The sequence below is a fragment of the Camelina sativa genome, chromosome 12 (assembly GCF_030686135.1).
Source record: "Camelina sativa cultivar CO46 ecotype springtype chromosome 12, ASM3068613v1".
In the NCBI taxonomy this organism is placed as follows: domain Eukaryota; kingdom Viridiplantae; phylum Streptophyta; class Magnoliopsida; order Brassicales; family Brassicaceae; genus Camelina; species Camelina sativa.
This window is the reverse complement of record NC_141891.1, coordinates 40301086-40445264: the sequence shown is the minus strand read 5'-3', so window position 1 is coordinate 40445264 and position 144179 is coordinate 40301086. Positions and strand designations below refer to the sequence as shown.

At 35.8% G+C, this 144179-nt stretch overlaps 8 protein-coding genes, 1 non-coding gene and 4 pseudogenes across 12 annotated transcripts; 9 read left to right on the top strand and 4 right to left on the bottom strand.

The window, feature by feature from the left end:
- Positions 1–18153: 18153 nt before the first annotated feature.
- LOC109128027 (uncharacterized) lies at positions 18154–20202 on the top strand. The gene is made up of 5 exons (XM_087477434.1): positions 18154–18646; positions 18810–19150; positions 19254–19533; positions 19638–19765; positions 19840–20202. The coding sequence occupies exons 1-5, from the start codon at positions 18154–18156 to the stop codon at positions 20200–20202; spliced, it is 1605 nt and encodes a 534-aa protein (XP_087333560.1).
- Positions 20203–26986: 6784 nt separating this feature from the next.
- Positions 26987–27093, bottom strand: LOC147933395 (small nucleolar RNA R71). Its single transcript, XR_015576815.1, has one exon. It is a non-coding gene; the product is annotated as a small nucleolar RNA R71 (small nucleolar RNA).
- Positions 27094–40313: 13220 nt separating this feature from the next.
- LOC104733991 (uncharacterized) lies at positions 40314–42877 on the top strand (annotated as a pseudogene).
- Positions 42878–43320: 443 nt separating this feature from the next.
- LOC147933394 (transcription factor MYB52-like) lies at positions 43321–49674 on the bottom strand. The gene is made up of 4 exons (XM_087476969.1): positions 49370–49674; positions 48893–49094; positions 48547–48804; positions 43321–43682 (listed from the first exon to the last, which is right to left on the bottom strand). Exons 1-4 carry the CDS (start codon positions 49394–49396, stop codon positions 43432–43434), a joined length of 738 nt encoding a protein of 245 aa, XP_087333095.1. The 5' UTR covers positions 49397–49674; the 3' UTR covers positions 43321–43431.
- Positions 49675–58452: 8778 nt separating this feature from the next.
- Positions 58453–64284, top strand: LOC147933393 (uncharacterized; annotated as a pseudogene). Its single transcript, XR_015573757.1, has 7 exons — positions 58453–59426; positions 59700–60127; positions 60603–61983; positions 62148–62259; positions 62706–62937; positions 63038–63159; positions 63240–64284. The product of XR_015573757.1 is annotated as an uncharacterized LOC147933393 (transcript).
- Positions 63451–64831, bottom strand: LOC147933392 (uncharacterized). The gene is made up of 4 exons (XM_087479861.1): positions 64764–64831; positions 64296–64491; positions 63947–64207; positions 63451–63857 (listed from the first exon to the last, which is right to left on the bottom strand). Exons 1-4 carry the CDS (start codon positions 64788–64790, stop codon positions 63577–63579), a joined length of 765 nt encoding a protein of 254 aa, XP_087335987.1. The 5' UTR covers positions 64791–64831; the 3' UTR covers positions 63451–63576.
- An 8790-nt stretch (positions 64832–73621) lies between these two features.
- On the top strand, positions 73622–76028 carry LOC104732881 (uncharacterized). Its single transcript, XM_010452478.3, has one exon. It carries the CDS (start codon positions 73655–73657, stop codon positions 75893–75895), a length of 2241 nt encoding a protein of 746 aa, XP_010450780.2. The 5' UTR covers positions 73622–73654; the 3' UTR covers positions 75896–76028.
- Positions 76029–83465: 7437 nt separating this feature from the next.
- On the bottom strand, positions 83466–85546 carry LOC147933391 (lysine histidine transporter-like 5; annotated as a pseudogene).
- An 8855-nt stretch (positions 85547–94401) lies between these two features.
- Positions 94402–95810, top strand: LOC104732880 (AIG2-like protein A). The gene is made up of 5 exons (XM_010452477.3): positions 94402–94785; positions 94886–94958; positions 95056–95148; positions 95294–95377; positions 95487–95810. Exons 1-5 carry the CDS (start codon positions 94664–94666, stop codon positions 95631–95633), a joined length of 519 nt encoding a protein of 172 aa, XP_010450779.1. The 5' UTR covers positions 94402–94663; the 3' UTR covers positions 95634–95810.
- A 662-nt stretch (positions 95811–96472) lies between these two features.
- LOC104732879 (AIG2-like protein B) lies at positions 96473–100432 on the top strand. Of its 2 annotated transcripts, none has more exons than XM_010452476.3 (5): positions 96473–96799; positions 96878–96950; positions 97038–97130; positions 97243–97326; positions 100160–100432. In XM_010452476.3, the coding sequence occupies exons 1-5, from the start codon at positions 96675–96677 to the stop codon at positions 100295–100297; spliced, it is 513 nt and encodes a 170-aa protein (XP_010450778.1). In that variant the 5' UTR covers positions 96473–96674; the 3' UTR covers positions 100298–100432. The 2 variants fall into 2 exon arrangements, with proteins under 2 accessions (XP_010450778.1, XP_087333593.1); XM_087477467.1 differs by having other exon boundaries at positions 96585–96799; positions 97243–97360; positions 100117–100241.
- Positions 100433–101777: 1345 nt separating this feature from the next.
- On the top strand, positions 101778–102331 carry LOC104732878 (S-protein homolog 9 pseudogene; annotated as a pseudogene). The gene has a single exon (XR_015573759.1). The product of XR_015573759.1 is annotated as an S-protein homolog 9 pseudogene (transcript).
- Positions 102332–112128: 9797 nt separating this feature from the next.
- LOC104732877 (large ribosomal subunit protein uL18z) lies at positions 112129–114186 on the top strand. Its single transcript, XM_010452474.3, has 7 exons — positions 112129–112263; positions 112643–112712; positions 112799–113017; positions 113113–113192; positions 113285–113401; positions 113504–113808; positions 113916–114186. The coding sequence occupies exons 1-7, from the start codon at positions 112261–112263 to the stop codon at positions 114028–114030; spliced, it is 909 nt and encodes a 302-aa protein (XP_010450776.2). The 5' UTR covers positions 112129–112260; the 3' UTR covers positions 114031–114186.
- Positions 114187–115516: 1330 nt separating this feature from the next.
- On the top strand, positions 115517–116984 carry LOC104732876 (zinc-finger homeodomain protein 10). Its single transcript, XM_010452473.3, has one exon. The coding sequence runs from the start codon at positions 115804–115806 to the stop codon at positions 116806–116808; it is 1005 nt and encodes a 334-aa protein (XP_010450775.1). The 5' UTR covers positions 115517–115803; the 3' UTR covers positions 116809–116984.
- The last annotated feature ends 27195 nt before the right edge of the window (positions 116985–144179 follow it).

Sequence of the window (144179 nt, the reverse complement as noted above, 5' to 3'; positions counted from 1 at the left end):
GAACCGTTAACTTATAGATCACAAGCTAACCGTCTAAGATCCCTATAGACTCAACTTTCGCAGGAAACGACGCATAGATCAAAGCATTTTAAACAGGTTCAATTCTAATCCATGAAGTTCCATAGGTAAGTGGTATGTGCTTCCTATGATACGACACAAATCTAAGCTAGGTCAAGCACATATGCAAGTTTTTGGCGACACACACACACTTTAGATCATAGTTAGTTCATGAGGCTAACTTAAAACATTAAGAAAAGACTTAGAATTAAAGTTTAGAATAAACAGAATATAAATCTAACAAACCCTAAAAATTGCCACCTAAACTATGATAATCTCCCCCCTTTGATTATCCCTTTAAACCCAACTAGAAAACTACTCTAACATGTTTAAGAGAATCATCAAAGCAAGGTTTAATAAACTCATAAACATAAAAGAATAAATAGAGATTAGATATTACTTCAATGATTGTCAAACAAAGTGTAGGATCTTCTTCCTTTAGAAAACTAGAACAAAAGATGGAACAAAGAAATAGAAAGAGTTGGTGGATCTTCAAAGGCTTCGAAAGAGGGACGAGAGAGAGCTTTTGGTCGTCTGCTGCTCCTCTGGTCGTGTCTCTTGGCTGCTCCAATGATTGCAAACGCTAAACACTAGACATGGAAAGACAAGGAAAACATGTTTAGGACATATTCAGAGCTTTACAGTACGGGCCACTTTTTAAGAACTTCCTACACTTATATTTTGACGTGCTGTGTGTCTATGGATAGCTGGAAAAGTTATCTTTCTCCACAAAGTAGAATCAATTCAATCTGTTCAGCCATCAGAAAGATATTTCTGATTTACCAAGATGTGTCATAAACCATTGATAAGACAAGCATGTAGCCGATGGGGTTTAGTTGAAGGCCCGAGGAGAAACCATCACAGCGTCCCGGTTCAAGCCTTCACGATGGTCCAGAAGAATCCTTTGCCACCCCTTGTCCTGCCCTCAAGAAGAAAAAACAACTTTTCCCTTACAAACCCTAACCCAAGATAAAACCCTATAAATACTCTTCAAGACATAGGGTTTCAAGGTAGACTTCATTGTGCTCTTCTTGAGATTGACACCACCTCCAGCATTAGTCCTAGGGACGACCAGGGACTCCTCCACAGCCATCGGTGTAGACTCCTCCACAGCCCTAGAGACGACCAGTTTAATATAGATTTGGTTACATATGGGGCATAAATATTTAAAGTCACAAGGTATCCCTCTTTTATGTCATGTTTTAAAGATTTTTTTTAATGTATTAATTGTCATTTATAGTTTGTTCCCCATGTAGAAATATGTTCTGGATCTGCCACTATTAGACTGACATACTAAAAGGGAAGTAGATTTTTATGGGCAGAAAGTGATTTCGTATTTATCTCTAGTACATGTGAAGGTGCTCGTTTCATTGTCATAAGCGTAGCCATAGGCGCCAGAGAAGACGTCCTTAATAAGCCTCAAGTAGTTTGTTAGAGGACAAGTTCGCCGCATGGAGTAAACTTCAAGTATGACAACAATATTGATCTGTAATAAACGCTTCACAAGCGCTGTTGCATGCCACAACATAGCAATGTCGACTGTAGTTTTAAAATACAAAACCAAAACATCAACAATACAAAGTTTTTAGATCAGAGATTTATTTAAAGTGACAATATGTTGTGATCGAAGACGATATGAACCCAAAAAAACATCAAAACAAGAACTTAAGAAACAATATTGAAAATTATTCTCCCTAAACAAAGAGATAATACATACTACAGGTGATGATGACTGATGAGGTGAAGAATGTAATAACTATAAGAGTATGTGAGCAAGCTCAAGTTGAAGATGAAGTTCAGGAAACTGAGGTAAAATATGTCTGCACAAGCTTCTATCTCGGCACAGGCATCTGATGTATGCTCAAGCCTCTGTCCTACAAAAGAGCATCAGAGGCCTGTTGATTTTGTCTGTATGTCTCGGTTTTGAAGATTTATGAAGATATACTTAGGCACGTTTTGGGATATTACTTGGAGGTAAAACACGAAGAAAAAGGAAACTTGAATATTTTTAAAAGATTTAGTGGGATTAGGAAATATTCGTTTAACAAAAAATAAATGTAAATGGAATATTTCCTCTTGATTTTAGGAAAGTTGTTAGCCTTGGGAGAGGCACAAAATCCCTTAAATATAGAGGGTCTAGGACTTAGAAACTTATCCCTCAAGAACGTAACAAAGAGAGGAAAAACTTTGTAAGCCTTTTGGCATCTTTGGGAGAAAAGGGTGAGGGTTTTGTTTCTAAGTGAGAGTGTCCTGGGTGTAGATAATTTCTGTTGATCTTAGAGATCTCTTAGTGGGTTGCAAATAGATTGGGAACAAACTAAGAGAAGATCTTAGGGTTGTGTAAGTCCAATATTGAACACTAACTGTAATTGTGTTCAAGAAGTATTTCCAACAAAGATTGAGGACGTAGGCATTTGCTGAACCTCGTTAAAAATTGTGTGTCTCTTGTCTCTTCTAAACTAACAAGTGGTATCAGAGCAGGCATCTGTGGAGAGTCTAACTCAACCAACGGTGAAGATCTTGGGAAGAAGAACATGGAGGCACAATCAATGTTATTCATGGCAAACGACTTATTGATGTTAGATCCAAATCATTATGGGAGGTGGAAGGTGTTGATGATGCATAGAATTAAAGGAATTCATGTAGATGCATGGACAGCAGTTGAATGTGGATGGGAGTCGCAGAAATAGACGGTTGTTGTAGATTCTGACGGGAATTAGGTGGCTGTTGAAAAACCCAAAACAGAGTGGTCAAAATCTGACAAAGCATTGTCCACACTCAATTCATTGGCACTTTCAGCAATATTTAATGGCGTTCGCAGGGATCAGTTCTCATTGATTCAAGGTTGTACATCTGCTAAAGAGGCTTGGGAGATTCTGCAAAATATCTTTGAAGGTACAACAAGTGTGAAACGCACAAGGTTAGATATTCTTGCTTCTGAGTTTGAGAACCTTAGGATGTATGAGTTTGAGAACATTACTGCTTTTAGTGGTAGAATATATGCTATTGCAAATGAAGCTAGAGCTCTTGGAAAGAATTATAAAAACAGGAAGTTGGTCAAGAAATTGTGGAGGAGTTTAGCTCATAGATATCATCCTGTGAAAATTGTGATGGATGTTGCTCTTGATATAGACAATATGTCTTTTAAAGAGGTAGCCAGTAGATTGTTGAGCTATGAGTTGCAGTACTTATCGTCTGATGTAGGTAAGAACACACAAGGGATTGATGTTTGTTCAGTCTGTGATAGTGAAGAGAACACAGAGGCTCGTAAAACGGAAGAACTTGAGAGTCTTGTGGTGAACAAAGGACGCAAAAGTTTTAAGATTACAGCCAAACAGAAAAGGAATAAGGTTCAGTGTCATGTTTGTCAGGGCTTTGGTCATTTTAAATCAGATTGTCCTTCAGGGAGGAAGAAAGGGATCAAGAGTCTGCATTCGCCAAAAAGGAAGAAAAACACACAAAAGCCTCAAACAAAAAGGTCAAAGTTTGTTGCTCTTTGTGGCTCAATGAAACTTGATGCTGATAAGTTGGAACTAAAGTTTGATAATGGAACAACTTGTTGTACGGATCAGGACTCTGAGCCAGCAGAAGAAGAACTTAAATTGTTGCTGAATGATCAGATCAACACTCTGAGGAAATATCTGATACAAAGGGAAAAGGAAAATCAAAGGCTTGTCACAGAGAAGAATGACTTGGTAAGCAAAATTTCAAATCTGGAAGAAGATCTAGCTCTGGGGAAATTAAAGTCTTGTGATTTAGAAAAACGTTTAGAAGATCAGTTAAGAAGCATCAAGATATTGAGCAGAGGAACAAAGGATCTTGACAAGATTCTGACAATTGGTAGAACATGTAATGTCATATGGGGTTTGGGTTACCATGAAGGTGATTCTGGTGCAACTACTCAGTTTGTTAAAGAAGAAACTTTGGCTTCAAAATTTGTAGATTCAAGTCTCTGTATATCTCCATCAAAGGTCCGAAACGTGTCTGTCAGCAAGGAGACAGATGACAACCAGCTGAAATCTTGGCAGGCGTCTGTACACAACAACTTTAAGAGAAGAGTGATTGGTTGTTGGTATTGTAGGAAACCTGGTCATATCAAAGCTCAATGCTACAAGTTTTTGAAGAGGGTAACACAAGTCATGAGAAGGAAGAATATTACAAAGAGGGTCAAAGATTCAATCAAGTTTGGATCAAGAAGCATGATTTATATTGTCCTGAAGACTACACAAAACATGCATCAAGGGACAGACGTTTGTATTCTGACAGTGGCTACTCAAGGAATCAGAGAGGTGTTCAAAGCAAGAAACGACATCTAAGACATGTGCATGAGGAATTCCAAGATTCAGGTCGATGGAAAAAACATTGGAGACCGAGATGTTGAGCCGTCTCACAGACCAGATAATAAGAAGAAAGACAATTGTCTGTTTGACGACTGATCAAAGTCTTGTGCTGATGGTTGATATTTCAAGATGTTGTGGCAAGGTAAACTTGAGCTCTTAAACTTTTTTAATAAGTTTTACCACTCAAGCAGGGGGAGATGGTGTAAGAAGAATATGATTCTTGATTATGGGGGAGTTTCCAATATGTTGTTTGATTTTGGAGGAGTCTTCAAGAGGTTGTGCTATGGATTTCCAAGAATCATGAAGTATTGTGCTTGAGTTATAAAACTCAGTAAGGGGGAGAATGTAAGTGTATGTGGCCAAGCTCAAGTTGAAGATGAAGTTCATGAAGCTGAGGTAAAATATGTCTGCACAAGCTTCTGTCTCGGCACATGTATCTGATGTATGCTCAGCCTCTGTCCTACAAAAGAGCATCAGAGACCTGTTGATTTTGTCTGTATGTCTCGGTTTTGAAGATTTATGAAGATATACTTAAGGCACGTTTTGGGATATTACTTGGAGGTAAAGCACGAAGAAAAAAAATCTTGAAGATTTTTAGAAGATTTAGTGGGATTAGGAAATATTCGTTTAACAAAGAATAAAATTAAATGAAATATTTCTTCTTGATTTTAGGAAAGTTGTTAGCCTTGGGAGAGGCACGAAATCCCTTAAACATAGAGGGTTTAGGACTTAGAAACTTATCCCTCGAGAACATAACAAAGAGAGGAAAAACCTTGTAAGCCTTTTGGCATCTTTGGGAGAAAAGGGTGAGGGTTTTGTTTCTAAATGAGAGTCCTGGGTGTAGATCATTTGTGTTGATCTTAGAGATCTCTTAGTAGTTTGGAAATAGATTGGGAACAAACTAAGAGAAGATGTTAGGGTTGTGTAAGTCTAATATTGAACACTAACTGTAATTGTGTTCAAGAAGTATTTCCAACAAAGATCGAGGACATAGGCATTTGCTGAACCTTGTTAAAAATTGTGTGTCTCTTGTCTCTTCTACACTAACAATAACACGTAAGCGAAACAAAAAAATGAGTGCATGTGTTGATGTTGTTACTTACTTGTGATGAACACGAGGAAGAGAATGTGAATATTTTTGTTTTGATCAATTATAAACATGACGGAATGTTATCATTTATAATCATATAATTTTGGTTCTATAAAAATTTCGGCGGCTATCTAAATATTCTTTGCCTTAATGGTTTTTCATTTCTTCCATTAATTTACTATCAACGGGTGAAAAAGCATTGAGGTTTTGACTTGGCTAACAAACTCTGGTTAATCGGAGATACACGATCAAGAAGAAGAAGATCAGAGAAGAATCATCATTTTTATTTAACAAACTCTTCAAAGAGATTACACAAAGCTTAGAGCATTAATGTTACTACAAAAGTCTGTTATATATACTTGTTAACTAGATTAGTACCCGCGGTATACCGCGGAACAAAATTATTGATAATTAAAATATAAAAATTATAAATTGTATTTGTTGGTTAAATATGTTATAATTATATAATAATTGTTAAATAAACTATATAATACCACAATATAATTTATTTTTATATAATATTTATTTAAATTTAATTAGATATGTCTATTCTCTGATACTGACAGTGTTAACAAAATAATGAAATGATGTATTACCCGTGTAACATCGAATTACTGATATTTTTTTAATTTATATAAATATCGGTAAAACCCGTCTCGCTATATAACCTCGTCCCGAGATATTTTAACTCACACTATATCATCTTAACTTTTAATATTTATTGTGTATCAACGGTATAATATTTATCATATTTAACTTTTTAAAAGTTTTAAATATTTTTCATATTTAACCTTTTAAAAATCTTTAAAATAAAGAACCGGAATAAACCAAATAAAATTTTTTAAAGTTTGAATGTTTGATAAATCAAGAGTCTACACATTTGTATTCAGAATCATTTTGGCAATTGAGAATACCATTAATGTCGTAGTTATTGCAATGTAATTTTCCAGAAATTTTGTCTACAAATTCATTTTCCAGAAAATGTGTCTAGATTATTAGCAAAAGAGTATATTTTCGCAGATCCTATGAAATTTTGGACATCGTTTTGTCTACAACCTAAATAAATGGAGGCCCTTAAATTATGAATTATCAAGAGGCCTATAAAATACTAAGAGGTCCATATAAAATTGCTAGAAGTCGACAGAATTAATTGCATAGTAGCATTAATTGCTAAAACTTTCCTTATTAATATTTTTGAGCAAAAACTGCTGCAAAAATACTAGTATAGATTAACTTTAGTAAACCGTACTTGATTTATCCTATGAGTGTTAACCGGAAATAATCGACATCATAACCGAATCATCACATCTAATATCGGCCATGGCCACACTGAGCCATATATAAGGTTGTGATGTGTGATTCGCGGGTATGAGATGAATCCAAATATAAAATCAACGACTATGAGATCCCATCCGCACGACAGATATGTTAATTGTGATCACAACATTTAGGTTAGATGCATATAGATGCGTATTATACCGGCTGGGTAGATCCTTTTTTATTTTTATTTTCGGAATTCAATCAAAATAATCAGGAATCAGAAAATTATCATTTATATCTCCTACCCTTTCATCAGCTTATAAACATCAAACCAAAACCATTAAAATAAACAACAGCAGAGACCTTTAAAAGTTAGAGATCTCCACCAAAAAAAAAAGTGAAACGAAAGGCATGATAAAAAAGTATGAAGTACATATCCACTACATATTCTAACTAAATACACTAATGATACAATATAGTTTCAAGTTAAGTCTAAGAGACCACAGGACAAACACTGTTGCAATAACCTATGTATTTCCATCATTATATTAATTGTAAAAAAAATCAAGGCAAAGAGTACAAGTGATAAAATCTAACATAATAATGAACAATTCTTGGGTTCACCTCTTATTCACCCCCTTCTCCTTAAGGAAACAAATTATTAATTAAGGAATCAAATTATGTATATCAATTAATTTTAAAATTATTAATTCTAAACATTATACCATAGTTTTAAATTATAAAATCTAAACCCAAATCACTCTTTTTATAAATCCAAATTAAATTTTAATTTTCTTTAATTGTAAAATCTAAACCCTAACCACTATTTTATAAACCCAAACCGACATATAATTTTGCTTGATTTTAAAATCTAAACCCTAAACACTATTTTGTAAACCCAAACCGACATATAATTTTGCTTAATTTTAAAATCTAAACTCTAAACACTATTTTGTAAACCCAAACCGACATATAATTTTGTTTAATTGTAAAATCTAAACCCTAAACTCTAATAACTCTTTTGTAAACCCAAACCGACATATAATTTCATTTAATTGTAAAATCTAAACCCTAAACTCTAACCACTTTTTTGTAAATCCAAACCGACATATAATTTTGTTTAATTGTAAAAACAAAATCCTAACCACTTTTTTGTAAACCCAAACTGATATATGATTTCGTTTAATTGTAAAATCTAAACTCTGATCATTATTTTATAAACCTAAACCAACATAATTTCCTTAATAAAAAATCTACAGAATTGGTTTCCTTAACTTGTTTTGTCTTTTTATTTTAATTTTGATTTATTTTATAAACATGATATGACATGGCAGTTTGATTTGTTGATTAGGAGGGGGTGAATAAGAGTAGTTCACCCCTAGGGGTGAACCCAAGAATTTTGTATAAATCATCAGTGTATGATACAAATTATGAGAATGTTCCTTCACATGTTTGAACATGCATGTGACCTTATGGTATAGAATCAAGAAATATTTATTGCATATTTTTAACTAAATACATCAGTGATTCAATAGAGTTCCAATATCCATCGATTTAGTAAGAAAAACTAAGATAAACATTAATTCAATAACAGAAGTATTCCAATCATTTATTGTAAAAAAATCAAGCCAACAAGTATAATGCAAAATTTGAGAATGTCACTTCACATTTTGTTGTGAGTAGTTTTGTAGACATGGATTTGGATTTATATTGTAACGTGGAGAGATTACTATTGAACGCACCATGGCTCGAATCCTAAAGTTTTAGTATAAAACGATGAAAGTGATGGAATATAGTATAGCGGGAGGCTTTATAGATTATGAGTTGTGTAGACTGACTAAGACTTCGGAAGGGGTTCATAAATTGAATCATCTCTTGTGCCCCTATACCAGAAATTATAGGGGCACAAGAGATGAATTCTCTTATATTAATGAGTTAACATTGGTAGTACCAGCCGTGTGACTAAGATCAACGTACAACTTTTTCCTGCACAAAAATATGTATTTTTCTAAGAAAACAGAAATTAGTTTTGTAATTTTATCCGAATACAACCAGAATATAATCATATAACAATCAGAAATCAGAAAACTTCAAAACAAAACCATTCAAAATAAACAACTCAGACATTTAAAGTTAGAAGTCTCCACCACTATTTTTCGAGCTTTCGATGATGACAATTAATTTGAGCTTATGGTTGGCCGTGTAAACCTACCACACGCATCTCCATAGGATAGAAGAAGTGTCGTCTCTTCCAATCCATGGAATCGTACCAACAACACTAGTAGGCATATTGTTGGTTCAATCACGGATTGAGATAGGCGACACCTTATTCAATACCAAATGGAAATGTATCTAGTTGGTTTATATGGCCAGACACAAGCTCTAGCGAGAAAGATGACAAAGGAAAAGAGATAGACCATTTTGGGTGTTTTGTTGTTTCTTGACAATGAAGAGTTTTCTGGAGATGGTAAAAGCTCTATAGTTATCAAAAAAAAAAAAGCTCTAGAGAGAGATATATATTTTGATGATAGTTTTGGTGAAATTGCTTACAGAGGGACACTGAATTTATAGTGGATTTGTGTGTTTAGAAATGAATGCAGAAAATCTTATCCTAAATCTACCCCCAATTATGTTTTTTAAGGCATTTGTGTGTGTGTGTGTGTGTGTGTGTGTGTGTGTGTGTGTGTGTGTAGTATTTGTGTTTAGGTTAACCAAAATATTTGTTACTATATATTACTGTTTTCTAATTTTTTGAATTACCGTTTGATTCCTGTGAACACTGTATTACTGTTGGCATAATAATCTTTGTAAATTAGAAATATATATGTGTATACATGTTTTATGAACAATTCTGTAAACCAATCTTTCGATACATTGAGTCAACTAAATTATGAAATTTTTAACTCAAATATTTTATTAATAATTTAAGATAAAATCATAAAAATTATATATATATATATATATATATATATTTGGTAATATATCCTTTGTAGTACATTGTATATCTAAACCAGTCAACATATCTATATTAACATTTTTGAAGTACATTTTGGTTTATGCCCTTTAAGTTTTATTTATTATTATTTTTTTTTACAACATTAACCCCTAAAACAATTCCATAAATAACATTGCAGATAAACTCAAATACTAAACTTTCTTAAATTGACCAACATTTGTTACATTTATTGACATAAAATCTTAACAACATCTATACATTCCAATTTTTCCAAAAACAACTCCACCCATTAAAGTTTTAACCCATTAAATCTCTAAACTATTTTTGTGGATGCTAGAATCTGCTAAAGCACTCAGTTACTGCAATTTGAGAAATCGACCAACATTTCATTTTATTGTCATAATCTCTCACACTTGATTACTATAATCTCTACAAATCTCAATGATACAATCGAAACAATATCAATGTTTTAAAGGGATCCACTTTCCCTTTCTTATTTATTTAAGCGTTATTATAATAATATACTTTTAATGTGAAAAAAAATTGTACATATCAACTATTTTGCAGTTTTTAATTGATTTTTTGTTTTATGGTTTTTAGTTTTTATTTTTAGTTTTTATTTTTGGTGTAGATTATAGTTCTTGCAAAATAATCTTGAATGGTATTTGTTTAGTTTTTGATTTTTATTAATAATTTTTCTTAAAAACTTTTTTGAAATCTTTTTACTTTATTTTTTATCCTTTTGTTTTGTGTTTAAGAATTGACTAAAATAATGATAATAATTATTTTATAAAATGTCACGTTAAATATGTTGAAAACCCCCTATATAATTTGGTTTATTTTTTATCTTTTGAGAAATTACCAAAAAAATTAAAATTTTATTAATTATCATAAACTATATATATTTCCAAGGAAAAATTATAAACTATAAAAATATGCTAATTTGGTAAAACAATTAACATAATTAAAATTGATAAAAATTATTTTGATTTTTTTTACGCAAAAACTTATTATGATTTTGGTGAGACGGGTTGGCATTAATCCCATATAGGGAGTTAAGTGGAATTGTTTTTTTAAAAAACATTTTTAGATGTTTACCATGAGATAAATGTATTAGTATATATATATATACCACACGGGTTAAAACCTTGAAAACACTACAAAAATCCTATACTTTGAATACTTATATCAAATACCTGTAAAATTTTATATTTTTAAAATTCAATAAATATTCATAACTATACAATCTAAAAATTAATAAAACTATAAGATAAATAACAAATAAATACAATATAAATTTTAAAATTAAAAATATTGTCCCGCGGTGTACCGCGGGTTAAATCCTAGTATGATTTATTTCCACATACAGAGTTTTAAATACATTCTTGAAGTAGCTTATATAGAAATAAATATCATCGTTGAACAAATATGTAAAACAATATTCTATACATTGCCTACTCTACTAATTTTTTGAATATTTGACTAAAGAGTATAGTAACGTAATTTCCCCCTCGAAAAGATATGTATGATCCTTCTTCATAAATCTCGTAGATGACGCATTCCAATACTGTGAATATGCTTTCTAAATGTGGTAGTTGGAAGTGCCTTTGTGAATAGATCTGCTGCATTGTCACTTGAGCGGATATGTTGAATATCAACTTCCTTCTTTTGCTCGAGTTCTTGAGTGTAGGAGAAAAATCTTGGAGGTATATGCTTTATCCTGTCGCTCTTGATGTAACCTTCTTTGATTTGGGCGACACAAGCAGCATTGTCTTCGAATAATGTTGTTGGCTCTTTTTTGGTGACTATTCCACTAGATTCTTGTATGCGGTTAGTCATTGATCTGAGCCATACACATTCCCTCGATGCTTCATGAAGAGCAATTATTTCTGCATGATTTGAGGAAGTGGCGACCAAAGTCTGTTTCCGTGAGCGCCATGAGATTGCAGTTCCTCCAATTGTGAAAACATATCCAGTTTGGGATCGGGATTTATGTGGATCTGATAAATATCCTGCATCTGCAAAACCAACAAGACCAATCGAAGAGTTTCTAGGATAGAATAATCTCAAGTCAATCGTACCTTGAAGATAACGGAGAATATGTTTTATCCCATTCCAATGCCTGCGGGTAGGGGATGAGTTGTATCTTGCAAGTAGTTTCGTAGCAAATGCAATATCCGGTCTAGTGCAATTTGCAAGATACATGAGTCCACCGATAGCACTCATATAAGGTACTTCGGGACCAAGTATTTTCTCGTTGTTTTCACAAGGTCTGAATGGATCACTATAGACATTCAAAGGAGTCGCTTTGTCCATATTAAAGCGCTTTAAAATCTTTTTCGTATAATTTGATTGATGCACAAATATTCCATCTTGGAAATGCTCTATTTGAAGCCCGAGACAAAATTTAGTCTTTCCAAGATCTTTCATTTCAAACTCTTCCTTCACATGAGTTCTTGCATCATCAATCTCCTTTTGAGTTCCAATTATATTTAGATAATCAACATATACAACAATGATCACAAATCTCGATAGGGATTTCTTTATAAAGACGCATGGGCATATTTCATTATTAACATACCCTTTCTTCAATAGGTATTCGCTTAAGCGATTATACCACATGCACCCAGATTGTTTTAATCCGTAAAGTGATCGCTGTAATTTGATCGCACAAATTTCATTAGACTTAGAGTCTAATGCCTCAGGAATCTTAAATCCTTCTGGGATTTTCATGTATATATCATTATCCAATGATCCATATAAATATGCTGTCACTACATCCATAAGGTACATTTCTAAATTCTTAGAAGCTGTTAGACTCATTAAGTACCTGAATGTAATTGCATCCATGACTGGAGAATATGTTTCTTCATAATTAACTCCAGGTCTTTGAGAAAAACCTTGTGCAACAAGTCGGGCTTTATATCTTGTGATTTCATCTTTCTCATTTCTTTTTCGCACAAATACCCACTAGCAACCAATAGGTTTTACATCTCTAGATGCAGTGACAAGAGGTCCAAAGACATTTCTTTTATTGAGGAAGAGCAACTCAAGTTGCATAGCCTTTTTCCATTTCTCCCAATCAGGCCTATGTTGCCATTCTGATACGGACCTTGGATCTGGATCATCTTTTTCATGATTGATCTCTTTAGATACAGAAAAAGAGAATATTCCATTATCATCATCGATTTCATCTCTATACCATAACATTCCATTTTGGGCATAGTTAATAGAAACCTCATATTTTTCTGTATCATCCTGAGGACTTTTCTCTTTATTTGGTTCTTCCTGAACCTTTTCATCTCCCATTTTCTTTTTCTTTGGGAGATTTTTATCTTTAGAGCCCATTGGCCTCCCCCTTTTCAATTGAACCTTAGGTTCATTATCTATGCTTCCATCAAGTTCCTCTCTAGGAATTTCAACTCTTGATGGTGCATTTGCAGCGGGGATATATGACTTTGTCACCCTTTTTGTATCTATGAATGCATCTGGTAATTGATTTGCCAAACTTTGTAAATGTACAATTTTCTGAACTTCCAGCTCACGTTGATTTGTAGGGAGATCAAGATATATCAAAGATGGTGTATACCATGTAATATCTTTTGGTACTTGTTTAATTCCTCCCCCTAACGCTGGAAATTCATCTTCATTAAAATGGCAATCGGCAAAACATGCCGTTAACATATCACCAGTTTGGGGTTCAACATATCGGATTATACTCGGTGATGCATAACCGACATATATACCCAATCTCCTTTGTGGCCCCATTTTTGTTATTTGCGGTGGGGCTGTAGGAACATAAACCGCACATCCAAAAATACGGAGATAGGATATGTTTGGCTCTTGGCCAGATGCTAATTGTAAAGGGGAATATTTATTATATGCGCTTGGTCGTATTTGGACTAATGACGCAGCATGCAATATAGCATGACCCCATATAGAAATTGGGAGCTTTGTTCTCAATATTAACGGTTTAGCAATGAGTTATAGCCGTTTAATCAAAGATTCAGCCATGCCATTTTGTGTATGAACATGAGGAACCGGATGCTCAACATCGATTCCTATTGACATACAATAGTCATTGAAAGCTTGTGAAGTGAATTTACCAGCATTATCAAGCCTGACTTTCTTTATGGCATAATCAGGGAATTGAACTTTCAACCTGATTATTTGGGCAATGAATTTTGCGAAGGCCGTATTTCTTGTTGTCAATAGACACACATTTGACCATCTACTAGATGCGTCAATCATTACCATAAAATAATGAAACGGCCCGCATGGAGGGTGGATAGGTCCACATATATCACCATGTATTTTTTCTAAGAACAATGGTGATTCATTCCCAATTTTGGCTGGCGATTGCCGAATTATGAGTTTTCCTTGAGAACATGCATCACATGAAAACTCATCAGTTCTAAAAATCTTTTCGTTCTTCAATGGATGACCATTGGAATTTTGCACAATTTTTCGCATCATGAATGAACCAGGATGTCCACGTCTTTTATGCCATATCTTAAATGTACTAGTAAACTTAGAGTTTATTATAACATAAGATGCAAAATTATTTCTTTTTATGCAATACAATCCAAAGGATAACATTGGCAATTCTTCCAAAATATGTTTCTCCTCAGATGTTATGCAAAGATATTCAATGCCATTCTTATTCAGAGTCTCTATATGATATCCATTTCTTTGAATATCTCTGAAACTAATCAAGTTTCTATGAGACTTAAGGCAATATAATGCATCAATTTCAAATTTTGTTCCCCTTGGCATTGAAAAACTGGTTTTTCAGAGCCTATAATAATCTTTGCATTACCACATATAGTGCTCACGCTTCTAGCGGAGGCTTTTATTTTGAGAGAGGAGAAATATTTTTTCTCTTTAAGTATTGAGTGCGTTATAGCACTGTCTGCTAGACACATATCTCCATCCTCAATCTCAAAATTTGACATTTTCTGAAATAAAATATTTATAAAATAAACATTAATGAAATAACAAAAAGTCTTACAAAAAGAAACTTATTATATTATAATAAAACTATTATCCAAAAAGACATTTTATAAACATAAAGTACATATCAAATTATGATAAAGCATATCATGGCATATCAGCCTTATTCGCATGATTTTTTGTTTTCATTATCAAGGAGAAAATCTGCTATATCAAGATGGGGTTCATCGTTTCGGCCATGGAAAGAATGTCCAGCTTTATCATAGATGAGGTTGGTCTCAACATCCCTTTCTTTTGCCTTTTGGGATGCTTGGTACAGATTGGCCAAATGTTTTGGAATACGACAAGTCTGATACCAATGTCCTTTCATGCCGCATCTTTAACAAGTACTTTCATCTTGTTTCTTTATAACGCGACCAACATTATTGATTTGAAGATGCTTGTTGGTTTTTCTTGCGTTGAAGTCATTAGGAGAGAAACCTCTTCCTTTTCCTCGTCCACGACCTTCTCCACGACCATGACCACGGCCTCGACCGCGTCCGCGTCCACGTCCGCGTCCACGTCCTCGTCCTTGCCAATTATTATAGCTGGATGTAGCAACATTCACTTCTGAAAGTGGAGCTGATCCAGTTGGACGGGTTTGATGATTTATCATCACGAGCTCATTATTTTGTTCAGCAACATGCAAAACTTGCATCAATTCAGAATATCGAGTATACCCTCTTTCTCGATATTGTTACTGCAGGAGTACATTTGAAGGATGGAAAGTTTGGAATGTTTTCTCGATCATATCATAATCGGAAACTTCTTCTCCGCAGAGAGCCATCCTTGAAGTGATTCCGAACAAAGCGGAATTGTACTCACTTACACTTTTGTAATCCTGAAACCTCAGGTTTAGCCATTCATGTTTGGCTTTTGGTAAGATCACATACTTTTGGTGATCAAACCTATCCTTGAGCGCGATCCAGAGATCTGCAGGATTTTCTCTCGTGATGTATTCATTTTTTAAACCATTGTTGAGATGGTGACACAAGAACATCATAGTTCTTGCTTTTTCCTCTTCTAACCCCGTTTCTGATGGATCAAGGGTTTTGAGAAGCCCATTCCCGTTTAGATAGAATTTTACATCTAGTGCCCATGTCATATAATTTTTCCTAGAGACATCAAGGGCGGGGCGAATTCAAGCTTTGCCAAGTTTGACATGATCACTATATAAATAATAAAACAATTTGTTAAATATAAAATTTTATGAAATAATTTTGTAAAATCTTGTTTTAGCAATAAATATAAACTATAAAACAAAATTATAAGTTATATAATATATTCATAAATTAAAACAATCATTTTAGAAGGCATAGCCTTCCATATGATTTAAAATATATAGATCTGAACATATGATCAAGGAGGCAGAGCCTACCATTAGATCAAGAATGTAGATCTAAGTGATCAAGGAGGCATAGCCTACCATTAGATCAAGAAACTATGTATATATCCTTTTACTCTATAAGTAATATATATAGTAATGTGCATATAAAATAATTAAATTCAAACAACTTTAACAAAACTTAAATCTTACCTCAAATTGATGATGTATCACAAATCTCTTATGCTCAAACTTGTAACGGATCGAGAGTCGTTCGTGCTGATAACGTGTTGTGAACTATAACTACAAATACACTTATTAGTTTTGTGTTTTGTAATACTTTGTAAAGGAAACAAGAACTAACATAGAGAGAGAGAGAGAGAGAGAGAGAGAGAGAGAGAGAGAGAGAGAGATTTTGAGAGTCTTTTTGATCAAATACAACTTATGCATTTTACTCTTCTTACAACTCCATATATATAGTGTATTACAAAAAGCATGAGTCACACACTTATACACTTGGTAATGACAAGTGTTGAGTTAGTGTAATACTACATGGACAAATGTAATGACATGTGTCCTGTGATGGAATAATCACACATGTGTTTTACAATAATTACTAAGTTTTTCTTAGCTTTAGTTTAAACTAGTAAAAATAATACATACGTATATGATTGGGTTTGTTACTTTAAATGGTTGGTTAATAACTTAATACTATCATTTGTCTGTGTAAATTTAAATGATACATGAATTAAGTTATAATTTCTTTATTTCTAAGAATAATTCATATAACTAATATATATTTCTTTAATTGAATAATTTAATTTTTATTTGTTGTTTATTTAATATTTTTTTTAATTATAAGATGAAAAAGATTATATTGTAAAAATAATACATACACGTCTTTAAATTGTTGACTAATAATTTTACCTATTATTTGGTTGTCTATTTATTGAATTCTTCTGTTGTGTTTGAATATCTTATTTTCTTTTATAGATAAAAGCAGTGTTCAAGAAAGCGTTAGGCGGTATGTGGGCGGTGACCCAGCGCCTAGCGCCTAGAACGACTAGTTGGGGTTTAGGCGTTTTAAAGCGGTTTAGCCGTTTATATTAAAAACATTATATATAAAATTATGTAAAAAATATGTTAGAATACAAAAATAATAATAATTTATAAACTAAAATTAGTAAAAATACATTTTTATTTAATTTCGATTAATAACATATGAATATTTATAAATATGTATTTGAATATTAAACTTAAATATTTAAATATATTTAGTCTAAAATAAAAAATCTATATTAAAATAATATTATGTAATTTTTATGCAGTCTAAGCGGTCGTCTAGGCGTCTGCTGAGCACCAAGCGTGTGAGAACTGAAGTCTAACCTTAGTTCTGGAGTGAATTGAGAGCGGGGGTGCTTACCACCGTTCTAGTTCCGAGCAGAAAATAAAGATTAATCGAAGTGAAAAGTGTATTCTTATTGCCAAATGAAAGTTTTTTAATCCCTTTACACCGTCTCCCCCCTCTCCTCTTTATAGTCCTATTACAGTTAATATCGTTAATACAATTTATTATTTGATTATTTGAATGCCCTCCGAACTCCGAGATATTTCGCACTGTCGTTAGGCTTTTACTTCGATACTTTCCGAGCTGGCTTAGTGGGCGAGCTCTACTGCACTTCAGCCCGTCTCGTTCGTCCGTCTTAGGCCCAGGCTCATTATCCGAGGTGACAGATCACGGTACCAACAGTTGCCCCCAAGTCTCCCAAGCTCTCTAGTTCGGGGGACTTTTGCCTTTGATTAACTGCTTCGAGAAACTGAATATCTCCCGTATCTCATGATTTGATTGTGATAATGATGGGATTTGCCTTCCCGAACAAGCACTGGGACCCACTACGCGGCTTAGCACAGTTTAACATGCTATAAGAGAGAGAGTGAAGCAAACCGAGACTTTTCGCTTCCCTAGGTAATCATTGCTTTCTCTCGACCCGGTGTATAAAGGTAGTTCATTTATCAATTTTTTCAACATTTTGTTTTTCAGAATTGTTTCCTGTATTTTGCTTCTTCTTCCTCTTTTGCTCTCGTTGTCCGCCGGAAGAAGCTGTTCATTTTCTTTGTTTCTTAATCGGAGATTATGTCGCCTCCCAAATCTACCCCAAGCAGAGCCGGGAAACTGCTCATCCCCGGAATCTATGGCCCTCATCCCCCGTCTATCCTCTCGGAGGACGATATTACGGAGATTAGGGGGTCATGTGGTATCGCGTTGGAGGTCAAAATTCTGATCCCGAGTGCCAGCGAGTCGCTGGAGAATCCTCCCCCCGGCTACTGCTGTGCATTTGTCAAGTTTTTTTCTGCGTGTGGACTTTCTTTCCCGCTCCCGGAACTCATCATTCAGATGATGTCCGAGCTTGGTTTTGCTCTCCCCCGAATGTGTCCGAATTTTGTTCGGACTGTTCTCTATCTTCAGACTCTGGCGGAGGAGCATGGCTATAAGTTATCCCTTGCGGATTTCCTCCACATCTACACCGTGAAGACGGGGCGAACCAAGGGCACTTTATATGTGAGCCCTCTTTCTGGTCTTAAGGTCTTTGACGACCTCCCCGAAAAAGACGAAAATGGCGGAAATTGTTTTTCTTTTTTCCTCTGAACGAACTCACCTTCGGGCATCATGTGAATTTGTTCGTGTCAAAGTGGGCCTCGAAAATTGGTAGCGTAGAGTACCCTGTACGGTATTAGAATTTCTTTCCTCTTTCTTCCATCTCTAACCATTCTGTTATTTGTTTTTTTTAGTTCACTTCGAGCGTGGTCAGCTCTCCCCTACCTTTGTCGAATACTTTTCCTGGCTTTGTGAAGGTCAGATCGCTTGGGATTCGTTCTCGTGCGAACGAATCAGAGAGTCCGGAGCTCGACTTAGGAGCTGTTCCTACATTTTGTCTACCGAACCTCGCTTTTTTGATACCTCTTCCATGGCTTACAGAGAAGAGAAAGCTTTCAGGAGAGACCTGGAGAATACCAAGAAAGAGGCAAAGAGGTTGATGTCCAACTCCCTGGCAAAGGGCAAAGCTCACATCCCGGCGAAAAGCCCTGACTCTTGCGCTTCTAAGTCAACTGAAGCTCCTCCCTCAGCCTCGGTGACTACTGCAACTCCTGCTCGGGAGCCCAGCACTGAACCGACCTCGGAACCTACATAACCCACTTTAATTGTTATCTCGGATTCAACTGACGAACCCAGAGAAAGCGGTGTCCCTGCCCCCGGTTTCTGAGTGCGGTCGAGCTGCTGGTGGCTCGCAGCAGACGGAGCTATCGAAGAAGAGGAAAGAACCTGAAACTTCTTCCTCTTCCCGTGAGAAGGTTCGAGCCCGAACTAGCTCCTCTGGAGACGGGCGAAGCAGATCTGGTTCGAGGGATGGAGTACCTCCCTCCGAGAAGAAATTCGGGGATCCTCTTCAGGCTAAGGAGTCCGGAGGTCCCTCCAGTAAGCTTCCCCCAAAGGAACAGCGTTACTCTTCCCGAGGTAAGCGTTTCGTTATTTTTTTTAAAAAAATTTTACACGGTAAAATTCATTGATTATGTTTTTACACGGCAAAACAGTAAATTAACCTGTTTCACTTAATGCAGCTCCTCCTCCCTCTCCAGCGGACTTAATGAGGAGTTTCGTTCGGCCTGGGGTTCGTGTTCTGCCTTTTGCGGACATGTCCGAGGTTAACCGCAGAAACTTCTTCCGATTTACGGATAGGGTTGGCGAGGTAAAATTTTTGCTCTCCTTCTCTTGTTTAGATGATAGTAGCTTGTGGGCTGTATTAACTTCCCATTTCTGTAGATGATGATTGAGTTCAACAACTCTATTGCCTCGTATGAAAATCAACTTTTTGCCTCACCTTCAGTCTCCGAAATGACAAAGCTAAAAGACAAGGTGGCCGAGCTAGAGATCCAGGTGGAGGAGTTCACCGGACTAGAGGCAATAAATGCCAAAACTAAGGAGAAGGCCGAGCAGATTCGATCCCGGGTGAAGAAAGCTGAGCTTCAAGTACTCGACCTCGGGATCGCCAACGAGGATCTTAGGGGGAAGTTGAAGAAAGCCGGTGACCTTTACTATGAGGCCGCGGAGAGCGAGAAGGCTGCTAAGAACAAGCTTCATGTGGTCAAACTCCGCAACCAACTCTTGGAGGCCAGTCACAGCTGAAGAGAAGAGCGCCAATCGATGAGGCGGTCCCTTCGCTCCTTGATTGAGGATGTGAGAGCTCACTTCGAGGAGAGGGAGCATCTAACCCCAGATTTGGTCAGGACTGCTGAGATTAAGGCAAACCAGATGCTGATCGAAGAAATCTCGAAAGGTGAGATTGCAGACCTCGAAGCCGAACTCGAATCTATCCTAGCTGACGAGGAAAAGGCCGACGGCGATGTCGTGAAGGTAACCCTCCGTGACTTTGATATTTCTGCCTTCTCCAGCCTCTTGGCAGACTCCCCCCCCCCCCCCCCCTTGAATTGTTGTGCAGCGAGCCCCCACTGAGCATCGTAATCGATGAATCTGGGACTAACATTGGGCAGATCTCGAACCAGGAACTGGAGGTGATTAGAGCTAACACTCCCATGGCTGATGCGCCCGAGGTGTCGCTGTCTGAGCTTTTTCTTAACGTTCCTGAGGAGTTGACCGTGAGCGTTGTGGATCACAGTTCGGGCCCTGATCTCCCTTCTACCTCGTGAATTCCTTCTTTTTGGGGTTGTTTTGGGCCCACGTGGCCCCTCTTTTTGTTGTTTTGCTTTTTTAAAAAACTCGGTTTGGGAGTTTTTGGTCTTTGTGATCCTCCCATAACATTACTTGCTTTATCAGATGAACCTTTTTGCCATATATTGCATGCTCCGTACTCATTTAGAAAGGATGACTTTTTTGATAGTCGCAAAATTAAAAACTGTTCGCTATGGTTCACGCAGTGTAGTAACCCACCAAGTAAACTTTTAGCAAAATAACTTCCGACAAAGAATCATACAATTTGGCGATGTGCGTAGTGAGCCTTGACTGAAAGTCGATACAAAATCATCTTTGATGTTAAAGTTAATACGAAGTAAGACTTTGGTTTATAGTTAGTCAAGCTCCGAGTCGGATTTGCGAAGTTACTATTGACCAAAATTTTAGCACAAGGTTTGGTTTTGGTTTAGATTTACGAAGTGAGACTTCGGCTCGTCGGCTTGAAGTGAATCTTCAGTTGTAAAGATACGAAGTGAGACTTCGGTTTTAAAGGTACGAAGTGAGACTTTGGTTTTAATGGTACGAAGTGAGACTTCGGTTTTAAAGATACGAAGGTATTAAACATAAAACAAAGCTCACAAATGCTTAGTTTAAACTTTTGGACTTCATATTAAAAGGTACGAAGTGAGACTTCGGTTTTACAGGTACGAAGTGAGACTTCGGTTTTAGAGATACGAAGTGAGACTTCAGTTTTAAACATAAAACAAAGTTCACAAATGCTTAGTTTAAACTTTTGGACTTTATTTTAAAAGGTAGCTGGACCTAGAAATGGGCTGCCTACGTACCCTCTTCGGGATCAAGCCAATCGTAGTTCGATACAAAGTTAAATTTAAACTAAACATAGAAACATTTAAGGTGTAAAGAATTCCAAGACCTCGGCACGGGTTTCCCGTTGAATCTTCCAGCCGATAAACACCATTCGAACTTCGCAGGTGATTTTGTATGGACCTTCCCAATTGATTCCCAGTTTCCCTGCGTTATTCTCATTGGTGTTTTCATGGACCTTCCGAAGGACTAGATCGCCGATTGCAGAATACCTGCTTCGGATCTTGGAGTTATAATAGCGGACAACGATATTTTGGTAATTCTGCATCCGTACTGAAGTTTGATCCCGATGCTCATTTATGATATCGAGGGTGTCCTGAAGAAATTCCTCATTCTCCGTAGCCCGAAGTGGATTCAGCGTGGTACGAATTCCAGGTACTTCAATGTCAGCTGGGACTACAGCGTCGACTCCGTAGACCAAAGAAAAGGGGGTCTTGCTAGTAGCTCGGCATGATTTTTTTCGGATAGCCCAAAGCACGCCTTGTAGCTCGTCTGGCCAACGTCCTTTGCGAGAATCGAGCCGTTTCTTTAAATTAGACAATATAACTTTGTTCATTGCTTCGGCTTGGCCATTACCTTGAGGATAACGAGGAGTCGACTTACTGAGTCGTATTCTCCACTTCACGAAGAAACCGTCAAACTGCAAGGAGATGAATTGCGGACCATTATCGGTGACGATCTCGTGTGGAACATCGTACCGGTAAATTATGCTTTTTAACACGAACTGTTCCACTTCCTCGCTTGTTACTTTTGCATACGCTGCTGCTTCTACCCATTTAGAGAAATAGTCAGTAAGAGCCAGTATGTACTGAACTCCCCCGGGACCCCGATGCAAGGGACCAATGATATCCATGGACCATCTCATGAAAGGATAAGGTGCGGACACAGAGGACAAGAGCTCGGTAGGTTGATAGATTGATGGAGCGTGCTTTTGACATTGTTTACAGGTTCGGGAATATTCTTCACAATCGGCGACCATAGTAGGCCAAAAATACCTTAGTCTTTTGATTTTGAAGGCCAGGGTATGACCTCCGGAGTGATTTATTTTGGGGCCGATATGGACAGCTCGCATTAATGTCGCGGGTTCTTCTCTAGCAACACATGCCAGAAATGGACCGGCTATACTTTGGCGTAGGAGAGCTCCGTTATAAATGCAATATTGTGCACTGACAATTTTGAGTTTCCTAGCTGCCCATTTGTCAACTGGGAGTTCCTTCTTTTCCAAGTAAGCCCAGATTGGGCTCCACCAGTCTCCTTCCCCCTAATCTTTGGTGTTTGTATTGCTCGGAGGTTGGTGCGGGAGAACAGTCTGGCCGATGGTCGGTGGACTGGGTACTTCCGAAGCTTGGATGCAATCTTGTTCGATCACAGACATGTCAATAATTTCCGGAGTTGGTTCGACCGGAGCCGAGTTCACACGTGGTTGGAGGTTGGAAGTTGCCTTTTGGGCTACCTCTTTAGTGGCTTTTTTCTTCATTGCCCGAGTTACCACACGTGAACTTTCTAAACGTATACTTAAAAATTCGATGACCTCTACTAGGATAATTCTGGTAGTTGCGGGCTGCGAAGTCGAAGCTAACGCTGCTAAAGCATCTACGGCGGAGTTTTCACCTCGTGGGATCTTAGTGATTTTGACCAACTCCTGAGCTGCTGCTAAGTAGGCTTCCATGCGCCCATCTTTAGTCTCATATTCCCCCAGGAACTGGTTAGTGACCAACTGCGAATCACAAAAAGCCCGGAGCTTTTGTACGCCAATTCCCACTGCGAGACATAATCCAGCCAGAAAAGACTCCTATTTGGCTTCATTATTCGACGCACTGAAGGCCATGCGAAATGATTGCTCGATTACTTCACCAGTGGGGGAAACGAGGCGAATCCCAATTCCTGCACCTGTCATAGAGGACGCACCGTCCACGTGTAAGGTCCATGGGATTTGGAACTCGATGTCGTATTCACTAAGCTCAACAGACCACTTGGCTAATCTACCGGATTGACTCGGATTGTGTAGCACTGTCCGAAGCGGTTGTGTTGTCAGGATTACAATCGAGTGAGACTGGAAGTAGGGCCATAGTTTTCTTGCCGAAGTCACTACTGCTAGAGCCAACTTTTCCATCATGGGATACCTGGATTCTGCCCCTGTAAATGACTTACTGACATAGAAAATTTGCCTCTGTTCCCCCCTTTCTTCGCGAACCAAAACTCCACTTACTGCGCTGTCCGAGACAGCTACATAGAGGAAGAGCGGTGGTTGAGATAGGTATGCTTTCAGCCAAGACCGGTGGTTGAGATAGGTATGCTTTCAGCTGAGCGAATGCTTCTGCGCACTTCACATCCCACGCAAAATATTTCCCTCCCTTTTTCAATAGCTGGTAGAATGGGAGGCACTTGTCCATTGATCGGGAGATGAAACGATTGAGAGCCGTGATCCGTCCGTTAAGACGCTGCACTTCTTGTAACGTCCTTGGAGAACTCAGGGATAAGAAGGCGTTGATTTGCCTCGGGTTCGCTTTGATTCCTTGTTCTGTGACGATGTAACCTAAGAATTCTCCTGATGGGACTGCGAAAGTGCATTTTGTAAGATTCAGCTTCATTCTGAACTGGTTTAGAATGTCAAAACAAACTTTCAAATTCGTAAGGTGCGAGCTGGCTTCCATGGACTTAACCATCATATCGTCAATGTAGACCTCCATGGTCTTTCCGAGCTGATGCTCGAACATCCGATTCACAAGACGCTGGTAGGTTGCTCTGGCGTTTTTCAATCCGAATGGCATCACTTTGTAACAGTAAGTCCTGCGTTCCGTAATGAATGCAGTCTTTTCCTGGTCCTCCGGGTTCATGACGATTTGACCGTAACCAGAGAAAGCATCCATGAAGGACATCAGTTTGTGTCCCGAGGTGGACTCGACTAGCCTGTCGATGTGCGGAAGTGGAAACCTGTCCTTAGGGCATGCCTTGTTCAGATCGGTAAAGTCAACGTAAACTCGTGACTTTCCGTTTTTCTTCTTTACAACCACCGTGTTTGCGAGCCACTCTGAGTATTTTACTTCGCGGATCTGACCTGCATTAAGTAAGCGATCTACTTCTTTGTTGACGATTTCAGCTCGCTCAGGACCGAGTTTCCTTTGCTTCTGCTTCACCGGCCTGAACGTCGGATCCACATTCAACTCATGTGAGATGACCTCCGAACTGATTCCGAGCATTTCGTCGACTGATGTTCATATATTTTACCATGTTTTCCCGTAATATATTCACATCTTTTGCATCTTTTGTTATTCATTTTGACCATTATTGCATAGCTTTAGGACTAATCTTGTATTAGAGCATAGTTGCATTGCATTTGCATCTTTTCATGCATAAACAGGTGATTTTGGAGCTCAAGGAGCATGGAAGCAATGATGAGGAGAAGTGAAGCAATCATGAAGGGAAAGCAAGAGAGTTAAGGCTGAAACAACAAGGTCCGGAGTCCCACTCGACCAGACACTCGACCGTGTGCAGAGAGGCATTCGACCGAGTGGAGGATGCACGAGAGAAGCTAACTCGACCGAACACAGGGTCGAGTTGACCGAGCCGTTGACTATTTTGTCTTTTAGTATTTTTAGGGCTTCTACCTCCTCTCCTATATAAAGCCTTGTACCTGCAGCCACCAAAAGAGTCCAGCTTTTTAGAATAGTCAGAAACCTAGGTTTTACCCTTTTGGGAATTATTTCTTTTGCACTTTTATTTTTCTTAGATCTTGTACTCTTTTAAGAGAGAAAACATAAGATTCTTGGATTTTGTTGGTTTCATAACTTTCAAGATATTAAGAATTCGTGTTTGATTCCTTCTTGAGTATTGTAGATCTCTGTTTTATCTTTCTAGTGATGCAAGTTTCAGTATTTTCTGGGTTTATCACTTTGATGTTCATTGAGATGCATAGGTTTGATTGTTTCTTGCCATGAGAGTGGATAGATAACCTCAATCATTAGTCCAGCCCATGAATCCCTCCTCAAGGCCTTCCTTGTTTATTGATTTCCTAGCTTAAATCCTGTTGTTTGATCGTTGTTTGATTGTTTTGGTATTGCTCTGTTTTTCTTGTGTTGCTCTGTTTTTGCGTATTTGTCCAGCTTGACCCTGCACTCGATCGAGTGCTTGCTCGAGTTCATCCGTAGAACTTTGGTTTATGATTTGTGTTTGCCCTATTTCATTTGAGCTGCATTTCTGTTGCATTCACTTAGCTTTCTGTTCATTATTTGCCTTGCATTAGTTCAATACTTGCATTACCATAGTTTCTATTTCTGTTCTAGCTTCATAACTGCTATAATCATTCTGTTCCATTTACATTTAGCATTTAGTTCTTGTAGTTTCACTTTCTGCACTTTGCATTTTCATCATAGGATTGTTAGTGACAAACATCCTTTACATTTGGCTTGACTTAGTCTCATATGCACATCTTGATTGTTCACAAACACTCAGATAGGATTGACACCTCTTATACTGCAACTGCATAAGGGGAATTGAAACACCTTACCATCCATTCATTCATATATCACCATTGTATACATTCATCATCCACACCCACAAATAAAGCTAGTTTCAATTTGGCGCTGTTGCCCATTTGAGTGTGTTTTTGTGACATTTAGGATCCATATTAGTCTAAGATTAAGTTCGTTTATACACTTGTGAAGTTGCTGCACTCGAATCTTCTGTTGCTGGGTTGTCTTGAGTTTCAGGTACCCACTCGACCATCCACTCGAGCACCACTCGACCGAGCAGTGATCGAGCACTTGATCGAGTCAGACAGCGTATCTAAATAGACACCAGTTCCCAGTCGACTCGACCACTCACTCGAGCCTGCGCTCGACCGTGCACCTGTTCGAGTCAGTACCTCAGTCTGTTGATGCACACAAGGTCAAAGGGGAAAAACAATCTTCAAAGGCCTCTTGACAACATCCACAGGCTACAAAAGGGTTTGGGAAATCAGAGAAAAAGAGTAGTTCAACAACAGCAAGCAGTTCCAATCATAATGGAGCAACAAGATCCAGTTCCAAGACCAAGGAACATTGGTGCTGGAGATGCACCCAACACACACAACCAGAGAGCTGGTATTGTGCCTCCCACAGTAGCAAACAACAACTTTGAGATCAAGAGTGGATTGATCTCCATGATTCAAGCTAACAAGTTCCATGGGTTGCCAATGGAGGATCCCCTAGACCACCTTGATGAGTTTAATAGAATCTGTGGTCTTACAAAGATTAATGGAGTGAGTGAAGATGGATTCAAGTTGAGGCTCTTCCCATTCTCACTTGGAGACAAGGCTCACCTTTGGGAGAAGACTCTTCCTACTGGAGCAATAACCACATAGGATGCTTGCAAGAAGGTTTTCTTGGCAAAATTCTTCTCAAATGCAAGGACTACTAGATTGAGGAATGAAATTTCTGGGTTTGCTCAAAGAAACAATGAGAGCTTTTGTGAAGCTTGGGAGAGGTTCAAAGGATTTCCTACTCAGTGTCCTCACCATAGCTTCAGCAATGAGTCCCTACTTAGCACTTTGTATAGAGGAGTGCTTCCCAAGATCAGGATGCTTCTTGACACAGCTTCTAATGGCAACTTCCTCAACAAGAATGTGGAAGAAGGATGGGAATTAGTTGAGAACCTTGCTCAGTCTGATGGGAATTATAATGAAGACTATGACAGAACCATAAGGTCCACATCTACTAACCAAGAAGACAAGTACAAGAGGGATTTGAAGATGGTCAATGAGAAGCTTGACAAGATCCTTCTTAGCCAACAAAAGTCCATTCTCTTCATTGGTGAAGAAGAGGTTCCAGTTCAAGAAGGGGAGACTGAATTTGCTGAGCTCTGTTTTATGCAAAACCAGGGTGGATTCAAAGGCTACAACCAAGGAGGGTTCAAGAACAACAACCTCTCCTATAGAAGCACCAATGTAGCTAATCCACAAGACCAAGTGTATCCACCTCAACAGCCTCAACAGCAACAAAACTATGTCCCCAAACAACAACATCAAGTGTTCCAGCCTCAGTTGTGTCCCCCAGCAGGGTTTCAGACTAACCAAGGCCAAGAACAAGACTTAAGAGCTATGATGCAACAGTTGTTGATTGGGGAAACACAAGGAAAGATTGAGGCAGCAAACAGATTTGCTGAGTTGAACAGGAGGATATCAGATGTTTACAGTGAACTCCATGCCAAGTTTGACACACTGACTTCCAGGATTGTGACTATGGAGAATCAACTAGCTAATGCCCCAAACAACAAAGGCAAGGCCATTATGCACTCTATAGAATCTGCTCATGCTATCAATCTACGCAGTGGAAGGGTTCTACCAACAAGAGAGGGAGCATTACCAGACACTGAGGACAGTGATGAACAAGAAGGGGAGGGTTTTCAACAAGAAGAGACTCAAAATGAAAACGGTGTTGAACTCGACCAACCACTCGACCACGCACTCGACCGAGTGACAGATCGAGTGACTGATCGAGCAGCTGCTCAGGAGAAAATCAAGCCAGTTACATCCAAGGAAAAAGAAGCTCGGTTCATTCCTCCTCCTTTCAAGCCTCCACTACCTTTCCCAGGAATATTTAAGAAGTAGATGGTTGAAAAATACAAGGCATTGTTTGACAAACAAGTTAGAGAGATTGAGCTTAGAATGCCTCTAATAGATGCCTTTGTGATGATTCCTTCTTACCAGAAATTTGTGAAAGATGTTGTGATGGAAAGGATCAAAGAAGCTCAAGGGATGGTGATTCTTAGCCAAGAGTGCAGTGCTATCATCACAAAGCAAGTGAATCCTCAAAAGCTAAGAGATCCTGGTTCCTTTACTCTACCTTGCTCTATAGGCCCTTTAACCTCCAACAGATGCCTATGTGATTTGGGAGCCTCAGTAAGCCTAATGCCTCTATCAATTGCTAAGCGCCTAGGGTTTACAAGGTATAAGCCATGCAATATATCCTTGATCTTGGCTGATAGATCAATAAGATTACCACATGGTGTTTTGGAGGATCTACCAGTTAGAGTTGGAGCAGTAGAAGTCCCAACAGACTTTGTAATCTTGGAAATGTATGAAGAACCAAAAGACCCTTTGATATTAGGGAGACCTTTCCTAGCTACAGCAGGAGCAATAATTGATGTGAGACAAGGGAAGATTGATCTTAACTTGGGAGAGGACCTCAAAATGATATTTGACATTGTAGAGACTATGAAGAAACCATTGGAGGGCAAGTCTTTTGGACTGAAGAGATGGAAAAATTATCAGGAGAATTGATGGAAGAACTAGCAGAACAAGATCACCTTTTAACCAAAAGTGGGGAGGAAGGATTCATTCATAAGGAAACCAAGGCCTATGAGGAGATATTGGACTCCTGTAGAGAATCAGATCATCCAGAGGTTTTTGAGGGATTACCTGCACAAAGAGAGGAAGTCTGGTAAGTTCAAATAGCAAATATGGACAGCTCGACCACCCACTCGAGCATACACTCGACCGAGCACCAAAGCCACTAGACCTTGTGCACTGCCGAGTCCCCCACAGATGATTGGTCTGAACTGAAAGCACCAAAGGTAGAGCTCAAACCTCTCCCATCTGGGCTAAGGTACGTTTTTCTAGGTGAGAACTCTACTTATCCTGTGATAGTAAATGCTAAATTGAGTAAGAAAGAACTTGATTGGCTAGTTGTTGAGCTAAGGAAGTATAGGAAAGCCATTGGTTATACTTTGGATGACATTCAAGGCCTTTCACCTAGTCTTTGCATGCATAGAATCCATCTTGAAAATGAATCTTACTCCAGCATTGAACCCCAAAGAAGGTTAAACCCCAACCTAAAAGAAGTAGTTAAGAAAGAGATCCTTAAGTTGCTTGATGCTGGTGTAATCTATCCTATCTCTGATAGTACTTGGGTTTCACCAGTTCATTGTGTCCCAAAAAAGGAGGGATCACTGTAGTAAAGAATGATCATGATGAATTAATTCCAACTAGAACCATTACAGGACATAGAATATGCATTGATTATAGAAAGCTTAATTCAGCTACTAGGAAAGATCATTTTCTTCCTTTCATTGATCAAATGTTGGAAAGACTAGCTAATCACACTCACTACTGTTTCTTGGATGGATATTCTGGATTTTTCCAAATTCCTATTCATCCTAATGATCAAGAGAAGACAACATTCACATGTCCATATGGTACTTTTGCCTATAGAAGGATGTCATTTGGATTATGTAATGCACCAGCAACTTTTCAAAGATGCATGATGTCTATCTTCTCTGATCTCATTGAGGATGTTGTTGAAGTATTTATGGATGACTTCTCTGTCTATGGAGACTCATTTTTTTCTTGTCTTGATAATTTGTGCAGGGTTTTAAAAAGATGTGAGGAGACAAACCTAGTCTTGAATTGGGAAAAGTGTCACTTCATGGTTGAAGAAGGGATAGTTCTTGGTCATAAGATTTCAGAGAAAGGGATTGAGGTTGATAAGGCAAAGATTGAAGTCATGGTTCAACTTCAACCACCAAAAATAGTCAAGGACATAAGAAGCTTTCTTGGTCATGCTGGGTTTTATAGAAGATTCATCAAGGATTTTTCAAAGATAGCTAGGCCATTGACAAGGTTGCTTTGTAAGGAAACTGAGTTCAACTTTGATGAAGATTGATTGAAGGCTTTCAAGGAGATCAAGGCTGCTTTGATTTCAGCTCCAATAGTCCAAACTCCTAACTGGGATCTTCCATTTGAGATTATGTATGATGCTTCAGACTTTGCAGTAGGAGCAGTCCTAGGACAGAAAAAAGACAAGAGGCTGCATGTGATTCATTATGCAAGTAGAACCTTGGATGAAACTCAAGGAAGATATTCAACAACAGAGAAAGAGCTCCTAGCAGTGGTATTTGCCTTTGAATAATTCAGAAGCTACTTAGTAGGGTCCAAGGTAATTGTGTACACTAATCATGCTGCTTTGAGGCACATCTACTCAAAGAAGCATACAAAACCAAGGTTGTTGAGATGGATTTTGCTTCTCCAAGAGTTTGACATGGAAATAGTTGATAAAAAGGGGATAGAGAATGGAGTAGCTGATCACTTGTCCAGGATGAGGATAGAAGAGGAGATTCCATTTGATGATTCAATGCCTGAGGAGAAACTGATGCTGATTGGGACAACACGGCTCACAACTCGACCTCCCACTCGAACAGGCACTCGGCCGAGTTTGTTTGGGTGCCCAATCGAGCAGGACGAGATGGAAGAGTGGATGGCACATGAGAGTGAGGATCTGCCTTGGTATGCTGATATTGTCAATTACAAGGTATGTGAAGAAATCCTAGCAGACATGAACCCCTATAAAAAGAAGAAGCTCCTCAAAGACATCAATGGATACTATTGGGATGAACCTTACTTATACAAGAAAGGATCAGATGGATTGTTTAGAAGGTGCATAGCAGAGAATGAAGTTGAAGGAGTGTTAGGACATTGCCATGGCTCTGCTTATGGAGGACATTTTGCAACTTTCAAGACAGCCCAGAAAGTCTTACAAGCTGGCCTATGGTGGCCTACATTATTCAAGGACACTCATAAGTTCATCACAAAGTGTGATGCTTGCCAACGAATGGGGAATATCACAAGAAGGAATGAGATGCCTCAAAATCCAATTCTTGAAGTTGAGATATTTGATGTGTGGGGAACTGATTTCATGGGACCTTTTAATCCCACTTCAAATGGGAATGTCTACATCTTAGTAGCAGTGGACTATGTCTCCAAATGGGTGGAAGCCATTGCTAGCCCCACTAATGATCCCAAAGTGGTTCTTAAACTTTTCAAGACCATAATCTTTCCAAGGTATGGAATCCCAAGAGTTGTAATAAGTGATGGGGGAACACACTTCATCAACAAGATTTTTGAAGGGATGCTAAGAAAGTATGGAGTTAATCACAAGGTGTCTACAGCCTATCACCCTCAAACAAGTGGGCAAGTTGAGGTGTCAAACAAACAGATCAAGGCCATTCTATCAGGAATAGTAGGAGCAACAAGAAAGGACTGGTCTAGTAAACTTGATGAAACACTTTGGGCTTATAGAACAACTTTCAAAACACCTATAGGAAGAACCCCATTCCAGCTTGTGTATGGAAAGTCTTGTCACCTTCCAGTTGAAGTTGAGTACAAGGCTCTATGGGCAATCAAACTTCTGAACTTGGATCTTGAAACAACACAAGCTAAGAGAAGCCTTGATTTGCATGAACTTGAGGAGATCAGATTGGAAGCTTATGAAAACTCCAAAATCTACAAGGAGAGGACTAAGGCCTTCCATGATAAGAAGATTCTCATAAAGGACCTTAAGCCTGGAGACTAAGCCTTGCTTTATAATTCAAAACTCAAGTTATTCCCTGGGAAGTTGAAAAGTAGATGGGGAGGTCCTTTTGAAATAAAAGAGATTTTACCATATGGAGCTGTCACACTTCTCAGCAAAGATGGTAGTGAGTTTACAGTCAATGGTCAGAGAGTTGAGAAATATTTGGGAGAGAAGGAGACACATGAGAAGTGCACAATGCTTCTCAAGGATGCCCCTCAAGCTTGAAGACCTATAGAAGTCAAGCTTAGTGACTCTAAACAAGCTCACTAGGGAGGAAGTCCCTAAGGTATCTCTGTATATATTGCTTAGGATTTTGGTATGTTGACTTTTGTTTTGGTGTTTTCATGGTCAGGGAAGTAAGGGAGTCTAACAGAAGAAGAGAGGGACACACGCGGTCCAGCTCGACCCCCCCACTCGAGCACGTACTCGACCGAGTCACGGTCGATCGCCATCGTCGAGCTGCCCCAATCTCCATCTCCAAGTCACCAACAAGACCCCAACTACTCCTTTGACAGCATGCAAATGGATGTGGACAACTTCTTCCACAACCCTTGAGGTACCACTATCACCTTCACTTGTAAATATCATTGCATTTGAAATTTTGTTTTGTTTTTGGTCTTGAATCCTCTTACAAGTTTCTTTCACACAGGGGACTGTGTGATTTAAGTTTGGGGGAGGGTTTGAGATAGCATTTGACATTGTGTTTTGTGTTCTTATTTCAAATTTTTAGCATCCTCATATTAGTATTTGCATAGCATCTAAGGCATAGAAAAACTCTAAAAATTTGAAAAATTTTGAAAAAAAAAATCTTTATAAAAAAAGAGTGTTCATGTAGTTTGCATTGCATATTAGGATCTTGTTTAGCATGTTTCATGTAGGATTGTATAATATTTGCATTAGGGATCTATGATGAGTTTTGCCTTGTTAACTTGCTTAATTCACTAGACTAGGATCAATGCCCAAGTTAATAGTACTTTGATGCTAGTTGAGTGGTTAGAAGCATAAGATTGAACCAAGCCTTGAATTTCTGCATTGTATTTGGTCTAAATTGAAGCATGTTGTGATTTGAAGCCATTTCCTACTTATAAGAACCTAATATTGACTTTCAATTATCAATGTGTGCATTACTTTAAACTCATGGATACCATATACATATTTGGATCATCTTTCTCCTTTTTACCACTCTTGTTGATCAAAGTAGCTGATTTCCTCATTAAGAATCAGTTTCCCTACCCTTAACCTATCCTTCATTCAAGCCAAATTTATTCTTGAGTGTGTAAGGCCTATTTTGGGATTGAGCTTGGTAGAATGTGTTAGGTTTGAACTGACAAGAGTAAGACCTTGTGTAGTTCTAGTTTGCATTTTCCAAACTAGATAGGACTAGGTGGTTTGACTGTTGGGTTTGGGACTTGGTTGATTTGAAAAAGAAAAGAAAAGAGGAAAAAGAGAGAAAAGGTTAGAGTCTTTAGGAGGGTAATGTGTTTAAGCAAAGTCTAGTGAAAAAATGGGAAGTATAAGGTTGATAAAGTTGGTTCTAGTTAAAGATAAGAAAGAAAGAAAAGAAGAGTTTAGCAAAATGCTTGTATGTCTTAAGAATAAGAAAAAAAAGAGAACATAGCAATAAGAAAGAATCCCCCATCCCACTAGAAAGATCAAATAAGAAGCATCTCCTAAGACTTGAAAACCAAAAGAGAAAAGGGTGAAAGAGAAAAGAAGAAGTTAAAGGGTAGCACTAGGATCATTTGGGTTTAGATTGCTAGGATGAATTCTTTGGGTGCCTTTGGATAGACAAGGTTTTGTTCTTGTATGTGTCTAAGTGATCTTACCTTTAGCATTCTTCTAAAGCTCAATCCATTTTTCATGAGAGAACCTTGATATTGACAAGCCCCACTCTAAAAAGAGACCATCATTGTCTCAAAAGCCTTTACCTCCAAGCCAAATGAGTTTAAGCATTGCATAGAATTGATTCATGTTCTTGATTAATGAATGTTAAAGGAAATGGTTGATTTGAATGCATGTGGATATCTAAGGCTCAAATCAGTAAAGGTTATGATATGCTTGTCTAAAGTCTTTAAGTACAGCTCATTCAACTTGCATCATAATATTAATAACTTGGACATTGATTCTAGATGGTCTATTTGCAAGCTTTAGGAGCTGAGATCCCACTTTCAAACCTCACATACCTTCTTATGTCTTGATTATTTGCTTGAGGGCAAGCAAAGACTAAGTTTGGGGGTGTTGATGTTCATATATTTTACCATGTTTTCCCTTAATATATTCACATCTTTTGCATCTTTTGTTATCCATTTTGACCATTATTGCATAGCTTTAGGACTAATCTTGTATTAGAGCATAGTTGCATTGCATTTGCATCTTTTCATGCATAAACAGGTGATTTTGGAGCTCAAGGAGCATGGAAGCAATGCTGAGGAGAAGTGAAGCAATCATGAAGGGAAAGCAAGAGAGTTAAGGCTGAAACAACAAGGTCCGGAGTCCCACTCGACCGCCCACTCGACCAGACACTCGACCGTGTGCAGAGAGGGACTCGACCGAGTGGAGGATGCACGAGAGAAGCTAACTCGACCTGTCACTCGACCGAGCACACGGTCGAGTTGACCGAGCCGTTGACTATTTTGTCTTTTAGTATTTTTAGGGCTTCCACCTCCTCTCCTATATAAAGCCTTGTACCTGCAGCCACCAAAAGAGTCCAGCTTTTTAGAATAGTCAGAAACCTAGTTTTTACCCTTTTGGGAATTATTCCTTTTGCACTTTTATTTTTCTTAGATCTTGTACTCTTTTAATAGAGAAAACATAAGATTCTTGGATTTTGTTGGTTTCATAACTTTCAAGATATTAAGAATTCGTGTTTGATTCCTTCTTGAGTATTGTAGATCTCTGTTTTATCTTTCTAGTGATGCAAGTTTCAGTATTTTCTGGGTTTATCACTTTGATGTTCATCATGTGTTCTTGTGAGTAGTGTTTAGGATCTTGAGAATGGGTTAGGCTGGGCTGTGTTTGAGGTTTGTTTGCTTTGGTCAAGCTTGATTGTGGTAGAATCTCTTCTAGGCTAGATGTTCTTAACGCTGATCCTATATCTGAGAAGGTAGGGTTTGATTTCAAGCATCTTAGCATCACACCAATGTTTAAGGAGCATATATAAGGCTAGATTTAGAGCTTACCATTAGGCTTGCTAAGAGATTAGAGGTCTTGTTTGGTATGAGATATATTTCTTAATGCTTGCTTGTGTAGATTCTTTTCTTTGTGAGAACAAGTCTAGAGATGCATAGGTTTGATTGTTTCTTGCCATGAGAGTGGATTAAACTTGTCTTAGATTTATATGTCTAGAGATTAGCTCAAAGTTTGCTTGAGATTTGTTGACCAAGTTAGATAACCTCAATCATTAGTCCAGCCCATGAATCCCTCCTCAAGGCCTTCCTTTTTAATTGATTTCTTAGCTTAAATCATGTTGTTTGATCGTTGTTTGATTCGTTTTGGTATTGCTCTGTTTTTCTTGTGTTGCTCTGTTTTTGCGTATTTGTCCAGCTCGACCCTGCACTCGATCTACACTCGATCGAGTGCTTGCTCGAGTTCATCCGCAGAACTTTGGTTTATGATTTGTGTTTGTCGTATTTCATTTGAGCTGCATTTCTGTTGCATTCACTTAGCTTTCTGTTCATTATTTGCCTTGCATTAGTTCAATACTTGCATTACCATAGTTTCTATTTCTATTCTAGCTTCATAACTGCTATAATCATTCTGTTCCATTTACATTTAGCATCTAGTTCTTGTAGTATCACTTTCTGCACTTTGCATTTTCATCATAGGATTGTTAGTGACAAACATCCTTTACATTTGGCTTGACTTAGTCTCATATGCACATCTTGATTGTTCACAAACACTCAGATAGGATTGACACCTCTTATACTGCAACTGCATAAGGGGAATTGAAACACCTAACCATCCATTCATTCATATCTCACCATTGCATACATTCATCATCCACACCCACAAATAAAGCTAGTTTCATCGACATACCACGTGAAGGTGGATATGTTTTCCTTTAGGAAGGAGATCAACTTGGTTCAGAGCTCGCTTCCTAATCCAGCTCCGATCTTGATTTCCTGGTCTGAAAACTTCTCATTAATAAAAATAGACTCAGTGAGGTCACATTTGAGCTGCTTCCGAACTGGATTCTTCGTGACCTCGAGTTGTGGTTGCCATTGGACCAAAACCTTGTAACTCGCGAGATAGCAACTTCTCGCTGTCCTTTGGCTTCCTAAAATTTCTGGAATTCCTTGCGGGGTTGGGAACTTGACGCACTGATGGTACGTTGAAGCTATGGCCTGCATCTGGAAGAGCCAAGGTGTTCCCATTATCGCATTGTAGGCCGTAGGTCAATCAAAGACCGTGAACTCCACCATTTTGACTACTCCTTGAGTGGAGACTGGCAGTGTTATTGTCCCTAATGACATCGATGTCTCACTCGTAAACGAGACCAAGGGAGAAGGTGGTCCCACAATGTGCTCTCTTCCGATGCCCATTCTAGTAAGCGTTTCTACGAATATTAAATCCACCAAACTCCCAGTATCTATTAGGATCTGACACACTTCGTTATTTGCAACATCCAGCGATATGACAAGTGCGTCATCATGCAGAATATTCAGTTCTTCGGTTTCTTTCTCCAAGAAGGTGACTTCGGGCAAATCACTCGTAGTGACTTTGATTCGCTTAGGCTGCAGGCTCGTGAGCTTCCGCTGATGGTCTTTTATCGCCGTGATGAAGTTTCGGAAGAGGCGTGAACCTCCCATTATGACATCTATTCTTTTCTTGGGAGCTGTGTCACCGTCGGTTTGCTTTGGTTTCTTCAGCGGTGGAGCATCCTCATCGGCTTCGGAGATTGTTTTCTGATCGAGCTCATCGATAGTCACGTTTGACATTTCACTAGACACAAACTTTTCTGCGAGAAGATGCATCAGTTTTTTGCAATCTCGAGTCGAATGCCCATTTGCTTTGTGAAGCTTGCAGTACGCGTTCTCGTCCCGAACCCATTTGTTACTTGCGAGCACTCCGCTCTTGGAGCGTGGTGAAAACGGTGGTTTGGACGGTGAATTCTTTGGGGAACCTTTCTATGGAGATTGGTTCACAGCAAACATGCCAGCTCCGGGCTTCGGGGTTGAAGGCGGGGTCTTTTTAGCGGGAGCTTCGAATCTGGGTTTGGTAATGACTTTATGTTTTTGAATTGCGGCTGCCTTTTCTTCTTCCGCAACTATCCAGTTCGAGGCTCGATGGAGTGCGTCCTGGACGGTGGCAAACTGGTTCACAGTTAGCTCTTCGCGAAAACGGGACTCGTGCCAGAGACCATTTTTCAGTGCAGCCAAGGCAGTTGAATCCAAAAGCCCGGAATATGGACTTGAATTTCCTTGAACTTAGTGATGTATGACCGGAGTGACTCCCCAGCAACTTGGTTTAGATTCCAAAGTTGAGCGTCAGTTACTGCCGTTTCGATCAAACTAGAATATTGCTTGATGAAAGAAGTCGACCCGATCGGCATACGCACGGTGAGAGGCTGAAAAATCGGCTACCGAGCTAGTGACTGTCTCCAAGCGGGTAGAGACCTGCCCTTCCAGATTATCGAAACGCTCGGACAGAGCAGCGGAGGCTGCTTGCTGACGGTCGGATTTCTCTGACAAATCCTGCAAAAGTTTTTGGATTGTTTCTAGAGTTACCTAGTTGGAAGAATCAGTAGCCATATCGACGTTTGTAAGGCGTGGACACGGAGGTGGAGTCGGAACTAGCAAGAGCACAGGTGATAATTCCCCCTCCTTCTAGCGCCAAATGTGAGAACTGAAGTCTAACCTTAGTTCCGGAGTGAATTGAGAGCGTGGGTGCTTACCACCGTTCTAGTTCCGAGCAGAAAATAAAGATTAATAGTAATTTGCGGAGTGATATTCTTATTGCCAAATGAAATTTTTTCGATCCCTTTACACCGTCTCCCCCCCCCTCTCCTATTTATAGTCCTATTACAGTTAATATCGAATCAATCTATCGCGTAAATCTCGCGCTCTCGTTAATACAATTTATGATTTGATTATTTGAATGCCCTCCAAAGTCCGGGATATTTCGCACTGCCGTTACGCTTTTACTTCGATACTTTCCTAGCTGGCTTAGTGGGCCAGCTCTACTGCACTTCAGCCCGTCTTGTGCGTCCGTCTTGGGCCAAGGCCCATTATCCGAAGTGAGGGATCACGGTACCAACATAGCGCCTAGACGGCGCCTAGGCGGCCGCCTAAACCACTTTCTTGAACACTGGATAAAAGTATACTCTTAGACCAAATATTTTATTAAAAATTTAAGATAAAATCATAAAAGTTACATATATTTGGCAATATATCCTTTGTAATACATTGTATATTTAACCAGTCAACATATATGATTTATTTCCACGTACAGAGTTTTAAATACTTTCTTGAAGTTGAAGTAGCATATATGGAAATAAATATCATTGTTGAACAAATATGTAAAACAATATTCTATACATTGCCTAGTCTACTAATTTTTTGAATATTATTTGACTAAATAGAGATTTCTCACAAGAAACAAAATTTGTTTTACCCATTGACAAAAAAATAATTACTAAGCTTTTCATAGCTTTAGTTTAAACTAGTAAAAATAATACAGACGTATATTATTGGGTCTGTTACTTTAAATGGTTGGTTAATATTTATACTATCATTTATCTGTGTAAATTTAAATAAGTGTATAAATAAATAAAAAGAGCAAAAAATGGAATAAAAAAACAATTGGTTGGTTAAGCATAATTAGTTTTGGACCATCTTAATTAAATATATTTAATATAAATTTTAGAAGTTGAAATTTTTTGTTCAAACAAATTATTTTCTAATTATAAATATATAAAATTGAAAATACCAAACTGCATTATGTCACCTATGTAGGGCCTGTACTTTTACTAATCACTGGAGTAGCAACGGCGACAGAGAAGAACGACGATAAAAACGATAATCAGCAAAGCAAAACGACAACAGCAAAAGCAAAATGACGATGACGATGACGGACCAGTTGCTAGAGTGAGAGAAAAGTGTTACGGGGTGGAAGCAGAGTTGCTGGAATTTCAAGCGACAGTTGCCGTCGTTCAATTTTCAGAGACTTGCGGAGAGATTTAAAAGAATGAATTTGGCCACCTATGTCACCAAAGTGCACTTATCTTTTTGGTCCAGGGAACTGAGAGAACTCCAGAGTTAAGCGTACTTGAGCTGGAGTAGTCTCAGGATGGATGACCTTTCGGGAAGTGATTGTCGGAATTGTGCGAGTGAGACAAAACACAGGAAAAGATCATGTGGTGATTTGTAGGGATGGTAACAAGTCTATAAAACTTCCCGGACGTAGCAAACCGACTGTCGGATAGAGATGGGCTCACGGGCATAGTGAGAGGACGTGAGGCCTATTAAGAAAGGTGGGTCCATAGACTGGGATTGGACATGGGACCCACTAAAAGGTGCCGGTTGGGGCGTTACAAGTGGCATCAAAGGCGAACCCAGACGAGTGTGGAGTCGAGTGGACTCACACCGTCGGGGGTGACGGTCTTGGTGCGCAACGAGGACGTTGCGATCTATTATTGGGGGTGAATTGTGAAATCTCATTTACAGAGACATTCGCAGAGGTTTAAAAGAATTGATTTGGCCACCTATTTCACTAAAGTGCATTTATCTTTTCGGTCAAGGGTCCTGAGAGAACTCCACAGTTAAGCTTGGTTATGCTGGAGTAATCTTAGGATAGGTGACCTTCTGGGAAGTGATTGTCGAAACTGTGCGAGTGAGAACAAACATAGGAAAAAGAGAGCCTTAGGACATCTCCAACCCCACTCTATTTTAGAGTCAAAACCAGTGGCGCGGACCTATGTAGAAGGAAGGGGGGTCAACTGACCTGCCTAAAATAGATAAATAGTTGTTTTTGCATTTAAATCATTGAAGTCTCAGTAGCTAAGTTGGTTTGTTCCCTCCTAAGTTGACCTCCCTAATCCGTGTTCGATTCTCCCCTATAACACATTGACCCCCTTATTTTTAATTTTGGGTAGTAATACATTGAAGAAAAACGATGCTCTATATTAGAGTTAATCTATTTTAAAGAATATACATTGGAGATGGTTTGCGGTTGAACATGTTAATCCAGTTTAGATACATTTGCATATTTGCTCTCTCTTTGTAAACTTAAAATCTTTGGTAATCTTCTTCTTAACGCATTTGTCTGAATCTCGAGACTCGAGCCATCAAAGATTCTCTGATTTTGGTGTTTCCTTTTCTGAAAAACCAAAACTTCTGAGCAAATTGGATTTGTTATCTCAACGGTTTGGTGGAAAAAGTCGATACCTTTAGGGTAAAGATGATAGTGAATAGATTCAAGGATTTAGGACTTCCATTAATGAATCTCGTCAAGCTTAGAGGAACACCGAGTCTATTGAGAATTGGTTTTAGAAGAAAGGCTACTTAGATCTTCTTCTGAGAATTGGTGTATATTAACGATGGAACCAATGTTCCTACCATTGTCATGGGACTGTCAGGGTAAAATAAGCTCTTTTTATTTTAGGGGTTCAAATATCTTTCATTTTTGGTTATAAAAATCTGATCTTTATTGATAATGTGAAGTTTTGTTTTTTTTTTCTTGGTTTACATAAGGAAGCCTTGTGAACTTCTTGAGCTTGGATCTGTTGTGAAAGATGGGATTCCGGTTATCAAGAGATTTACTGGTGGAGGAACTGTGGTTGTTGATGAAAGTACTGTTTTTGTGAGTTTGATTTGCAATAGAGATAAATGTTCCAAATGTTCAGCCTTATCCACGCTCTGTTATGGAGTGGTTCTTTGTATAGCGATGTGTGGGGAAAAGGGCCATTTCATACCCGTACACATTCTGAAAGTGCGAATTGCTACCTGTACAAATAAGGAGTGCCAATTTATACATGTACCCTAAGACATTTCAAATTTCATACCTATACTCACAAAATTGAGCCAATTTCACAGTCCACGTTAACGGAATTAAGTCAACCGTTAGAGATGCTGACTCAGAGTCCACGTGTGTATTGACTGCCATCGAAAATGCAAAAACAACGTCGTTTTGTTTTCTTTGAAAAAAAATTGTGGAATAACCACACACTAGAGGTTTGAACCCACGACCTCTTCCGTATTTAGCATAGGACTTAACCAGTTTATCCCACAACAATTCTCGAAAGAAACCAACAAACTTATTAATATAAACCTAAGGTAGCATCCATTGAAATCGAAAAATTTTTTGGAAATCCTCACTGCCGTGGGTCGAACCCAGGTACTCAGATACAGACAGCATAAGACTTAACCAACTGATCCCACAACAATCCTCGGTAATAACACACAACTTTATCTTTATAAACCTATAAGGTATCTAAGTCCCAATTAAATGAATTTGAATTGGGGGAAAAATAAAAATCCTAGGATTCTTCTTCTTCTCTCAAATATAACTGATAAATTTATAAATTTATATTTAAATTATAAATTATAATTTATAAATGAGAATTAAATATAAATTTATAAATTAAATATAACTGAGAATATATTTATAAATTTAAATTTATAAATTAGATTAAATGAAATTATAAATTATAAATTTACATTTAATTCTCAGTTATAAATTATAAATTTAATATAAATTAAATATAACTGAGAATATAAAGATAAATTTGTATAACAGTTAAATTTATAAATTTATAATTTATAACTGAGAATTAAATATAAATTTATAAATTAAATATAACTGAGAATATATTTATATTTAAATTAAATTAATTTATATTTAAAAATTAAATGAAATATTTATAAACCTTAAACCTTAAACTTCAAACATTTCATTTAACTGATAATTTATAAATTTATAAATATATTCTCAGTTATACTTAATTTATAAATTTCTATTTAATTCTCAGTTATAAATTATAAATTTATAAATTTATCAGTTATATTTGATAGAAGAAGAAGTACCCTAGGATTTTTATTTTTCCCCAATTCAAATTCATTTAATTGGGACTTAGATACCTTATAGGTTTATAAAGTTAAAGTTGTGTGTTATTACTGAGGATTGTTGTGGGATCAGTTGGTTAAATGCTATGCTGTCTGTATCTGAGTACTTGGGTTCGACCCGCGGCAGTGGGGATTTCCACAATTTTTTTCGATTTCGATTGTTGTTACCTTAGGTTTATATTAATAAGTTTGTATGTTTCTTTCGAGAATTGTTGTGGGACAAACTGGTTAAGTCCTATTCTAAATACGGAAGAGGTCGTGGGTTCGAGCCTCTAGTGTGTGGTTTTTCCACAATTTTTTTTCGATATGAAATGGCCCTTTTCCCGCGATGTGTTTAACGGGATCAACGGGTTTCAGCTACGTGAGAATGGTTTCTTTTGTTTGAAAACTGATATGATGTTCTTTGGGGTTGTTGTTGTTAGTTTACATTTTTTTTTAGTTCAGATTATGTTTTTGGTGATCGTAAATTTGGTGGGAATGCTCAGTCGATAACGAGGAATAGATGGATTCACCATACATCGTTTCTATGGGACTATAATGAGAATAACATGGCTTACAAGAGTGCCTCAGTACCGGTTGGTATGTGCTCTTTGATTTGGTACAGTTTAGTTATCCATTTGGCAGGTTTTTTGATATACAGCTGCATTTGAGTATTGCAGGAAAGAGATCACAGAGATTTCGTTTTTTAGAATGAAGGATTATATTGAAAGATTGGTATTTATAGAGAAAACTATAAATGCAGTGGGAAAACAGTTTATAATAAAGGAACTGAGGTTGGATGAGATCGATGATTCCCCTGGAGAGCATTTAGAAAGTACTAGACTTCTCACAATGGATGATGACCTTGAAGAATCATTGGCAAACACTAGTCAGATTAACAGAATTGCTCAAGCTGTTTAAGATTTTTTCCTATTGTGGAATATGTTAGATTGCCAGAATTTTAGAGCCTTAGATTCATTATGTGCTGGTTGTGCAGTTTTGCTCCCCCCTTTGGTCTATTGCCCTGGACTCCAATGTGTTCATCCAACGTTCACCACCATCCGGGCTGCAGCCCACCGAATCCCTGCCAAGGCAGTGCTTCTGCTTCTGTTCCTTGCCTCGGCGAGTTATTTGGCCCTGATTCACCTATCAACGTCACAAAGTCGTATGACATTGACTACTTTGTCAGCTATCGGATTCTTCGATATTGATCAGTCTTACCAATGATCTCACATGTCTCAGTTTGCTCACAGCTCTCTTGGAATATTGCTTGAGGTTTTTTTATCTCTTGTTTATGACTTTGGGGAAAGTCTACCTATGTAACCTTTATGTTTGTCCAGCTTTGTATTTAGGAGCTCAGAAAATAGCAAAACAAACACTTTATTTAGTCACTCTCAGACTTTATTTTAGACTGTTTGATGTTTCACAGAGTCCTCATCATAGGGATTATAGGTTACAGTTGCAAAGTTGTTTATTCAAGAATGTCCTACCCCGAGAAAATCAATAAATTTCGGGGTTTCTCTGATCATTGTATCTGCTGCTTCTGGTTGGGAGATGGAGACATGCGGTGTGAATACTGCCGAGGAGGAACCTGCAGGGAAGGTAGGGAAGTGATGGTGATGACCTGAGAGTTGCACTGGCATGCGAGCATAGAGGTTAGTAGCTTCCTCGTTTGGCGTATTACAGCTGTAGCTCTTGATCCCGATACCTTCATAACTTCCGTTACCTGTAAACCACACAATAACAATAATGAAGAAAAACTCTATTGGAGATTTGAAACGGAATCTATGAGATTGTTTATGTTGGGATTTATGAGACAAAGCTCACAAGAGAGGGTAGACAAACACTTGGTGAATGAATCCCCCTTTACCCACAACAAACTAACTCATTCTCAAGGGGGAGGAGAGAACATCAACTTGTGATGAACTCCCCATAAACAAGCTAGATAGAACCCAAATACTAGAGAGTAAGCGGATCCTAACTAGGAGAAGCACTAGTTTGAGACTTATCCTCTTCTAGTATCACAACACTTAGAGTTTGTGTACTTAGGAGAAGGAGGATTAAGAATCAGTAATCTAGGCTAAGTAAAGCAGTAAATAAGAAGAGTTTAGGTGGATTTGAGAAGAGAATAGGCTGCCTTAAGGGCAGCCCCTAACCGCTAATCCTAAACTCTCTACATTGTTAATATGAAACAAGAACACAAGTATAGAGAGGAAATCGGTTTCTCTTCTTATTAGATAATTGTGTGTTGTGTTACATATGAGAGATTACAATGCTTAATATAGGAGAACAAATGTATATGGCCGTTTGAGATAGATGAGAGGTGAGAGTGACATATAGCCGTTGGTGCACAAGTGGGTGTATGGTGAAAGGGACAGCTCCTTCCCTTGGTTGTCTCATTCTTCACCAACCAAGGTCTCACATGCTTCCTTCCTTCCCTTCTTTTCCCTTTGTGAGACATTTAACTTCTTCTTGGGCCTCTTCTTCTTATAAGGCCTTTACTTCACAATTCTTCTCACATTGCTCTTATGGCCTTGCTGACCACTCTCATTGTTCTCACGGCCCACATGGCCTTATTGGCCACTCTTATTGTGCTCACGGCCTTACTGGCCGCTCCCACACCACTCATGGCCTTACCGGCCACACTTCTTGTACTAGCAGCCTTACCGGCCACTCTCTTCTTCCTTGTGCAGCTCGGCCTCACCGGCCTCACTCTCTCTTCTCCTTCATATATACTAATAGTACGGACGGGCCTGTACGGACGGGCCTGTACGGACGGGCCTGTACGGACGGGCCTGTACGGATGGGCCTGTACGGACGGGCCTTCTCTTCAATGTGTTCACGGCCTAACTGGCCGCTCACCGGACATGGGTCCGTTCACGGACACGGTACATGGTACCGGACACGGTACATGGTCGCTCACGGACACGGACATGGCCTTACCGGCCTTTACATGGCCTTTCCGGCCTTTCTTCTCTTCTTCCAAGGCTCGGCCTTACCGGCCTCTCCTCTCTCTTCCTCCTTACTCTCTAATACTCCCCCGCACGCTTGATCTGCAGGGCACCATGGGGACCAAAGATCAAGGGTGGACTAGTGACATCTACCTCATTAAAAACCTCAACAAAGAAAACCTCTTGGGATAAAACTTTGTTAAGGGAAAAAGAGTATAGACTCCACTATCCATGATGTCCCTTGACCTTGGTTTGCAAAGAACTAGCTCCCTTCTCTTCATGATTTGAACCGCTCCTACTCCTTAGCCCACCTTGCCTTTAGCACATTCCTTATGATCTCCATCCTTGCGCCTTTAGAGTTTCTTTGAGGCTCTCATAGTCTCCTTTACCCCTTAAACAAGTGATAAAGAAGAAAAGAATAAGTGTTTGCTATGAGGAATATCAAAGAAAATTTCTAAAAGTGTGACAATTCAAGAGAACATATTAAAGAGTAAAGACTAGTAATGAAGCTAAGGTAATGAATTTAAGAAATTTAAATAGAGTAGAGTTTAGAGCACAGCCTTTATGGTGTTTTGATGGATAGGAAGGAGAGAGTTGATCACTGTTGCGGTTTGGAATTCCTCCTTGAGACCGCTCCTCTAACCATGGTTTTAAACCCGGTCAGTTTTATTTGTCAGACTGACACATGCCCACTGAATCGGACATAACTTTCGAACGGCTGCTCGGATTGGTATGATTCCACTTCCACTGGCAAGATGACTCTGTGGTCTCGAACTTTAATGAAGAACGCGGAAGCCGAATCGCAGTGGAAGGGTTTCGTCCGAGTCGATCTTTGAGACGCTTCGGCTGAGCTTTAAGTAAAGACTTTTGCTTGTGGCCGAGCAGAATCTGTGAGGTACGGTCTGAAGTCACTTGATCTCCCCCGTAACCTTTACTTGATGATGGGCTGAAACCTCATCACCTCAGTTGAAGCCTTGTGCATCACCGTTCTTGTGCACATCCAATCAACAGTTGAAACCTTGTGCATCACCTTTCCTAAAGACCATTGTGCACATCCGATCAACAACTTGGCACTAACACACATGCTCTTGGACTGATTCATCACCTTCCACCAGCCTAACAAAGACTTGGTGGCCCTTGGTTCTAACTCCAGGCATTGTGCTGCGCTCTTACATGGCTATCTTGTAGCCTTCAACCTCGCCACTTCTCTCCTTGAGATAGTGAGCGAGCTCCACACAATCTTCAATGCTGAAACTGAAACCAAAAATCAATGGAACAGATTCTAAACAAGAGATTGTTAGAGATTAGAGTATAGAGAATATTACTGAAATTAAATAGAGAATTTAGAGAATTAATAAGAGTATATATGGAGAATAGAAAGTGAGAGTATAAGGGAGAGTATTGGCGGTAGTATAAGATGAATGGAGAGTAGAATAGAGAATCTGCTCAAGAGTTCTTATGGACAGAGTTTAACTCTGTTTTCTTGAGTTGAAAGAAGCTTTGACAGCCAAGAACATCCAAGAAGACAATCTCTTTTGGTGCTTTAATGGCTGAAACACAATGGACCTTATGGAAAATTAGTTTCTCCAAAGGTTTAACAACAAAACTCCTTGTAGAATCACTTAAACAAGTGTTCTTCAAGAGATTAAGGCTTTAGATCCACGAAGATAACATATAGAAGATGTTTTTCGTGGTCCCAAGCAAAGAAGAAACAACAAAAGCCTTTGGAACAACCTATTGTCCAACGGTTAAAAGAATGCATCTTTGAACAGCTTTAGTCTAGTTGACCAAGCGGACATGAGATGCGAAAATTAAGATCTCTCTCTTCTTCAAGCTTGAATCTGGACACACCATAGGGCCAGAAACAAAGCTTTCTCAACATTGAGAAGAAGAAGTAGCGATTTAGTAATTAAGCCTTTAAAGGAAATTTAACAAAAGCAAAGTTAAACCTTTAGAGGAAAATTAACTAAATCCTAAGAGAGCTAAATCCTAAGAATTTCGTGGCTCATACAAGCACACAAGAACTGTGAATCCTCACCATGAACAACACAATTTGCTCAATGGTTCATCACTTCCCACACATCCCAAAATAAACAAAGCTATTACCAAATCGGTAAAGCTTAAGGATGGGGCTTGTAAAATCGATTTCTTTCCACACACTTGGTCTACAAATTCTAACAAGACAAGAGACCAAGCTTACTCAACAATGAGCTGCTAGAGAATCGATTTAATCAACAAAAGCAAAATTAAAGCTTTAAAGAAACTAAGCTAAGCGATTTAACACCTAAGCAAAGTCTAAAACTTTAACTAAGCTAACTCCTAAGAAAACGACTTTGAGAATGAGTTTAAATCACCAAGAACAGAACCTGCTCTGATACCATGTTGGGATTTATGAGACAAAGCTCACAAGAGAGGGTAGACAAACACTTGGTGAATGAATCCCCCTTTACCCACAACAAACTAACTCATTCTCAAGGGGGAGGAGAGAACATCAACTTGTGATGAACTCCCCATAAACAAGCTAGATAGAACCCAAATACTAGAGAGTAAGCGGATCCTAACTAGGAGAAGCACTAGTTTGAGACTTATCCTCTTCTAGTATCACAACACTTAGAGTTTGTGTACTTAGGAGAAGGAGGATTAAGAATCAGTAATCTAGGCTAAGTAAAGCAGTAAATAAGAAGAGTTTAGGTGGATTTGAGAAGAGAATAGGCTGCCTTAAGGGCAGCCCCTAACCGCTAATCCTAAACTCTCTACATTGTTAATATGAAACAAGAACACAAGTATAGAGAGGAAATCGGTTTCTCTTCTTATTAGATAATTGTGTGTTGTGTTACATATGAGAGATTACAATGCTTAATATAGGAGAACAAATGTATATGGCCGTTTGAGATAGATGAGAGGTGAGAGTGACATATAGCCGTTGGTGCACAAGTGGGTGTATGGTGAAAGGGACAGCTCCTTCCCTTGGTTGTCTCATTCTTCACCAACCAAGGTCTCACATGCTTCCTTCCTTCCCTTCTTTTCCCTTTGTGAGACATTTAACTTCTTCTTGGGCCTCTTCTTCTTATAAGGCCTTTACTTCACAATTCTTCTCACATTGCTCTTATGGCCTTGCTGACCACTCTCATTGTTCTCACGGCCCACATGGCCTTATTGGCCACTCTTATTGTGCTCACGGCCTTACTGGCCGCTCCCACACCACTCATGGCCTTACCGGCCACACTTCTTGTACTAGCAGCCTTACCGGCCACTCTCTTCTTCCTTGTGCAGCTCGGCCTCACCGGCCTCACTCTCTCTTCTCCTTCATATATACTAATAGTACGGACGGGCCTGTACGGACGGGCCTGTACGGACGGGCCTGTACGGACGGGCCTGTACGGATGGGCCTGTACGGACGGGCCTTCTCTTCAATGTGTTCACGGCCTAACTGGCCGCTCACCGGACATGGGTCCGTTCACGGACACGGTACATGGTACCGGACACGGTACATGGTCGCTCACGGACACGGACATGGCCTTACCGGCCTTTACATGGCCTTTCCGGCCTTTCTTCTCTTCTTCCAAGGCTCGGCCTTACCGGCCTCTCCTCTCTCTTCCTCCTTACTCTCTAATAGTTTAGTTTTAACAAGACACAAACCAGGAACAATGTAGGCATATGGATTCAGGGGGGCAGTGGAATATCTTATGTTAGGTTCTGTTTGCCTCCATACGTTTCTGTTGAAATACATCCTCACAGCATAGCCTGTTCTTCTATTTAGGAGCTTAGCAATCATCGACCATTTGTTGCCATATAATTTCTGAGTTGTTATCATTAATTCTTCTTCCGCCTTGGTGAATTCTGTCTTGTTAATCTTTGGATCGAGCTTGTGCACCCACCTCATTCTGCAACCCTGAGCTTCAAAACACACAACAACAAGAAAAACAAGATTCAACTTTCATGGCGAGTACCGGAAAAATAAAAATAAACCACTTGTTTTTTTTACCTGATCTTGTTTGCATCTTCTCTGCAATGAGATCCCAACTCTCTAGACCGTAAGCTTCCACGAGCTCTGTGAGTTTGAGATCTTGTGACTCTGTCCATCCTCTTTTACCACGAGATGGCCTTTTTGTCTTCTCCTTCCTCTCTTGATGCATCTCTCTCAACGGTAATGCATTGTTTGCTGCTCCAACCTCATTAGCTGGTCTCTGCAATAAACGTCACAAGGATATCTTATTAAAACGAGTCTCCTCCAAAACTATGTTACATATATACAGAAACAGACACATAATGTTGTTGTTGCTTTGTTTACCGTATAAATATGCAAACCTAAGGAGAGAGAATTAAAAAACACACACATGTTGACTTGTTTATAAAGTCAATTTAGGATTGATGATTAATGGTGAAGACAAAGATTGATGATGAAGTATTGAACTACATATTTAGTTATTAGATTAAGAAAAAATATATGATTTGTTTGTACCTTGAAAGCTGACAAAGCAGACTCCATTGAAATGACACTGTTTGATTCAGTTAATTAGAAAACTGCGGCACAGCCAGTACCGTGAATTTATAGATGAAGAAGAACTACTACTATGTATAGTACTTTGTTTTCACTTTTAGGAAAGATATAAGTTTTAATACTTTTGACTACAATTTTGGTTCTTATTTAAATTTTTGGGTGATTATAAATTTGACAAGTTTTGACTAATTCCTTAATTGGTAGATTTACCAAGGAAAATTTGTTGAATAAGATTATCTTCTAAACATGGTTTCAATTTCATTTTCAGTCATCTCACTTTATTATAAAATTTTGTCATGTTTTAAAGATAGTTAAAAAATTTATTAGCTCATGACAGTGTTTTATTTGTAATTGGATTTTTTATCTATTTATAGTCTATTTGTATATATGTAAAACAAAGAACTTCCCATCTAAAGTATAATTTTACTTTTCATACTTTCGAAATTTATTTTAGATTTAGTATTTTTATTGTAAAATTTCATTCCTCATATGTATTAACCAAATGTAATAAACTAAAATGGTTAAAAGATTTTAAAACTTAATGGATGGCGGAGATGACATCTTGATAAGAACTCAATGGATGGCTGAGATCAATTCTGCATCGTCTTCATCATCTTCTTCGACCCTTTTCTCGTCCTAAATGGCTAAAACCCTAGACGACAAAAAAAAAAAGGCTAAAACCCTAAATTAAACTTGTTAAATGTTTATCTCTAAAACCTAATTCGACGATCCCTATCTAGCTTGGCTTCTTCTTCAGTTTCACTTCTTGTCGATAAAGCTTTAACCTTTCTCAGACGTCATCCTTACCAACTTCATCACATCTCTGCAAATTTCACTCCGGAAGCAGCTTTGAATCTTCTCCTCAAATCTCAGAACGATTAAGAACTGGTCCTCAAATTCCTAAATTGGGCGAACCCACATTAGTTCTTCACTCTCCGTTGCAAATGCATCACTCTTAAACTAAATCTTTTCATAGCTTTAGGTTGAACTAGTAAAAATAATACATAGGTATATGATTAGGTCTGTGACTTTAATAAAACATACAAAACCCCAGCCCGGCTTTAGAGTTGTAATTATAGGCTTTATCCCAAGTAATAATGGGTACAACACATTAACGACATATCAAATTCTAAAAGTTGAACCATAGGAGAAAGCCTAGATAGGCGATGGAACAGTGAAACATCACCTTGGATCTTAGTAGATGGAGGAGAACCGTTGTTGGAACATCGCAGAGGCGATTGCAGGATTTGAAGCATTATAGGATGTGATCCTGTTCTGGATGGTAGAGTCGATGAGCCGCAGTAGAGCATCCGTCATACTATACTTCTGCCGGTGGAATCTATTATTCCGTTAAGTCCATATCAAGTAGAGGGAGCACATACTGCCAAGCCAGCAGTGAGAGTCTTTTTTGTGCCTTTGGCCGGTGGAGCGATTCCATGTAGTCGATAATGGCATCCCAAGAAGTAAGGGCCTGGATTCCATATCTCTGAGCAGTTGAGGACCAGATAGACCAAGCGAAGCTGCAATTAAAGAAGAGATGATCTCGACTCTTCGGGTAAGAGTTGCAGAGGAGGTACATCGGGCTTGTTTAGAGACCCCAACTGAGAAGACGATCTCGAGTCGGGCATCGATTGAGGATTAAAAGCCAGGTAAGGAAGTTGTGTTTTGGTATACCACATGAGATCCACATAGCTTTCCACCATGGGACTTGAGGGGACTCTTCCCTTAGTAGTCGATATATCATACCGGTAGAGTGTCGGTGGTGTATCTTTCCCTCTAGTTCCTATTCATAGTAATCATCATGATCCCTGAGAGTCAACGTGGTAAGGAAAATAGAAAGAGATACCTGGTTCTCTTTTCGAGCGTGAGGAATTTGCCATTGCCATTGGTGACAAAGTTGATTGAGAGTGGCAGTCAGAGGGATCCCCAACCTTGAATTCCCGAGAGAAGATAAGAAATCCAAGATTTTACCCAAGGGAGACCAGTTATCATGCAAAACTCTACATGTAAGTCCATTCCCGACTCTTAATTTTACCAACTTAAATGCAACATCTCTGATCTTCAGCAACTTATTTGCAAGCGAAGAGTAATTCTGTCTTTGTTTCATTGTCCAAAAGTTATTTAAAGACCCTCGCAGGAAGTGGAGCTTAAACCATGCCACCCACACAGATCCAGTTCTGAAGAATAAGAGCCATATGAGCCTTATAGTGCAAGATCTATTCCAATAGGTAATGTCTTTTAGTCCCAATCCCCCTTGATCCTTTGGTTCCGTTTCTATCTCCCATGAAACCCTAGCAGTGTGATGACCTTTCGTGCTTCCTTTCCAGAGATAAGCATTGCAGAGGGAGTGGATCTTTGAAATACACTGTTTGGGTAGGACAAATGTAGAGGACCAGAAATTTGAGATCCCTACAATGACATTGTTTATAAGCAAAAGACGTCCCACGAAAGATAAGAATTTTGCACAACAGTTGTTTATTTTCCCCTTTACTTGCTGCATCAGAGGCTCAAACTCATGTAGTACTTGGAGCACATTCTGGACAGAGGAAAGAGAGTCATCCAAGAATATTAGGAGATCATCAGCAAAGCAGAGGTGGGCAAGCTTAGCTTTATCGCAGTTGTGATGATATTTAAATGTACCTTCCTCTGCCGCCTTATTTAGCATTAATAACAAGTTTCCATTGCTATTACAAATAGGTAAGGAGAGAGCGGATAACCTTGTCGGAGCCCTCGCTTACCTTTGAAATAGCCATGAACAAGTCCATTGTAGCCAACAGTGAAATTGGTGGTACACACAAAAGCTTGCAGCCATCTCAAGTACTGATCAGGGATCGCTAACCCTTTCAAGCAGTTAAAGAGAAATTCCCAAGATAAGGTATCAAAAGCGTTAGCAATGTCCACTTTAATAACTATTCTTTTAGGTCCTGTAGATTTGTGATAACCATTGACAATTTCAGCTGCAAGGATAGTGTTTTCTAGAAGCAACCTGTCTTTAACAAATGTTGTTTGATTAGGGAAGATGAACGAGGGCAGTAGAGGCTTGATTCTGGATACTAAAATCTTGGAGACAACTTTGTAGAGGGTGTTCAGACAAGAAATGGGCCGGTAGTCAGCTATTTTTGAAGCCCTAGGTCTCTTTGGTACAAGGGTGAGGATTGAGCATTTTTGGAGGATGGCATGAATGATCAATGACCTCACTTCCCATTGTTCCCCAGGCTACTTTGTAGAACCCCGAGGATAAGTCATCAGGTCCAGGGGCTTTGTTGGGATTCAACTTCATCATCACCTTGGTTATCTCCGATGGTGTTGGAACACTTAGCATAGATTGAGATTGAGTTTGGGAGCATCTGAAAGGGTTCAATGATTATAACCAGGGTTGTGAGGCCCATAGTGTGGGGGATGGTAGATTATCCAGAGCTAACATAAACTTGAAATGAGCAACTACATGGTCACTGATAGCGTCCTGGTGAGTGAGGAGAGCACCCGAGTCGAGGAGGAAAGATATGATGGTATTGAAGCTATCTCTAGATTGACGAATATTGTGGAAGTAGGAAATATTTAAATCACCCTCTTTAAGCCAGTTTATTTTAGATTTCTGTTTAAAGTAACTCTCCTCAATATCCCTTAGGAAGCTCCATTTAACATGAAGGTCTCGCTCAAGTTGAAAGGGGACTGGTGATGGGTTTGAAGAGCTTGAATTTGCACATCCAGTAACAAACAGTTAGTTTCACTCACTCTCTATTGTATTTGTGAATAGTTCTCTCGATTTATATTTCTAAGCTCGCTTTTGATGGTCTTTTGCTTTCAACATAGATCTGTGAGATTGTATGCAATGCTTCCGGTATGAATCCAAGCTTCATCCACCAGCTGATGCAATAAAATATCGAACCGCATTATGTCACCTATATAAACAATATTCCTTTCAATTGGCTCGGTTAAGTTTTTTTTTTTTGTTATGTGCAAAGGTCTCACTCATTCATTCAAACTAATAGGAGTTTACAAAGCTTAGAGTTTTAGCTAACACAAGGCATAATTCAATAAGGTTACAACTATAAGTACAAAAGTGATATAAAAGATCGAGAGTTCGACAACAGTTCCAAAGGATATCGGAGACGAGGGCGGTGAAGCTTCAAATCAGAAACGATTCCAAAGGAAGCTGATATGTATATATCTTACACACTGTTTCATCATGCATTTGTCATTCATTTTGTTCTCTTAACTCATTGCTTTGCATTGTTTTTAGTCTCTTTTGCATATCTAGGTAGTCCTGCTTTGGTCTAGCATGCATCTTGCATATTGGAGTTGTTTCAGGTGTTTAGGAGATGTCCAAACCATCAAAAAGCAAACAGAAAGCAGGAGAGCAGTTCAGCGACTCGATCTACACCACCCAGCGACCCGCCTATAATGTCCTTCCACCTCTTTGATCGAGTCGAGTGAAGATTTTAATTTGGGATTCAGCTTTTGATGTCTTCATCAAAGTTATAGAGAATTGAGTCATATTTCCAATTCCGTTTATTTTAAGCCAATCGGAGTCGTGGTTCAAGAGTTATCACCATTTTAATGGATGCATGTACGTTCAGAATTCTGACTCGACCGGCGCTCCCGGGAGAGATGACATTCCACTCGACCGGTGCTCCTGGAAGAGACACCATGCGACTCGACCAAGCACGCTTGGAAGAGACGATATTCCACTCGAGAGACCACGCTAGACATGCGACTCGACTACCATGCCCAGAAGAGATGACATTCCGCTCGACCGACCATGCCAGACATGCGACTCCACCACCATGCCTGGAATAGATGCAATGCGACTCAACCGACCACACTGAACATGCGACTCGAATGACCCGTCTCGCACGCTTATGAAGATTCCTGAACCGACTTTCTATCTTGTCGTTATATGTTTTAGGGTTTTCTATGTTTTGCTATAAATACTCCCTTAAGTCTTTACCCAAAGGAGTTTGTTTTTACCCTAAGGTTTATTTGTAACCATCTAAAACGTTTTCTGATTTTGTAATCAAGATATCTCTTAATTTATTTAGTTTTGGCATTTGATTTCTTTCACAAAGTTGTTTATCTAATTTTTCTCTATTTGATTATGCTTGATTTAATTTTTTCTCGGTTTGTTTCCTTGGTGATGATGATTTCTGGATTTGAGTAGTGCTAGTGTTCTTGAAGATGAGATAGATTAGATGGTGAATCTTAGTATATAAGTGTAACGCCCCGACTGCCACCTCTTAGTGGGCCCCATGTCCAATTCCAGTCCATGGGCCCACTTTCCTTCATGGGCCTCACGTCCTCTCACTAGGCCCGTGAGCCCATCCATATCCGACGGTCAGTTTGCTACGTCCGGGAGGTTTTAAAGACTTGTTACCGTTCCTACAAATCACCACATGATCTTTCCCTGTGTTTTATCCTCACTCGCACAGTTCTGACAGTCACTTCCCGGAAGGTCACCCATCCTGAGACTACTCCAGCTCAAGTACACTTAAATCTGGAGTTCTCTCAGGACCCTTGACCAAAAATATAAGTGCATTTTGGTGACATAGGTGGCCAAATCAATTCTTTTAAACCTCTCCGCAAGTCTCTGAAACCGGGGTGTCACAATTCACCCCCACTAACAGATCGCAACGTCCTCGTTACGTACCAAGACCGTCACCCCCGACGGTGTGAGCCCACTCGACTCCACACTCGTCTGGGTTTGGCTCTGATACCACTTGTAACGCCACAACCACCGCCTCTTAGTGGGCCCCATGTCCAATTCCAGTCCATGGGCCCACTTTTCTTAATGGGCCTCACGTCCTCTCACTAGGCCCGTGAGTCCATCCATATCCGACGGTCGGTTGCTACGTCCGGGAGGTTTTAAAGACTTGTTACCGTCCCTATAAATCACCACATGCTCTTTCCCTGTGTTTTGTCCTCACTCGCACAGTTCCAACAGTCACTTCCCGGAAGGTTACCCATCCTGAGACTACTCCAGCTCAAACACGCTTAAACTCTGGAGTTCTCTAATGACCCTTGACCGAAAAGATAAGTGCACTTTGGTGACATAGGTGGTCAAATCAATTCTTTTAAACCTCTCCGCCAGTCTTTAAAACCGGGGTGTCACAATAAGGTTTTTAAGCTTAGATTTGTATGTTTCCCTTCTGGACTAGAGTTAGAAATACTAGTTTCTCTCTAATCAATTGTAAATAGGTCTTAGACATTTCCACACCCAAAAGGTGTTTGATGAAATGTTTGACCAACTAGTGCCAGAGATTTACATTCATAGCCTAAGATATTAATTGTCTAGGGTGTTTGTTGACATGAATGAATTTGTTTGTCATGTCTGCTTGATCATGTTTCTCTAGCGAGAGCTAGGTTTGGAAGTGTTTGAGTCTGACTAGCTTCTATCAAGAGATTGGATTAGCTAAGTTTTGATGTTCATTGTCTAGGGATAGTTTGCCTGTGGCATGTTAGACACTCTGTAGACTAGGACTCCGCCTACATCAATTACTCTCATCCTTAGGACCTCTATCTTTCTGATTGTTATTGCATTCCTGAGACTGTTTCTGTTCTTGCTGTTCTGGTTAGACTTATTACTGCTTTTTCATATTCATGTTTACTTCTTGTTATTCATGTTCGTTTCTAGTTCTCTAATTTATTTTTGTTTTGTATTTCGACCATTCTAGGATTGTTAGACATAAACACTCTCTTTGAATTGGCTTGACTTGTGATACCTTGATTGCATCTTGAGTGACTATCATTATCCCATTTGGATTGACACCTTCAGTACTACAACTACATAAAATTAATTGAAGGAGAGAGAGTAAAATCCTGTTATTATCAGAAGCCGAAGCTACACTCACGAACAAAGTTGAAACACGGTGAAGTGTCCTTATTAATACATTAGGACATTGAAATGCTTGTTTGAGTTAATCTATATATTATGTTGACAACAAAAATATTAAAGATACATTGATTTTTTCAATATATTTGAGATAAAAGATATCAAAGAATTTACCAAGCAAACGGATCAACTCCGACTTCCGTTTGGTGAGAGGTCAGCGGCGTTGGATTCTTATGAACAATAGATTTCTATCAAGCTATAAATTAAGGTCTTAATTGTTAATTCTCCACCAAACACTCGGAAGAAACTTCATCTTTTCATACTAAATATTGGAGACCCTAAAAAGAATTGGTATGGTTTCGGTGAACATCCTATTCCGGTTTAGTTACATTTCCGGATTTGCTCTCTCTATTTTTTTTTTGCAACTCTTTGGTTATTTCAAAATTTTGTTTACCTTTTCGATCTTTCCATAAGATCTTCTTAACTAACGCATTTGTCTGAATTGAGTCATCAAAGATTCTATGATTTTGGTGTTTCCTTTTCCAAAACTTTCTAAGCAAATTGGATTTGTTTTCTCAACGGTTTGATGGATACAGTCGATATCATTAGGGTGAAGATGATAGTGAATAGATTCAAGGATGTAAGTCTTGGACCAAGACAAAAAAGCTGACGTGGACGGCGATTATTTTGGTGACTAGGGTTTTCAACTTCTTCCGCATGCATGGAGCCGCTGGGGCTTCTCCACCACGGGGGATTTACCATGATCGGAAAACGGGTCACAAGTTTCTACGCAAGTGATTCCTGTTCTTTCAAATCAGGAGGCGCCTTTTAAGGGTATCAGTGATGGTAAACAGAGAGAGCACCGTAATTTTCTTTCGGTGGCAAGGAAGCACGTTTTCACTCAACAAAAATTTGAGATTGTGGAGGTTGATGGCAAGGATAAGGTGGTTGTGCCAAAGGATGTGTTCGTTGAGGCTAAGCCCTTGTGGGAAGAATTTCTCATTGGTAAATTTTTGAATTTGAAAGCTCAACATGTGGGAAATATCCATATGATTGTGAACAAGATATGGCGTTTGGGTGATAAATCTACGGTGATTGATGTTTTTGCTGTTAATGAGTCCACCGTCAAGTTCAGGATATGCAGTGATAGTATGCGACACAGGGTTTTAAATAGAGGAATGTGGTACATCATAGATATCCCTATGTTAGTTTCTAAGTGGTCGCCATTTGCAGAGGACTCGCAACCCACAATGAAGTCAATCCCTCTGTGGGTTACGACGTTACGGAATGTACCTCCATCTATGTTCACTGATAAGGGATTGGAGAAATTGTTTAGTGCTGTGGGGAAGCCAATTAGGTTTCATCTAAGACTGAGGCTTGTATGAGTTTTGATGAGGCTCAAATGTTAGTTGAAGCCGATTTGACACAAGTTCTGCCAAGGGAGTATGTTTATGGGGGTAAGGAAGAAGGGGAGGTTGAAACTGTTATTCGGTATGTTTATCCATGGTTGCCTCCGCGTTGTAGCTGCTATCAAACATGGGGGCATTCAACTGACCATTGTCTATCCCCTGCAGCTGTTGGGAGTGTGGGGGTCGGGGAAGAGGTTTCTTTACCGTCGGTACCAACAGAACCTGAATTAAAGGAAGGGGATAGTGGACTAGAGCAAAGTACTACGCAGTCAGGCTCTCTGGCTGTACTGGGGGAGACTACAGCTGGTCTCGCGACAGCAGACTCTACTCAAGGTGTGGTGGATCCGGGGACTGAGAATATAGAGCAGGAATGGGTCACTCCTTCAAAACTGGGTTATAGTCTGGGTAAAACACAAGAGGGGATTCCGTCTAAAGCGACTCCCACTCTGTCCAATCCCTACTTTGTTCTTGGGGTGGAAGGAAAAGTGAAGGAGGAGACTGAGGTGGTGGACCATCGTGAGCAGGGCCACGTTCCATGAGAAGGTTGAGTTGAGCAAGTGGCTGAGAATTTACCACCTCATGTTGGGGTGGGGGGTAAGGATATAGGGGGTAAGCCTGTGGTTCCACTGCGACCTTTTTTGCCTCGTGATTCAAAGTCAGCGCATAAAACGGTTTCTACAGTTTCTCTTCAATCTACTAGAGCTAACTCTAGGGATCATAGTCGGAAACCTCCTCACAAACACCATTAAATGTCTCGGTTCTTCTGGAATGTTAGGGGCTTCAATAAAACTTTAAAACATTCTGTGATGCAGAAGTGGCTAAAGGAGAGTGAGTTTCAGTTCGGTTGTTTATTAAAGACACGTGTTCGAGAGGTGAATGTGCATCTAATACGCAATAAAGTGTTTAAGGATTGGTCTGTATTGATGAATTATGAATTCAACAGTAGGGGTCGTATGTGGATTGTTTGGAGGGATAATGTACGGTTGACTCCTTTTTATAAGAGTGAACAGTTGATCACTTGTTCGGTTAAGCTCGCAGATCAGCAGGATGAGTTTTTTTGCTCTTTCTTGTATGCACTGAATACTGGGAAGCAACGTAGAGTCCTATGGCAGAAGTTAAAGGATCATGCGGACTCGCCAGTTATCAGTAAAAAACCTTGGGTGATCATGGGGGATTTCAATGAAACACTTGACATGTCTGAACATTCAAGGGTGGATGATCATCCCATGGTAACGAGTGGTATGAGCGATTTCCAGGCAGTGGTTACCTATGGTTTACTTATTGATCTCGCGTTTACAGGTCCACTGTTTACTTGGTGGAATAAGCAGGATCATGATCAGATCATGAAGAAATTGGACTGAGTTCTGATCAATGATGTATGGCTCCAGAATTTTCCGCGTGCCTACACTGTCTTTGAGGCCGGGGGTTTCTCCGATCACTTGCGGAGTGTACTACATATGCGGAGTGAAGTTGAAGTCAGCAAACGTAGGCCTTTTAAATTTGTCAATGTTCTTACGGAAATGGAGAAATTTACACCTCTGGTTGATACGTATTGGAAATCTATGGTGCCTATGTTCTTATCTACTTCAACTTTATTCCGGTTCAATAAGAAATTAAAAGGTTTAAAGCATTTGGTTTCGACATTGGCCAAGGATCAACTGAGCAACCTGGAGAAATGTACTCAAACAGATTTTGAGCAACTTTGTCTTAAGCAAACGCAGAACTTGACTACCCCTACCGCACAGTCAATGGAGGAGGAGAACAAAGCTTTTCTTCGTTAGGATCATGTTGCCTCTTTAGAGGAGAAGTTTCTCAAACATAAATCAAAGCTTCACTGGTTGCAGGTCGGAGATCGGAACAACAAAGCTTTCCACAGGGCTGCTGTTACTCGTAAAGCAGTGAATACTATTCAAGAGATCACTTTTCCGGATGGTAATGTAGCTAAGGGTGAGGATATTAAATAGGAAGCTGAGCGCTATTTTAAAGATTTTTTGCAGCTGATCCCACCAGATTTTGAGGGGGTGGAGACTAACAAGCTCCAAAAACTTTTGCCTTTTCGTTGTTCCCCGGCTGATCAAGCGAAACTTACTTCCCCTGTTACTAGTGATGAAATCAAGAACGTCTTATTCTCTATGCCAAATGATAAGTCAACAGGTCCGGATGGCTTCACATCTGAGTTCTATAAGGCGACATGGAATATTATTGGTCATGAGTTCATCCTAGCGATTAAATATTTTTTGTGAAAGGTTTCCTACCGAAAGGGATAAATTCAACGATCTTAGCTCTGATTCCAAAGAAGCTCGAGGCTATGGAGATGAAGGATTACAAACCAATCTCCTATTGCAATGTCCTTTATAAAGTTATATCCAAAATCATAGCTAATCGGCTGAAGGTGGTGAGCCATGTTTCATTGTAGGGAATCTATCCGATTTTTTCCAAGATGGGTTGTTGATTGAGAACATTTTGCTTGCAACAGAATTGGTCAAGAACTATCATAGGGAAATCATAACAGAGCGTTGCGCGATCAAGATAGATATTTCGAAATCTTTTGACTCTGTCCAATGTTCATTCCTCCTTAATTTCCTCTCAGCTCTTCAATTTCCACCGGAGTTTATCAACTAGATTAAATTGTGTATTACAACTACTTATTTCTCGTTTCAAGTCAATGGAGAGTTAGCAGGGTATTTTCAGAGTTCCTGGGGGTTAAGGCAAGGTTGCTCCTTATCTCCCTATTTGTTTGTCATTTGTATGGATGTATTGTCCAAGTTACTGGACTCCACTGCAGGGGCAGGCCGGTTTGGTTACCATACGAGGTGTAAAGAGCTGAATCTGACTCATTTAAGTTTTTTTTGATGACCTCATGGTTCTCTCTGATGGTAAACCACACTCTCTTGAGGGTATTGTCTCGGTTTTCGACACTTTTGCTAAGTTCTCAGGTCTTAAGATTAGTATGGAGAAGTCGACAGTATATCTTGCTGGAGTTGCAGATGAAGAACGTCAGCAGATCACAAACCAGTTCAAGTTTGCGGTGGGAGAATTGCCTGTTCGACACTTGGGTCTGCCGTTGGTGACCAAATGTCTTACAGTTGCAGATTACTCCCCTAATCGAACAGATCAGGAAGCGCATTGGTTCTTGGACATCATGCTATCTCTCGTTTGCAGACCGGTATAACTTGGTTAGCTCTGTTTTGTGGAGTATATGTAACTTCTGGCTAGGTGCCTTTCGCCATCCTCGAGCTTGCATTCGTGAAGTCGATAAATTATGCTCTGCTTTTCTATGGTCTGGGGCAGAGTTAAATCCGAAAAAAGCAAAATTGCAGTGGGAACGTGTGTGTAAGCCACGCAAGGAGGGTGGGCTTGGTCTCCGTAGTTTGAAAGAGGCAAATGACGTGTGTTGTCTCAAACTGGTTTGGAGGATACTCTCTCACGGTCATTCCTTATGGGTACGGTGGGTTGAACATTACTTGTTGTGGGGGAAGTCGCTATGGGTAGCAAAGGAGACTCCAGGAGTGAGCTCTTGGATTCGGAGAAAAATCTTGAAATATAGAGAATTCGCCAAACCATTTTGTAAAGTTGAGGTGGAGAATTGTATGCAAACCTCTTTTTGGTTTGATGATTGGTCGCCTCTAGGCCGCATAGTGGACTTGGTAGGGCCTCGGGGTATTATATACTTGGGAATAAGTCGGACTATGTCTGTTGCAGAGGCCTGGTCTACTAGGCGTAGGAGACGCCCTCGTCTACCGCTTCTCTATTCGATTGAGCACTCGTTAAGCTTGCAATACCAGCGTCGAACAGAGCATGAGGATCGGGTTCTGTGGAAGGGGAAAAATGATTGCTTTAGGGATGCGTTTTCAATGGCGGATACTTGGTCTCATATATTTTCCACTTCAGCTGAGGTAGCTTGGTACCTAGCCATTTGGTTTACTCATGCTACTCCAAAATATACTTTTAGTACTTGGTTGGAGGCTCACGACAAGCTGGCCACGGGAGATCGAATGCTACGATGGAATATTGGAGCTACAGGAACTTTTGTCCTCTGCCAGCAATATACTGAAACCAGGTATCACCTTTTCTTTGCTTGTAGTTTTGTGTCGGCAGTGTGGAGAGCTACGGCCAGGGGAGTTTTCAAGACTCGGTATACCACCGACTGGAACCAGCTCCTGGCTTATCTCGCTGACAATCACCTCGCTGACAATCACCTGGACCACATGGGAGGTTTCCTCACTAGATATACCTTTCAACTCACAGTCTATACCATATGGCGGGAATGGAATGGATGGCGACACGATCAACGGCCTAACACGGTGGGGCAATTAATCAAATGGATCGACCGACAGGTTCGTGATATAGCACTGCATTTCCCATTCTCTTTGTAATATTAACCCTTTAAGAGTCTTTTTCAAACACACGACGCACAAGTTGTAACAACCTATTTTTATTTTGAATATACTTTAATATTACATTCAAAAAAAAAAAAAAAAAAAAAAAAAGAATGATGTAGGGCTTCCTGCAGCAGTTGGTTTTAGAAGAAAGGCTACTTAGATCTTCTTCTTAGAATTGGTGTATCATTATCGATGGAACCAATGCTCCTACCACTGTCATGGGACTCTCAGGTAAAAGTATTAGGGATACAATATCCCATATTGGAAGTTGAGTAGGATCTTAAGTGGTATATATAAGATATGGGCCTCTCCACTCATTGCCAATTGGTTTTGAGTTGGAAGCCCACAACCTAACATGGTATCAGAGCCCGGTCCGCACATACTCAATCCAATCCACAATCGGCCCAGCCCAATAGTTGGCCTGCCGATTCATGCCCGAACATACCGAGATTGATGCCTAAAGAAGCCATCATCTCGAGGGGACGTATTAGAGATACAATATCCCATATTGAAAGTTGAGTAGGATCTTAAATGGTATATATAAGATATGGGCCTCTCAACTCATTGCCAATTGGTTTTAAGTTGGAAGCCCACAATCTAACAAGAAGCTCTTTAATTTTTTTGGGGGTTTATAAAAATCTGATCTTTATTGAGAATGTGTTGTTTGGTTTACATAAGGAAGCCTTGTGAACTTCTCGAGCTTGGACCTGTTGTGAAAGATGGGATTACGGTTACCAAGAGATTTAGTGGTGGAGGAACTGTGGCTGTTGATGAAAGTAAGTGTTTTTGTAAGTTTGATTTTCAATAGAGATAAATGTTCCAAATGTTCAGCCTTATCCACGCTCTGTTATGGCTTGGAGTGGTTCTTTGTATAGCGATGTGTTTAACGGAATCAGCTGCGTGAGAACGGTTTGTTTTGTTGAAATCTGATGATAATCTTCTTTAGGTTTGTTGCGTGTTTTTCTTCACGTTGAAAGTTTAACATTTTTTGTTTGTTTTGGGGTTTCAGATTATGTTTTTGGTGATCGTAAATTTGGTGGGAATGCGCAATCGATAACGAGAAATAGATGGATTCACCATACATCGTTTCTATGGGACTATAATGAGAATAACATGGCTTATCTTTAGCTGGTAAGTTGTCTTTGATTTGGTACAGTTAAGTTATCGATGACGCAGGTTATTTGATATACAGCTGCATTTGAGTATTGCAGGAAAGAGACCACACAAATTTCGTATGTAGAATGAAGGAATATATTGAAAGATGGGTGTTTATAGAGAAAACTATGAATGCAGTGGGAAAACAGTTTCTGTTAAAGGAACTGAGCTTGGATGAGATCGATGATTCCCCTGAAGAGCATTTAGAAAGCACTAGACTTCTCACAATGGTCGACCTTAAAATATCATTGGCAAACACTAGTCAGATTAAGAAGAGTATTGCTCAAGCACTTTATTTAGTCACTCTCAGACTTTATTTGCAACCTTGTTAGGTTGATGTTTCATAGAGTTCTCATCATAGGATTAAAGGTTACAATATACAAAGTTGTTTATTCAAGAATGTCCTACCCCGAGAAAATCAATAAATTTCGGGGGGTTTCTGATCATTGTATCCGCAGCTTCTGGTGATGATGATGGTTGGGAGATGGAGACATGCGGTGTGAGTAGTGCTGAGGAATCTGCAGGGAAGGTAGGGAAGTGATGGTGATGACCTGAGAGTTGCACTGGCATGCGAGAATGATTATTCAGATCATAAGCATAGAGGTTAGTAGCTTCCTCATTTCGCATACTACAGCTGTAGTTATTGATCCCGATACCTTGATAACTTCCATTACCTGTAAACCACACAATAAATAAATAAAGAACTCTATTGGAGATTTGAAACGGAATCTATGAGATTGTTTAGTTTTAAGAAGACACAAACCAGGAACAATGTAGGCATATGGATTCAGGGAGGCAGTGAAAAATGTTATGTTAGGTTGTGTTTGCCTCCTCCATGCGTTTCTGTTCAAATGATTCCTCACAGCCTTGTCTGTTCTTCTATTTAGGAGCTTAGCAATCATCGACCATTTGTTGCCATATAATTTGTGAGCTGTTATCATTAATTCTTCTTCCGCCTTAGTGAATTCTGTCCTGTTCACCTTTGGATCGAGCTCGTTCACCCACCTCATTTTGCAACCCTGACCTTTTAACCACACAAAAACAAGAAAAAAAAAAAAGATTAAACTTCCATGGCGAGTACCGGAAAAATAAAAATAAAGACTTGTTTTTACCTGTTCTTGTTTGCATCTTCTCTGCAATGAGATCCCAACTCTCAAGACCGTAAGCTTCCACGAGCTCTATGAGTTTGAGATCTTGTGACTCTGTCCAGAGTCCTTTACCACGAGATGTCCTCTTTGTCTTCTTCCTCTCTTGATGCATCTCTCTCAATGGTAATTCATTGTTTGCTCCAACCCGATTAGCTGGTCTCTGCAATAAACGTCACAAGGGTATCTTATTAAAACGAGTCTCCTCCAAAACTATGTTTCACACATACAGAAACAGATACATAATGTTGTTGTTGCTTTGTTTATCGTATAAAAATGCGAACCTAAGGAGAGAGAGCTAAAAACACACAAATATATGTTAAGACCTACGAACAGTTTCAGTCCTTTGACTTGTTAGACAAAGATTGATGATTAGTGGTGAACTACATATTTAGAGTTATTCGATTAAGCAAAAAAATATCTGTTTGTTTGTACCTTGAAAGCTGACAAAGCAGACTCCATTGAAATGACACTCAGAATCCTGGTTTGATACAGTTAATTAGAAAAATGCGGCACAGCCAGTACTGTGAATTTATAGATGAAGAAGAACTACTACTATGGTACTTTGCTTTCACTTTTAGAAAAGATAAAAAATTTAATACTTATGACTACAATTTTGTTGAATAAGATTTTCTTCTAAATATGGTTTCAATTTCAGTCATCTCACATAATTATAAACTAGGTAATATCCCGCCCATATGCGCGGATTATTGTATTGATTATGTTAATTTATTTTAGTTTATGTAATAATTATAAAACTATGAAAATTTTTTGAGAAGAGTTTTTTAATAAAGTATTTCTGAAAAGTGGTATTGTAAAAAATTTATGCTTTAAATTCTCCCCAAAATACACATATAACAAAAAAAAATTCCTAAATATCAATAATACACTTTATTTATTCAAATCATAAAATATCAAAATATACCACTTATTTAAAAAATATTATTAATGATAAAAAAAAAATTTACTATGATATTCAAAATTTACCTAAAATATTTAATAATTAAATTCTAAAATAATTTTTAAGTATTATTTATATATATTTCCTATAAAATTGTAACATCCGCGAACTGAAATCCTGGTTTAGGGGTTGCATCGGTCGATGTACTATGTGCATCGGTAATGCAAGGTTGGTTTTCTGCGGACGAGTTTAAGTTAAACACTGCGTTTTGGGTTAGGAAAGCCCTTAACTCGAGTTTTTGTCTCATTAGTTGTGTTTAGCCGCTTTTGAGAGAAAACAAAAGAGGGAAAAAGTTCCCTAAGTGTTCTTGAGTGTTCTTGGTGATTTCTGGTGATTGGAGGCGTTTCATGTAGAAATCTGTAGCTGAGATCGTTGTAGGAGCTTCCTAGGAGCGTGTTCTTGCTTGTTTAAGGTTCAGAAACTTCTTGGCAAAGGTAAGTGCATGACCATGGCTTATCTCAGCTGGAGATTTCTCTAATCTGCTTGTTATATGTTGTGTGGCTTGTAAGATTGTTATTTGGGATGTTAGGAAGCTTTCTTGTGGCTTGGGATCGAGTTTTGTGGTTGTAGGAATGAAGATCCGGCGAGAAGCTTCGAGGGAAAACGATGATCACATGTGCATCGGTCGATGCGCTTTGTGCGTCGGTCGATGCAAATGCGAGGACGGCGCGTAAAACCTAGGGTTTTCGTGCTATATCGAGCATGCGTCGGTCGATGCAGTGGGAGTGTCGGTCGATGCAAGTGTAGCTTTTATCGGTCGATGCAATCGTGCGTCGGTCCATGCAACCCCTTTTGGTGTCGGTCGATGCTTGCTTGGTGTCCGTCGATGCAGAGTCATGGTTTGTTGTTGTTGATTGTTGATTGTTGGTTGATGGTTAGAGATGTCTCTATTGCTTGTGTGTATAGCCCAGTAGATGGGAGGATTGCCTTACTAAGTGTTTATAAAATACTCATGCATTGCAATTTGTGTTTGTGGTGCAGGTAAAGGCAGTGATCGTGGAATCAAGGCAATGAAGAGGAGGATATTCTAGGGACTCGATTGGATGTTGTCTGGCTTGTTAGGTTGCTAGAGTTGAGTCATTAGAATGTAGTTTAGATTGATGGGTCTATGATTCACGTTTTTTGGAATATTAGTTTATGGTTTTGAAATTAATATTGTTATATGATATTGGTTATTGGTTATTTATTGATATTCTTATTTCTGTTGTTGGTTGTGTGTGTTGTTAGGGCTATTGGGTATGGGGCCACTAGCTTAGATTATTATTATTATTATTATTATTATTATTATTATTATTATTATTATTATTATTATTATTATTACAATATCATTTATTAAAAAAAAAATGGGTCGGATCTTTTCAAAAATCATATGAAATGCAATAAAAAATCCCAAAGATTAATTTAATTTTTAATCTCTTTTATATTCAGCTTAATTTAAGCTATATTGCTAGCTTAAACTCTAATGATTTCCTCTTTCTAGTAAAATTTTGAAAATAGAATATCAAATTGTTTTTTATATAGAAAATCATTGAACTACAAAATTTTAAATTATATAAACATTATAATGATCTTTATATAATTATATTTTGCATCATAAGAACTAAATATAATGATGAATATACAAAAAAAGTATTAAAAATGTTTTCGAGGTAAGAGAGAGTTAAAAAAATTAATTTAATAATTCTATTATAATAGTTTATTTTGTAACATTGCATACTTTTAAAAATAAAATAAATATACATGAATGAAGATGATTTCTTTAGCTTGATTCCCTCATTGGGCTTTGATCGAAATTAGTATTGTTGAATCTGCATTGATAATTGTTTTTTACAGTCACCAAAATTTTATGAGAATTTGTTAAAAATGCCCCTTTTGATATATCCCTTTTCAAAAATACCCTCTTTTCTGGCCATTTTTATTTTTGCCCTCTTTTGATTTTTAATGACCATTTTACCCTTAGATGAAAATTATTTTATTCAATAAAAAGAAAAACAAAATTTTCCCGCCAAAAAATTTCCGACATATTTTCCCGCCAAAAATTTTTCGAAAAAATTTTTCCGCCAAAAAAAATTTACAAGGTTTTTAAAAGGTTTTATAAGGTTTCTACCTTATAAAAACCTTATAAACACCTTGTAAAGGCTTTTACAAGATTTTTTAAAGAGTTTTAAAAGGTTTTTTAAACAACTTGTAAACGCTTTTACAAGATTTTTAAAAGGTTTTTAAAAGGTTTTTAAAAGGTTTTCAAATGGTTTTTAAAAAGATTTTTAAAAGGTTTTTAAACATCTTGTAAACGCTTTTACAATGTTTTTAAAAACCTTGTAAAAGTTTTTATAAGATTTTTGAAAGGGTTTTAAAAACCTTTTAAAAGCATTTACAAGCTTTTTAAAAGCATTTACATGGTTTTTAAAAGCGTTTACAATGTGTTTAAAAACCTTTTAAAAACCTTGTAAACGCTTTTAAAAGTTTTTTAAAAGCGTTTACAATGTTTTTAAAAGGTATAAATTTCAATATTTTTGGCGGGAAAATTTTTCGATTTTGGCGGGAAAATTTTTTTTTTTGGCGGGAAAAAATAATTTTTTCTGAAAATTTTTTCGATTTTGGCGGGAAAAAATAATTTTGGCGGGAAATTTTTTTGGCGGGAAAATATTTTCGATTTTGATGACTGTACATTCTTGCTGTCACTCAAAAAGGGTAATTTGGTCATTTTGTATATAAAGAGGGGTAGTTTTAAAAATAGTCAACATGAAGGAGTATTTTTAAAAAGAGGTATGGAAAAAGGGGCATTTTTGAGAATGCCCCAAATTTTATTATACATATGTAACTGAAAATAATAAGAAGACAAAGAAAGAAGGAAGAAATACATAAAAACAAAGAAATTTAATTGAACAAAATATAAGATAAATCTAACAAAATATATAATTACACTCATACCACGAGTTTTGAACCCATGCAAGAACATAAACAAAACAAATAAAATATTTAGAATTAGAGATATGGTGGATGATAATGTGAGAATAGTTATTTATAGGATTTCAAGGGATGAAAGTTACATTTTTAAAATAATTTAATTAGAGGAGTTACAATTATAATTTAATTAGAGTAGTTACAATTATAATTTATAGTGTGTTTGAATGAAAATGAATGAAAAAATAGTCAATTCATAATTTATGTAATTTCAATTATAATTTAATAATGTAAAGTATGGATTTAAAGTACAGATTATTGTAAATGATATGATTTCTATTTAATTAAAAATAAATATTTTTTTAGAAATTAAATACTAAACGGACCAATGAGTAGAGAGTGAAACCTTACTTTTATGTATACTAGGTAATATCTCGTGCATATGCGCGAGTTGTTGTATTAGTTATGTTATTTCATTTTAGTTGTGTAATAATCATAAAACAATGAGAATTATCTGAGAAGATTTTTCTAATAAAAATTTTTAAAATGGTATTTCTGAAAAGTAGTAATGAAAAAGATGTATTTTTGAATTTCTCCCTAAAAATACATACATAACAAACAAATTTCCAAAATGTCAATAATACACTTTATTTATTCAAATCATACAATATAAAAATATACCACTTATTTAAAAAATATTGTTAATGATAAAAATAAAAATACCACTTTAAATTCTAATGATTTCCTTATTGGAGTAAAATTTTGGAAATGGAATATCAAATTTTTTTTTATATAGAAAATCATTAAATTACAAAATTTTAAATTAAATAAACATTATAATGATCTTTATATAATTATACTTTGGATCACAAGAACTAAATATAATGATGAGTATACATAAAAATGTATTACTAATTTTTTGGAGGTAAGAGAGAGTAAAAAATTTTGATTAAATAATTCTATTATAATAGTTTATTTTGTTAAAAAATTGCATAATTTTAAAAAGAAAATAAATATACATGAATAAAGATGATTTCTTTAGCTTGATTCTCTCATTGAAAATTGATTGAAATTTATATTGTTGAATCTGCGTCGATAATTTACAGCGACCAAAATTTTATTATACATATGTAATTGAAAATTGAAAATAATAAGAAAACAAAGAAGAAAGGAAAAAATACATAAAAACAAAGAAATAAAATTGAACAAAATATAATATAAATCTAACAAAATATATAATCACACTCTTACCATGAGTTTTGAACACATGCAAGAACATAAACAAAACAAAGAAAATATTTAGAATTTGAGATATGGTGGATGATGATGTGAGAATTATTATTTATAGGATTTCAAGGGATAGAGGTGATATTTCTAAAATATTTTAGAAATAATTATTAATATTGTTGAATCTGCATCTATAATTGATTTTACAGTCACCAAAATTTTCTTATATTCTTTTAATTGAAAATTAAGTATAATAAGAAGACAAAGAAGGAAGCAAGAAATATATTTAAAAAATGAACAAAATATATAATCTTGTAGTTATTTATAGGATTTCAAAGGATGGAAGTTACATTTCTAAAATATTTTATTATAAATATATAATTGAAAATTAAAAATAATAAGAAGACAAAAAAGGAAGGAAGAAATACGTAAAAACAAAGAAATGAAATTGAAAAAAAATATAAGATATTGAACGAAATATATAATCACACTCTAACCATGAGTTTTGAACCAATGTAAGAACATAAACAAATCAAATAAAATATTTAGAACTTGAGATATGGTGACTGATGATGTAAGAATGGTTATCTATATGATTTCAAGGGATGGAAGTTACATTTCCAAAATAAATTAATTAGAGGAGTTACAATAATTTATAGTGTGTTTGAATGAAAACGAATGAAGAAATAGTTAATTCATAATTTATGTAATCGTAGTTACAATTTATTAGTAAAGTGTGAATTTAAAGTATAGATTAATATACATGATTAATATACATAATAAGGAGAGAGTAAAACCTTACTTTTATGTATATGATGATTATTACTTGTTTTCATTTTTATTGGACTGGATTTTCTAAATTTTAATATTTCTGTAAGAACAATATAACTACATATTTATATATAATGTTTAACTACATAGTTATCCAAATTAAAGTATATATTCATGTTATTTCAATTGGTGATCATACGTTTTTTTGGGCAAATATAGGTATTGTTTTTAGCAAAAGAATAAACATTGAGCCAGTTTCAAATGATATTTGATTCTTCCACCATTAGAGCTTTATAAAATTATTAGAAAGATAACACCATTTATAATTCTAAAGATATGATTTTAAATATATATATTTTTACATATCACAATATAATTATATTATTATATTACAATACATAGTGAAATTAATTTAATTTTAAAAACATGTATAGGATAATATATATCAGTTTTTGAATAATATTTACCAATTTTAGAATTTATATAAGCAAAATATTGTATATATAAATAAATTGAATAGCTGTAGCAGTTGACCAAAAAAAAATAGTAGTGACAGTTTTATGTAATATTATGGAATACTAAGACCAAATAATAAATTAGGGGTACTGAACTTTATGGCGACGACACATCAACTTTTTTAGATAATATTTTTCTTTTAATATATAGGAATTGTTTTTATCTTTAAAAAGACAATTAAACAATTTATTAGCTCATGATGGTGGTTTATATTATTTATTTATTAACAATATGAATTTTACTTTTCATATTTTTGAAATTTATTATAGATTTAGTATCTATATATATATATATTTTGGAGACATTTAGCAAATAAATCCTGAAGTTGATATCTATTTACAAGCATGCCATTGACATTAAATAATTAATTTAATAAATAAATTAACTCTACCTATATTCGATTTTTTTTTTATAGAAACTAAGTGTTTTAAAAGGTAACAAACATAATTACGAATGTATACAGATTTTATTTCATTATTTTATAAGGGGTGAATGAAGAGGGGTGAACCCAAGTATTATTCTTTACTTCATAAAAATTTGAAAAATCGATTTGATAAAAAATGACTTTTAGTCTCACATACTATATTTTACTTTCATAGGTATCGTATGATGAGTTTTTATGAATTAAAAATCTTTGAACATGTTGCGTGATCCGCCTAGAATGGCGGGTCTAGACTATAGAACCAACACTAAAACTATTAGTTTATTTCATATATTATAGATTTGTAGTCATAGTTTGAAAAATTAAATTATAAATTATTTAGTATATTAACTACAAAATATTACACATACTACAACACATTCTTAATATTCCAAAAAAAAAAATTGTATACACATAAAAATATACACTAACATACCATATAGGTATATACCTTTGTTAAATTATAGAAAACAAAACTAAGTATTTTAAAATTTTATATTCTATCTAATAACAAATTTGATGTAATTAGGTTCTAAACTGTATAAAATGTAAGAAGAAGAAAAAATATTATAAAAAATTATAAATTAATTAGATAAAAATTAATTAATTAGGAATTTGAAAACTAAATAAACTAAAAAAATTTATTTAAAATACAATAATTTTTAATTTAGTCTCGCGGTGTACCGCGGGTGAAAACCTAGTTTTATTGTTAAAACTAGGTGATACCCGTGCTACAGCACGGGATTATATATTTTGTTAGTTAATTTTTTTTTTTTGTAATTTGTATTTTTGTAATGAATTTTTTTATTTTGATTTATTTTCTTTGTTTATATAGTGTTTATTTGTATATTTGGGGTTATACAGTAAATTAGAAATTCTAATAGAGTAAGGAGTTTGTAAAATGTAGTTTTACACGGAAACAGACACACCACAATATTGAATAGTAGTTTTGTAAGAGAATAGACACTCTGCAATAGTAGTTTTGTAAGAGGATATACATACTGCAATGTCGGATAGTAGTTTTGTAAGAGGATGAGTTTTTCTTTATTTTGGTTTGTCGTCAAAAGAGGAAAAATTGCTTGTTAAATTTTAGTGTGAGATATTTCAATGGTTAGGAAACCATTGTATTTATAGTGAGATTAAATATATTTAGGGTATCATTTAGAAGTTAATATTTGATATATCAAATCTCAGCAAAATTGTAAAAAACCAATTTAATTTATAGTTTGATAAAAATACTTGTTTTAACGGGTTTAGCTCGAACTTTTTTATATTTTAAAATTTTTAAGAGTAAAAATATTAATATTACTTAAATATTTTATAGACTTAAATATATTATAATATTTTAAACTTTCGACGGAGTTCAAATATTTATAATAATTTAAAAATATTTATAATCTCTTAAACTTTTTTAAAAACATAAATATATTATAATATGTTTACTTTTTAAAAGTTTAAATATGCTCAAATATATAACCAAATTAAACTGTTAAATTTGGATATCTGATAAATCAAGCTTCGTCCTCATTTGTACTCAAAACATATTAGTCATATATTTATAGTGATTATGAACCATATTCCAAAATATTTAGTCGATGTGGGATATACAGTACACATTTTCTGTAAATTAGTTTACAACTTTACATATATATAATTTCTGTGTTTTTTATTTTTTCCATCTATACTAATCATAATTAATTAGTATACTTTCGTTAAAGAAGTATTGAAAAATCTAAACTAAATGATGATTTGTTTTTATTTAATTGTATTAAGTTGATTTGTTGTTTCTGTAAATATCTCACAATATAAAAGCAGAACAAAAAGTTTACATATATATACAATTTCATATTTAATCTATTGATTATTTTGGAAGTAAGAAAGTCACAATCCATAAGTATTAAAGCTTTCTCATTATTATTAATATTCATAATAATTATAGAGATTAAGTATGGTAGTAGTTAATATTTGATATTACTGAAGCCATTAAATACTCGGATACCAGTTTCCTTATTTATAGGGATTATATACCTCTGTTTGACGACAGGAATAATTATTCTTGAATCAAATCAAATACACGATCCGAATAGTATCAGCCCGGATTACAAACGGATCCGCATATTGATTTTTGTTCTATTTACGGGTTAAAGAGGATCTGCGTCCTGACCCGGTTGTAATTAAGTGGTCGAGCAAGGGGTATAATGGTCATTTAGATAAATCGTAATTATAGGCTAACTTAATTAAATTAAGTGATTCTCTAATTATTTTTAATGAAAAACGTACCAAAACAAATTCATGGTCCAATTTGAGTCTAGTGAGTACTTTTGCTATTAATAGTATTAGATTCAATCATCATTTGTATTAACCAAATGTAATAAACTAAAACGGTTTACAAGAGTTTAGAACTCTATAGACGGCCGAGATGACATCTTGATAAGAACTTAATGGACGGCTGAGATCAATTGTGCATCGTCTTCTTCGAGCCTTTCTCTCATCCTAAAGGCTAAACCCCTAAATTAAACTTCGTAAATGTTTATCTCTAAAACCCTAATTCGACGATCGCTCTCTAGCTTAGCTTCTTCTTCAGATTCAATTCTTGCCGATAAAGCTTTAACCTTTCTCAGACGTCATCCTTACCAACTTCATCACCTCTCTGCAACTTTCACTCCGGAAGCAGCTTCGAATCTTCTCCTCAAATCTCAGAACGATCAAGAATTGGTCCTCAAGTTCCTAAATTGGGCGAACCCACATCAGTTCTTCACTCTCCGTTGCAAATGCATCACTCTCCACATCCTCACCAAATTCAAACTCTACAAAACAGCTCAAACCCTCGCGGAAGATGTCGCAGCCAAAACCCTAGACGACGAAGACGCTTCCCTCGTCTTCACATCGCTAAAGGAGACTTACGATTTGTGCGATTCGACTTCCTCTGTTTTCGATTTGGTAGTGAAGTCTTACTCTCGTTTGAGTTTGATTGATAAGGCTCTGAGTGTTGTTCGTTTAGCTCAAGCTCATGGCTTTATGCCTGGAGTGTTGTCTTACAATGCGGTTTTAGATGCAACGATTAGATCTAAGAGAAACATTAGCTTCGCTGAGGATGTGTTCAAGGAAATGTTGGAAAGCCAAGTTTCTCCTAATGTGTTTACTTACAATATCTTGATTAGAGGGTTCTGCTTTGCTGGGAATATAGATGTTGCTTTGGGTTTTTTTGAAAGAATGGAGAAGAAAGGTTGTTTACCAAATGTTGTTACTTACAATACTTTGATTGATGGGTATTGTAAGTTGCGTAAGATTGATGATGGGTTTGAGCTTTTGAGATCAATGGCGTTAAAAGGTTTGGAGCCGAATTTGATTTCTTACAATGTTGTTATTAACGGGTTATGTAGAGAAGGGAGGATGAAGGAGACAAGTTTTGTACTTACGGAGATGAACAAGAAAGGGTATTCTCTTGATGAAGTCACTTATAATACGCTTATTAAAGGTTATTGTAAAGAAGGTAACTTTCATCAAGCGCTTGTGATGCATGCTGAGATGCTGAGACATGGCTTGTCACCTAGTGTTATCACTTATACTTCACTTATACATAGTATGTGTAAGGCTGGGAATATGAACAGGGCTACTGAGTTTCTTGAACAGATGCGTGTTAGAGGGCTTTGTCCGAATGAGCGTACGTACACGACGTTGGTTGATGGGTTTTCTCAAAAGGGGTATATGAATGAAGCTTATCGGGTTTTGAAAGAGATGATTGATAATGGGTTTTCTCCTTCCATTGTGACTTATAATGCTCTGGTTAACGGGCATTGTGTTGCTGGCAAAATGGAAGATGCGATAGCAGTGCTCGAAGATATGAAGGAGAAAGGTTTGACTCCAGATGTAGTGAGTTATAGCACAGTATTATCTGGGTTCTGTAGAAGTTATGATGTTGATGAGGCGCTTAGAGTTAAGAGGGAAATGGTTGAAAAAGGTATTAAACCTGATACAATCACCTACTCGTCATTGATCCAAGGGTTTTGTGAGCAGAGAAGGACAAAGGAAGCTTGCGATCTTTACGATGAAATGCTGAGAGCTGGTCTTCCACCAGATCAATTTACGTACACAGCCTTGATCAATGCTTACTGTATGGAAGGTGATCTGGAAAAAGCGCTCCAGTTGCACAATGAAATGGTTGAGAAAGGTGTATTGCCTGATGTCGTCACTTACAGCGTGCTTATAAACGGGCTTAACAAACAAGCTCGAACAAGAGAAGCAAAAAGACTCTTGCTCAAGCTGTTCTACGAAGACTCAGTTCCTAGTGATGTCACATACCATACACTCATAGAAAACTGCAGTAACATCGAGTTCAAAAGCGTGGTATCTCTTATCAAAGGATTCTGTATGAAAGGAATGATGGCTGAAGCTGATCGAGTTTTCGAATCTATGCTTGAGAAAAACCACAAACCCGATGGAACAGCATACAACGTTATGATCCATGGCCATTGCAGAGGCGGAGATGTCCGCAAAGCATATAGTCTATACAAAGAGATGGTAAAATCCGGATTTCTTCTCCATACTGTGACAGTGATTGCTCTGGTTAAGGCATTGCACAAGGAAGGGAAAGTTGATGAACTAAACAGTGTGATTGAGAATGTATTAAGGAGCTGTGAACTGAGCGAAGCAGAGCAAGCCAAAGTGCTTGTGGAGATCAATCATAGAGAAGGGAATATGGATGTGGTTCTTGATGTGCTTGCTGAAATGGCCAAAGATGGATTTCTTCCCAACGGCAAAAGTTAATCATGTGTCAATTTTTTGGTCTTAATAACTTTGAACGGTTTAGTGAGTAAAAAATCATTTGCCTTTATTTTTGTACTCCAATAGGTGAAACATTTGTTCAAAAAAAAAAGTAATAATAAAATAGGTAAATAAATAATAGGTAAATTGTGAAACAATATATAAAGTTATGGTCTTTTGGCACAACCATTTTATAAAATAGTTTAGAGTAATCTTTTTAATATACAATCATGACATACAGTAAAACCTCTATAAATTAATAAACATTATAAATTAAGAAATTTTGCTGATCTAAAATTGGGACAGTATAGAAAATAATAAAATTCGATAAGATAATATTATAAAATATGGTCCAATAATATCATAAATTAATAATCATGTAAATTTGTATATATATATATGTAGATATAATAATATATACTATAAAATTTTTAATTTTTTCTAGAGCTCATATCTATAAAACAATTGTTATATTGTATTTTTAAATTGTAATGAAAACTACTCTATAATATGTCATAAAAATGGCTAATTTTTTAAAAGTTATCAATTTCTAAATATGATTCATTTTTATTTTCTCAAAATACCCATTTTTCTATAGAAATACCTTGACCATTTTCAAAACTACCTCTCTTTATTTACAAAATGATCTAATTACACTTTCTTTAAGTGACAGCAATAATGTACAGTCACCAAAATCGGAAAAAAAAATCCGTCAAAAGTTATTTTCTCCTTCAAAATCAAAAAATTTCCCGCCAAAATTACGAATATGTATTTTTCTGCCAAAATTTTATGAAATTTATACCTTATAAAAACCTTGTAAACGCTTTTAAAAACCTTTTAGAAACCTTGTAAAATCGTTTACAAGGTTTTTAAAAGGGTTTTAAAAGATTTTTAAAAAGTTATTTTATAAGTTTTTTATAAGACATTTACAAAGTTTTTATAAGTTTTTCTATAAGACATTTATAATATTTTTATAAGGTTTCTACTTATAAAAATTTTATAAATGTCTTAGAAATATTTTTAAATCTTATAAAAATCTTATAAAAGCATTGTAAATTTTTTTTGTCGGGTAAATTTTTACGCAAATTCTACAAAAAAAGCATTTCCCGCGAAAAAAATTTCCAAGGCTTTTATAAGGTTTTTATAAAGTTTTAAACGATTTAAAAATATTTATAAGACAACCTTATAAAATTTATATAACAATTATAAAATTTTTATAAGTAGAAACTTTATAAAAACTTTATAAAAACTTTATAAAAACCTTATAAAAACTCTATAAATGTCTTATAAAAACCTTATAGAAAACCTTATTAAAACCTTATAAAAACTTTGTAAACGCTTTTACAAAGTTTTTATAAGCTTTTTATAAAGTTTTTATAAGAATTTTAAAAGCGTTTACAAGGTTTTTATAAGGTAAGTTTCAAAAATTTTGGCAGAAAAATCTAATTTTGTAATTTTGCCATAAATATTTTTCGATTTTGGCGGGAAAGTATTATTTTTAACGGAATTTTTTTTTGATTTTGGTGACTGTATATTTTTGCTGTCATAGTATCACTCAAAAAAAAAAGTAATTTGGTTATTTTGTATATAAAGAGAAGTGGTTTTGAAAATGCCCCATGTATCTATCTATATTAATCTTCTACTAAAATGTTTTTATACTTTAATTTTTGAGTCAGAAGAGATAACCTAAACGAAACCACACCTTGGTGAGTCAAACGCGCACACAAAAATTGTGAAACCTGAACGTAACCTCACTGAGTTAGAAGATCATTAGCCACGATCTGCATCTGAGATCTATTATAAAAATGAATGACATTTGTGCTCTTCTTCTGATCAAGAACAAGAAAGAAAAGAAAATAGTAATCATGATAAAAATACACCTTAACTTATTCCCAGTCTTCTTCAAAATCTATAAGCTGAAGTCCGCAGGATTGGTTGCCTTCTTGATCATCTGCGAAATGCTCGGGCGATGCTATTATAGATGTTTGAAGAAGAAAACTAGAGGCTATTGAGGAAGTGCATGGATCTAGTTTGAGAATCTGCTAGAAATACCCTTTTTGATATATATATATATATATGTTTTTTTGTCAACCATTGGACCACAACTGGCTAGCCCATTAGCCAAATTCTTACATTCGTAGGAATTGGGACTCGATCCCGGGTATGATGGTGTCTTCTACAAATGGACTTACCTCCTGCCACTGCTATATATCTTTTCAAAAATACCCATTTTTTATATATATATATATATATATATATATATATATCTTTTCAAAAATACCCGTTGTTTTGTCATTTTCATTTTTGCCCTCCTTTAATCTTTAATGACTATTTTATCCTTACATGAAAAAAATTAATCAATAAATTTTTTTAAGATATTTATAAGGTTTTATAAATATTTTGTTGATTAAAATATTTTTCATGTAAAGTTAAAATCGTCATTAAAAATTAAAGGTGGGCAAAACTGAAAATGGGTATATCAAAAAGAGTATTTCAAACAAATTCTCTAGTTTTATAGGCTATTAAAATATGATAATTGATATTATTGTTCATAAATTTGAATTTATGTATGTCATGTGTATAAGCCAATTTGTTTATAGTATTCGTAATTTATTGTCAATAATGTTTCCACTATATTAGTGGCACTACACCATGAAAAACTAATCGTTATGACTTGTTAACAAGTTTTATATATCTATTTACACGTGAATTATAAATTAACACCATCAACTAATTCTTTAACGTATGTTAACAGATGTTAAGTCACGGGTACGAATTACCAACAACTTAAAAAATGAAGTATTTTTGGACCAATACTAATTAAACCAAGTGTTTTTGTTCTAACCAAAAAAGAACAGGTATTAAACTTCCAAATAAAAAATAAATGGGTTATTGTATTACATATCCCAGATAATAAATAAATTTCTCTATAAACTAATAAAATGTCATGGTCCTAACATTATTAATTTATAGAATTTTTACTCAAAAAAATTAATATTGACATAACCATCGTCTATATATTTTAAGGCAAACAACTTATGTATTGTATGTAATACATCTTCTATATATATAAAGTTAACTTTACTCACTTCTGGTGCTGCCACATCAGCTACTCCCTCAGTTTAATAAGCCCAATTTTTTGATACAATCCACTAAGCAATTCATATTCCTTTGTTTCATATTTCTTTAAAAGCCCAGTTTCATATTTATTTAAAAGTTCATTCCATTAGTAATACATGTTTTATATGTTTTAGAAATAAAACTCTTCTCCAGGAAGCTCCACTCCGTCGTCCGCCGATGTGCGACCTGAAGCGTCTCTCTCCTTCTTAATTCTTTTATCTCGGAACACCTAAAGGATATCTTTCAAATTAATCTTTTAGCTTAAGAAAAAACAGTAAGATTCACCAATGTTATCATCCTCTAAAAATTCCCAAAATTCAAAATAAAAGTATTTGTTTTCCTTCTTCATAAACATTACCTACGCCTTCAAAAGAATTTAAACAAGAGAACAAGAGAACATAACTGAAAGTATAACAAGAATACAAACGATTGGGAAAAAAAAAAGTCCATCACTTACCATGACAACAAAAATAGAACATACAAGATCAACATATATTGAAGAAATTTCTCATAAACAATCTCAAAAACAGGTCTAAAAGTATTACGACCACCAGCAGATAGACATATGCAAAGAGGTCTTTAGCTTCAGGGACACCTAGATAATAAAAATTGTCGGCTTCGAAAAACATGACTACTTAAAAGTCAAAAGAAAAAACAACTCAAAAAAAAAAAAAGACAAGTACTTACCGAGGATCAGGGAAACACAACTAAAATTCAATTAACATTAGTCGCCAGAAATTGACAAAACCATCACCAAACAGAAGAAAATGTAAGAGATACATACACCATTAGTTGAGGGAAAAGACAATGCTGAAATTCGAGTTCCAGATTTTGTTCACATTAGACTTAAATTGAATGACTTACTAAACCGGCCACAAAAATATACACCCAAAATGTTTTTTTAAAAAGCATCATAGAAGCAAAAATTAAATTTTACAACACACAATTCACATCCAATCGAAAACCACACTCTGGGCCAACCAAAACAAAACTTAAAACTAAGATCTCAAAAACAATGGATAAATTAAATAGGAAATGAAAGGAAGAAAACAATTTAAAAAAAAACAGATTTGCACTCCAATTAACACTTAACTGAAACGAAGACATTAGGGGAGAACCAATTACCCCCTACAGATGCGAAGCAAAGAGGAAAACACCCAAATATACCAAAAAAAATGTGTGCATCGATAAAAGGGATGAATGAAGAAGGATTACAAGCATCAAAGAAATAGTTTCAAAACTCTTACTGTCTTGTAGATCGCAAAAATGACTTTTCTGCTATCCGTTCACGAGACATCACATTTTCAAAGGAAACAAAACCATCCCAACCTCAATGACATACTACTAAAGACCCAATGGACCAACACAATTTTAAATAATTAAATACTCGCACAGGTTACTAATTAAATAATTAAAAAATTACCTACAACCACATATAATAATACTAAATAACAATCCAACGACAAATAATTTTAATTAAAGTAACGACTAAAGCGGGACAACAACTATAACTATACAAACTTAACTTCCAATTCTATATTTCTTTAAAACGAAAAAGAGATCATGATGATTTAAATTTATTAAAACTCAAAAAGTTGGCTATATTATACTAGCTGAAAATACATACAGAAAAAAAATCAACAAAAGAGCAAAGGAAAACATATGAACAACATAACCATACGAAAAGAGGAAAACTACACTCTTAACCAAAAAACAAATTAACAAAACAACCGAATAAAACACATTATCTAACTCCCGCGCGTAGCGCAGATCAAATGCTAGTATTATATAAAATTGGGTTTTTGAAAGTTAGCCATTAACAAGATTTTGACATGTGTTAAGTTATCAATCTTAGATTTTGATATGTGTAAAAATTAATATTTAATAAGAGGAATTTGATCACAAAAAATAAATATTTTATTTTTATATTTAAGAAGAGAAATTTGATTAAAAAAATAAAATATTTTATTTTAAAAAATATTAATAATGTAAAAAGATAATTATCAAAAATTACAGAATTTATTAAAAAATACCAAGGTTTTTTGAAATAATTATACGGAGAGTATATATATATATATTTCATAAAATTCGAAATTATAGAGTATATATATATCATAAAATTCATAATTATAATAAGATTTACTTATTTTTATTTTAAGTTATTAATTCTACAAAAAAAATATAGAAAAGGCAATAAAGGAAAATATACAGTTAATTATTAATTCTAAATTTTGTAAATACTCACTTCTATATAAACATAGATTGTCTCATATTTAAATAATTTATTCAAGAACACTGCTGTCAACTTTGTTTAATTGGGAATTTTTTTTTAATGGGAAGGTAAATTTTTCTTATTTTTTTAAACCAAAATTTTCTCCTACTTTCTCCTTTTCCAGTTGAGAATAGGTAAGATTAATATGTTAACCAAAAAAAATTAATATATGCGTATTCTTTTCCTAATACTATATTTTAAAATTTATTGTAGTATTTTTAGATGGTTTTATTTAATATATATTTATATTTTCATCTTTGAATTATTTGAGATTCATATATTATCGTGCTTATAATTTTCTATTGTTTCTTTAATGATGCCAAATTAATTTTCTTCTAAATTCTCAACCTTGATTGCTTGGTCATAAACCCTTTTTTTTTTGCAAACATAATTATTACCATTATTCATTCAATCCCAAAGGGAGATAACGAGTAGAAGCTAAACAACCTAATGAATGGATAAAATAGACTAATCAAACATAAGCTTACAAGAAACATAGATAGATAAATTGGAAAAACATAAATCGTTGTTGATAGATCCATAGGAGCTCAAAGACTGTGACACCCTGCTTTGCGGAAATGTTTAAAAAATTGATTTGGCCACATATGTCACTAAAATGCACTTATTTTTCGGTCAAGGATCCTGAGAGAACTTCATGATGGGTGATCTTCCTGGAAGTGATTGTAGGAACTGTGCGAGTAAGGACAAAACACAAGAAACAATCATTTGTTGATTTGTAGGATCGGTAAACAAGTTTTTAAAGCCTACTAGACGTAACAAACCGCCATTGAATATGGGTGGGTCCATGGGCCAAGAATAGATGTATGGACCACTTAGGAAGGTGGGCCCATGGACTGAGAGTGGACATGGCTCACTAAATAAGGTGGCGGTTGAGGCGTTACAGAGACAGAAGTTATATCATGGTGTGTCAAAGACACTTCCACGAATACATTGGGAAACTTAACATTAGTTACTATCAAAAGATTTTGTGATGTTAGAAAAAAGTTTTTACTTTCATTGGTTGTCGGAGCAAGCCATTTTGAGATAAAAAAAAGACGTGAACATTTTCTCTCCACACAAGAGGAGGAGGGGAGAGTCGAGGTTCTCGCTATGGTTGAGAAGGTGGACACAAGGTTATCTCCTCAAGGGAGGAAGGTGGAGGAGGTTGGATGCAAGGTTATCTCTCCAAGAGAGGAAGAGGGAGCCAAGGTTCTCTCCATGGTGGAGGAGGTTGGACGCAAGGTTCTCTCAATAAGGGATGAGGGCGGAGCTGATATTTTCTCCATAGTGGTCATACATTATTGTGATGATACATCATTGATTAGTATATTATGTAATATATAAACACATTAAGCCAACTATTTTACTTTCACTTGTGCATAGTTACTATCACGAATACATTGGAATATTTAATATTAGTTACTATCATCAAAAGATTTTGTGACGTTAGAAAAAGGTTTTTACTTTCATTGGTTTTCGGAGAAAGCGATTTTGAGATAGCAAAAAGACGTGACCAGTTCTCTCCACACAGGAGGAGGGCAGAGCCGAGGTTCTCTCTATGGTGGAGAAGGTTGGACATAAGGTTATCTTCCCAAAGGAGGAAGGTGGAGGAGGTTGGACGCAAGGTTATCACCCCAAGGGAGGAAAGCGGAGCCAAGGTTCTCTCTATGGTGGAGGAGGTTGAATGTAAGGTGCTCTCCATAAGAGATGAGGGCAGAGCCGAGGTTTTTTCCATGGTGTTCATACATTATTGTGATGATACATCACTGATTAGTATATTATGTAATATAATTTTTATTCATAATAGATTTTGAGCCACCAATTTTAGTAATTAAAAAACTATGCAGAAGTGAAAGTAAAATAGTTGGCTTAATGTGTTCATATAGACAATTTTTAGGTGGTGATAAAAAATATATTTGTAATATAAAATATTTAGGTGTAAAAAAATACACTTATAATAGTAACATACATAAAAAATTGTAAATATTTATAAATCAGTGTATTATAACAAAAATAAAATTTATAAATAACATACATCAAATTTTAATATAATTGTGTTAAATTTAATTTAATTTATAAAATTTTAAACTCGCATATCGGGCGGGTCCTCATCTAATATATTATAATATGCATTATCGAAGAATAAAGATAATGTAAGTTAAGAAACCGTTGCAAATTTAACTAAGAGAACATCTTATAGGTTTTGGCTTGAAGGATGATCTGTCTCGCTCCACCTATCGGTGCTAAAACCGCGATTAGGACTCCAACTATTATCGAGATCTGTAAATAACATATGTTCAAATAAAGATATTTTAATTAGCATTACATTATATAACCTATTCTATATATATATATGTTTGGAAGAAGAGGTATAGCTTATTTTACCCAAGATGCAATCCAGTGACAGCTCCACCGTTTCGGTTGTTTCATGACCAACCATATAATGCATGGCAACTGCCGAATACAAAAAAAAATATATATGTTGTTACATAAAAATATATGTGCTATGGTTACATAAAAATGTATTATTAGAAAACCAATGCAATATAATATTAATAATAAGCCACCATATTAACATGTAACATGTTTTCCTATAATCAATGGAAGTGTCAACTGTGAAATTAAGCATTTGTTTTGGTTGTTTGATAATTCATTAGATCCTTTAGATTCATGAACTGAACCATCTTTTAATAACAATATTTTGTAGCTTCCAAGCAAAAAATCATGAAATTAAAAAAGTTGAAGTTATGTATTTTGGGTCTAGATCTTACAAAGTAGGACGTTGAGGAGAAAACAAGACCGCCGAAGAACCCTAGCAGCCCTCCAAAAAATGGAATACATACTGCTATAAATCCTACCAATGCTGCAAAAACACAAATTGATCAAAATTACATAAATTATTAAGAAGTTAAAAACGTTTTACTATAATATCATAAAGTTATTACATACCAACGTAAGAACTACGTCCGACAATACGAAGCCATGTGGAAGGAGTGAAATGTAGATTCTTCACCACACGACTCTATTCCATCAAATACAGGCATTGCAAACACCTGTTTATTCAGAATTTGTGATTAATTAACCAAAAGTAAATATTAACACAGAGAATTTCAAGTAGTAGTATATATATATATCATTGTAACAACGAACCTGATAGCTTCCAATTACATGAAGAAAGACCATGAAGTTAGCGACCGCGATTAGCCAATTAGGTTTTTGGAGGGAGATAAGAATATCGTCTTCCACTAGATTTCCAAACGCCCAAAACCCGGAGATTGCAACGGTTAAATAGCAAAAGAGGACAATAGCGTAGGCCACGACGACTCCTTTCCAAGTCGGTTTCTTGGAAGGGACCTCAGGTGTTGAAGGTATGGTCGCTTGTATTTCAAGAACCACACTATGTCCTGCAAACGCAAACGCCACCGTCCCTAACGCATTCATCACGTCAAACGCTATATCTACGGAATCTTGTGATCGAATTCCATAGCTAGACGGGTTGTGTTGTTCCGCTCCTTCAACCGTTGAAGCAACAAAGGCTATCATCGAATAACATATAGACATGACCGCGGCAAGAAGAGAAACGCCTTTGAGAGAGTTGAAATTAGGTATTTGAGACAGTCCTAGTTGAATTGCGGTGAAGATCAAAATGTAATAAGTGTTCCTCATTGCAAAACTCGGGATCAAGAGCTCGATCGCTTTCTTAAGAGATTTGCCTCCCGTGACATTGTAGACTATATCGGTACCAACTTGGACCAACATTTGTTGTGGCATCACAATCCAATAACCTAGTTTTGGACCAAACGCGTGTTGGCCAAGCTCCGGGTATCGGTCAAAGCGTTTTCCAGGCACAGCCTCGTGGAGCTCCACAAGTTGCCATAATGTATAGAATGTTATCACCCATGATCCTAACACTGCAGCTACTCCAGGTACCCTACAAGAACATGAAGAAACTAAAATTTTCTCGATTTATAATATTTATGTTATTTCAAATGATACCAAAATACAATTATTCAAACGATGAATTAGCATAAGAACTAGATTCATCTCTCAAATATGATCCGTTCTAATCCTAAGAAATGTATATGTCAGCATATGAAGAATAATGTACCATCCAAGTTGTGAAATGGCAAAGGGCAAACCAAGAACGCCGGCACCCACCATGGCGGTAACATTGTGGAAGGCAGAGTACCACCACTTGGCCTTCCGAGACGCTGTTACCGGTAACCAATTGTTCAAATCGTCATTTTGTTGATCAGTTTCCATCGTTGAGTTGTCATTCATCTTGTATTCCTTTAGAAACAAAATTAACACAACGTTTCAAAATTATAAATATCAATGGGAAAGTTGAAAAGTTTAACAAATTCCACTAAATTTAGCTTTCCACAACCTGGTAAACAAAAACATAAATAACAACTTAATATCTAAAACTAAAAGACGTACCGGTTATGTTTGCATTGTTATGTCTTACCTTCAATTGGTAACCACAATTTAGGAAAAGAAAGAGGAGGAATATGATATTCTTCTTTATTCCACAAATTTTTTACCATTTAAAAGTAATATATTTTTTCTATATTTTTCAAAAAATAAAAAACAATAGAACAAAAATGTAACTTTCCAAAATTGAAAAGGAACAAATGGAACAAAATCAAGAACAAATATTAAAATTCAATTGGTAACCACAATTTAGGAAAAGAAAGAGGAGAAATATGATATTCCTCTTTATTCCACAAATTTTTTACCATTTAAAAGTAATATATTTTCCTCTATATTTTTCAAAAAACTAAAGAACAATAGAACAAAAATGTTACTTTCCAAAATTGAAAAGGAACAAATGGAACAAAATCAAGAACAAATATTAAAATTCATTTTTTATTTTAAAATAGATAAATAAATATATGTTTATTAATACTATATCAATTTTGTAATATAATAATTTCATATTTTCACAATGTATTGACAGAAAAAAATATTTTTGATATAAATTTCATGTTAAACTAATCTTAAGGCTCTATTTGAAAACTGTATGAATACTAAAATAAATTTAAATGACTCATGTTTATATCGTAAATAAAAACTAAAAATAATTTAAATTACTCTTAAAATTTTATTGTAGTGTTAATATTAATAACTAGTATTTAATATTATATATCTAAAATTTTATTCAAAAATTTTATTTTAAAATCAAATGTAAAATTCATTATATATACATTAAAAGTAGTATTAGTATTAACATTGAAATTTGATTTATTTAATATTTAATATATTTTAAAAGATATTTTTATTGTTTGGTTACCATTTATTATTGTGTTCCTTCTTTGCAGATTTTCTTTTTATTTCTCAAAAACTGTTTATTTTGTTCTGTATTGTTGCTTTTATTCATTTTCTTTTTAATCTTCTAATGGTTACTAGTAGGAAAAGAGTTGTTAACTTAACTGAGTTCCAACATTTTAGAAACTGTTTTCTGATAAAATTTATTATTTATAATTTACTAAATGATATTTTCAAGAAAATAAATACAGAAATATATTAACCAAGACTCTACAGCTCAAATAGAAGGGCTCTCCTCTTCTGCTTTTGATCTCTTTAAGACCTCAACTAAGTGGGCCGCAATCACACTATCAAGCCCACTAGTACTATTACACCTCTGCCCTGAACGGTAACAAAGAGTTGAGACAATCAAACCGTACGCTACCAGCTCATCAACGTGCGGGTTTTACAGCTCAACAAATCTCTCTCCATAACAAATTTGATACTCTTTGTTCTCCAGTAATAACATGTGTGTAGTGACATGTGATCTAGGTTCCTCCTTTAGTATCTTCCTATATAAATCCTTCTTATGTCATTGTAAACCTTTAAGCAGAAATATCAATAAGTTTTTCTTCATATTTTAATCTTTTTTCAGACTTTCAAAATATATATTCCCAACGAAAGTTATCTTATAACATTTTCGATTTTCAAATATTATTTACTTTCTTTATTCTCAAAAACTTTCTTCTTTTTTTTCCATCCAATGATTTTATTAATTATCGGAGATAAGATCAGAGTTTACAAACTGTTGCAGAAAGTAAGGACAAGTAGTAAAAATTTCCCATGGCATTGGTGATACAACAATAGTTTTTGCTAAAAGGTCTGCACATGTATTCTGTTCTCTGTGGCGGAAGGAGAATTTAGTCGAACTAAACTGATGTCGCAATAGCCGAACGGAATCCAAGTAGCGTTGTAACTTGTGGTTATGTCTATCCTTTACGATTTATTGAATGATGTTCTGATTATCTCCTTCAAAGATCACCGAGCTGTAACCAAGTCCCCAGCTGCATTGCATTGCCCAAATAAGGGAGGAGCATTCAGCTTCTTCTGCCGTAAAACGTCCTTGAAACTTTCCCATACCACAATGGAGTATGTGCCCATTGGGATCTCTGATTATCCAACCCATTCCCGATACTCTGTCACCTTTATGATGTGAGGCATCGTAATTGCATTTAACCCAGCCAGGTTGCGGTTTAGACCATCTTTTTGTCGTTGATGAGACCTTCTTTGTTCCGATTGGGTGTCCCCAGAGCTTGTGTTATCTAGCCGGTCTTTTGTATCCACAGCAGCTTGAGTGATGAGCTTACTGATTGTAGTTGACTTTTTGTTAAAGACAAGATCATTTCTGCTTTTCCATAGTCTCCATAACAACCAGAATGGTAGTGAACGAAAGTTAGTATTTACTTTGGTGTCCTTAAACAGAGTAATGAGAACCAATAACTTCTCTTCTACGGTTCTACCTGCTTTTCTCCATGCCATAACAGCATACGGACATGAAAACAATATGTGCTCTGTAGTCTCTAGAACTGAACAACATCTTGCAAAATATGGGTTCACCTTTATGTTTCGTCTGAATAAATTTTCACCTGACCCAATGGCCCATGATGCCACTCTCCACATGAAGTATTTTAACTTTGGAGAGGTTTCCAATGTCCAAATACCAGCAGCAAGGCCAGGAGACGTAGCAAGAGGTGGTTTTGGTCTATTATCTCCCATGTCATGGTGTAGGGCCGTCCAGTAGCCCGACTTAACTGTGTACCTCCCATCTTTTGTATTGCTTCATAAATATGTATCAGGCGATGGTGTCAGAGGTAGATAAATTTTTTGAATCAGATGTCGATCCTCCGATAGAACTACCGAGTTAAGTTTGTCTTTATCCATTGGTGAGTCATTGGATCAATAATATCCGCTCCTAAGAGAGACGAGTCTGGCATTGGTAGTAGGTGAGGAGGCCTTGGAGGAACTGTTGGCAACCATGGATCAGAGGCGAGATCAGCTGTTCGTCCATCACCAACATTTATTTGGATGCCTTTTTGTAGTAGCTCGCGACCAAACAATAGTGAACTCCATCCACAAGATGCTTTATTTCGCTTTTTTGCTGAAAATATACTTTCGTCTCTGAAGTAACGTGCCTTTAGCAAGCGAAATAATAGACAGTTAGGTCTATTAATTAATTTCCACAACTGGTTTGCTAGCAGAGCTTGGTTGAATAAGTGTAGGTCCCAAAAACCGAGTCCACCTTCTTTTTAAGATACTGTCATCTTTTTCCAGGCAATCCAGGATACCTTACGTGTGGTTTTAGTAGATCCCCACCAAAAGTGTGCCATCATACTGTCCAGTTCTGAGCAAATCTCTTAAGGAAGTTGGAAGCAATTTATCGAAAACATTGGCATTGCATAGGCCACTGCTTTTAATAGTGTTTCTTTTCCCCCATCAGATAAAAATCTTGTTTCCCAACCCTCTGTATGCTGTTGAACCTTATCTTAGATGTACTTAAACATCTCTATTTTCCTACCATTGAATTGTTCTGGAAATCCTAGGTATTTTCCTCCTCCACAAGTAACAGGAATCTGAAGTGTTTGCTGCACTTTGTCTCTATTTTGTTGATAAACCCGTGAACCAAACGTAATCGAAGATTTTTCCAAGTTAATCAACTGACCTGAGGCTTGCTCATATTCCTTGAAGATCTTTAGGAGATTGGAACTATTCTTGTAATTGGATTTTAAGAAGAATAGAGAATCATCTGCAAATAGGAGGTGAGAGACAACTGGACCTAGAGTACTAATGCGTATTCCTTGGATCTTTTTTTGTCTGGACAGCTTCCGTAATAAGAGAACTTAAGACATCGGCACATAACATGAAGAGGTAGGGGGATAATAGATCACCTTGGTGTAGTCCTCTTGATGCCTGAAACCTGCCATACGGGCTTCCATTAATAAGAACAGAGAAAGATATCGATCGAACACACTCCATTGTCCATTTGATCCAACGTTTATCAAACCCTTTTTTTTGTTAAAACTGCTTCGAGGAACTCCCAACCGATGCGATCATAGGCTTTGCTAATGTCCGTCTTAACGGCCATATAGGAGTTGGCACAGCGTTTCCATACTCTTAGAGAGTGCATAATCTCATGAGCAATCAGTACATTATCAGTGATTAGACGACCCGGGATGAAAGCTGCCTGATGCTCCGAGACCACCAATGTGAGGATCTTTTTTAGCCGCATTACCATGATCTTCGAGATGATCTTGTATAAGACATTACATAGACTGATTGGTCTAAAATCTTTCAACGTTCGTTGGTGTGTTCCTTTTGGAATGAGACAGAGGTTAGTGTGATTCCAGTCCTGTTGCAAGGTTCCTGATACGAAGAAAGATTTGACCTCAGACACAATTGCAGGTCCAACAACATCCCAGTAAGTTTGATAAAAGGCAGCATTGAATCCATCAGGACCTGGAGCCCTAGTCGGCCCTATATTGAACAATGCAGTTTTAATCTCCTCTGTAGTTACCTCTGAAGTTAAAATTTTATTCATCTCCTATGTTACCACTGTTCCTATGTTTCGTAGTACATTTTGAGGATCAACATGTCCTTGGCTCGAGAATAGCTCACTGAAAAATCTCTCTGCTTCGTCTCCAATTTCTCTGTTTCCATAAATTTCTTTTCCTTGTTGATCCTGAATGGAAGTTAGTCTATTCCGTGCAATTCTGTTTTTCACCGATGCATGAAAGTATTTTGTGTTGCAGTCACCTTCATTCATCCATTGACATCGGCTCTTGAGGTGTTACCATCTGTGTGTGCTAAGTCAATCGCCTTTGTTAGCTCCTTGATTCGGATCGCAGAGTTTGTATTGTTCTGTCTTTTCCAAGAGGATATATTCCTGCGGCATAGTTTGATTTTGTCCAAGATGGTAGGCCGTAGTCCAAGACTGCTGCAGTTCCATGATGAATCAATAACAGATGCAATCTCAGGCTTTTTGCATAGCCTAGTATCAAACTGAAAAGGTCTCATCCCTTTGTCAGTTGGGCGTCTAATTTTGATGATCGTAGGTCGATGGTCTGATTCAATCATTTCCAAGAATTCAACCTTAGAAGCTGGGAAGTTTGCTCTCCACTCATCATTAGCCATCGCACGATCCAGCCAACATTCTACATTATGTGTGCGTCTTTTGCCAAGCCAAGTCATGTTGTTTCATTTGAAAGGAAGATCTTGGACTTTACAGATTTGAACCATGTTACGGAAATCTGTTAAAGTCCAATTATCTCATACTCGGCCTCCACGTTTCTCATAAGGATGGAGGATTTCATTAAAATCTCCACACATTAGCCATGGACCGGTTTGCTTAACAGCTATATGTTGAAGTTGTTACCAAAGTATGTGTCTAAGTTTACGAATTGGATGGCCATAAACACAGGAGAAGTAGAAAGACACATCTTTATTAGCAATTTTACAATCGATGAGACGTGCATCAATTTCATAGAAAGTTACAGACACTGAATTCTTCCATAACAAAGCCAAACCTCCCCCAATACCCAAAGAAGAAACACACCTAACAAAGTCATATCCTAACTCTGCTGCAACATCACGCACCACATCATCTGGATTCTTAGTCTCGATCAGAAAGCGTAAGGGCCTGACTGGTTCAAACGCGGCGGTTGCGGTTGCGGTTGCGGGAGATTGCGGAAGCGGGCGATTGCGGTTTCAAGCGTTATTAAGTGTTTTGAACGACTGGTTTAGCGGTTTAAAATTGGTGCATTTGCGGGAAGTTTACGACTGGTTGACCAGCGGGTTTAATAGCGGTTGGAACATAATAAATGTGATATATAATATGTAAATGTTTAAAAACACCAAATTTTTTATTAAACTTGATTTATAATTAAAATTTATTAAAAAAATACTAAAATAATTATTCAATAAACAAATAAATTTCATATTGAAATACGTATTCCTTTATGCATTTGGTTTTTCACCAAAATTTTAATCAAGTAATTTGATAAATGACAAAACATATGCTTTACATCGTAGATCTTTTCTCTTTTCTCTTAGATCGTGGGTCAGTAGTTGCATCAGTAGGAATGGTCAAGTGAGAGTTGAGAAGAGTCACTGGTGATTTGTTTTAATATTTTTCACAAATAATCTTATTTTCTTAAATTTCTGATGAAATATTATATTTATTTAGATTTTTTGAACTTATGTGCGATGTGCTATTAAATTTACATCAAGTTTTCTGGATTATTGTTAATTGAAATATTATTTTCTTCTAATTAGTTATTTTATAATCTCTGCAATCGTATCCGTACTTCATTTTCTCCCATCCTTAATGAGTAAAATGGTTAGATAGAAGATAAAACAAAACAAAAAATCATTATCATTGATTTCTTTTAAGTTCTTTTACAAAATAAAAAATAAAAATAAAAATTCCAACCGCAATCGCAAACGCTTGCGGGAAGCAGCTTTTGGAATTCAGTGGTTTGGAGCGGTTGGGAGCGATTAGGAGCGATTGGGACCGGTTTCTGTGATTGGTTCCAATCGCTAGCAACCGCTATCACCCGCAAACGCAGCGTTTGTGGGAGGTAGCGGGAGAACCAGTCAACACCTAAGTCCGGGGAATAAGTTGCCTTGATCCCCTTGAGGCGTCGAACTGCCAGGTTCCCTTTCAATCCTCGGTAGTTCCAAAAGGCTGTATTCATTCTGACCCCGGTGGCTTCTCGCCCACCGTACCTTCACGAATCAGGTTGGGGTTTGTTGGAGTGGTTCTCCTCACAGTCGGTTGTTCACTGGTTGATGGTTGCATCACATACCAGTTACGAACCTCTAGTACTTCAGCTTCTCTCTTCTGACGAGTAAGAACGCTTTGGAGAGTATCATCTGTCGTATATGCTTGTCTCATCTCGCAGTAGAGTAGCGGAACAGGTCCATTGTTATCAGAGGGAGATTATTGCTCCATTTTGCGCTTCTTAGACGTATCCGAAGTGTCTGTATTCTTTGTGGTGTGAGACTGGTTGATGTCATCTTGCACCTGTTCATCTCCATCTTCGAAACCTGCGTTATCAGGGTTATAGTCCGGCCCCTCATCATCATCTCCTGGCAGTGGTTCGTTTGGTTCTCGAGAAGGGCATTCATTAGTGTCATGGTTGAGCAAACCACATGAAGAGCAGAAGTTACGCAACTTCTCATAACAAAATTTTAGAACACACGCCGTTTCACCAAAGTTGAAAGAGCGCTGGAAACGAAGGGGTTTAGAGACATCCCAGAGAAGGCGGACACGACACCATCACCTCCAAAATCCGTTTCCATGAAATTACCCAGAGGCGTGGCAAGGCATTAAGCATAGCCCGTAAATTTTGCTTTCGGGGATTTACCGGTGTAACGATTAGGCTAAACCTGGTCTCACCCAAAGCTTCAGCACACAGATCTCCTGGGAGATTGATTGTAGAATCATCAATCCCCAAATCAATTTCTTGCATCTGCCTTCGGATATTATCAGACATGATTAAAATGAACAAAGGAAATTTTGTTTCACTCTGTGCAATCCAATGTTGGCAGAGACACACACAGAGTTTAAATAGATTTGGGAAGTTGACAGTTATGACAACAATAACTGTATTACAGTTATCTGAAAGAATCGTCGGAAACCGATGACAACCGCTCTTCAAAGTGAAGAGACACGAGAACGAAGACCAAAAAGGCGTTCGTCTGACAATCGCTTTTTTCTCTCTCTCATTCTTTTCATTTTTTGTTTCTCTCAAAACCTTTCAAATATCAATAAGTTATTCTCAAATAATTATTAGGAGCTTTCAATATATACCACATTTACCAAGAGTATAAGATGAACTTTGGGAGTTTAATGGTATCGCTAAAACAAGTGATCCACATTCGTGTAATTAGAGTTGACCGAGAAGACATCCAAAGCCATTTAAATAATTTAATAGTCGTAAATTTTTTTTGTTTAATTACGTACTAACGTAAGAACCTGATAACGACGACACATAATACGAAGGCATGTGGACGGAGTGTAGTCTAGATTTTTTACCAGACACGACCTCTGTTCCATCAAACACCTGTTTAGATCAACCACATATCATTTTGGAGTAGTATCGAAATTATTCAAAATTTAATAAATGAATGAAGAAGTAAATAATCATAGATGATTGTATCTCTTTGTTATGGGTTTCGCCCACCCTATGCTGCGTTCATGTTACCCATTTTAGATTTTTCGTAATATACATGTTGCTTTCATCTTTCTTCAGTTTAATGGAGATACATTTTTTTGACCATTCTCAATAGTAGTTTCTACGAAGCATAGCTAAATTTAGATTGAAATTTGTTTCGCTTCTGCCGGGTCGAGTGGTGCATTCCTTTGGAAGTCATTAGTTTCTACAATACAATTTTGTAGCCAGCGGGGATTGTACAAACTTCTTCATCTTAAATCTGTTAAAATATAGTTTTACGATGTTGATATACGTTAATTTCTGAAGTTTTAATCTTTAGATTGAATAAAATAAGAAAATACGATGACTACTATACTTTTTCTTTCGTCGAAATGAGACTTATAGTGCTATGAAATTTTTTGTTTTTCTAAAAATATTGTAATAGAAACATATAAAAATACTCTGATTCCTGACTCAAAATATTATACAGCTGTATAAAGATATAGATTCAAAATCTCTTAATTATTAAAAACAAAAAATCTAATGGATTCTTTTAGAAAAAAAAAATATATAATATATATTATCTTGATTAGGCCATATCCAAATAATTTGAAGAAAGAAACTACTTTTAGTAGATGTGTATCCAAATAATTGCCGACAAATAAGAAGAAAACAAAAGGAACACGGAGTTTCATACACTAACTGGTGTCACTAGTCGTCGAAGTCTAACAACGCTGTCGTAAGAGAATCAGTGCCACGTCTTTCTTACGCTGGATCCGCCAGGCATCATCGTGTTTAATTAAATTTACATTTTTGACGTTGTTATATAAAAGTCAAAACTCTGATTAGAGAAATGAACATACTTATATAAAACAAACTTATATAAAACATACATAACGGTAGAAGAGACACAACACAAAGATGAGTAGCTCTGGTCCTCAGCTTCACAATGTGTTCGTCTATGGTAGCTTTCAGGAGCCAGACGTCTTTAACGTCTTGCTTTACCGTACTCCTGAGATAGTCTCCGCAACACTCCCTGGCTTGTACGTATACCTTTCTCTCTTTCTCGGTTGAGTAATGATTTCTCTGTATATAGTTCTGATTTGATAGATATTTTTGGGTCTTTCTTTTTCTTTTTTTCAGTCAGAGGTTTAGGCTTAAAGGACGTTTGTATCCATGTATTGTTCCCTCTGAGAAAGGAGAAGTTCATGGGAAGGTTTGACTTGTGTTTATGAATCGTATAATTGGGAAAAAAAAATTAAGTTTGTTGATCGAAGTGGGTTTTGAGAAATTTGGTGAATTGGTTGGTGTAGATACTAATGGGATTAACAAGTGATGAACTTGAGAATTTAGATGCGGTTGAGGGCAGTGAGTATGAGAGAGTGACAGTTGGAGTTGTACGAAATGTAAGTTTGAAGAATCTATGGTTATTGTCATGTTTTAATATATAGATTTAAAAAAAACTAACACACTATCATATGAATTTAAAAACATTTGTAGTGGTCTTGATAAGATTATAAATTTATGATGATTTTGTTTTGCATTTACAAGGACAATTCGGAGAAGTTGCCAGTTAAGACATATATGTGGATCAACAAGGATGATCATGATATGTGCGGAGAATGGGATTTCGAGGTTTGATGATTTACACAATTTTTATTTTGTTAAGACTCATTGTGAATGAGAAATGGTACACACTGGTCCGATTTAGCGTGTTTTGGATTATTGCTTTTTTTCTTCTTAGGAATGGAAACGATTACACATGAATAAATTCATAGAGTCGTTTAAGAAAATCATGGAATGGAAGAAGAATCCTAATGGAAAAGGAAGAGATGATTTCAGCCATGTCCTACGCGAAGATCTATCGGATGAGAATACTCCATCGTCTTGATCGAATGGATATATATGTGTGTTTTGACTTTTGCGTATGTTATATATAGCACCTTTGTATCTAAATCTAGATTTAAATAAAACATATAGAGAGTATTGTAAAGGTCAACGAAAAGAACAGTAATGTCATGTGTTATTTGTAAGATTTGAGACATCATGTGGATTGTATTATTGTATTCATGAGTCTCTAATAAGGGATTATGAACCTAAATCCTTAAAAAGGTGGTTCCACACTCCCACTTCCACCTTTTTAAATCAATTAGTAATCAGTACCAATTTGGCTGAGTGCGTTCGGGATAATTTAAAGTTTTCGAATAAAGTTGGTTAAAGTTTTCTAGTCACGTTGGTCTGTCTACTTACTTTACTTTCTTTTTTCGTTTTATTTTAGGAAATGCAGAATAAAATTATTGATGCAAATGAATAGGAATATTTCTGTATAATCGGCCTTCAAACAAATAAATCTCATATTATTATTCTTAAATCTGGTAAGTATACATAACATATGTTATGTTAGCAAATAGTGCCCGGCCCGTCTCCTCATTTCAATTTGTTTCATTAACACTAATTAACATTAATCGATTTAATAATTAGATAATTTTTTATCTGTAAGACTAAAAGACCGTTATCATGTTATCAATCATAAGAGAATATAATTGTTGTCTCGCTAAGTTTGAAGTAAATTATGTATGATTCTCATCTTAGTTTTGCGAAATTTTAACTAATTTATTTAGTAAGAGAAGCTCAACGTTAAAAGTAATACAAATATAAATTTATTTTGTTGTGAATAAAAAATATTATATCATTTTTTTAACCTAAATAGCACCCAAAAAAATACAACCCATCAGTTTTATATTTGTGTACCTGACGACGATATACAGGATAATTATATAAACAACAAATTTAATGATAATTGTGGTACAAGAATCATTTCACGTGTTTCACCAGTTACGTGTTTTTTTTTCTTTTTCGTTATAAAGTCGAAAGCTCTATCTAACATCTGCCCAACCCAAAAAAAAAACAGAGAAGAAGATCCACACAAAACATGAGTAGCTCTAGTTCTCCTCAGCTTCACAATGTTTTCGTCTATGGCAGCTTTCAAGAGCCTGATGTTAACCACGTCATGCTTAACCGTACTCCTGAGATCGTCTCTGCCACACTCCCTGGCTTGTAAGTTGTACCTACCTACCTCTCTCTCTCTCGATCTAAGATCTAATGGTCATTTTGGGGGGGTTTTGTCTTTTTCAGTCAGAGGTTTAGGCTTAAAGGGAGATTGTATCCATGTATTGTACCGCGTGAGAATGGAGAAGTTCATGGAAAGGTTTGATTTGTAGGATCATATCAGCTACTTTAACTCTTGTGGGTTGTTGTGTATTGATCTTGAGAAATTTTGGTGAGTTGTTTGTAGGTACTAGTGGGATTAACGGATGATGAACTTGAGAATCTTGATTGGGTTGAAGGAAACGAATATGAAAGAGTTACAGTTGAGGTTGTAAGGAAGGTAAAGTTTTAAAGATTTAATGATTTGGTCTCCAAATGCATAACTTAAAATTAAAAATGGTTTAGTGTCTCTCTTGATGAGGTTATGTATAATGACTTTTTTGCACATGTAGGACAACTCAGAGAAGATGACAGTGGATACATATCCATGGATCAACAAGAATGATCCTGATATTGGTGGAGATTGGGATTTCGAGGTTTGATGATTTTAAACTCTTTTTTATATTAATACTAGAAGTCAGTCCGTGCTACGCACGGATTTAGCTTACATTGTTTTTTTATTTTAGTAATTTGGATATTATAGTTCTTTTATTCGTTTACTCAGCAATTGTTATTTTAATGAATTTTAAAATATACTGATCATTTCAATATTTCTTGGGTTTTTTTGTTTAGTGTTACTTAAATTTTCCTTTTTTATGTAGTATTAGAGTATTTCAACATGTAGAGAAATTTTTGATTACATAGTAGTGTGTTTATGGTTTTTTCTCCCTTTAGACTTTCAAGACATATTAAGCATTCTCCATTTTTTTATTTTCTTTCTTGCGTTTGCACAAATTATATTACCACTGACATCTACAAAAACATGAAAATTTTGGAAAATAACTTACATGAATACAATCTAAATATGAAATTTAAGTAAACAACAATGAACTTAATAAATATATTTTACCAGCTAATTTTTGGTGAGGTAAAAAATGCAATCACATCCCTCAATATAATTTATTCTTTATACATTCTAATACAAAGTAAAATTTTTTTACGAAATTTTAATAATGAAAATGAATCCAAGTAAATAAGTTTATAAAAAATTACTCTAAGTTTTGGTGTAGTATAAAAATGCAATAGTTTTGTTCTATCGCCGAAATGATTGTTTAGATCTATCTTTTTAGCTTTATCATAAATGCAATTGAATAAAACAAATATTTATTTTCTCGTAGCTACGTAGAAGAAAAACCGCAGAATATTATTATATCAAATATCATAATAAAAAAGTGTCTTAGGAAGTAAAATATTATATGTGAAAGTGGAAAATGTTATGAGAATATTTGTTGATCTTTTATTTTTAAGATGGTTAATCTAAAGCTATTTGATACTAAGATTCCTAAAAAATGATACTAATATACAATTAGCATATATTACTCACAAGTCACAACTATAGAAGTCAAATTAATTAATATAGAAAAATGCAACTCATATCATGCTATGATATAAAAAGACATCACAATCTTAACAACATGATTTTTTAAGCATATGATAGTAACATCACAAACTAAATTTACAATGGAGAGACTCATATGCATCGTCTTATAAGAAGAAGTTTTAGTCTACTTTATACACTGTTAATAATAATATAGTAATTTTAAAATGCTACTAATAATCTTAATATAGTGATAATAATTCACTATTATAGAGAGACAAATAATAGCAAAGAAAAAAATGATATTGTATGTGCACCCTCTAAGATGGCACCGACAAAGACAACATTTACAAATCGCTATCGAAACGAAATGATAGCGTTTTTTCGTGCGCTAAAAATACGCATATTTCTTGTAGTGATGTTGAATATATTAAATCATGATAGTTCATTTTTTCATGATGTAGTAGTATTAATATAACCAACAAACACGACAACCCTAGAGTAAATATAAAATATGGTTCAAGGCCCGGACCGAGGCCCAACCCATAGGGTAAGCAAATGAAGCCAAGCATTATGGCATCAAATTTTTTGGAGTATACTTTAGACCACAAGTTTTGTTTTCTTTTATGTAGAAAAAAATAAAATTATAAGTTCAGTTATTATTAGATTTTTTTATAAGTTCAAGTTTTATATAAGAAAAACATATATTTTTCATGTAGATATATCCAATTTGTATAAATATTTAAATGAATATGAAAACATTGAAAAGACAAAAAAATGTGAGCAAGCAAAAGGAACATATTTCGGTTTATGGACTTAGAAACTATCTTATGAAAATAATTTTTTATATTACTATTCTTATTATTTTATTTACTATAATGAAAATGGTTTCTTAAAAACAAATTGGCATAGGTCATCCAAAATTGCCGGACCGGTCCATGGAGATTAGGAAATACATACATAAACACTCTAATGAATAAGTAAATTTGTCAAACATTCTCACATTATATTTTTCTGATGCATTTTTAATGCAAACAATAAACATGATAACCTGCAAAAAAATATTTAAAATTATTCGAGAATACCTATTGAAATATGAAAAATATATAAAAATAATATAATTCTTCATAGGAACCTAATGACTGAAATTAAATAATCATGACTGAAAAAATCTCTTAAAATGAGAGCAATTAGGGACTCAAATTTTATTTTTTGGAAAACTGATTGAATTCTAATATTATGGAAAACAAATTGGTAATATCTAATAGGGAATAAATAAGTAAGCAATTATCAAATTACTTACATAAAACATCCCACCATTAGATTATATAGGATTAAACTCCAGAAACTAAACCCAATAATGGATACTCAGAAATTAAAATTTGACTCAAAATTTTATGAATTTATAAGAGAATTTTGAGAACACGTAAACATCTACAATCTAACATAATTTAGATTCCTTTCTTGCTTATGAATCATTTATAAGAGTGGAAACCCATAAATAATTTTTTTACATAATTTAGAATCCGTTCTTGCTGTGAATCATACATAAGATTGAAACATATTTTTATAATGTCAAAATAACCTATAATCAAATTGTTCCTATGATGAAACCACAAACTGATAAATGGTGGGTTTAGATTGGGAGGATCTAATTGAAGAAGAGAAGAAGGAAATGTTAAGAGTTTTTTTTTTTGTTTTATGGACTTTTAGTGAATTAGGTCCAAAGTATAAATGAATTTAGTTAATTAGGTGCAAACAATAAAAATGTACAGGTGTTAGATAGATAATAGGCCAAGTGTCATCTTCTTACCAAAAGTTGAGAAAAACCTTCTCATATTATATAAGATTCTCTTTATGAATGTTCACTTTGCGTGTTTTTGGGTTATTAGGAATGGAAACGATTGCATATGAAGAAATTCATAGAGACATTCAAAGAAATCATGGAATTTAAGAGGAATCCAGACAAGGGAAGAGATGATTTCCAGTATGTTTTACGCGAAGATCCCGGGAATGCTCCGTCGTCTTGAATGTGATGATCGAGTATGTCTTATATATCATCTTTGTTTTTAATGTTCCAAATTAAATAAAACCTAGAGAGTCTATGACTATGTATTATCATTTCCTACTCCGTGTGCCATAATAATTCAACTTCTCGACACAAACATCCATAAACCGTTTCAGCACCATTCGTTCATCGGGTAGTGCTCGACTCTGCTGAGGGTCTTTGATATTGGTTTAGTACCCGTAGTCACTAGATCTCTAGAGACTAGAGTTTTTAGCTGGTAACAACATTTTTTTTTATTCACTAAATTTTACATTCATACAAAAAAAAAATTATATTCAATTGAAAATAATGGTGAGTGAAATTGTCCGTGTAACATTCTTTCGTGATAAAAACTAGTTTATGTTCACTTAAATTAAATTATGTAATTTGCATAACCAAAAAATAATATAATAAAACATAGAGTAATATTAGTAACTACCACTAGACTCAAAAAGAATTGAGAAAATACCACTGAATCACAAAATTTTGGAAACTACCATTTTTCAGTGATGTGAAAAATCAAAACTGCCCTCAAACAAAAACAAAAGATGTATCAGTATTACATGTGATCTTAATAAATAGCGTGTAATACAAAAAAAATGCATGTTATAAAAACAAAAGACGACGGAGATTCCAAGAAAATTTGAAATTCAGTGAAATAAAAATGAAGATCTTTGACTATTAAAGGGAGAATGCACACATAAGTATGTAGAGAGTTAGGATGACACTACTGTTGATGGCATAGGAGAGGTAAAAAAGGTGGAGAATCAAGAGCAGTTGGAGAATGAAAAGAGAGGAAGTGATAGTGGTGTTGGTCTTCATGACTGTAATTAATGGTTAAAAAGAGAGAAGAAAAAAAGTAAGGGATGAAGATGAACAGAAATGGAAGTTATTGTATCTTTGAACTAAAAAAAAAAAAAAGGGTATTATGGAGAAGATGAAGACAATTATACTGTATATTTTGGGTACTATTTGGTCAAATAGTAGTTCCTTAATTTCTTTTAAAAATTGTGCTATCTACTACATATACTCTAAAACATATCGGTGTTTCTTTACTAACTGTCGAAGACAATTTCAAAATTGCTGACAAGAGGTATATATCAAAACCATTCTTAGTACACACGATGCTATTAATGGGACTATGGGAGTCATGACTCGTAGTGCATATGACAAATGTCAAAGCCGAACGTTAAAATAAATCTTCTTTCAAAATCCTTGAAACAGATGCGCAAAATCGACAAAGGAAGTAAAAAAAAAAATTGTCAAAACTGCAAAGCCAAAAGCTGTCAACAGATTCATATCAGTCAAAACAAAATCAAAAGCTATCAACAGATTCATGTCAGTCAAAACAAAATCCAAAGCGGTCAACATATACATATCAGCCAAAAGATACCTTAATTATCCCTATTCATATCAGCAACACACTTGTATGAAAAGAACATTGTCCCTCTTTCTTCTCTATATATTACTTCTAAATTTTAAAAAAGTATAGAAAGAAGGCCAATTCAAAAAGTCACGCAATGAATCGTCTCTCTTGTTTGATGCTCGTTATTGGATTGTGCGTAGGATTGAGTGATGCATTTATATGGAATGAGAAAAATACTGTATTCTTCAAAAATTCTCTTGGTCGAAACAACGTCTTGAAGATTCATTGTTTATCAAGCGACGATCTAGGCTTCCATTTTTTGCGTACTGGAGAAACCTATGATTTTAGTTTCCATGACAGTATTGGGAAATCAATATTTTATTGTTACTTATGGCAAGGGCCTAATTTCAAGTTCCATGCAGAGTTCGAGGCATATAAAGGTGGTGGTCTCATAGTTCATTATGGTAAAAAAAATTATTGGGATGCTAGAGAAGATGGAATCTATTTTACACATGGCACAGAAAAGCCTAAATTAGAGTATAAGTGGAATTAATAATTAACTGCTCAATGAATAATGCAGTTTTAACTCAATTTTTATAATGTATTTTTGTTTTCAATAATAATTTTAGTGGATTTGCTCAAATGAGTCAACGATGAGAACTATTATTTACATATGTGATAGAATGCAGTTCGCGATCTAGTTTGCCATTTGCATTACGAGAAACCTAAGAAAAAGAGGAAAAAACAAAACAAAAAACAAATCTTGTTGTAAAACACTGGATTGTGGATTCCATAACCAAGTTCATACTCGGTCCATAAGTGTTTAAGACTTTAGGCCTGTTCAGCCAAGGCCCATCGGCCATTACTTATTCCTATGTCGGTTTAGACTTTGTCTTAGGGAAACACTATATATATGTAACCTCGATCATTCATTCAATAATAAGAACAAGAGATTTTGTTCCCTAAATCCTCTAGTTTACAATACATTATTAGCACGATAGACTCTCAAGTCCAGCTAAGAAAACCCTTACCCTAAAAACCCTAAAAACCGCCGCTTTCTTCCCTTGTTCATCGGTGATCGACCCTTGCTCGATTTCTATCCGAGTTCGTGGCCTACTTTGGTTCGGGGTGAGTTCTATTCAAGGAGATCCGTTCGTGGGAAGCTGTTGCGGTTCGTGATCAAAGTTTTTCCTGAAGTTTTGACCAAGGTTCGCGGTTCGTGATCAAGGGAACAACCGAGGTCTGTTAGCTCCCGGTTCATATCCAGTCAGATCCAATTGGTGAAAGGTAAATAAGATCAAAACCCCCTAAAGAACCTATGAATCGAATTCAATCCATAAATTTATTGGAACCCTAAAACTACAAAGTATACAATCAACAAACAAATTTTATGCTAAAACCTATGAACTTTAAAACTTAAAATCGGATATCTTGCTGCTTAGGGTTGCATAGATTGATTGTGAATTAAACCTATTGATCATGATTAAAATTCGGATTGATTAATATTGCTTGATTGTTTCATATGTTTCATAAAATCGAACCTTGCATAGATAATAAACTAGAACCGATTTACATAAAATTTTCTGTAAATTTTCGGCCATATGAAACATAAATTTGAATGCATGGACATGTTCTTAGGTTGTTAAAATTGTAAGGATAACTCCCAAATAAATTATAGTAATTATCCTAAAGCTTAAGAAAACTTTAGATCCTTTGTTCTAGGATGAATCCGATTATGCATAAAATATTTGTTAAATTTCCTAAAACCTAAAACTTGAAAATTGGAATTAAAATATAGATTAGGATAACTCTTAAATCAATTCCAGTAATTATCTAAAAAAGGTTTAGGACAATATTTTCTAAATCCTAGTTTGAAAAGGAAAACTTAATAAAAGGAAATCTTATCTAGTAAAAGGGAAAACTTCTAAAAACAGTAATACTATGTGTTCATACTAGAATAAAATCTATCTAGGATTGTTGTCTCATGCATATTGAACCACGAAATTATGAGATAAAAACAAGACATATTAAGCCACGAAAATTATGAGTAAAGGCATGGCATGTTTTGGTCTCAAATACCACATGACCTAAGACTAAAACAATTCCATGGTTCGGTCTTAAATACCGCATGGCATGATCCAAATTAATTACATGGTTCGGTCTTAAAAACCGCATGATATAATCGGGTGCATGTTCTGTATTAACCTAAAAATCAAAGGACCTATGTGAGTGTATTAAAGATGATAATGATTGCACTAAGAAAATATATATAAGGTGATAATGCATATGCACACCTTGCTGAGAGTCTCAAGAATCAGTACCTCACTATAGAAAATCCTATTGACCTTTGGACAGAGTTGAAAAAACAAATATGGACACCAACAGATGGTGCTCCTACCAAAGGCTCAATTCGATTGGAAAAACCTAAGGATCCAGGACTTCAAATCCTTGGATGAGTATAACTCAGAGCTTTTTAAGATTGTCTCAATCCTAAGGTTGTGTGGTACTGAGGTTACTAAGAAAGATCTGCTAGAGAAGACATTCTCTGCTTTTCACACTAAGGGGTTTAAGACCCATGCAGACCTCATATCTTGTTTGCTGCTTGCTGAGCAAACCAATGAGCAATTATAAATGAAAAGTGCAATGAAGCTCACAAGGTTAACATTACAAAGAAAAATCCTCAAGAGCCTAAAAGAGCCAAAAGAGACTAAGGAGTCTAACTATGTCCATAGAGACAAGTGTAGCCGTGGCCGAGGAAGTAGTGGACGTGGTGGTCCTGGTTGTGGGATTTACCAAAGGCATAATTATGATGGTCAAGGCCGTAGAAACCGATTAGGCTTCGGCCGTGGTCGGGGTAGAGGCCGCGGGTTATCTAAACCCGTAACATAAGACCAAGTCCACTTGTAATAATAATTATGGTATAGAAAACCATTAGATAAAGACATGCAGAACTCCTAAGTACCTTGTTGATCTCTATTAAGAGAGTTTGAAAATAAAGAGAATAAATCCAGAAACTAACCTGGCTCATCTCGATGGTGAAGGAAATTTCAACCATGAGAATGATGACTAAATTGGATTATGAGATTTTTGATTGCCTAAGGAAAAATATTTAAACTCATGTGGTGTATTAATTTAATTTCTATGCTTTGAATTTGATTGAATTATTATTTTGGTTTAAATTCAATTATATTATTTCCTTCATTATATATTTGCTTGTTTAAAACATAAAATCTTGTCCATTATTGGAAATGGCTAAGGACAAGAACATAAGTGTGGTGGATAGTGGATTAAGCCACACAATTTTGAAAAATGCCAATATTAGCAAAGATAAGCGGGTATAGCAAGCCTAAGTGAAGGCTATGGCCAGGCATATATTTTATGGCACACATTTTGAACTAAGTGTTGCATTATAATCACCCAGCTCTAAGAGAAGCTTATTGAGCTTTAAGGATATTCATTTGAATGGTTTCCATATTGAAGTAAAGGGTGAAGGAAATAGAGAGTTCCTATATATTGAAATCACCCTTGGACATAAGAAAATCCTAGAGCCTATACCTGCACTAGCCACTGGTTTTTACCATGCTAAGAATAAAATAATAGAGACTAATATGAAAATGAACAAGATGTTCAATAATTCACTTTATGGCATGACTGGATTGGCCATCCGGGTACTAACATGATGCGTAAGCCGATATTAAAATGGGCACACTCCTAAAAGAGAGAAGAGATATTCCTAAGAATCTCACGTGTGTATTGTGTAACATGTACACAAGGGAAACTCATTTATAAGGCCATCACCAGTAAATTTAAATAAAGAGATTATCCACTTAAGACTATAAGTCTAGATAGTGCTGGTGAATTTATATCCCAAACGTTTAATAATAATGGTATGTCCATGGGGGGGGGGGGGGGAGTGTGGACCACCCTGTGGCACATGAACATAGAGAGAATGGATTAAATGAATCATTCATTAAACGTATTCAAGTGATTGCTCGACCATTATTCATAAGGTCGAAGCTTCTTGTGTCGGCTTGGGGACACACAATATTACATGTAGTAAGAGCTTATACGCATCAGGCCATCTAGTGAGCATAGACTCAAACCCGATGGGCCTTGGCCGAACGGGCCTAAAGTCTTAAACACTTATGGACCGAGTATGGTCTTGGTTATGGAGTCCACAATCCAGTGTTTTACAACACTCCCCCTTGGATGACATAACCATGCAAGTGCGAAGAAGGGATCGATGCAATGTGCTTGGGGATGCTGCCTCATTAAAATCTTACCAGGAAAACCCAGTGGGACAAAACCTTGGTGAAGGAAAAAGAGTACAGCACATTGCTCCCCCTGTTCCAAGCATCACTCTAAGTCCTTAAGCCTCCACATTCCAATCTGATGTGTGAGCTTCTTGAATGTTGTAGTCGGCAATGCTTTGGTGAAGGGATCAGCTGAGTTGTCGCATGATTGAATTTGCATCACTTGAACTTCTTCGGCCTTTTGTAGTTCATGCGTGAAGAAGAACTTTGGCAGTATGTGCTTCCTCCGATCTCCCTTGATGTAACCTTCCTTAAGCTGTATGATGCAAGCCGCACTTGTCTTCTTCTATCACTGTTGGTTCCTTGTCATCGATCTAAACCATACACACTTAAACTTTCTTTGTTATAACCTGCATCATCAAAACCAACTAAAACCTTCTTTGTTATAGTTAGTATAATATAAACCCAAATTTAAAGTTCCTTGTAGGTAACGTAACAAATACTTAATTTCACTCTAGTGCCTTTGGGTTTGACAAGAACTAATTCTTGCTAGGAGGTTCACGGCAAAACTTATCTCTGGTCTAGTGTGGCTATCCAAGAACATTAACTCTCCTATAGCACTGAGGTATGACATTTCAGGACTGAGAAATTCCTCATTGTCCTTCTTTGGACCAATGGATCTTTATCCAAATCAATGCTCCTTACAACCATTGGGCTAGTCAATGGGTGAGCTTAGTTCATATTAAATCTCTTGAGTACCTTTCTGTATATGCCATTTGATGCACAAGGATTCTATCATTTATGTACTCAAGTTGTAACCCCAAACAGAATTTTTCTTTCTCTTGCCTAGGTCTTTCATTTCAAATTCTTTCTTTAAATATTCTACTTGTTTGGGCAATTTAACCAGGGATTCCAAGGATGTTTAAATCATCCACATACACTGCTATGATTACAAACCCTTTGTTTGCAAACTTCTTTATAAAATACATGGACTGATGGGATCATTATATAGCCCTCTTTGGCTAGGTACTTACTCAATCTATTGTACCATATACACCCACTTTGTTTCAGTCCATAAAGGGATTTGTCTAGCCTTATGCAGTATTTTCTCGAGAACCACTCTTATAATTGAGCTCTATACCCTCTGGTAATCTCATATAAATTTCATTATCCAGTGGACCATATAAGTATGCGGTTTTAACATCCATTAACCGTAAATCCAGTTTTTCTTTTATAGCCAGACTTATTAAAGTCGTTGCATCCATCACAGGGAGTAAGTCTCCTCATAATCTATTCCTGGTCTTTGAGAGAATCCTTGTGCTATAAGCCGTGCCTTATCTCACGATTTCATTATTCTGATTTCTCTTCCTTACAAAGACCAACTTATGTCCAACTGGTTTTATATTAAGTGTTGTCCTCAAGGTCGGACCAAACACATTTCTCTTCTTTAAAGAGTTTAACTCCACGTCAATAGCTTTTTTCTACTTTAGCCAATTTTTACTTTGAGTGCACTCTAATATAGACGTGAGTTTCTGATCCTCATTTACTTCAAGTGCTACCTTGCATGCAATTATTTTATTAATGTCGACATCTTTGCAGTTCCATTTTATTCTAGACATGATATAGTTTATCGAGCTCTCATTATTATCAAATACCTTAAGGACCTTGAGGTTTAGCGTCCCAAACCTCATTGTTGGTACCTTAGGATTTGCCGTTATGATTTGCCGTTATGAAACACTTAGTGAACTTCATAGATCAGCCCGTATATCGTCCATGGATACTCGGCCTCTCGGCCATACTCGGTCCACACATCTTCGGCCCATTAGCCGAAGCCTTCTCGGCAACACCTTAATACTATGTAGGTTTAACTTAGGCCTTTGTATTACTCTATATATATGTAACCTCGATCATTCATTCATTAATAAGACTAGAGATTTACTCCCGAGTATGGCCAATGGGCCGAAGATGTGCGGACCGAGTATGGCTTATACAGAAAGAAAGAATTTGAAATGAAAGACCTAGGCAAGAGAAAGAAAGCATTCTGTTTGGGGTTACAACTTGAGTACATAAATGATAGAATCCTTGTGCATCAAATGGCATATACAGAAAGGTACTCAAGAGGTTTAATAAGGACTAAGCTCACCCATTGACTAGCCCAATGGTTGTAAGGAGCATTGATTTGGATAAAGATCCATTGGTCCAAAGAAGAACAATGAGGAAGTTCTCGGTCTTGAAATGCCATACCTTAGTGCTATAGGAGAATTCATCTTGGATAGCCACACTAGACCATAGATAAGTTTTGCCGTGAACCTCCTTGCAAGATTTAGTTCTTGTTTAACCCAAAGGCACTATAGTGAAATTAAGTATTTGTTACGTTACCTACAAGGAACTTTAAATTTGGGTTTATATTATACTAACTATAACAAAGAAGGTTTTAGTTGGTTTTGATGATGCAGGTTATAACAAAGAAAGTTTAAGTGTGTATGGTTTAGATCGATGACAAGGAACCAACAGTGATAGAAGAAGACAAGTACGGCTTGCATCATACAGCTTAAGGAAGGTTACATCAAGGGAGATCGGACGAAGCACATACTGCCAAAGTTCTTCTTCACACATGAACTACAAAAGGCCGGAGAAGTTCAAGTGGTGCAAGTTCAGTCATGCGACAACTCAGCCGATCTCTTCACCAAGGCATTACCGACAACAACATTCAAGAAGCTCACGCACCAGATTGGAATGCGGAGGCTTAAGGACTTAGAGTGATGCTTGGAACAGGGGAAGCAATGTGTGCTGTACTCTTTTTCCTTCACCAAGGTTTTGTCCCACTGGGTGTTCCTGGTAAGGTTTTAATGAGGCAGCATCCCCAAGCACATTGCATCGATCCCTTCCTCGCACTTGCATGGTTATGTCATCCAAGGGGGATTGTTGTAAAACACTGGATTGTGGACTCCATAACCAAGCCCATACTTGGTCCATAAGTGTTTAAGACTTTAGGCCTGTGCGGCCAAGGCCCATCGACCATTACTTATTCCTATGTCGGTTTAGACTTTGTCTTAGGGAAACACTATATATATGTAACCTCGATCATTCATTCAATAATAAGAACAAGACATTTCGTTCCCTAAATCCTCTAGTTTACAACAAATCTCCCTTTTCGTTCTGAATTTCATCGAAATATGTAGAAAAGTCAGTTGGGGAGACATTGTCTTCCCCATATTTGAGGAGTCCGCAAGAAAAATTATGTCTTGGTTGTCAGTATAAATCATACACTTCATTGCCCAAAAAAACTGAAGAAAGTGATTTATAAGGATAGGTTTTTGAACTCATGTGTATTTTCCTTGGCACTATCTAGCAATTACATAATAATTGAAATTTCAAGCTAGTGTAGAGTTTTTTTTTTTTTTTGAACAACCGCTAGTTTAGAGTTATGTTTTAATTTTTTTGGTTATTGGATCTTGAAGTAAGTAAGATGTCAACAAAATGAAAATAGAGAAATTTACACCAGATTTGTTGTATTGGTTATGTTATGATTCGGGGTGAAACGTCATGGAATTGAGACCAACTAATCCCAGGTCTAGTGGGTTGATTAAGATTCATATTTTTTTTTTCAACCACATATTTTATCCTATAAAACACAAATCACTTGTCCAATAAAATTTTGACATATCAAAAAAAAAAAATAACTTTAAAACAAAAAAAGATCATGGAGAAAAAACGAAAATCAGAAAATTGATATTACATAATTAAAATTTAAAACAAAAACAGTTAAACCAACCAACGGTTTACAGTTTCGCACAATTTTTTTGTCGTTTTTCTTTTTTCTTTTTCAAAACTCTGTTCTCTTTCATTGGTCCTCTGGAGGAAACTAATCCTTGGGGGAAGTGCAGCTCACGGATAGATCCTCTCTCCGGATATTCAAATGGGCCGTAAGCAAGAGCTCATATTCATGTGGATACATGGTAAATGAGTAGCAATTCTGCATCTGGAGAGAATTGATCCCTGACCTAAACCAACAGGGCAATTCTTCCAACTAGATGGGAACCACTAGCCCACCACCATATGATTAGACGTCTTCTACTTCTTCTCCTCTTAAATCTCGATGAATTATTTTACTGTGTGTTTAAAATTCTCAATGTTGATCTTCTCCACATCTTACATCGACTATTTTTTTTTACTTTCTTATAAATCAAGTTTTTTCTACTGGATTTCTTAAAAACTCTGTGTCTTCAAACGTTAATATAATTTATTATTTTAAATTATAGAACTTTTAACATATTATTATGTTATTTCCATGTTACTGATATGCTTTTTTTTAGGTAAATAATTGTCAACGGTGGAAAATTTGAGAGAGAGGGAGGAGCGAGTTTTACTGGAAGTCACGGAAGAAATTATACATGGCACCGTTTTCAAAGACTATGTAATTTCTCCTTACCTTCTCTCCAATTTTATGTCTTCTTTTAGTGACATTAAAAGGTTTTGCTACAATGGTTTTCAACGATTTCATTTGTTTTCAGAAAATGCTACATAATCAAAGAGGAGAGAAGAGATTAGAGTGAGATCCCAGTTGTCATTTCTTTTACACGTGTATGTATGTATTCTCAGCCCTCTTTTTTTTCGTTCTCATCCCAACTACTACTTCTTATTTTGGTTTCTTATTAAAATATTTTTGAGACATACATCTCTCTCTTATATATTGTACATTTGATAATATTCCTAAATTATTAAAATCTTTGGATTATAGCACCAGATGTATGATGCTAAATTATAGTTCTATCAAATGTTTATAAATACTTAGTCCCATGCATAGCACGGGCATAATGCTAGTACATGTCTAAAACCTAAAAAAGATAGTTTACATTTTACATATAATTTCTTTGCTTCGAAAGAACCAAATAAAAGAAAAACGAAACGAAAAGGTTCAAATAATCTTTACTCTAAATAAAATAATAATAAAACAAGTCATCCAAATGAAGATTGAATTATCTTCAAGCTTATACTGTATTAGTAATTTTTGAGGATACAAAAAATGGTTTTGAGTTTTTTTTTTTTTATTTTCTAAATATCTTTCTCTATTACCTTTTCTTATATCTTTTACTTAACCATTGTATCTATTAAAAATAAAAGAAAATGAAGTACGGATACGATCGAAGAGATTAGAAAATAAACAATTACAAAAAAATAAGATTTCAACCAAGATCTATATGTAAGAAGAAAACCAAGATCTATACTTAAGAAGAAGAAAAGACAATTACAAACGTTTTCCAAATAAAAGTTTCAACCGAACCTTGGACAACTTTACATAAAAACCCAAATAATTTGATGTAAAATTAATAGCACATCAGACATAGGTTCAAAAAATTCTAGATAAAAGTATAACATTTTATCAAAAGTTTAAGAAAATAAGAAATTAAGATTCTTTGTTAAGAATATTAAAACATATCACCAATGACTCTTCTCAACTCTCGCTTGATCATTCCTACTGATGTAATTGTAGTCTCACAAAACTGCATAACAAAGATCGTTATGTGAGAGTTAATAAAACTAAAAATATGTCTTTTCCAAACATCAAGAACACTGGTTTTTTTATAATTAATTTACCTTGGCCTTGAGATTCAATGTAAGAAATTTATGGAGTGTGTGAAATCTAACAAAGAAGATCTATATCTAAAGCATATGTTTTGTCATTTATCTGATGAAATTTTGGTGAATACCAAATGCATAAAATAATAAGTATTTAAATATAAAATTTATTAGTTTTTTGAATAACTATTTTAGTATTTTTATAATTTTTAATTATAAATCAAGTTTAATAAAGTGTTTGGTATTTTAGAATATTTATATAATTATATATTATATTTATTATGTTTTAACTGCTATTGCACATGCTGATCAGTCAGTTTAAAACTCTCTCAAACACACCTATTTTAAAACACTAAACCAATTATTCAAAATGCTTAATAACACTTAAAACTACCGCCATCGCTTCTGCAACCTCCCACACCCTCGACCAAAAAACGCTGCTGCGTTTGAACCACTCATGGCCCTAAAACTCTTTTCACTTTTTACCTCCTTACATCACTCCGAAGAATTAAAAGAAAAACATAAATAAGTGAGAGACGGACTAGAAAAAGTCCAAATATAAAGCCCATTGGGCCCTTATTCATTATAACCAATCGAGACCGTTAAATATGTTTTAATCCCAAGTAAATCTTGCCCGTTGATTGGAAGAGGCCAAAGAGGAGCCTAGGGTTTTGTAATATAAGCTTGATTTCGCATTAGGTCAAATTCCGCCTCTTGCCTTCTCGTCACTCATCTCCACAGCAAACAATGGTAAGCCTTTTCACCTAAGATCTCTCTTTCTCTCCGCCACAGTTTCTTCTAGATTTCTCCTCAGGTTTTGGGTTTCATTTCGTGTAGAAATCTCCTACATTTCTTTTTGATAGCTATGGTAACGAGAATTCATGAGCCTGTGGTTGTTGTATTCAACCTCGTAGATGTATATTCTTCATGGGTTTTTGATTTTGAGGATTAAAGTTGGCAACTTTATGTTATTTCTCATTGGGTTAAGTATTAAAGATTGAGACTTTAGCTTTTTGTTCTGTTATAGAGATCACTGATGCGTTTAAATGGATGAAGAGTTTGGATCTTAAGATTTAGACTTATGTTTGATATATATAGACTAATAAATTAGGGACCTTTCTGTTGTTAGGTGTTTGTGAAGCCCCACAAGTCGAATGCTTACTATAAGAGGTACCAAGTGAAGTTCAGGAGAAGAAGAGGTATATTGATTTGACTCTTAGTTTCGTTTACTATGCTTCTCTTTTGTTCAACCTGTTCTGAAAGCTGTTGTTTCATGATTCTGTAGATGGAAAGACTGATTACAGGGCAAGGATCCGTCTTATCAACCAAGATAAGAACAAGTACAACACACCCAAGTACCGCTTTGTTGTCCGGTTTACCAACAAAGACATAGTGGCGCAAATTGTGTCTGCAAGCATTGCTGGTGACATTGTTAAAGCCTCTGCTTACGCACATGAGCTGCCTCAGTATGGACTCTCTGTTGGTCTTACCAACTATGCTGCTGGTAATAAAATCAGTCGTATACTTTTGCTTTACAATTTTGATATGTTTGATTCTGTGTGTATGGTTTCCTAAATACTTTGTGTTTTGTCATGCTAGCTTACTGTACTGGGCTTCTTTTGGCTCGTCGTGTTCTGAAAATGTTGGAAATGGACGACGAGTATGAGGGCAACGTTGAGGTATGTTGTGCTTTTAATTTCATCTTGAAGTTAGAGGAACTTGAGAGTTTTCAGTTCTTGATTAATAACTGAATCACAATTTACTGAATCAGGCTACTGGTGAGGACTATTCTGTGGAACCAACTGATTCCAGGAGACCTTTCCGTGCTCTTCTTGATGTTGGACTTATCAGGACCACAACTGGAAACCGTGTGTTTGGTGCACTCAAGGTATTAAAATGGATCTCTGTTTTCATGTGTTCTTATATGTTGTGTTTTCATGAGCAAATGGTGATTCTAGCAATTCTTTTTGTTTGCTTCATGAAACTATAGGGTGCTTTGGACGGTGGTCTTGATATCCCACACAGTGACAAGAGATTTGCTGGTTTCAACAAAGAGAACAAGCAACTTGATGCTGCAATCCACAGGAACTACATCTATGGTGGCCATGTCTCAAACTACATGAAGACATTGGCGGAAGATGAGCCAGAGAAGTTACAGACTCACTTCAGTGCTTACATTAAGAAAGGAGTTGAAGCTGATGGCATCGAGGAGTTGTACAAGAAGGTTCACGCTGCTATTCGAGCAGACCCCAACCCAAAGAAAACTGTGAAACCTGCTCCCAAGCAACACAAGAGGTAAAAACAAATAAGCAATTTCACTACTGCGTTCAATAATATTGACTTGTTGTTGTACTGGTGTGTCTTACTGGGTTCTTGACTCATTGTGATATAAAATAAAACAGGTACAACTTGAAGAAGCTGACCTACGAAGAGAGGAAGAACAAGTTGATTGAGAGAGTGAAGGCATTGAACGGAGCAGGTGGTGATGATGATGATGACGAGGATGATGAAGAGTAAATCAGACCAGCCTTTGTCTCATGCCTTTAGTAGCTTTTTACTTGTGTGTTTCCAGACTAAAACAATCAGTTTTTGTTTTCACATTTTAGTTGCGTTTGAGGATTTTGATATGGAGGATATGTTTTCTTTGAAGAATTTATCATCTATCTTTTATTACACCACATCTTCTTCAAGAATTTGCATGTCTCCCTGACTACCTATAAATTTGTGGCTAATTAATTAATCTTGTCTTTGACATTTCATCTCTTTCCAAGAAGGGAACGTGTTAACGTTTCTCTTACGCTTATGAATAAGAAGAACAGCCGCTACATTATTTAAGCAAAACAAGCGTAACATTGCCCACACCCATAGGAACCGAAATCGAAATCCTAACAAGCGAGGCCGCGACAGCCGTCCAAAGGAATCGATCTCTAGTGTGACCGTAGATATTGTGTTGATAGTTTGATACCATGTAATTTAAAAACAAACATTTACATAAGGTTAGAGCCCATAATTTAAAAAATGTAAACTGGCCCAAAATTTCCTAATAGAGGGCCCAAAATTGCATTAAAAGTCTATATTTTAAAAAAACTCCAAAATATGTCAAAACTTTGTCTATAAAATGGTTCAGATTTTAACCAAAAATCTCAAAAGAAAAAAACATTTAAGGAATAAAAACTCCATACAGTATATATAAAACCCAAGAGCTCAGATTTATGTTGGCTGGGTTGACTCCACGGAAAATCTTTGGAAAGATGAGTAAGTTTTGTTGTGGTTGGGAGAAGAGAAGAATGGTTTTGATTTTTATCAAACACTTCTGTATGATGGAAGCAAAGGGGAGTATTTATATTGAGGTCCTTTACCTGATATAGTGATATGGTAGGAGTCAGTTCGAGCGAGTTATCCTACTTTATGAACTAGGATGACGCGAAAACGCGTTGGTGTCAGTTGTTGTGGCATGGAAGTATGGAACTTGGAAAAATGAAGTAACTGACTTAGTATGCGTATGAATCATGATATAGATAGAACATCTCATTATTACTAACGCAATTGTTGCTTGTATTTGAGAGACTGTAACATATAATAAAATTATTCCGTTTGTTGCTGGGACAAGTCTCCGTTTGTAGTCTTAATTATACTTGTGTCGTCCGTCCAATCACCTAGTTGTTTGTTCGAAAGAAAACAGTAAATGTCCCAACAACAACAACGCACGAGATAAAAAAATATTTACTACTATAAGACTTTTTTGTTTTCTTTTTAAATATTTGACTTTATGCCTTTAGGTTTAAGACACACTTACTCAGACACTTCAGTAGCTACATTTATTACGCTTTTCACCGCAAAATCTAACACGCACACTCTTTCTTGTCCCCACTCTCTTCACCTAACCATGGTTAAAGAACATCCAACCTTAGTTCCCTTGATTAAAATATCCCCAAACCAAAATCTAAACCTTTTTTAGTTTTTTTATTTATAAAATCATCAATTTAAATTTAATAGTATTGTCCTTTTTATGTATATATATTTTTCTTTATTTGCTTCAGCAACAGTCGTCAGCGTCATCATATCATTTTCTTCTTTTCCTCCCCTTTAAACGAATATTACCCAAACAAAAAAAAGGTTAAAATAATCTCAAAAAGCTTAAGAACCTTTTTACTTATCTTTTTATTTCTTCTTCTCCATTTTTCTATTCACAATCTCTGAAACTCATACCAAAGCTGTTAACCCAAAACCCTAAGTTTCTTTTTCTATTTTCTTTCTCTTCTTTACATTAGACTATTAATGTTTTAAGCTATGATGGATATGACTCCTACTACAATAACAACAACAACACCAACACCAACTCCTAAATCACCCGAACCCGAATCCGAAACTCCGACCCGGATCCAACCGGCGAAACCCATCTCCTTCAGCAACGGCATCATCAAACGCCATCACCACCACCACCACCCTCTCCTCTTTACTTACAAAGAATGTCTCAAGAACCACGCGGCGGCCTTAGGTGGCCACGCTCTCGACGGCTGCGGCGAATTCATGCCGTCTCCGTCGTCTATCTCCTCCGATCCAACTTCTCTCAAATGTGCTGCTTGTGGCTGCCACCGTAATTTCCACCGCCGTGATCCTGACAACAACAACAACAACGACTCCTCCTCCCCAATCCCTCTTCCTCCTTCCGCCGCCGTAGAGTATCAACCTCACCACCGTCATCACCCACCACCACCACTACCTCCACCACCGCCGCCACGTAGTCCTAACTCATCTTCTCCTCCACCAATCTCTTCCTCTTACATGCTCTTATCTCTCTCCGGTACTAACAACAACAACTTAGCTTCTTTCTCCGATCTCAATTTCTCCGGCGGCCACCACCAACATAATCTTCACGGATCTCGTAAAAGATTCCGAACAAAGTTTAGCCAGTTTCAGAAAGAGAAGATGCACGAGTTCGCCGAACGACTTGGTTGGAAGATGCAGAAACGTGACGACGACGACGTCCGTGAGTTTTGCCGGCAGATCGGAGTTGACAAAAGCGTTCTCAAAGTTTGGATGCACAACAACAAAAACACTTTCAACCGCCGTGACCTCACCGGTACTGAGATCCGGAAAATCGATATCGGCGGCGGAGGAAACCACGCTCCGGTTCTCTCCGGCGAGATTAACAACAACAATAACGGACACCACGGTGGAGTAGGAGGAGAGCTTCACCACAGTGTTAGTAGCGGTGGTGGCGGAGGAGGATTTGATAGTGATAGCGGCGGAGTTCACGGCGGCGGTAACGTCAACGGTTCGTCGTCGTCGTGAAGTTAAAGATGAGATCAGTCTCAGATTAATAAGACAGCTTAGAGTAAGCTTACTTTGTATTATTATCATCGTTAATAACTTTTAATTACAATCTTCTTTAGTTATGTTTGTTTGTTCTTGCATTATTATTAGTTTTGTTTTAATGAGGAATAATAATTCCATAACATTCCGAATTATATCATTTCATTTGTTTTAATTTGATTAATGAACCCGAAATGTAATTAAGTTCAACTTAAAAAATGGATACACTTTGATGTGGTGATCTTGTTTCGGATCAAGAAACAAAAAGACAGAAAGTAGTAGCATAATAAACTATTGAAACATGATTAGTTTACTATAAATATTTATTTGGTTTCTTATCTTTAAAAGTACTTTTTCTTAATTTTATTTGCGACCAAACTAGAGATGTATGTGTACTTTTTTCTTTATTAATGTTCTTTTAAAAAAAAATACAATGCGTAATTTGTATATTCTATATCAAATGATTAGCCATCATTTGTTTTATTAGCATTTTGTTAATACTATTTTCCTCATTTAATCTATGTCCGTGTCATGGATTCATTCCGATAACCTATTTTTGGTATATATGCTTGGTTTTAAGTATTCTCATTTGACAAGTACAAACAAAGCATATACCTTGTTTTTTTACTTAAGACTATAAATTAGTACATTAGATTTAGACATAAGTATTATTATCTCACATCGTAGCAGGCATTATACTAGATAGGGTTTAAGGAGTGGCACTAACACTAATGATTGAGTTGATGAAATAATTTATAACAGTAACTTTCCATTTGAGGAAACGTAGGGATGAGAGTATTGATATGTCGGCTCCCACACAATAAAGAATAGTATTAAATAAATAGATTAGGATATGGGTATCTCCCATACGGGTTTGTTACAATTATTTTAAGCAAAATTCATTATTAACATTTGAGTAGTAGTATTCATTATTTAAAATATTTTGATAATGTAACGCATTTAGTCAAGTCACAAAAATATCTTTCCGTATTATCTCTTTTGGTGGGGACAAAGCTTTTGCACAAGCTGAGGTTATGGCCCTAACTAACTGCCATATACCATGTGCACCACTTATTAAATAATTTATTTATTTTTCTGTAACGTACCAATTCAGTCATCAATACATAGTTACATACTATCAAAAACAAATCAAAGTTTAGCCATCATAATGCCAACTTGCCAAGTTACAACTTTTCTTCTAATTTATAAGAAAATAATACTATATTTAGAACTGAAAATAAAATATATTAGGCTAAATAAGTAAAAAGGAAAAGTATATATAACCTCAAAGTTAGGATAAATATATCTATCAGAAAATTAAATAAGATATGACAAACACAGTCTATGTATTTTTCATTAAAAAATGAAAGCACGTATTGCCTTATTGAAAAAGTTTTTGATCGTACGATAGAGTATAAAATCTTTGAAATGAATTTCACAAAACTACTTACACGATAATATTTTCTTTTTATAAATCATTCGCATTATCTAGTATTTAGGACTATTTTAGTTTTGTTATTCTAAATTATATTGTCGTTAATTAGTTATGTGTGTTAAAAAATAAATTTTGGTTTTAAGACGGACAACTTTGCTATCGTGGAATTAGACAACCAACAAAGGAGTGATACTATAATTTGATGTATGGTTGATACCAAACAAAAAAAAAACCTCCCATGTACATATTATTCTTAATAAATAGTTGGACATAAATTCTGAACTACAAGATAACAAATAGTTCATTCATAAGAATATAACTAAAACAGTTGGTTTTTAAGCTGAAATTTAATATATATTGACATAATACATGGGAAATGTTATAACACTATATATGAAATAAAATGTTCAATATATTATCAAATATTTGGACATACATTGTAAAGTACAAGATAAAAAATAATAATTGATTCATAAGAATATAATCATACGCAATTGTTTTCAGCTGAAATTTAATATATATATTGACAAAAAAGAATTTTACCCCATATAAAAAAGGTTTCACCATAAGTTTTTTACATATATTAAACAAAGTACAATTCCACCATATGATGGACAAATGTAGTAGACTTGAAAAGAAATGGCCCACCATGTTTTGTCATAAATGACTACATTTTCAAAATTAAATGTGCTAGTACATAACAATTACATATTGTAATTATATAATGTTCCAATTTTATATATGGAACTCATGAGAAAACTATATACAAATTAGGTATGGATAGGTTTTCAATATTATAAATATAATACTATGTATATAGTAAGTAAGGTTGGCATTTACCTTTCTTAAGCACCTAACCGTAATTTATTTTTTTCCGTGCCAAATTTACTTGCAATTAATAACCAACATTAAGCAAAAGTGAAAACCCTTAAATATTTTATTAATAAAGTATGACACCAACTTAATAAGGTGAAAATAAAGATTTGTTTTGGGAGATTACTTGTGAAATTCTCTAACACCTTTTAACAACAACAAAAAGTCTTAATTCAATAAATACAATTCTATCCAACTTTATCGCCACTTTTCTATTTTACTGTATTTTTTTTAGTGTTCGAATGCAATCTATTTCACTGATTATTTTTAGTTTTTGGATGCAATAATCTTGATTTATTGGAATAATTGAATTGAATAAATAAATATTAGATATTAGTAGATTGGTCCGGACAAGAAATATATATATATATATATATATGTAAATAGGGTTTCCAGACTATGGCCCTATTCGTTTTCAAGTCTCTCAATGAGCGACTGCGACAGAAAAATAGGCAAAAATAGCTCATACTAATGTGAAGAGGAGTCGCTGCCGGTGTGAAAAAGAGTCGCTGCACTGTTCAGATGAGCTGCCGCAACGATCGCTAGAAAATCCGGCGACTTCTCTCTCCCCCCTGCGACACTTTTTCTCTCTCCCTGCGACACGTCCGCATCTTCCTCTTACCCTCTCCGTTGTCGTTTTGTTTTTTAGTTGAAGTTATCACCGCCGTTTTAAGCTGTCGCCGTCGCTGTTTCAGCGACTTGAAAACGAACAGGCCCTATAACTAGAGTTTGAAAGGCAAAGTCGTAGGCATTGTCGAGAAAATATAGTTATCGATTGAAAAGGTCGAATAATCTATATAACAAAAAACAATGAATACTTTTATAAAGAGAGACCATAAAAATTTAATTGGAATATATCTAAGAAATATCGAATTTAGATATATTGTACCTATACAGCTATACTGGTTGTGTTTAATATAAAGATCAGAGAGCTGAAGTACTTCTCAATTGGAAATCGATATTCCAACACTAATTTGTAGATAAATAGATTGGTTTCGAAGTTACTGTAATAGTAAAAGAAAAGAAAATAGTATGAGTGATAGAGACACGAGTAATATAATAAAAGTCCACAATTTCTAATTCAGGTCCAGCACAAAACATAGGGTTAGGTCTTTGGATTTAAATACTTCTAAGGTAATTTATTTTTGATATTTCCCCAACAGTCCCACTATCCTTGTTAGGTCCATTTAGTGTGTGTTTGTACAAAGTAATTGTTTCTTATTGTGAATTATAACTACAAATACATTTATATGTGTTTGTAATATTTTGTGAAATGAACAAGAAATAATCAAGAGAGAGAGAGAGTGATGTAGGGACGAGAGAGAGAGATTGGGAAGTCTTTTTCTTTTGATCAAAGACAAAAACTATATTTTTTACACTCTTACACAACCCCTTATTTATAGGACACAACAAAACACATGAGTCACTACCCTTTAGTTTTAGTAATGACAAGTGGAGAGATGTAGTGACAATTGTTAACACTTCAAACATTACATAGACAAGTGTAATGCCATGTGTCTTATGATGGATAATCACACTTATTTCATAACACTCCCCCTTGAGTATCCATCACCAGCGATGAATTACACACTGCCTCATTAAAAACCTTATCATGGAAAAACCCAGTGGGATAAAAACCATGACAAAGGAAAAAGAGTACAGTAGTGTAAACTCCCCCTCGAAAAAACTTCATAGGTCTCGTAGATGCCCCATTCCAATACTCTGAGTATGCTTTCGGAATGTTAAAGTAGGAAACACCTTTGTAAACATGCTTTATAGTTCCCAACGAATAGTGATGCAATCTCTCCCTTCATTGGCATTCTCCGTCGAGGTCGATCTTTTGCGTGTTATCTGCTGCCTCGTTAAAAACCTTGTCATGGAAAAACCCAGTGGGATAAAAACCATGATAAGGGAAAAAGAGTGCAGCCACGCGAATCATCATATTCTCTCTATTATTTAAGTAACTCTGTTACATTATTACTTGAGTTGATGGACTGTCTATCAACTTCTTTATTCTTCTCGAATTCTTGAGTGTAAGAGAGGAATATGTCTTCTTTTGTCGCTCTTTGTGTAGCTTCCTTTGATTTGGGGGACATAACAGAGTCTTCAAACAGAGTTGTTGCCTTTTAGTTTCTTCTTGCTAATGAGTCTCAACAAGCATTAACTAGTTGATGCTGATCAAACCCTCAGTGCAAAGTTCTTCGCCAACATGTTATGAGGCTCCCATCTTTGGCGGGTAACTATTGGTTGATGTTCGAGCGTCATCTGAGCCATTATGGATTCTCGATGGCATATGAAACACAATTATTTTGGCATGAATTGAATAAACGACGACCGAAGTCTATCACTAAAACGTCCCGAAGTCGCTGTTTTGCGATATATCTTTATATACATCTGATATAAATCTTCCATCTACAAAAACAACAAGACCAAACTCGGGGCTTCTAAAAGATAGTAAGTCCAAGTTAATCATACCTTTGCAATAGAAGATAGCTTTAACTCATCTCAAAATCTACATATAGAAAATGAGTTATATGCTGCAAAGAGATTAGTAGAAAATGCTATTCACAATTCATAAAATATATAAATGTTCGTCAGCATTTATATATGATTTTATATGACTATATATATATATATATATTTGACTTCCTTTAGAAGTGATTAGTATAACATCTATTTTGAAAGATGTTTACAAGATCTTTTATTCAAAATAACCCTTTAAGGGTTTGATGATCATCAACGAGTTTTCGAGAACATAATTATCATATCATATATCTTTCGGGGTTAGCTCTTCAAGCATCCATGAGGCATATTTCAAGTCATTCATATAGCATCCATTTTGTTTGATAAGGCAAAACATGACGCGACACACCATTTTGTTATATATCATTATACCCTTTTGATGCTTGGACCACAAGTCCAAAAATTACTCGTCTTTCATAAGAGTTTAATATAAACTTGAATACCTCTTTTATTGGCCAATATATATCTCTATACGCTCACAGAGCGGAGATTTATGATCCTCATTAGTCACAATGCGCGCTAGATCATTTTTATTGTCGACATGTTTGTCTTTGGTTCCATATTTCCCGTAATGACATGGTTAATCGAGATCTCTTTAATCATTATATAAAAGATTTTATTCTGGTACCTGATTTCGTTATTAACCATATCAATCGGTTTCTTTACTCCTCTTGAGAAGTATCTTGCTCTTCTTTAGGAGTTTATGTGCTCCTCTCTAGGAGTCTATTAGCTCTTCTTTAAGAGTCTATCTACTCCTCTTTAGGAGTTCATTTGCTCCTCTTTTGAGAGTATAATCCTCTTTTTAATTTGCTCCTTTTTCTTTTCGAGGATTTTATTTATCTTAGGAACCAAAGTAGTCTATCACGTTTCTTATGTGTCATTAATTTAGTATGTCATCCGTCAGAGACATATTTTATTGGAGTATTTTTAGCTGGGATGTGAGATTTCTCAGAACTACAAGTTCATATTCATTTAATCTGAAGATCAATAATTATATGAAATCTCATCCACCAGCTTATTGCATTTGATTTGCAATATATGTTTTGAATAGTGATCTGTTGAACTTTTGAACTTTCAAGTTCATATTCATTAGATTCATTTGTTCAAAGATCCAAAACTATTCAATGATTCTCCCATAAATAAGGGGAACTTTTATCATCCAACATGATGATATGCAAATCTTGCAGTAGGCACATCTCTCATAAGATGGCTTTAACATTATTAGAGCAGAGACTCATCTCTTGCATCTCTATATTATATCCTCTGTGGATGATATTTATATGCGGTGTGGAGGAGCATTTTAAAATATATATTACACACCCATAAGATTCAAAATGAGAAATATTTAATCTCCAACCATGAATATATAACATGGGAGAAATATTTCTTTATAAAATGTTGGCCTCATATATAATATTGACTACATGAAAAACTGCATGTTCCATGTTTTGACATAGAGATTAAATCACCAAGAACCGTTTTGCAATCTCTTTGAGTTGCGCTATGAACGATTCATTATAGCTCATTTCAAGAGTGAACATCATAGATGTTCCACTTTATCACATGCGACATATATATGTGATAAACTATAGGATATGACTTCACCATAGTTATATCGCTATGGGGTGTCAAATTCACCAAAGTTTATCGACTTATTGTCGATGTGGGATTCCTTTAATTCTCCCCCTCGAGATGATAACTCTTGGAGTTCATTCATCTTGTACTGAATCCCACTTAAGGATCAATAACATACCAATTTTGGTTATGTCTATTATCTTAGATCCTTATAAGATGTGGGATTAGTATTATCCCCTCTCAAGATGATGACTTTTATGTCTATTCACCTTTGACCGAATCTTATTTTTAGATCGGTTATATTTGGGGTTTGATTTGGGGATTTATTAAAGAAATCAAACCATCATATATATACAATGAGCTTGTTAATCCAAAAGGATGGTGATTGAGCCAACATTATATGATTCTGGAGGCATAGCCTACCACAGAATTAAGGAGGAGGTATACAACCATCGACTCCATAAATATAAACAAATAGAAATTTAACGTAAATTAGATGTTACCTGAAATATGAATGAAGTCATGTGCGTATAACTTCATAGTGGCATGCAATACTTTTAAAACAGTTTTCCATTCTCTAAACAAAATTCTCAATGATTTTTAATATCACTGATTGACCGGGATGGCTTGACCGGTAACACTATGCTTGAAGCATTAGAGAATTTCATATTTATTATCATTTTGCCATCTTTGTTTTTGCATGATATAATTATATATACATGCGTGTCTCCAATATGGTCAAACATGCGATACCATATTTATTTATAGTCTCAATATAATAATTTTACGCAGACAAAATTTCTTTGAAACTCTATGAGTTTATTTGAGACTTTGGAGAACACTAGACATCGATAATTATGAATCTGATGTCTTTGGAAATCGAGAGACTAGCTCATCTAGATCTTCCAATTATTTTTGCACTGTCTATAATATATTGACATATGCTTCATATATTCTCACAAGAAAAATATATATTTTTGATCTTAAAGACATCTCATTAAATCTCATATAAAATATATTTATCATTTAACAAATAAAATAAATAGATGGAAAAATTTATAAAAAAATAAAATAGAAATCATAGCTTCCCATGTAAGGATTCAAGAGGCCTCATTTTCATTTTAGTGAGGCAACGACAAAGCCTTTTATTTGATCATAAATTAGGCAGAGCCTATATATGTATAATTATCAATCCGGATCTTATATAGCTTTATATTTGATCGTATATGAGGCAGAGCCTGTTAAATAAAATAAAATTTTCAGAGAAGACATAGCTTTTTATTAATCGTGAAGGAGGCAGAGCCTACCATATATAACGATCAATCCGGAAAAGACAATCTTTTATTTGATCATGAAGGAGGCAGAGCCTACCATATATCTCACGATCGGTCCAAAATATGATTTAGCTATATATTTGATCATAAAGGAGGCAACGCCTAGAACTTATGACGATCAATCCGGAAAAAGGCATAATTTTACAATGTCTATACTATTTATGTTCTATAAACATAATTGAAACAATATAAACTTACTTACCTCGTAAAAGCTCCAGCGGTAAAGACATCGTGCTGATAACGTGTTGTGAATTATAACTACAAATATATTTATATGTGTTTGTAATATTTTGTGAAATGAACAAGAAATAATCAAGAGAGAGAGAGAGAGAGTGATGTAGGGACGAGAGAGAGAGATTGGGAAGTCTTTTTCTTTTGATCAAAGACAAAAACTATATTTTTTACACTCTTACACAACCCCTTATTTATAGGACACAACAAAACACATGAGTCACTACCCTTTAGTTTTAGTAATGACAAGTGGAGAGATGTAGTGACAAATGTTAACACTTCAAACATTACATAGACAAGTGTAATGCCATGTGTCTTTGATGGATAATCACACTTATTTCATAACATTTCTCTCTTTTTTTTTTTTTTTTTTTTTTTTGACAAACAGTAATTGTTTCTCTCTATGTTTGAAAAAAGATTATGATTTTGGTAGAATTATAAAATGTCATTGTAATTTTGTAGCTGGCCCTTGATTTTTTTTTTAATCAAACAGAAGCTCTTATATTAATTAAAATAATTATATAAAGGAGAGATAGAGCTTTTTTTGCTAGCTCATCGGCATGCCGATTCAAGTTCCGGGGGATAAAGTTAAAAGTACAAAATGAGAAATTTGCTGATAGAGATAGAATGTCGTGTTGAATCCCGTGAAGATCCTTTGATTGGAGCTTCGAATTGAGTGCCTTGACTAACAATTGAGAGTCGGAGGAGAAGGAGATGTGCGTGAATCCCGATTCGATTGCAACTTCCATGGCGGTGAGAGTTGCTAATGCTTCGGCCATTAGCGGTGATCGGATATGCAAGGCAAGATCTGAGCCCTGTTCGATAAATTGATGGCTTTGGTTTTGAAAGGTCCAGCCAAGACCAGCTTTCGATTCTGTGATCCAAGATGCATTCGTACAACACCTAAAGATACTGGAGAGTCGAGTCTCTGGTTGTTGTCGAGTCGGTGGGATATGGGTAAAGGCGTTTGAGGATTTGCGGATCTGGGCTTGTTGCCATTCTTTTGCACGTAGGATAGTAAGAAGAATGGCCTCCTCTGCCGGGGTATGCTTTTTGCTAAAGATCAAATTGTTGCGGGAGGTCCAGATGGTCCATATGATCCAGGGAAATAGTGGTCCCTCGCCAATGCCAGTAGGGGAAGGAAAGTTAACCGATTCAGCGCCATAAGTCTCGACTGGGTAGAGGTTATTCGAGTTGGATCAAAGTTCTCCTTGAAAGGGGCTTGGCTCCAGATCTTTGCTGCAAATGGGCAATGGAAGAATAGATGTATTTCTATTTCAGGTGCTTCACAATGGGGGCAATGGACTATCTCTGTGATCATTCGGTGGGATAGATTTTCTCCTACAGGTATGACCTTTTGTGCTAACTTCCAGAGTAAAAGTTTTGTTTTGGGAGAATATTTCACTGCCCAAATATGTGATTTCCAGTTAAACTGACTCTCTTGGATTGACGGATTTTGATTGCAGCTACTTGGAGGAGACAGAGTGGGTGCTTGTGCTTCGTAATATCCTGATTTGGTTGAGTATACTCCATCCTTGGACGGCAACCAAGCCCATCGATCCTCTGCTCCCTGTTTGCTGGGTTTTAACTTCAGGATATCTATCTCATACTCCGGTAAGAGCTCTTGGATAAGAGGTCTATTCCAAGTAGAAGAATCAGGGTTGAGAAGATCTGCAACCGTCAAGTGGTGGGATTCTAGTGTGGGAGGTCCTATAGGCGTTAGAGGGAGTTCAGTGGAGAGTCACAGAGTACGTCAAATAGGTATGGAATTCCCTGAACCAACAAGGAGACCAAGTCGTGGTTTGAGGAGGTCTCTACCTATGCAAATGCTACGCCAACCGTGAGAAGCAGAGTTGGGGATCCGGCTTTCTAAAAAACTGGTTTGGCGACAGTATTTCCCTAGAAGGACTTTGGCTAGAAGACATGTGGGATGCATAAGGATTCGCCAGCTGATTTTTGCCAACAAGGCATCATTGAAGGTTTGTATATCTCGAAACCCCAAACCTCCATCTTTAAAGGATTTAGACATCTTTTTCCATGAAACCTAGCACATCTTCTTCTCTGTCTTTGTATCCCACCAGAAGCGTGTCAAAGCTGATTGTATTCATTTGCACAAGTTATTTGGCAGCTTAAAGCATGACATGATATACGTGGGCATCGCAGATAGGACAAACTTGAGCATAGTGAGTTTGTCAGCTGAGGAGAGGAATCTAGATGACCAAGTAAGAGCATGTTGTTTGATTTTATCCACGATCTCACTGAAAAGGTTCTTCTTCTTGCGGCCTGATAACTCTCTAGTTTACATGTTTTAAGCATCCTTTTTTGTTCATATTTTGCATTGTTTATACCCTTACCTTAGCATTTTTAGGTCATTAACTGTAGGAATTTGTATTTAGGCCATTTAGGGTGTTGCATTCTTGCATTTGCATACTTTGGATGAAAACAAGTGCTTTAGAGCCTAAAATAGGGAGAAACAAGGACAAATCCGAGCATGTACCCGAATGAGCTATCGAGCATGAAGAACAGTCCGAACTCCAACCCGATCGAGGAGGATCCAAGAGAAGGAAGAACAACCCGAAGACCTACCTGAGGAGTAACCCGACCTCATCCTCGTGCACCCCATCGAGCAGACCCTCGGGCAGGACTGGGAAGCTAGGTCAAAGGGGTTTCCATATATAACCCCCCCCCTCTTCTTCCTCTCGCCCTAGCAAGCCGCAGACACTCAAATCAGAGTGCGAGAGCTTCTGAGAGAGATCTTGAGCGACTCAAACATTTTTCCACTTTTGTTAGGATTTATTTTACTTTTTTTTTGCTACCCTTTCAGATTTCTACTCTGTACTCTTTTATTTCTCTATTATTTTCAATACAATGCAATTTTCGTTTTTCTATGCTTTTATGTTTTCTGCAATGAAATCTGAGTAGTGAAACAAAGTTTCTATGGATGGGATAGACGATTTTGTGTTCTTGATCGGTTAGGATATCTTAGCTTAGTTGTTTATGTTTTATAAATTCCTATCTAGATTGGTGTTCTTAATGCTATCAATAAACCGAGAGGTTGAGATTAGATCTAGGGTGTTTTACCATCGAGAGGTGTAGATGAAATGCTTGAATCAATCAATGCCAGAGATTTACTCACTTAGCCTAAGAGATTAGATGTGTAAGGAGTTTATTGACAATAATGAATCGGTTTGTATTGCCTGCTTGGTCATGTTTCTCCAACGAGAGTTAGGTAGGGAAGTGATTAAGGTTGATTGTTTCTATCACGAGAGTGTTTTAACAAGATTTTAGAGATTCATTGTCTAAGAAATATTTGCTTGAGGCATGTAGGACATCCATACTGGTCAGGAACACTTAGGAGTCGATTACCCCATCCTTAGGAGCTTTCCCATTTTGATTGTTTACATTTTTATTCATAACTCGATCCCTTACCCGAACTGGTACTTGATCACCAGCTTCGTGTAATCCTTCGAGCTGTTCATACTCATCTTGCTTACTCGATCACCCCACCCGATCCTGTACTCGAATGCTTGCATCGAGTGCTTAGGTCGTGTGGTTCTTATTTATTTGCTTTCTTTTATTTATTTTAGGATTGTTAGATAAAACCCTTATTATTGCTTGGCTTGACTTGTTTGCTTCTGATCATATCTTATCTGCTAGTATAACAACCATTTGGACTGATAACCCTTTGGACTACAACTGCATAGGGAATTGATATCCTGGGTGAAAATCCTGTTATCACGGCCAAAGAGCTCAGGTAATCCTAAATACTTGTCTTGTCCTCCTTCTTTTTGAATACCTAGTATGTCTTTTGCTTTATCCTTTATCTCCTGTGGGGATTTGGCAGAGAAAGTAATGGAAGATTTTGCTTTGTTGATATGTTGTCCTGATGCACTTTCGTATTGTTTCAGGATGTGGAGCAATTTATGGCAGCTTCTTTGATCGGATCGACAGAAAAACATAGTGTCATCAGCAAAAAGTAGGTGATTGACCCTAGGGCTGCCTTTTGATACTCTGATACCTAAGAGACTGCCCTGCTGTTAAGCCTTAGAGCAAAGACCAAAGAGGACTTCGCTGCATATGATGAATAAGTAAGGTGACAGCGGGTTTCCCTGTCTGATATCCCTTCCAGGTGTGACAGAACCTTTGGCTTTTCCATTAAGAAGATACGAGTAAGAGACCGTACTAACACACTACATGATCCAGTGAATCCAGCGGGGGTGGAACCCACTCGTTCGAGAGCTGCTTGGATAAAATCCCATTCCAGTCTATCGTAGGCTTTACTCATGTCTATTTTGACTGCCATGAAGCAGCATTTTTTAGCATCAGATGTCGTGAGGTAGTGTAAGGTCTCATGATTTATTAGCATGTTATCTGATATAGCTCTTTGGGGAACAAAGGCTGATTGATTTTCTGATATGCAGGTATGAAGGATCGGTTGCAGCCTCATAGATAGGATCTTTGAGATGATCTTGTAGTAAACAGAACACAGAGCAATGGGTCTGTAGTCAGCTACTTTTTGCGAGTTTGGGATCTTTGGGATGAGTCTTGCGTGTGTATGGTTGATCCTTTTTGGCAGGGACAGTAATACTTATATCTATATTTAAAAACCAATCATCAGCATCATTTATACAGAGTGATAAATTCTGCAAAGACGGGACAATAATACTTAAATCTTTCCAGTCATTTAAAGGATCGCAAATCGGAGAAAGAACTCTTCGGTCGTTGAGGACCGCCAACTTTTTCTGATGAGTGGATAATATCATTAAAATCTCCAGTGAGGATCCAAGAGAGGATCTTGTGGCTGAGGTGTCTTGGATGGAATTCCAAACTTCCACTCTCTTAGATCTTTCGGGTTCACCATACATGAAGGTAGCAAAGAAATAGCAACCTTTAGCTTTGATTTTGGTGTCAATGAAGTTTGGACAGGATTTAAGTATTTCCATCTCAATACTTTTTCTCCAGAAGAGCGCTAATCCTCCCGAACCAGGAGAATGCGGAGGAACAAGGTGGTTGGAGGGGTAATCTAGCCAATTGAGTTGTTGTAGCACAGTGTCTGAGTTATTCTTGGTCTCCATGAGGAAAAGAATATCAGGGAAGATAAATTTCTTTATTTCCCTTAATCTCTGGACTGTTATGGGGTTCCCCAGTCCACAACAGTTCCAGCTCACCATCCTTAAGGAAGAGGGACAAACGGATTCTGAAAATTCGCCTTTTTCTTTTTTTGCAGCAGGTATTAGGTTGATTCTTGGTGGCTCAGCGTGAAAGGGTGGATCAGGAGCGTTACCCGAGAGATTATTTGTTCTGCTTCGATCCGCAGCCAAAGTCTGATCAGTGGAGTTGCGAGAGGATGTTGCAATCAGAGGCTTGGAAGCACGTTTTTGAGCTGGTTTTGAGGAACCTGGTTTATCCATTGATTTGGTATCACTAGGCTTTCGTGGGGATCCTTTGGTGAAGTTTCGTTTTTGTGACTTAGCTCCCGCAAGGTTGAGAGATGCTCTGGTTGATTGCTTGCGATTTGGGGGGCGACCTCTGCCTCTCTTACTAGACCCACCTTGGTCCTGACATAACAAAAGTAAGTCTTCCTCGAGTCTCTCTAGTACTGAACTATGTTCCAAAGGCCCATGGGTTTGGCTATCAAGATTGGATATAAGTGTTCGGTTAGCAGTTAGGATAGACTATAGAGTCAGCGGTTGTTTCCATCAGGTTTTCTATTTCACCTTGAAGAACTCTCGTACGTCTCGCTGCGCTTTCAGTGGGGTCCAGACAGGATATGTATTGAATAGTGACCTCTCTAAGGTCATTCATGACTTGATCTCTAGAGGGTGTGATGGTAGTTTCCAGTTCCGCAACAGGGGGAGGAGGAGGCAGGTCCAGTTGTCGCTCCACCATTGGTGGGGGGATTGAAGGGTCCGGGTTTGAGGTCTCTCTCTCAAGGGTGGTCGCCTTGCACAGGATGACACTGAGGTCTCTCTTATTGCTCCTACTGATGAGATTGACTTTTCTCTCCATTGTAGGCTTTGAGCTGGTGGCGGGTGATGCTGATAGCCAAACACTTGATGACCCGACGCAGAAGAGTGGTTTGGTTAGCCTGTAGTAGGAGATCTACCGGAATGGGGCTTTGAGGTTGGACTCAATTGGTTGCGGGAATAAGAGCGGGATACATAACAGGTGCGGTTCCTATCATTCATAATCTCAAAGCTTCTCTTCCTTGAACTTGAAGTTTGACGAGGTTGGTGGTTTCTTGTAGTAGGATATGATTGGTTTCTTGGCGGCAAGAAGTTGTCTTGGGGGGTATAGTAGTTCTGCGAGGTTAGATTGGGGGCAGGGAGAGAGAGGGGAAGGTTAGGGACAGTTGGTGGGGGATTGTCTCTACCTTTTAATCCTGGATAGTGGAACTTATCATGAGTAAGTCGGAGGCAACGGGAACAGTGGTTTTTTAAGTTTCTATACTCGAGCCATAATACCGCTTCGCTTCCATTCTGAAATTTCACTACAGTTTCCTTTGTGATAGGTTCTAAGCCGTTAATGAGGACTTTGAGTTGAATAGTGGATGGGGTGATATCCCAGTCTAAGAATTCTCCAAGAACTTCACCTATGGACTGGAGCATCTCAAGTTTCCAGTAGTACTTTGGTAAGCCTTGAACCTCTATCCAGAAGGGTATTAAGGAGGGGGAAGAGGGGGAAATTATGGGCTCCCAGCGTTGTACAATGACCATCCAATGGTCAAAGTGATAGGGTCTGTTCGCCAAAACTTGATGGAGGTCATCCTCCGATTCAAATTTGAACTGAAAGTAACCATGCCCCAGATCCGATCTAGTAGCTTTGCCAGTTAGGTTCCATCGGTTGAGGAGGTAAGGGAAAAGGGCCCAGATCCTTTGAACATAAGTGTTAGTGAGTCTGCCTATAAGAGTGAGGGAGTTCTCTTTAATCAGATCTGATGTATCTACTTCAGGGACCTTGACTCATTTACGAGGAGGGGGAGAGAAATCATCCGACTTCTCTTTTCCTTTTTGATGATAAGGGATGCGGTTTGACATGGTAGGAGGAGCGCATTGAGGATGGCTTAAATAGGTTTGGGGGGGACACAACAAAGGTAGATGAGTTTAGAGCATTTAGGAAGCAAACCAGCTCAGAAATAAGCAATAAATGAGGATTGGGCTATCGCAACGGTTGACAAGACTTTGGAATTGAAGATTAGAGGAATAACTGCAGTAAAGGGGAAGGAGTAAACCAAGGAAATCCAAGCAAATCAGAGTTTAATTGTCGTCTGTAGAAGCAACCGGAGCTAGGGTTTGGTTTTGAAATTTGAAAACACGCCATTCGAACACGAAATATCCCTTGGGTAAAAGATAGGAGCCGTTTCTATTGGAGGGAAGAAGTGGTTGAGATCTGGATAAAAGGCTTCATCTTACCTCCTTGGGAGTTGGGCATGGGAGAGAAAATTTTCTCTGGTTTGCTGCATACTGGTCTTAGCTGGTCCTTGATTATCTAAACCACTCCAATCAAAAGAAAAATAAATTGGATAGAAAAGTTGGCAACAAAGATGAGGAGGTTCAATCCTAAACAGAGACCAGACTTCCTATTTCACATCTACAAAAAAAAAAACATAAACGCTAATGCTAATGATATAAACAACGTATACATCTAAAGAAATTTATTTCAGATAAATAAACTAAATTAAAATATTTAGATTAGAGCAGTTTAACTAAAAATCAGTCAATGATAAATAAATTGGTATATATTCTTATTATTGAGAATCATTTATTGTTGTCTCACATTTTCTTTTTATTTGCAGTTCAATCAGAAGTAGACATAAAAACTAAAGATAAATTAGAAGTTCACTCAAGTTTCAAACGGCCAGAAGTACAATAGGGGCAGACCCACGCTATAGTTAGTGGGAGGACTTACCCCCAGTAAATATAGAAATAACAAAAAAAAAATAGATTAGACGAAAGTATAATAATTAAGTGGCAAAGTAGTTTGAGTCTTAACCCATATATTGTCAAAGTTGGCGGTTCGACTCCACCTAATAACAATCTAGGGATGTATTCACTCTTTGTATGCGACATACTGATATATATATCTTATTATATAAAGTTGAATTTTGAAAGTTAGTCATTAATAGGATTTTGGCACATGTCAAGTTATATCTGAGATTTTGACATGTGTAAAAGTTAATATTTAATATGAGAGATTTGAGATAACGACAAAAACAAAAAAAATTGTTTAAACAATATTAATAATGTAAAAAGATAATTATAAAAAATTATAAAAATTAAACAGTTTTAAAAAAATTATAAGAAGATTATATATTTCATAAAATTCAAAATTATAACATTATTAATTTATATTTAATTTTAAGTTATTAATTCAACAAAAAAAATAAAAAAGAGATTAAGGAAAATGTACAGTTAATTATTAATTCTAAAAAATGTAAATACTCACTTCTATATAAAAATAGATCGTCTCACATTTTTCATCTAACAAAATATTTTATTCAAAAACACTGCTTTAAATTTTGTTCTATTGGTTAAAAAGTTTTATTGGGAAGGTAAAGTTTCCTTATTTTTTTAAACCAAAACTTTCTCATACTTTTTTTTTTCAGTTTGGAACATGTAAGATTAATATGTTGACCCAAACAAAAATGTAAGATTAATATATGCGTCTTCTTTTTCTAATACTGTATTTTAATTTTTATTGTAGAATTTTTAGATTATTTTATTTAATTTATATTTTTATCTTTGATTTGAGATTCATATATTACCGTTTTTATGCAAACATAATTGTTACCATTCATTAATCCCAAAAGGAGATAAAGAGTAGAACTCTATCAACCTAATAGTTGGATAAAATAGGCTAATCAAACACAAGCTTACAACAAACATAGATAGATAGATTGGAAAAACATAAACCGTTTTTGATATATCTATAGGAGCTCGGAGACAGAGGTTACATCTTAATGTGTCAAAGAAACTTCCATAAAATACATTGGGAAATTTAACATTAGTTACTATGACATTAGAAAATGGCTTTTAGTTTTATTGGTTGCAAGAGCATGCCACTTTGAGATAGCTAAAAGACGTGAACATGTTCTCTCCACACATGAGTAGGGCAGAACCAAGGTTCTCTCTATGGTGGAGGAGGTTGGATGCATGCAAGGTTTTCTTTCCAAGGAAGGAAAGCGGAGCCAATGTTCTTTTTATGGTGGAGGAGGTTGGACACAAGGTTCTCTCCATAAGAAAGGAGGACGGAGCCGAGGTTCTCTCTATGGTTTGTCATACACTATTGTGATGATACATCATTCATTAATATACTATGTAAAATATTTTTTATTCGAGAAGTTTCTTAAACCAACAATTTTAGTGATTATAAATTATGCAAAAGTGAAAATAAATAGACGTATAATAGTTGGCTTAATGTGTTTATATAGTCATTTTCCTAGGTGGTGGTAAAGAATATATTTACAAGATACAATATACTTAGGTGTAAAAAAATACACCTAATGGTTGGATAAAATAGGCTAATCAAACACAAGCTTACAACACACATAGATAGATAGATTGGAAAACCATAAACCGTTTCTGATAGATCAATAAGAGCTTGGAGATAAAAGGCTACATCATGATGTGTCAAAGACACTTCCACGAATACATTGAGAAATTTAACATTAGTTACAATCAAAAGATTTTTAGACGTTGAAAAAGGGCTTTTAGTTTTATTGGTTGCCGGAGAATGCCACTTTGAGATAGCTAAAAGACATAAACATGTTCTCTCCACATATTAGGAGGGCAGAGCCAAGATTCTCTCGATGGTGGAGGAGGTCAGATGCATGCAAGGTTATCTCCCCAAAAGAGGAAGGCGGAGCCAAGGTTCTCTTCATGGTGGAGGAGGTTGGACACAAGGTTCTCTCCATAAGGAAGAAGCGTGTAGCCGAGGTTCTCTCCATGGTTGCTCATACATTATTGTGATGATATATCATTGATTACTATACTATGTAATATTTCTTTTTTTGAATAGTTTCTTGAACCAACAATTTTAGTGATTAAAAAAACTATGCAAAAGTGAAAATAAATAGACATATAATAGTTGGCTTAATGTGTTTATATAGATATTTTCCTAGATGGTGGTAAAGAATATATTTGTAACATACAATATACTTTGGTGTAAAGAAATACACTTTTAATGGTAACATATCAAAAGTTTGTAAATAGATATAAATCAATGTATTATAGCAAAAAAGTTTATAAATAACATAAACATATGTTAATATATTTTGTTAAATTTTATTTTATTTACAAAATTTTAAAACCTGCACATCGGGCGGGTTCTTATCTAGTATATATATGATATTGGACTCTGATGCATTACAACAAATTATGAAATTTTAACTTAAAATCAGTTAGTACGTAGGAAAGCTTGTATCTTTTATTTATTAGTGTTGAATCATCTCTATATTTGATTTCAAATATTCTAACCAATGTAAATGTAATCCACATGACTTTATGCATTACTTTCCTCAACAAAAATTTCTGAAGTTAGAAACATATCATAAAATATATAGTAACATTTAAAAAACCTAACCAACCCCTTCTCTCTGCGACGATTCCAAACTTTCTCCTCCGGCAGCCTTTAAAAGGAGAAGGGAAGAATTAAACCAACATGTGGATAATTCTATCGTTTTGCATGTGGCACCAGACGACCACTTACACTTTCAGAAACGTGGTCTCAACGTTTTATGAATTATTTGTGTATGCTTAGCCTTGGAACGTGCATGCTTAGCGTTTGATAATTCTAGCCATGTGTAGCCTTGGAACGTGCATGCTTAACGTTTGATTATTTGATAACGACATGTTTTGTTGCCTAAAGCTAAATAGAGTTGGGATAAACAGAAACCTTCTACAAGTAAATATTACAAACCTCCTCCTTTGGCCACTTGCTCCGCCAAAGAAATATCTTATCACGTTTTTCCATCAAAATTGGGGTGGTAGTTAACCCTCACAGCAAAACGCACCATTTTCAAATCGCCTCCGATGTCTTTTTTTTTTTTCTTCCTTTGCATGGCTCTTTGCGCTGTGAGCACTTCTTCTTTCTCTTGCTTTTCTTCTTCAGTTCTTCTTCTTCTCACTGATTGAAGCTTTCTCTTTGTTGCAGGATTTAATCAAAGGTTTCAATTCCAACAAGGAGCCACATCCACAGTTAGGACTGAAAGAAAAGATGCTCAAAGGCTATGAAGAAGATTAGTTTCATTTTCTGATAACATCATGTGTTCCTTGTATAGGTATTACAATATGAGTGACACTAGGGTTTTCTCTAACACCTGTCAGAATTGAATGTATTGGATACATTCAATCATATTTCTCAAAATTCAAAACCATTGACTGACTCCGTAACGATCACAAACTCACAGTCTTCTTCTTTTGATCTGATCAATGATCATGCTGTTTTTTTTTTTTTTTTTTGGGTCTTCTTTTGCTGGTGGAGATGACTGTTGAAGTTGAAGGCTTGATCTGTTTAATTAGTGGGCTTCCTTTCCGTTTGGGCCATTTGCTGTTTGGTCGATTGTTTAATTCCAACAACATCGTTTTGTAAGGAAGAAGGAGATTGTATAGTGGTGTGTGACTGACTTTGCAGCTGAGTCTTATTCTTGTCAGGTTTGGATCTGATCAGTTTTGTTCTTTGGAATGTCCGAAGGCGAAGATGGTGAATAAGAACCTGCCACTACTCATTGATAAATTGTTGTACTGTCAACAAAACCAAATAAATAAACAAATGAAAATATTAAAATTGAAAATTTATATGTTTAATAAAATTATTAAACATAAGAAATAACGTGATGTGGTAAATAGCTTCTATTTGTAAAAAAAAGTGGATTTAAGCGATATTTGAAGGTAATATATTTTATAATTTCTATCAAGTTAAATTTATCATATAAAGGCATAAAGTTACTAAAATCAATCTACTACTAAATTAAGACCCGTGCTAGAGCACGGTTGAATTTTTTTTATATATTATAATTTTTATATAAAATATAATTTATGTAATTGTTTTTAAAAGTTTTTTTGGATACAACATTATGCAATAAAATCATATGCTAAATATGATAGCTTGAAAAAAACACCTATTTTGTAAGTTTTATATTGTTAATGGTTCTAGATAAGTACCCGTGTTATAACACTGGTTAAATTTTATTTTATACAAAATTTATATATTTTATATTTTAAAATAAAAATTTAATATATTATATTTTTTTATGTATGTGAAGTTAATTTCAACAATGTATATTTTACATCATGACTTGAATGTCATTATAAGATATAATTTTGTAAATTTGGTTTTTAAAAAGCGAATCATTATATTATGAGTAATTTAATATATCGTTATACTTTTTGTTTTAATATACTTGGTTTCTTAAAATTCTTTCATATTATTGACATTGCTATAACATTGCTAAAACAAAACACGTTTTGAATTACACTTTAAGTTTCGCATTCATGCATCGACCCTTCACAAAATTTAATACAAAGAGGACTCTCGTGTCTTGATCACATTCTTCTTCTCTATCGAGATGTTTTAACAAAAAAACTCCTTTAGAAGTTATCTACTAAATCCAATTTAATCTTGGCCAATTCTCAAAGGTATCACTAAAATGAGTTTTTTTGAAGAGAAATTATGAAAAGGAGAAGGGAAGAATTAAACCAACATGTGGATAATTCTATCGTTTTGCATGTGGCACCAGACGACCACTTACACTTTCAGAAACGTGGTCTCAACGTTTTATGAATTATTTGTGTATGCTTAGCCTTGGAACGTGCATGCTTAGCGTTTGATAATTCTAGCCATGTGTAGCCTTGGAACGTGCATGCTTAACGTTTGATTATTTGATAACGACATGTTTTGTTGCCTAAAGCTAAATAGAGTTGGGATAAACAGAAACCTTCTACAAGTAAATATTACAAACCTCCTCCTTTGGCCACTTGCTCCGCCAAAGAAATATCTTATCACGTTTTTCCATCAAAATTGGGGTGGTAGTTAACCCTCACAGCAAAACGCACCATTTTCAAATCGCCTCCGATGTCTTTTTTTTTTTCTTCCTTTGCATGGCTCTTTGCGCTGTGAGCACTTCTTCTTTCTCTTGCTTTTCTTCTTCAGTTCTTCTTCTTCTCACTGATTGAAGCTTTCTCTTTGTTGCAGGATTTAATCAAAGGTTTCAATTCCAACAAGGAGCCACATCCACAGTTAGGACTGAAAGAAAAGATGCTCAAAGGCTATGAAGAAGATTAGTTTCATTTTCTGATAACATCATGTGTTCCTTGTATAGGTATTACAATATGAGTGACACTAGGGTTTTCTCTAACACCTGTCAGAATTGAATGTATTGGATACATTCAATCATATTTCTCAAAATTCAAAACCATTGACTGACTCCGTAACGATCACAAACTCACAGTCTTCTTCTTTTGATCTGATCAATGATCATGCTGTTTTTTTTTTTTTTTTTGGGTCTTCTTTTGCTGGTGGAGATGACTGTTGAAGTTGAAGGCTTGATCTGTTTAATTAGTGGGCTTCCTTTCCGTTTGGGCCATTTGCTGTTTGGTCGATTGTTTAATTCCAACAACATCGTTTTGTAAGGAAGAAGGAGATTGTATAGTGGTGTGTGACTGACTTTGCAGCTGAGTCTTATTCTTGTCAGGTTTGGATCTGATCAGTTTTGTTCTTTGGAATGTCCGAAGGCGAAGATGGTGAATAAGAACCTGCCACTACTCATTGATAAATTGTTGTACTGTCAACAAAACCAAATAAATAAACAAATGAAAATATTAAAATTGAAAATTTATATGTTTAATAAAATTATTAAACATAAGAAATAACGTGATGTGGTAAATAGCTTCTATTTGTAAAAAAAAGTGGATTTAAGCGATATTTGAAGGTAATATATTTTATAATTTCTATCAAGTTAAATTTATCATATAAAGGCATAAAGTTACTAAAATCAATCTACTACTAAATTAAGACCCGTGCTAGAGCACGGTTGAATTTTTTTTATATATTATAATTTTTATATAAAATATAATTTATGTAATTGTTTTTAAAAGTTTTTTTGGATACAACATTATGCAATAAAATCATATGCTAAATATGATAGTTTGAAAAAAACACCTATTTTGTAAGTTTTATATTGTTAATGGTTCTAGATAAGTACCCGTGTTATAACACTGGTTAAATTTTATTTTATACAAAATTTATATATTTTATATTTTAAAATAAAAATTTAATATATTATATTTTTTTATGTATGTGAAGTTAATTTCAACAATGTATATTTTACATCATGACTTGAATGTCATTATAAGATATAATTTTGTAAATTTGGTTTTTAAAAAGCGAATCATTATATTATGAGTAATTTAATATATCGTTATACTTTTTGTTTTAATATACTTGTTTTCTTAAAATTCTTTCATATTATTGACATTGCTATAACATATCAGTTTAATGTGTTTATAGTTTCTAACTTTTATATCAAGTCTTAATATTTTAAAAGAAATTATTTAAAGTTTATTATATCAGATAAAATTATAAAATTCAACAAAAAAATATGAAATTGAATTTCAATATTCAAATTTTGACCCGTTACTCAGTAAATTTTTTAATTCAATAAATATTAGTTTTAAAGAATAATATTATTAAAGCTTGAATATTTTATAGATTGAACCATTTATATTTTTTTTTAAAAATTCAACTTATGATATATCCAGAAATAAAACTATTTTTTAATTATAATAAATAATATGATAATTTATTTGTTTCACAAAATAGACTTATATATATAAATGAGATGTTAAGTATAATGATAATTAATAAATTAATATGTTAAGTTAGATATCAAAAGATTTTAATATGGATGAATAATTTAATAATAGAAATTAATATGGTAAGTTAGATGATATCAAATAATTCTTTTGAATATTCTCTTTAAGATTTTTGAAAATAAATTAAAGGTGTACCACTATTTAACTTGTAACCAATTGTTTATCAATTAATCTATAATCTATTTGTAACCAACTTATTAAAATTATATAGTCTACAAAACAATGTTGTGTACTTCCCTTTTATTATAAAGGGGATAGTACTATTAGGTGTGCACTTTTTTTTTATAAAATTAAATTATATTATTTTTAGTTTATACATTTTTACTAACAACTTATAGTAGAAGTCTTCTACTATTAAAATTAGATATTTATAGTTTTTAAAAGAAATTAGCTTAAATAATAATTAATCTCGATAGTTTATCAAACAACTTTAAAACAAAAATAGACTTAAAATATCAACAATTCTTCAAGTATTCCTCAACATGCAAATTGCAAATGATGTAACTATTTAAAATTCCTCAATAATTCCTTTAACATTTAGAGCCTATATAATCTAAGGTTAGTTAGCTATTTCACCATAAACATATCTAGGATAATTTACAGTTTTTATTAAAATGTTTCTAGCATGCTGCATAATCACCCTGTTTTATTAAACAACGTGAAATATTCGATTATAGAAATCTGAAAATATATCTTGGACAACAGTTAAGCGATTTCACTAGGAAAAATTGGTTGAATACAAATCTAAACTAGCCAACAGATATATTCTCCAACTTTAACCTCTCCTGATTCTTCACTATCACCGTCTACCAGCATTTTCGGACAATCTTTAAGCTAAGCCACGCCTTCTTCAAGTACTGAAAAAACCGAAAATATTTTACACTCTTTTTTTAATCTCCTCTCAAGTCTTCCAATCTCTTATCCGTACCATCCTCATCAATCTTATTTGCCACAATCAATAACGACCTATCAAATAACCCTTCTTCATGGAACTCAAGCTCTATCACCAGATCTCTCAAGTTGTTCTCACGAATATAAGAATTGAGAATCTCAAACAAGATTGTTTTTTTTCAAGCTATCTACAAAAATGCACATAAAAAAACTATACATATATCAACAGACACACATGAAGAACAGCAAAAGATTCCAGCTAAAACAATGGAGAGCGTATTAAAGTATGCAAATAACTCATTACTATCTTGCCTTTTAATACAATGCTGCTTAACAGAAAAACAAATGTAGTGAAGGAATTTGTTTACCAAGAACCAATAGCTCAACTGGTAAAGATCTCTGATAAAAGTTTAGAAGTCGCTTGTTCGATGACGGTTGGGACGAGTCTATATAACATGCTCTAGTCTCGCGACTGAAGAGATGTTATGAGTTTTGGTCTAAAATCTCTTAGTTATTCCAAAAAAAAGGAGCTTGTTTACCAAGATTTACTGTTTCTTCTTACATTTTTGTTGATAGGCCTGAGAAAGGAAAGGGAAAAGCAGGACTTCAACACTCTAAGAGGTATTGGTGGATGGAGCTGCATGACAACACTAATATATTAGTAGTGAAATCTAAAAAAAATCATTGCAAAAAACTCTGTCTTAGACCATCTCTATCAACAAATAAAGAAGGAGATGTTGTCAATCACTTAGGATGGATCTCCATAACCGGTTTCACATATTGTCCAAGTCCACAAGACCCATCGGCCACATTGTCTTAGTCAAAGTCGGTTTAGTATTCCTAATATGTTTAGGACTTTTGTATTACTATATATATGTATCATTATCGAACAGAATGAATAAGAATAAGAAGAGAATACAACCTCTTGTTTCTCTAAGTTTCACAACACGTTATCAGCACGAGTTTGCCCTAAACTACAACTGAGAAAATTCCTAAAACACTAAACCGCCGCACATCATCTCTTGTTCGTTCGAAGCTTGGCGGTTGTTCAAACCCGTAACCAGTTCGTGATCAATCCGTGTTTGTGGTCAGCTCCTGTTCATGATCGTTGCTTGTTCGTGATCAGTATGAGGTTCGTTGCTAGTTCGTGATCAAGCTCGAAGTTACATCTGAGGTCTTTAGCTCCCGGATCAATTCCAGTCAACCCCCAAATGGTGTTAAGGTAAATAAATCGAACCCATCGGACATATACATATTGAACCTGAACTTAAATATATTAGAACAACAAAATATGCAATTGCACAATCAACAAATCAAAACCCTAAGCTTTGAAAACCTAAAACCCTAAAACCCTAAAACTTTAAAATTCGATTGCTATGAGGTTTTAGGATTGCTTAGATTGTTTGCAATTAAAGTGATTGTGCCTTGTTTAAAATTCGATTGCTATTGATTGCTTGTTTGAAAATCGATTGCATGAAACCTTAAGATCAAACCCTAAAATCGGAACCCTAGAGAAAATATGTTCCTAAAACTTTTGTCTTAATCCTAACTAGAAAAGGAAATCTTGTCGAGAGAAAAGGAAAACTTAATAAAAGGAAATCCCCTAAAATAGAAAATTGCTTGCATGTTTCTCTTGTTCATACTAGATCATAAATTTATCTAGGATTGTTTTCATGCATAGAATTAACCACAAAATAATGTATAAGGGCATGGCATGTTTCGGTCTTAAATACCGCATGACCTAATCTAAATTGGTGGCATGGTTCGATCTTAAAAACCGCATGGCCTAGAAGAAAATTAATTGCATGGTTCGGTCTTAAATACCGCATGCTAATGATCGGATGCATGTTTTGTATTGTGTAGATGGCAAATATCAACAATCTCCAATATGCTGCCTTTAATGTCTTTGAAGACAACTACTTACAATGGGCACTGCACACTAAGATTAACCTGAAATCAAAGGACCTATGCAAATGCATTGAGGATGATAATGATTGCACTGAAAAGAGTAGATACAAGGCGATTTTGCATATACGCCATCATATTGCTGAGAGTCTCAAGAACCAGTACCTTACCATTGAGAATCCTCTTGACCTTTGGACAGAGTTAAAAAACAGATATGGACACCAAAAGATGGTGCTCCTACCAAAGGCTCAATTCGATTGGAAAAATATAAGGATTCAAGATTTTAAATCCGTGGATGAGTATAATTCAGAGATATTTAAGATAGTCTCGATCTTGAAACTATGTGGTAAGGAGGTTACTGAGGAAGACTTGCTAGAGAAAACATTATCAACCTTTCACACTAATAACATACTGCTTCAACAACAGTATCGTGAAAAGGGCTTTAAGACATATGCAAGTCTAATCTCTTGTTTGCTACTTGCTGAGCAAAACAATGAGCTATTGTTTAATGAACAATGCAATGAGACCTCCTGGTTCTACCCCAATACCAGAAGCCCACAAAGTTGATATGACCAAGAAAGAGCCTAAAGAGACTAAAGAGTCTAACTACGTCCTTAGAGGCAAGCATCACGGCCGTGGCCGTGGTGGTCGTGGCAATTACCAAGGAAACCATTATGATGGTTATGGCCGTGGGAATCGATCAGACTTCGGTCGTGGTCGAGGTAGAGGCCGCAGAATTTTCAAACCGCAACATAGGGCCAAATCAATTTGCCATGGATGTGGTATGGAGAATCATTGGATAAAGAAATGCAGAACACCTAAACACCTTGTTGATCTCTATCAACATAGTTTGAAAAAGAATCAAGAAGCTAACATGGTTCATCTCGATGGTGAAGGAGATTTCGACCATGAGAAATATGATCAATTGGATCATGAGACTTCTGATTGTCTAAGAGAGGATAATTAAACCCAAATATTGTCTTGATTTAATTTCTATGTTTTATGCTTTGAGTTTTATTGGATTATGATTCTTGGATTATAATTTTTGGTTTAAATTCAATTATTTTATTTCCTTCAATATATATTTGTTTGTTTTATTCTTTATGTCTAAAACATAATTCTTGTCCATATTAAGAAATGGCTGAGGACAAGAACATACGTGTGGTGGATAGTGGATCAAGCCACACGATTTTGAAGGATAAGAGATACTTTGTTAATCTCATTTTGAAAAATGCCAATATTAGCACAATAGCGGGTATAGCAAGTCTAATTGAAGGCTATGGCCAGGCCCATATTCTTTTACCTAATGACACATATCTTGAAATAAGTGATGCCTTATATTCACCCAGCTCAAAGAGGAGCTTGTTAAGTTTCAAAGATATTCGTTTGAATGGTTTCCATGTTGAAAATAAGGGTGAAGGAAACCAAGAGTTCCTACATATTACTGAAATCACCCAAGGCCATAAGAAATTCCTAGAGACTATACCCGCATTATCTACTGGTCTTTACCATGCTAAAATTAATATGATAGAGGCTAATATGGCAATGAACAAGATCTTCAATGAACAAGATGTTTAATGAACAATTCACTTTATGGCATGACCGGCTTGGCCATCCCGGTTCTAACATGATGCGTAAGCTAATATTGAATTCAAATGGACACACTCTTAAAGAGAGACGAGTTATCCCTAAGAATCTCACGTGTGTAGCATG

Bases quoted from the DNA above. Each gene is read 5' to 3' on its own strand.
- LOC147933394 (XM_087476969.1), bottom strand. From the start codon at position 49,396: ATGGAGTCTGCTTTGTCAGCTTTCAAG. The intron at 49,095-49,369 runs GTACAAACAAAT...CGTTTATTGCAG, and splicing joins CTGCTTTGTCAGCTTTCAAG to AGACCAGCTAATGAGGTTGG. The intron at 48,805-48,892 runs GTAAAAAAAACA...TGTGTTTTGAAG, and splicing joins GAAGATGCAAACAAGATCAG to CTCAGGGTTGCAGAATGAGG.
- LOC104732881 (XM_010452478.3), top strand. From the start codon at position 73,655: ATGTTTATCTCTAAAACCCTAATTCGACGATCGCTCTCTAGCTTAGCT.
- LOC104732880 (XM_010452477.3), top strand. From the start codon at position 94,664: ATGAGTAGCTCTGGTCCTCAGCTTCACAATGTGTTCGTCTATGGTAGC. The intron at 94,959-95,055 runs GTTTGACTTGTG...TGGTTGGTGTAG, and splicing joins AAGGAGAAGTTCATGGGAAG to ATACTAATGGGATTAACAAG. The intron at 95,378-95,486 runs GTTTGATGATTT...TTTTCTTCTTAG, and splicing joins GCGGAGAATGGGATTTCGAG to GAATGGAAACGATTACACAT.
- LOC104732876 (XM_010452473.3), top strand. From the start codon at position 115,804: ATGATGGATATGACTCCTACTACAATAACAACAACAACACCAACACCA.
- LOC104732879 (XM_010452476.3), top strand. From the start codon at position 96,675: ATGAGTAGCTCTAGTTCTCCTCAGCTTCACAATGTTTTCGTCTATGGC. The intron at 97,131-97,242 runs GTAAAGTTTTAA...TTGCACATGTAG, and splicing joins CAGTTGAGGTTGTAAGGAAG to GACAACTCAGAGAAGATGAC. The intron at 97,327-100,159 runs GTTTGATGATTT...TTGGGTTATTAG, and splicing joins GTGGAGATTGGGATTTCGAG to GAATGGAAACGATTGCATAT.
- LOC104732877 (XM_010452474.3), top strand. The intron at 113,018-113,112 runs GTAATAAAATCA...TTGTCATGCTAG, and splicing joins TCTTACCAACTATGCTGCTG to CTTACTGTACTGGGCTTCTT. The intron at 113,193-113,284 runs GTATGTTGTGCT...TTACTGAATCAG, and splicing joins AGTATGAGGGCAACGTTGAG to GCTACTGGTGAGGACTATTC.
- LOC109128027 (XM_087477434.1), top strand. From the start codon at position 18,154: ATGTCGCCTCCCAAATCTACCCCAAGCAGAGCCGGGAAACTGCTCATC. The intron at 19,151-19,253 runs GTGACTACTGCA...ACGAACCCAGAG, and splicing joins AAGCTCCTCCCTCAGCCTCG to AAAGCGGTGTCCCTGCCCCC. The intron at 19,766-19,839 runs GTAAAATTTTTG...CCATTTCTGTAG, and splicing joins TTACGGATAGGGTTGGCGAG to ATGATGATTGAGTTCAACAA.
- LOC147933392 (XM_087479861.1), bottom strand. From the start codon at position 64,790: ATGGAGTCTGCTTTGTCAGCTTTCAAG. The intron at 64,208-64,295 runs GTAAAAACAAGT...TGTGGTTAAAAG, and splicing joins GAAGATGCAAACAAGAACAG to GTCAGGGTTGCAAAATGAGG. The intron at 63,858-63,946 runs GTTTGTGTCTTC...TGTGGTTTACAG, and splicing joins ATATGCCTACATTGTTCCTG to GTAATGGAAGTTATCAAGGT.